This window comes from Rattus norvegicus, chromosome 10 (genome assembly GCF_036323735.1).
Source record: "Rattus norvegicus strain BN/NHsdMcwi chromosome 10, GRCr8, whole genome shotgun sequence".
Lineage (NCBI taxonomy): Eukaryota > Metazoa > Chordata > Mammalia > Rodentia > Muridae > Rattus > Rattus norvegicus.
In genome coordinates this window covers 107004211-107140000 of record NC_086028.1, presented here as the reverse complement: position 1 = coordinate 107140000, position 135790 = coordinate 107004211, and the positions used below count along the sequence as shown (strand labels likewise).

Here is a 135790-nt window from a genome sequence, read left to right as displayed (position 1 = left end):
GGCTGAGAGACACTACCGCTGGGAACCAGGAGGCCACACGTTCCAGACCTGAGTCCCCTGGTACTTGATCTTCTGCTCCCTTCTCCAGAGCTGTGAGATGTAGATTTCAGTTATTCAGAAGCAGCATTATGGTGTTTCCGTTATGAATAACCACAGTATTCTGAGAAAGTACTCAACCTAGCCCTGTCCTGCTCGACCTAGCCCTGTCCTAGCTACGGAGAGGGTGGGAAAAACAGACAGCATCCAGAGTGAGGATAAAATAACTCTGAAGAAAGAGCAAATCACTCACTGCCTTAGAGGAAGTGCAGGGTCCATGGGGACCTCCTCCCCAGAACGCAGATGCTGGGAAAGTCACTCACGGTCCTCAGAGCTCTGGGGTCAAGCCTGCTGTCCCCTGCCCTTTGAGAACTGGTCATCTGGGAGCAGGTTGTTCAGGCAAACCTAATAATGGAAGTCTGGGTTAAATGGTTTTTGTTGTTGTAGTAAAGTTTCTTATTTCAAATGTTACTTATGGGGTTGGGGATTTAGCTCAGTGGTAGAGCGCTTGCTTAGCAAGCGCAAGGCCCTGGGTTCGGTCCCCAGCTCCGAAAAAAAAAAGAAAAAAAAATGTTACTTATGTGGATGTGGGTGGATGTGTACACAAGTGTGGATGCCCACAGAGACCAGAAGAGGGCGTCAGAGGTTAACTGTGACGGTACACACCTTTACGCAGCATTCGAGGAGTCAGAGCAGGTGGATCTTTGCGTGTCCAAGGCCAAACCTGGCCTGCAAGTTCTATGCCATCCAGAACTACCCAATCTCAAAACAAAACCGCAAAACAAGCAAGCAAGCAAACAAAAGCCAGAAACAAAGAGATTGTTAGATATCCTGGAGCCAGACTTAAAACAGACACTCTGAAGTGCTGAGCCACCTCCCGGCCCCCTAGACAGATTTTCTTCTAAATTCTTGTTTATGGAGGTCAGTGGACTTTTATGTAGGGAATCTTCCAGTGTATCTTTGGTGGTTTTCCCAGCTTAGGAGTTTCCTCCCATTCCTTCCTCCCCACACTCCTCCCCTTCTTTCTCTCTCTCTCCCCATATCTTCTTCTTTCCTTTCCTCCTTCCAGGAATTGTGCCCTGAACATTTTTGGTGAACAGAAAAGTTAACTCTAAAGTAGTTTAAACCAAAAAAGATATTCCTACATCATGTATCCACCAAGCAAGTCAGGTCTGATCCAGAAGTGGCTGGATCCCAGGAAGCCTGGGTGTTGTGCTGCCTCTCATGTTTCCTGTATCCCACCTAGGGAGGAAGCCGATCCAGGGCCTCTAAACTTGGTGGATGTTGTCAGTGATGGCGGCACATAGACCATGTAACAAGTAGTGTGTCCCTCTCTTCAGTCTTTTGCCAGAACTCGTAGGTATCTGGCTTTTCTCTTGTGTCCAATAAAAATCAAGACAGATATTGGAAACTGAAAACAGTAGTAGCTGGAAAGAAAACTATCTCAAAGGAAAGATAGATGATAAAACTGAAAATTTGAGAAAGACTGAGAACAAGAGGGGGGGAATGTGAAAAATAAGAAAAAAATTATTGGACAAGTTCACAGTGTTTAGCATCTTCTTGATGATATTCCAGAAGGAAAATACAGATACACAGTCCAAGAAAGCTTCTTAATTCAAGCATGGCAGAAGTCTGCAATCCCAGCACGTGGAGGATAGAGGCAGGAGGATTGGGAGTTCAAGATCACCCTTGACTACATTTTGAATTTGAGTTTAGCCAGAGCAACCTTAGACCCTGTCTCAAAAAACAATGACTCAAAAAACAGAATGTTTCTGGGGCAGTTAAGAGAACTGGCTGCTTTTCCAGAGGTCCTGGGTTCAATTTCCCTCACTCACCTGGCAGCTCACAACCAGCTGGAACTTGAGTTCCAGAGGATCTAATGCCCTCTTCTGGTTTCCATAGGTACTGCATGTGTGTGGTGCACAGGCAAAACACACACAGACATAAAATTAAAAAAAAAATTAAAAATAACCAGAATGCTTCTCAGAGTGGAAAGATCTGTAGCCTGCGATTAAAATAACCCATAGAACAGTCAACATGATAAACTTCCCTCTAAGCACAAGTGTGAAGTTACCAAGTGCTGGAGGAGAGATCAGTCTTGCACTCTGGCTGAGAGGAAATCAGATTGTGTTTGAAGAATGGAGGACCAGTTTGACATCTGTACATCAGCAGAAACATACTTCTGAAAGGAAAGTATTCCTTACCTAATTCAAATCCCTACCGAGTTCAAAGATGAGTAAGGACAAACTAAGGATATTCCCAACAGCTCCACATTTACTTTCTGCGCATCCTTCTCAAGGAAGATCCAAGGAAGTCATAAAGAACTCCAAACTCAGCGAGGCTCCTAGCCTAGGCCAAGCAGGAAGATTCTGATGACTGATATAAGTAAGCAGGAAGTTGAGTATGTGTGTGTATGAACATCAGATCCAGGTATCAGACCCAGGGCCTGTGTGGAAAGTCATCTCACTGATCCAGAGACATTGTTTAACTCTAGGTCAAGCAAAGGTTTCAGGCCGAAGAGATGACACAGTTAAGAATACGTGGTGCTCTTTCAGAAGACTTCTAAGGAATCCATGTTCGGTTCCTACATCCACATTAGGCTGTTCTCAACCTTCCACCTCTTTTCTGGTCTTTGTGGGTGAGGAGACATTCATACAGACACATACATAAATGAAAATAAAAAATAAGCAAAAACTCAAAAGCTCGTGCATGAAGAATAGCACAGTAGAGTGTGGACTGCTTCACTGGTCTAGCGCTAGCCTAACAGCCTAACTGTTCTAGGGGACATGTTTGTCAATGTGCAAATGCATGAGAAGAGACAGAATTATAGCTAGAGGCGTGGAGAAGATTACATTTTTACTTCTCACAGTGGGAAGTCAGTTAAGTCTGCAAACTCAGAAATCAAGAACACAAGAATGTTACTAGAAATTTGGAGAAATATAGTAAAGTGATGATTAATAAAAGTTAAAATGTGGTTAGACACATGCTTAGAGTCACAGAAAGCAGAGGTAGGAGTTGCTGTAAATTCGAAGTTAGCCTGGGCAACACACTAAGACTCAAAAAGCAAGCGAACAAAAAAACCAAAACAATTTTGTGGCTATGGTGGGACATGTCTATAATTTCAACACTTGGGAAGCAAGAAGATCAGGAGTTCAAGGCAAGCTAAGGAACATATGAAGCTAGCCTGGACTACATGAGACACACTGCTGCCGCCAGAGCTGCTATTTTAACTTTGTTCCCTCCGACATAGCTGAGATGAGCTTTCGTGTGTGGTGTGGGGTGGTTAGAACAGAGGGCAGAGGTGAGGAGGGACAGATAAAGAATACGAAGCCCAAATGGCTACAGCACTACAGCAAATCCATCAGCCACCAGGCCATACACAGCTCTGTGAAGACTTAGTGTAGATCTTGAGAATGGAAGTCCAAGTCAGCATTGTGGGATGAGCGCAGGCCCACTGGGTCAGAGCCCATCTTCGAGACAGCAGTAGGGGATAAGGAAGGCCCAGCATAACCAGTTGGGACACACTGAGCTGATGCAGCCAACGTGGATGCCACAGTGCTTGAATCTGAGTGGTTATCCCCTGGTGGGTGAGTCTGGCGTCCAAGGGAATCTTCAGAGATACATATTCAGGGTCTCACATGACTGCTTGTCAACTTGGAGCAAAGCAGTGGGAAACCTGTTTCTCTATCAGCGCAAGAGTTTCACGTGCTTCACAGTTCTGTTATGGGTGATACATCCAGCCCAAAACCTAAAGTGTCCTCAACCCTTTTGCAGGAATTGATCACAAGACGACCACCATCCTGCTAGATGGCCGAAGGGTGAAACTGCAGCTTTGGTGAGTTGGGCGGGGGCTATTCTAGTCAGGATGTCCTGCCATGGCCCTGGAGCCATGCCCCTTGGCGCCAGCTTGAGCGGGTGGCTTTCCTCAAAAGGTGTTGACACAGTTGTCTGGGTCCACTGAAGCCCATTACCCCATTGTTCAAGGGGATGTGTACCCAGGGCTGAGCTGTGTCCAAGAAAGAGCCTTTGTTGATAGACGACACCTCATTGTCCTGCTTCCTGTTTCACTTCACCTGGTGTTGGTAGAGGTAGAGTGACCAGGACAGCCCAGTTCTCCCACCTCTAGTTCTCACTGTACCACGTGGAGCTCAGAGTGCCCTAGTGCCAAGGGCAGAGGGTTTGTTGACCACCTAGGCTACCACTCCCTCTGCTCTGGCTTCTACGCCTGCCCTAAGCCTGGGAATTAGGCGCTCATTCTCCCTCCGGAGCCCCCTTGACCTGTGGGGAGATACCTCTGAGGTTGTGACTCTAGCTCTGCTGGCTCTGCCCAAAGATGCTGAGTCTGTAGCTGTGTGCATGGCCTAACTTCATTGTGGAATTGGTCTCTCCTGGGTCTCCAGCTCCTGATGACTTTTTTTTTTTTTAAGGAAGCCAGGCCCATTTTACTGTTCCAGAGGCCTCAGAAACTCTCAAATGCTCAAAAACAATCCCAGGAACTGGAGAGGTAGCCCAGTGGTTAGGAATACTGACTTCTCTTCCAGTAGATCTGGGTTTGATTCCCAGAACCTACATGGTGGCTCACAACCGTTAGTTCCAGAGGATCTGATGCCCTCTTCTGGCCTCAGTGAGCACTGCACACATGTGGTACACAGACACAATTGCAGGCAGAAATCCATATACATAAAATAAAAATAAATAAAATTTCAAACAAAACCAAAACGCAATCCCTGTATGATGTGAGGCCTCTCTCAGGTGGTATCAGTTGCTGTATCCACACTGACCCCTGTGCAGTCAACACTTCCACTTGAGTTTCCTAACATCCAAGGCCAGGCTTCCGCCAGCATCCTCCCATGTCTGTGGAGGGCGCTGTGGCTATGTGCAGGGCTCTCATGGGCCTATGTGATTAACAGCATCATGCAAGGTCAGCAGATACAACTCCATGGTACTGTCTTGCCACAGACTTTCTAATGGCTTCCTGTGGTTTTGAAATCTTTGATTACTTCACTTCTCAGAACGGTGGGATGGTCCTTCCCGTGTCTGTGACAAAAGTCAGTGCCTCCGGCTCAGGCTGCCCTTCCTGAGTTGCAGCACTCCTCTCATGGGTTGAGTTAGTTACCAAGCAGAGATGATTTACGACAAACAAATATCCATTCCATGGGCATTGTGAAGACATGCCTGGTATACATGGTGGGGAAAACTCTTCATTCCCAAGAGTAATGCCGAAGTGTGTGTGTTAACAGTATGGGCAGATTGTATATCAATCTACCCTCCAGAGAGTTACCACCATCATCGTGCAATGCCGGGAACCCACCCTGGGAACCTTCCTTTTCCCTGGGAGTTTCTTGTCATGCTGATCTAGCCTTCTGAGTACCATACTCCTGTGTGTCATCATCTGCAGAGCAGAAGTCCTGCCAGTTCCTTGTGTTGATCAACTTAGGGGCATATCTGGAGGATCTGTTTATGATGCAACTGGATGACAAGGAAGGATCTTCCCTATCATTGGAAAAATATTCTGGTTTTTGTCTGTTTGTTTTTGTTTTAAGACAGGGTTTCTCTGTGTAGCCCTGGCTGTCCTGGAACTCACCCTGTAGACCAGGCTGACCTCAAACGCAGAGATCATCCTGCTTCTGCCTTTTGAGCGCTGGGATTAAAGGCGTGTGCCACCATTGCCTGGCTCTAGTTTGACTTTTAAATATTAGGGCTCGGAGAGATAGGTTAGTATTAAGAGCACTTGGTGCTCTTCCAGAGAACCTGGGTTTGGTCTCCAGCACCACACAAGGTTCAAGGTTACCAGTAACTCAGTTCCAGAGAACCTGACACCCTCTTTTGGCCTCTGTAGCACACACGCAGTGCCTGAAAACTCACATAGACACACAGACGCACATAAATAAAAACAAAGACTTTTGTAAGTAAATATTAAAGCTAGGCTTGGGAGTCAGGTGTGATAGTGCATGCCTTTATTCCCAGCACTTTGGAGGCAGGGGCAGGTAGATTTCTGAGTTCGAAGCCAGCCTGGTCTACAGAACGAGTTCCAGGACATTCAGGGTTATACAGAGAGACCCTGTCTCAAAAATGACAAAACAAAACAAAAAACCCAAAACATAAAAAAAAAAAAGCTAGGCATGGTAGCACATGTACACTTGCATGCACACATGTACACATGACCACACACACACACACACACACACATACACACCACACACACACCACACACACACACACCACATACACACACATACACACATCACACACACACACCACACACACACACACCACATACACACACATACACACATCACACACACACATACACACATCACACACACCACACACACACCACACACACACACACCACACACCACACACACACCACACACACCACACACACACACACCACACACACACATGCCACACACACCACACACACACACACGCCACACACACACTACACACACACACCACACACACATACACACATACCACACACACACACCACACACACACCACACACACATACATACATACCACACACACACCACACACACACCACACACACACACACAAAACAACAACAACGAGCCCAGAAGGATATGTGGATCACACCAGAAGATTCAGGATGGCTTTGTGGCTTTGTCATGGACTGGGAGGTGAGGGCCACCAACTCTAAGGCTGTAAAATGAGGCCATGGCTCCAAAGTGAGAAGGTAGTTATTGGGAAGAAACACCAATTCCCGCTTAACAGTCTCCAACATCTTTTTCAGGGACACCTCCGGGCAAGGGAGATTTTGTACCATATTCCGCTCGTACTCCAGAGGTGCACAGGTAAACAGCATCCCACACCTGGGAGCAAGTTGATTTTGAAGAATAAGTTTATAAGTTTTTACTTAGCAATCTCCCTTATGGCTAGCTGGAGGGTGAGGCAGTTAAGCGTGTATATAAACTGTCGTGGGTGTAATCACACACTGTAACCTGGTGGCTTACGTTCTCTCAGCATCCTGGATGCTGTGTGTGGGCATGCATTCCCGTGAGTGCCTGCATGTGTGTGTACGTGCATGTGCATATGTGTACTTGAGCTTCTTGAATATGTGTACGCATGTCCATGTGTCCACTCTATGGAGAGGGGGACTCACTCTGCATTAGGTGGCAATGTCCCCACATCCTATGCCCCGGAGCAGCTTGTGGATGAGTGCCAGCCTCCAGCTCAATCTGATAGTTGAGAATCTATCAGCGAGTGCATGAAACATCATTGGAAATAATAATGTAGCTCCCACAGAGAACAGATAAGTCAACATTTCATGCTTTTGTGGAGATAAGTAAAATGATTAGTTAGGGACCAGACATAGTGGTGCAAGACTTTAATCCCAGCACTTGAGAGAGAGAAAGGCAGATGGATCTAACTGGGCTCCAGGCCGGCCTCATCTATACAATGAGATGTTGGCTTTGATTTTTAAAAATAACGATTGGTTAGTTATGTCTCGCCAAGTCTCTGGATCAAGCTTGCTTTCATGTGCTGACCTTTGTGACTTCTCCCCCAGGGTGTGATCCTGGTCTATGACATTGCCAACCGATGGTCCTTTGATGGCATTAATCGGTGGATTAAGGAGATTGATGAGGTACGATACATGATATTGACCAGGGATTGAGCCACGTGGCTGTTGGCCAGTGGTTCAACAGTAGAGAGGATGCTTTTCCTCATGGGTGGACCCAGCAGCATGACCACAGGACCTTCAAGGCTCAGGAAACTGGGCTCTGCTGTGCCTCTGCTCAGGCGTGTGGGTTCTTCTGCTTGCCCCTCCCCCATTTGGTGGGATGTTGGGTGGGCAGGGATGGGACGACTGCTTGCCCAGCTATTCCTGGAGACCTAATGGGGAGCATCAGGCGCGATGATTAGAGTCTTGTGCCTTTCCTAATAAAGGGCCACAGGTCGAGTGTTTTAAAACAACATTGATTTTCTTCAAGTTCAAGGACAGAAGTTGATTTCAGGGCTGTGCTCTTCCTGCCTGTCCCAGCGATAGTGGTAGATGACCCAAAGATAGTGGTAGCTATCTTTGACAGTCACTTCATTCTATTGCCATCGTTGTCATGCGACATTTCCCTGTGCCCCCTCTGTGTCCTCTCCTCGCCTTATGAAGACACCAGTCTTTAGAATAACTCCCCCTCCAATTCAGTAAGTCAGTTCATCTTACGTTACTAGACCATATTATGAAATAAAGTACCATTCGGAGGTTCTGGGTGGGCATGAATTTGCAGGGCCATACCACTCAACCCATTTTCCTTGCTTTTCTCATGCTCTAGCATGCCCCTGGGGTTCCTAAAATCTTGGTGGGAAACCGGCTACACCTGGCATTCAAGCGGCAGGTACCCACCGAGCAGGCCCAGGCCTACGCTGAGCGCCTGGGTGTCACCTTCTTTGAAGTTAGCCCTCTGTGCAACTTCAACATTACAGAGTCCTTCACGGAGCTGGCAAGGATAGTGCTGCTGCGGCATGGGATGGACCGTCTCTGGAGGCCAAGCAAAGGTATGATAGGAGGGCCAGTATAAGTTTCCTTTAGCCCCATCAGATGTGAGGTGGCTCTATATCCTGCATAATTGTCTGCCTCCTAGGGCCTATCTCAAGGCTTCTGTGGCCATTCTCAGAAATCAAATGTATGTAAGGGTTATGAGATGGGTCAGTGGGTAAGGGTACTTGCTGTCAATGTCTCAACCTGAGTTTGATCTCTGAAACCTTCATGGAGGGCTTTTAATCTCCATATGTATAGTTATAACACGTGTGTGTGCACTAAATAAATGTTCACTTCAACAATCAAATATATTTGAAAGGAATAACTTTTACAGATTTGGAAGAAAGCTCATGATAAGATTTTTCCTGTTTGAGGTTCCTAGTTCCTAGAGGGAGGCAATCAGATGTGAGGCTTCTTCCCCCTTGTAGCCATCCCTAATCATAGGAAACATAAAGTAAGCAGTTCTCTTTTCTTTTCCAAGTACTGAGTTTGCAAGACCTCTGCTGCCGTGCTGTGGTATCCTGCACACCTGTGCACCTGGTAGACAAGCTCCCTCTCCCTGTTGCCTTAAGAAGCCACCTTAAGTCCTTCTCTATGGCCAACGGCCTGAATACCAGGATGATGCATGGCCGCTCCTACTCCCTCACTGCCAACTCCAGCCATAAGAGGAACAGCTTCCGAAAAGTCAGGACCATCCGCCCACCCCAGAGTCCACCCAGAAACTGTGCCAGGAACAGCTGCAAAATTTCTTAGAGACTGGAATTGGTGGCAGCGGCCTGTAATCCCAGCTACTCAAGAGGCTGAGGCAGGAGGATCACAAGCTCAAGACCCATCTGAGCTACAGAGTGAGTTCTAGCCCAGCCTGGGCAATTTTGAGACTCTGCCTCAAAATTTTAAAAGTGGACTGGCTCTCTGGGAGAGTCTGGAGACAGACTTTTCCAAACTCAAGAAACACAGTCTCTATCTTTTAACAGCAACAACGCTGCTTCCTTTGGAATGCCTATGCCACCAATGTGGTATGAATGCCCAGTGCGCTGTGATTGACACTTTTGTGTGGATGTGCATGAAGCTCTTGTTCTAGACTTGTGTGTGCAAAGGGAAAAATTAGTATTCTGCTCTACTCCTGATAATATGAAATTATGGATGTTACTTTTTAATCATGATTGTTGTGCAACTTTTTTCCGCTTTTATATGGCTGATAAAATGTGTGTAGTGAATAGATGTTCAAGGAAATTTCAGAAGCAATGATAATCAGATAGTCTAGCATTACTGATACTACAAGGGGGGCCTTTTGTAAACATTTTAATGTAAAAGCCCCAACTTATTAAAAAAATGCTGCCACTGCACAGATTGTGTACAACAGGTCTGTCCTATTTGGGTAGGACATGGATTTGATAAAGTTTTTGCTATGCTGTTTACTACATTTTGAGATTAATAAGTAATCTATATTCATATTTTTCTGTAAACTACATATTTTGTACAAAGTATCCTACAAGTTGTGAAACTATGGGAAGAAAATGCCAAAGATATCTCCAATTATGTTGAACACAACCAGCATTGTTTCAACGGATTAGCAAGGAGAAAGGTATTTCAGTAACAGAGAAGTAAAAACAGTTATTTAAGGAAATATTTCTCAATAAAGTGGATACTTGCTCCTCTCTGGACAGAGTCATGGTATCTCTTTCTAGATCCAGGTACATCACAGCTTTTCTTTTCTCCACTTGTCTCCTTGTCTGCTTCATGATGTTTACCACAAAGCTAAGCTTTGTCCTGTGTCACCTTTGGAAAGGATTTCTTCCCAGAGAGGAAATGCAAGAGAAAGAAAGCAGTCATGCTGGGTGTCATGACTAATGTCTATCATCCCAGTTCTTCAGAGGCTGAAACAATATTGCTGGAATATGTTGACCAACTTGGAACTACACCGAGAGAGAGTTCCAGAGTTAGAGAGTAAGACCTTGTCTCAACAAGATAAAGTGGAAGTACTAAAAGACAACACTCTCTCATGTTCTCCTGGTAAGTGTCAGAGGTTTGTTAGAACTGTGGACAGGCACTTCTCTAGAGATGAAGTCCTTGTCACTCTTTCCAAAAAACAAAACAAAACAAAACAAAACAAAAAACAAAAACAAAACAAAAACCCAAAAACCAAACAAACCAAAAAAAACCCCACCACATTGGTGGCATTACAAAGGCTCAAGTACAGGTCTTTTTTCTGGTCCTGCTGCTTAGGAAACTAGACAATATGAGGAATTAAACAACACAAAAACTGAAATAAGGTAAAGCTCAGATATTCTAAGTTTTTTTTTTTTTACTAGTGATTTAAAACATTTTAACAATTTCTGGGACTGGAGAGATGGCTCAGCGGTTAAGAGCACTGTCTGTTCTTCCAAAGGTCCTGAATTCAATTCCCAGCAACCACATGGTGGCTCACAACTATCTGTAATGGGATCTAATGTCCTCTTCTTGTGTGTCAGAAGACAGCTACAGTGTACTCATATAAGTAACAAATAAATAAATCTAAAGTTCAAATTAAAAAAAAGACATACATTAAAAGAAAAAAATTTCTGAGGTTCAAGATACATAGTAACAATGTCCTTAGAGAAGATGGAGTGTAGCCATCTGGGCCACTGAAGGCCGGAAGCTGGGGTTATCCAGCTCTGTGGCGATGAGGTGAATCCACAGAGAAGCAGGTGAGTGTGTAAGCCAATGAAACCTGAAGGAACAAGGCCTCCTTGACAGAAGCCAACTATGAAGACATCCTGCCAGGACCTTTACAGCTACCATGTTATGCAAATGTTCTCACAGATGGTGAGAACATCTAGGGCTTGAACATTCAAGCTTTAGCTGCCTTTTCTTAGGTTTATAACTAAGGACAGTCCCTGAAGTGGTTTTCCCTCCCCTTTTCAATGTCGTTGGGATGGATCGTGGCCTGTGTGGGACTAAGCCAGGCCAGATAGGTCCTTCTGTTTCAGCTTCTTGAATACTTCTAAGATGCTACATGTCTTCAGTTGGGAGAAAGGATGGTAAAGAGGTAAGGGGAGAAGCCAGTGAGGAGAGAGGGGAACCGGAGAATGAATGGTAGTAGAGAGGGAAGCACTAGCTTCCTCAGTCATTCAGTTTGACTCTGGTCAAACTGGAGTCTGGACCTCTGTGACCAGGGCACCCCAAACAACAGTCTCGGGGCGGGGAGGTTGTGTCCTATTAAACTGTTGTCTTAAAAAAGAGGGTGATGTCTCTTGGGGAATTTGCGTCTGTGGGAAAACGTGTCAGATGGTTGGGAAAGCTCGGGAAGACATAGGGGATAGACTGTCTTGTGTTTGTCTCTTGGGGAAACTGTGTCCCTTGGAAAATGCAGATACCATTACAAGGAGGCTGCTTCTAGTCGAACAAGATGTGAATCGTGGGAACGTGGCGAGGGTTCCGGAAGATTGTTTGTTGTGGGCAGCAGTGTTGGCGAGATCTCTTCTCTTCCCTGTCCTTGGTCCTGTCAGACCTTCCCTGCTTGTGTGAGTGCCTGGGCACTCACCTCCCTCTGCAGCTTCCTCTCTTCTCCGTCATGCCCCGCCCCTAATGCTCGGCACGTTCTCGCCGCCTACTACCCAGGGTTGGACGTGCCTGGCGCTCGGCGCTTGCTAGTTACGCTCACGCGCATCCACGGGTCCGCGCGCACTGACGACGCAGCACTGACGACGCAGCACTGACGACACACGCACTACGCAAGCCCCTAGGACCCTCGCTTCCGGCCGCGGCGGCCCTAGCGCCGCGCGACCGGATAGATCGTCTGGTTTTGAGCGGTATGCGGTGCTGAGGAGCGACGGACCCCTACGACGGCGCCATGAACCTCCTGCCCTGTAACCCCCACGGCAACGGGCTGCTGTACGCCGGCTTCAACCAGGACCATGGTGAGACCCCGGGCCCAGCTCTGTGGCAAAACCGCAGCCCTTCCGGGAAACCGGACCAGACGCTGCCGCGACCACAGGGCCCCGGAGCTGTCGCGAGTGTCCCCTGAGCCCTAACCGGAGACTCGGTCACGCCCAGAGATCTCAGACTCACTCTGGCGGCTCTTTCAGGAAATCTCCTAACCACCCTGGGGGAGACCTTCCTTTCTAGCCCGGGCATCCAAAATGGGGAGTACCACCCGCCCCACCCCTCCGCGCGCTACGGCCACCGGGGTCGGCGGGCAGTGTCACTTTTTTACCGGGTACCTAGAACCCGCCGGCTTACTGCCGAGCGTCAGGGTCTCTAGCGCTTACGTTGCCAGCGGGTGGCGTAGCCGGTCCTGCCCATCGTGGGGCGGCAGTTTGTCATGATTCTTGTGGGCCGTCATCTTCGTAAAGTGTAGGTTCTTCATCTTGTTGCGTGTCCTAGCAGTACACCTCGCCACCCACTCCCCGCCTTCCTCTAGTATTTTCTTCTGTTCGGTAGAATGAAAGGACTTATATGATTTGCGTTTTCGGGAACTGCCTCTTGCCTCTTGAGTTTTGGGTCTTGGAGAAGGTATTCTTGCTGAGTTCTGTGCTCCAAGATGTGAGCGGGAACCCCTCATGGTGGGGATTGTACCTTCCCCCACCCCACCCCCGCCTCAGATGTCCAATTCCCCCCCCCCTTCTATTTTATTTTATTGCTTTTTCCGAGCCGTTTTTCTGCGTAACCCTAACTGTCCTGCAATTCACTCTTGTTGACTCTTGAGTGTTGAGATTAGAGGAGTGTGCCACTATGCCCGGCTAACTTCCCTTTTCTAAATCTTCCCAAGCGGAGGAAAAAGTGTAAAGGCTGATACTCTGGGCTTCTAAGAGTTTTAACATCTTAGCTTTCATATATAAGATTTTGAGAGACTTAAGCAAGTGTAAGACTAATTGTCTCTGAAAGTGAACTTAATTTGAATTTTGTTCTTGTTGGGACTGGATCTTGCTCTTGTTCAGGCTTATCTTGAGCTGTGCTCCAGGGATCTCTCTGCCACAGCCTTTGAAGCAGGTGGGTTTACTTGCTGATTCCATTGCCCCTGGCTGAGAAGATTTTTTTTTTTTTTATGTTTATTTTCATTCTTGAGACAACTGGCATTGTGTATCTCTGGCTGGCCTGGAATTTCCTATACCTCCTTAAAAATGTTCACCACCAAGCTGTTTTGATTTTTGAGTTGGGGTTGGCCTTAAACTTTGCTTATTCTCCTGCTTCTGTACTACCAAACCATCCTCATGCCATCCCTCTCAGGATAGTTTTAAATATTTTATTTTGAGGTGCTGGGGCATACAAAAAATAATTTTAAGTGATAGTGCTATTGTGTATCTCATCCGTATATATTTACTTGGAGTTCATGTGCTAGGCATTTGAGGCTTGAGGGATGCATTCAATATAATTAAAACTTGTAGGACAGCTATAACATTTCCAAGGTAAACCAAGGTAAGAGGTAGAGAATGTACATATCCTGTGACAAGTGTGGAGAGCCTTCCTTTAGATTGGAGACAGGCAAAAGTATTATTGTCCTGTAAAGGCACAGACAGTTCTTGGAAGAGAGCAGTTAGATTCAAGAACGGTGGCCTTGAGCAGTATGGGATTTTTGGCTTGGTGAGTGCAGTGTTAGGTTTGGTCCCATTGTGGGGACTGTAAAGGAACAATTATATTTAGCATTCGAGGGGTGAGATGCCCAGGGGCATCATCTAACTGAACATTCTGAATTTTCAGGAGCAGGAGAAGATCAGTATCAGTAACTCTTTGAATAAATTTTTTTTTCTTTTTTTTCGGAGCTGGGGACCGAACCCAGGGCCTTGCGCTTGCTAGGCAAGTGCTCTACCACTGAGCTAAATCCCCAACCCTGAATAAATTTTGATAGTCAAACTTTTTACAGAATTGTTACACAATTTCTTTTTCTTTTTCTTTTTTTTTTTTTTTTTTTGGTTCTTTTTTTCGGAGCTGGGGACCGAACCCAGGGCCTTGCGCTTCCTAGGTAAGCGCTCTACCACTGAGCTAAATCCCCAGCCCCACACAATTTCATAAGAGATGAGCTTTTAGCCAGATGTGGTGGTGCATGCCTTTAATCCTTGCATGTGGGGAGGCAAAAACAGGCAGATCTCTTTTGAGTTTGAAGCTAGCCTTGTCTACAGAATAAGTTCCAAGATAGTCAGGGCTACACAGAGAAACCCTGTTTTCCAAAAACCAAAGGGAGGGGAGCACAGACAGACAGAAAGAAAGAAAATAGCTCTCGAGCCAGCAAATTGTCTTAGTTACTTTTCTGTTGTGATGAGACACCATGACCAAGTCAACTTATACAAGAGTTTATTGTGAACTTAGAGTTTCAGAGGGTTAGAGTCCATGGCCATAATGGCAGTGAGGAAGCAAGCATGTCACTGGAGCAGTGGCTTACATCTGTTCACCAGCAAGAAACAGAATCGTGTGAACTTTTGGAGCCTCAGAGCATGCTCTGAGTGACACACCTTTTCTAACAAGGTCTTATCTCTAAATCTTTCCTAGTTTCACCAACTAAGCAACAGATATTCAAACATACAAGCTGATGGGGCCAGCCTTACTCAGACATTCACAGGAATGTGCATGCCTGGCTTTCATGAGGTCATAGGTTTGGGCTCTAGTATTTCCCTTAACTAGGAATGGTGGGGAAGTGGAGACATGAGGATCAGGAGTTTCAATGTCATCATGGACTAAACAAGACCCAGTTCAAAAAGACAAAGACTTTGCATTAACATTTCTGGCTATAGTTAAGCCTTATAGTATGAATGATCATCAAAACAGTTGAGTCAGTCACAATTTGGTTTTGTGTATATTGATTTTTAGATTTGATGTTTTTGTTTTGAGACAGAGTTTCTCTGTAGCTCTGGCTGTCCTAGAACTCAATCTGTAGACCAGCATCGTTGCCTCAAACTCACAAAGATCTTCCTGCCTCTGCCTTCCAAGTACTAGGATTAAAGGCTTATGCCACCACTGATTGGCTTCTGTTGGTGTTTTAAACACCTGTTACAAAATTGAGTTTAGAAATTACTGTGTGTGTGTGGTGTGTGTGTATGTGTGTGTGTGTGTGTATGCATGCATGCGTGTCCTTATATATGATAATGTGTGTAGGTACACATGCAGGCACACTCAGGTGCAGACCAAAGGTGGACAGTACCATTTAATCTCTAGAAACAGGGTCTTTCACGGTACCTGAAACTTGCCCTTTCAATTCTAGCTGGCTAGGGAGCTTCTGAGACTTCTGGGACTCACTTATCTCTGCCCCTCAATGATAGGATTTTAGGTACATGGGACTGTATTGGCTTTTATGTAGGTTCTGGGACTATGAGCTTAGTTTCTCATACCTGCACAGAAGCATTCTTACTATTGATACCTCTCTAGCCCCAGAAATCACTGTGAAATACGTTTGCAAGGATTGGAGAGATGACTTAGTTGTTGAAAGCACTTGCTGGTCTTTGAGAGAATGGGGGTTTTGGTTCCCAGCACCTACATCAGGTAGTTCACAACCCTCTTTAACTCCATTTCCAGGAGATCTGATGCCCTCTTCAGCTTCTCCAGGCAGTGCATGCACATGACGCACATATTGACAAGCACACAGACACATTAAAAAATTATTTGCCTATAATTTTAAATTGTTGAAATTACTTTACCTCTGAGGTATCTCTCCAGTCTATTTTTGGGTTTTGTTTTTGTATTTTCAGTGAGGGTTTTTGGTTTGGTATGGTTTTTTTTTTTTTTTTTTTTTGAATTGATTAGTTTGTTGGTAAATCGTTCTTATCAGTGTATGATGTTTCTTTGTCAGAATATGGTGCAGTTAGCTGTTTTACCATTGGTGTTGGTACTTGTGGGCTCACCCTCCATGGGTATAGCGGTGTCAGTGCTGCACTTGATAGAGCATGTGTTTGGGTGAACGTGTGTTTAGCTTCTGAGGTACTTGTTGTATTCCTTCCTGTTGCCTTCCGGTGAGGAGTTCTCATCTAGATGTCCACATTTTCTTCTGTTCTCACTTTCTCCTCCTTTCTTCTATTTTCCTTTTTGTCTTTGTGGGTTACATGATCCATTAACATAAAGAGGATATTATAAGCTAGTACAATTTGATAACATAGTACTTAAGAGTTTAAGATTCTGGGCCAGATAAACTACATTTTAGAGCACAAGAGTTGATTTAAAAATTAGTCTTCAGTTCACAAATGTTATAGTCTTTGGATCTCTATCTGTTGTTTTATAAGTGACTTGGAAAGTGACTGAGAATACAAAACCTGTCTGTAGAGGTCAAGAGATGAGGTAGAGCACCTCAGAGGGCCTTTGTGTTCCTTAAAAGCTGATGTACAACTGCCGGGAGAAGCCGAGCCTTGTAAACATTGACTTGAAGCAAAACAAAGAATGCAGAATTTGGTTTTTCTTGTCTTAGCCAAATACGAACAGAAGTAGGTTTCTGTCCTATGATTATAAGCACCACCATATTATCTTGAAAGCTGCATGATTTTCCAGTTCCTAGCAATGCTTTTTCTTTGGACCTTGACAGTCTGAATATGTGACTAGGAACAGTCACTTCCCAGTCACTAAGTCAGTTACTGCTCGTGACTAGGACAGAAGTTTGAGGAATCTGAGCAATTCATGGGGTGAATTGGATGTGTTTTTCCCATTTGGAAGAGTGAGGATATAAAATGGCTGTGGAGGTGAAGGGGTGGAGCAGAGCAATAGCACCTCAGATGGCTTTTCTATCCTTTAAACCCCAGAATGCAGTCATGAGAGACTACATGACTGCCTTCTAAGAGATGACGGTGGAGGTGGAAAAGAGCAGCCTTTGTCTCCTTCCCCAGTTTAGAGTCCCCATGACACATGTCCCTACCTAACGTTGTGTCCACAGTAACCAGGACTGTGTATTTATTGTGAACCTCTACACATGAACTTTGTCACTGCCTCTTCAGGACCCATTCATTATACTTGACACACTTCTCAAGCACTGTGTTTGACTGAAAGGGGGTTCTGGTGAGAGTCTGTCCTTAGTGAGAAGTAGGTGCTATCTATGCCCAGTGTTTAAGCAGAACCTGGAGCATGGGAATGTCAGAACAGGATCCTTCAGTTGTGAAGCTGCATGTTAAATGACCGTCCAGAGTACATCCCAGGGAATGATATTCTGAACTAGCTTTGACTTAGTATGCAGCACACTGCATGGTTTGAACATGTGACGGAAGCTTTCCTGGACTCCTTTTGTTGGTAGCAGTGGGGGATTAACATGTTTGTTTCATATTTCTTGCTTTAGGGTGTTTTGCATGTGGAATGGAGAATGGATTCCGAGTCTATAACACCGATCCGCTCAAAGAAAAGGAGAAACAAGGTAAGGGAATGATGGTCATCTCCTGGGTCCCCATAGTAGCCCTTAGTCTAGAGAGAGGGCCTTAACTGAGAAGGAAGGAGATTTTGCCCCTTTGCTGGTGCAGATGTGCGGGTCTTTACAGGAGTTCTGTGTGCTGGCTGTGTTAGGCGACAAGTGTGGCCAGACTGTATTCTTCAGTAAATTCTCATGTTTCTCCTTCACATCTTCAGCCCCTGCTACCTCTGTGGAAGAATGAGGTGTATTTATTGCGAGGCACTTTCTTTCATGCTTTTCTTGCTGATTGTAAAATTATTGAAAAACTAGATCATGGGCTTCATTTCAGTGTATGGGACTCTTAAATGAATTTAAAATGTCCAGCGCTCACAAAACATTAATAGCTGGGTATGGTGGCACATATCTATAACCCTGGTGGTCTGATCTTAGCACACAGGAAGCTGAGGTAGGATTTTGAGTTCAAGGCCAAATAGGGCTTCATAACAAAACAGTCTGAAAAAAGAAAATTTTATTTATAATAAATTATACTTCTTCCTGCTTATTTCAGTGTCTATGTTTTGTTTTGTTTTTCAATCTTTAAAACTAAAAAGTGGCCGGGTAGCACACGCCTTTAATCCCAGCACTCAGAAGGCAGAGGCAGATGGATCTCTGTGAGTTCAAGGCCAGCCTGGCCTACAGAATGAGTTCTAGGACAGCCAGAACTCTGTACAGAGAAACCCTGTCTCAAAAGAACAAACAAAAAAGGTGTTTTGCCTGCATGTGTATGTCTGTGTACTTAATGCTTGCCTGGTGTGCAAGAGGCCAGAAGAGGGTGTTAAATCCCCTGGAACTGGAATTGTAGGCGGTTATGAGCCATATGTATGCTAGATATTAACCCAGGCTCCTTGGGAAGAGCAGCCAGTCCTCTAACTACTAAGCCATCTCTTTAGCTCCTTAACATGAGTTTTCATAAAATAAAAAATTTTGAAACTGGAACCAGAAATTGTGTGCGTGAGTAAAATAATTGTGCTTTTCAATTTTATGATTACTGTTTATAAGTAGAGTCTTTTCAATGTGTTTCTCTTATTTTTCTTTAACACTTGGCAGTTTCTAGTTCTCGCCTACTGGAATAGTAGAGCACTAATAATAAGTGAACGAATGTCACGTAAGCCGCTGAAAGTGAACAGGAACAACCCCTCTCCCCACAGTTGGGCTTCAAGTTTTCTAATTCCAGAACTATTTTAACTCTGTAAAAGGAAGCCACCATTGAGCTGAGGTCACACATATCTATAATCCCAGCATCCAGGAGGCAGAAGACAGCTGATCTCTTAAAGAGTTTGAGGCTAGGCTGTTTCATAGTAAATTGCAGGCCAGGCAAGGATATAGTGAAACCCTGAAGTGGAAACCTGAGGGTTCTTTGGACAGTCAGTTGTGTTGGATGGTGTTTTGCTGGGGCAAACACATGAAGGAGTGTTTTCCTGAAGTGGACATAGGTGAGAGGCTAAGGCAGACTCACGAAGGAATGTTTCACTAAAGTAGACACGGAGGAAAGGATGTTCTTCTGAGGCAGACACGTGAAAGGACATGTGATGAAGGATTCTTTGCTAACAACACACATGTATTGGTCTGCCTTACATTGCATAGTTGTGCTCCATTTGTTGGGACTCCATAGAGAGGAAGAGGGCTGCACTAAAAAATGTCTGGTGGTGGTATTACCATTTCTTTGGACTCAGGCTGATTGTCAGTGATGTCAGCTGAGATGGACACATGTGCTGAGACAAGACCTGTGGAGGACATGTGATGTTTGGAAGGATATAAATAGGACACCACAGACAGTGGAGAAAGCTGAACTAGGCTTGCTTATAGAGCTAGCTTCTCAATGTTTGTTGGTCTTGAGTCTTTTCTGATCTTTGCTTGACTGAAAGAGGCATAGCTGAGTACTTTTCCTGGTATTCCTATTGGCTTTGGTCCCTCCTGCTGACTTGTGCCAAGGCTGAGACCTGGCTGTCTCTGCTAGGTCGTGCCATAGCTGCTGCTTTGTGTTTGCTATCCTGGACTGCTGGTGTGTCTGTTAGGCGTTTGTGAGTGGATCGAGCTGCACAGCTGCTGATTCCTGTGAACTGAACCACTGATTTCCTGACAACGCAGATAGGATTCACTCCAAAGAACCCTGTCTAAACAGGTCCACTTCCCCCATATCCTTTCTTTTTCCACTACTTCTGGTGTGTGGTGGGCTAGAAGGGAGGTTAAACCATTGAAGAACCATCGTTACAAATAGACTTTGAAAAAAATTGAAGTTACAAGACCTTGTCTCAAAAATAAGCAAATGAAAAAACTACTGTCTTTTATTCTGTGATGAAACGCCATAAGCAAAGCAACTTGGGGAGGAAAGGCTTATGTATCCCAAGGCACAGTCCATTGAGTGAAGCCAAGGGAGAAAGTCAAGTAGGGCAGGAACCTGGAGGCAGGAGCTGGTGCAGAGGCTGTGTGCTGCTTACTGGTTTACTCTCCATGGCTTGCTCAGCCTACTTTCTTATAGAACCCAGGAATGGTACCACCCATGGGCTGGACCTGGACCTCCCACTCTTCACCAATCACTAATTAAGAAATTGACCTACAGGCCAACCTACAGCCAAATCTTAGGGAGTTATTTTCTCCATTTAGGTGTCCTCCTCTCAGGTGACTCTATCTTCTGTCAAGTTGACATAAAACTAGCTCTGCGTAGACACCAGAACTAAAATTAAGATTAGTATGATCCACAGTCATGTAGTGTGTTGCTTCATATATAATGCATTCACATACTACTGTTTCCTTCTTATATATGTGTATCTACCATGTGTTTGGTGCTTGCAAGGGTCAGAAAAGGGTGTTGGAGACCCTGGAACTGGAATTACAGATGGTTGTAAGTTGCCATGTGCCTGTTGGGAAGCAAATGTGGGTTCTCTGAAAGAGCAGCCAGTGTTTTTCACTGCTGTGCCATCTCTTCAGCCCCCCTATAGTGCTTTGGGGGTTTCAGCGGCACAGTCTTCTGAGTAGTGTGTGGGAGTGAGCCCTGGTACAGAACTGTCCTCTGTCCGAGCCCTGTGTTGTCTCCCAGTGTAACTCTTTCCACTGCACACACAGGAAGCAGGGGCAAGAGAAGCACTCTTGAAAATCACAACTCTTCAAGTTGGGGGCAGCATTTTCTATGTTACTCCAGGCTTTAGTCCTATGTCTTCTGATTAAGAGATGCTTAGCCATCTGAGCAAGCTGTCTAATTCAGGAAGGCTGAGAAGCTCAGGGAAGGGCTGCCTGGAGCTTATAAACAGATCCTGTCCTGTTCCCACTTTAATGTTGTAGGATCACACTTGCACTGAGAACATTAAAAAAAGACACTGGAGGATGATAGATGTGAAGTACTGTGTCCATTAGCTGTCGAACTATAAACTATAAAAAATTCTTCCTGAGGAAACACAATTCTTGCCAGGTGTGGTGGCACATGCCTTTAATCCTAGCACTCAGGGTTAGGGTTAGAGGCAGAGGCAGTCAGATTTCTGGCCAAACCTGATCTACAAAGTGAGTTCCAGAACAGCCCGGACTGTCACATAGAAACCCTGTCTTGAAAAACCAAGTAGGGGTTGGGGATTTAGCTCAGTGGTAGAGCGCTTGCCTAGGAAGCTCAAGGCCCTGGGTTCGGTCCCCAGCTCCGAAAAAAAGAACCAAAAAAAAAAAAAAAAAAGAAAAGAAAAAAGAAAAAAAAAAAAAGAAAAACCAAGTAAATGAAGCAAGAAAGGAAGCAAGTTCAGTTCTCTCACAACATGCAAAGTTGAATGGAATGTGTGTGACACATGCCTCTCCTAGCTAAAGCAGTCAGAGGCATGCTGTTGTTGTCACTTTCTCTCTTTATACAGGTGAGGACTACTAATTCTGTTGTCAGGTATCTGTTGGTCTTTGGATGCTAAGGGCTGGAGATACATGGAGAAGATGCATAAACTGCCCAACTCAGTTACCTGTTATAAGACCTTATGCTAACTATAGTACCCAGTGCACCTGCTCTCACCTTGGGCCATAATGAAGATCCCCAATGTTTTAAGGAAGGTACTAGAGAAATTGGAAGTTTAGAAGCAAAGGCCATGGCCAACTGCTTAGCTGAGAATGATGTGAAGATGGTTCACAACTCAGGTGGTGGTGGTAGAGTGGACTGTTTTGTAACCTGGTAAAAGTTTCAATTTGTAGAACCTTTTCTAGTTTGGAGGTGTGGGTTCATTTTATATAAACTGGTTGATATTACAGTTTTACTTAAAGGATTTCAACTAAAGAAAAATGTGGGGAAAGACTAAGTCACTGTATGAAAATATTACTTGGAGCAATTTCTAATTTAAAAAGAATCGAAGATAATAGGTAGGTGCTGAATGACCTTCATTAAAACATTAATTACTTTGGGTATGGCCCACCTTACAATTGTGTGTGCCTGCAGTAGAAATGTCAAGATTGGTCTGCGTCCTGACCTGAAGAGAGGTGGCCATGACACCTCAAGGGAGATACAGGTCTCAGTCAGTACTGTTCTATGAGAACAGGAATAAGAGATAATTTTCAGAGATAATTTTCATGATGAGAAATTAAAATTTCCATTAAAAAAATAACTCCGTAAAAGTAGTGAAGTAGGAGATGAAGTGAGATTGTTGTACAGACAGACGTCCACTTCTCATCCCAGCACTTTGTTCCAAAGTAGATGCTATTGGGAGTCTAGACCTCAGACACTTCTTGCCTGAGTGTTGAGTTCTGGTCACTGGGAACTTCTGTGGCATGTCCTTAGGCAACCCATGCCCTGGTGACTAGAGATAGGGATCCTGATTCTTGGTACCTTAAGTTCTTAAGCAGAAGTACCTCTTGGCAATACTCAGTGTTGTCTCTTACTGTACCTTAAGTTCTTAAGCAGAAGTACCTCTTGGCAATACTCAGTGTTGTCTCTGGATCTTGCCTCCTAGAGGCTTAGAAGGCAGCCCCCAGGCTTTCTTTTGGGAGACCCTCATGCTGTTACTTTAGGGACAGTAGAGTCAGATGAAAGATCTTCTGTGACAAGGACTCATCTTCCTCAACTTTGGGTAGATGAAGCTTCAGCTTAAATTGCTTCTACTTGTCCCACAAAAATCCTTAACTTCCCTTTTGCTGCCCTCTGGAATTGGCCATATAACACTATTCCCCCATCTTCCCCCCACCCCCCAAGTACAGTGAACATACAGCTATTTATGCAGTCTATTTGTGGATTTGGAGATCGCGCATTACATATAAAGCACCACTAACTCTTTACAAAGCCACACCCTCAACCCTGATTATTATCTATTGGTCAGGATCTCACAGTGTACACCTGGATGGCCTCAGACTCCTGAGTATATAGCTAAGGCTGGCCTTGAACTTTGATCCTTCTGCTTCAAACAGGCTGGTGTCACTTTCCCAGGCCTCTTATTTTAACTCTTAGGTCTGAGGTCTTGGTGACTTAACATTTGTACTGGCTGAATTTGTGTGTCAACTTGACACAAGCTGGAGTTATCACAGAGAAAGGAACCTTCCTTGAGGAACTGCCTCCATGAGATCCAGCTGTAAGGCATTTTCTCAATTGATCAAGGGTGGGAGGGTCCGGCCCATTGTGGTGGTACTGGGTTCTGTAAGAAAGCAGGCTGATCAAGCTAGGGGAAGCATTCTAGTAAGCAGCACCCCTCCATGGCCTCTGTATCATCTCCTGCCTCCATGTTCCTGCCCTGTAGGAGTTTTTGTCCTGACTCCTTTGATACTGAACTGCTAGCAGTGTGGAAGTGTAAGTTGACTAAATCTTTTCCTCCCCAACTTACTTCTTGGTTATGAGGTTTTGTGCAGGAATACAAACCCTGACTAAGATAACATTGATGTTTTAAATTCCATCTGTCAGCCAGAAGTGCACATACACACACACAAAGGGGTGGGGTAGTGCATATGTGCTTGTATGCTTGTGGAGGTCAGAGGTCAAATTTCTCAGTTTGCTGTTCACCTTGCTCTTTTGAGTGATATCTGGGGTTTAGCATAGTCTAGCGGGCTGACCACCTCCCGGGATTCTTCTTTCTCTCCCTCACAAGACATGGCTTTTTATATAGGTGCTGGGATTAAACTCAGGTTTCCCCAATCCCTTTACCTTTTAATTAAATACTCCTGTTAAGATTATTTTGTTTCTGAAAAGGCACAGGGAGAAAGTAACTGCCAATAAAAAAAATTTTTTTTTTTTTTGTTCTTTTTTTCGGAGCTGGGGACGGAACCCAGGGCCTTGCGCTTCCTAGGTAAGCGCTCTACCACTGAGCTAAATCCCCAGCCCAAAATTTTAAAACATTAAAAATACTTTTAGGGTGCATGTGATGATGGTTCATGACACTAAAAGTAGGGGAAAGACACTAAGACACTTCTATGAAGATATTACCTGGAATAGTTTCTAATTTAAAAAAAAATCGGGGGGTTGGGGATTTAGCTCAGTGGTAGAGCGCTGCCTAGGAAGCGCAAGGCCCTGGGTTCGGTCCCCAGCTCCGAAAAAAAGAACCCCCCCCCAAAAAAAATTGAGATAGATAGCTGCTGAATGACCTTCACTAAAACATTAAATACCTTGGTTGTGGCAGCCTTTACAGTTGTATGTTCCTGAAGTAGAAATGCCAAGATTGATCTGCAAGAAGTAAAAATACTTTTAGGTTGTTGTGATGGTTTGAGAGAGCATGCACCACATAGTAAATTCCAGGCCAGCCTGGGCTACAGTGTGAGAGCCTGCTCAAAAAAAAAAAAAAAAAAAAAAGTAAAAATGTGTCTTGTTGCAAAACATATGATCACACTGTGAACCCCAGGATTATGTTGTTTGTTAAAAAAAAAAAAAAAAAAACTGTTTCTAGTTGTTGGTGCAACTTCACTCTTAGCACACACCTTTAGTCCCAAACAATGAAGGTAAAGTTAATTTGTAGAAGAAAGAAGAAAGCATCTAATTTGAAAGTGATGTCTAATTGAGTGGCAGACAAAGTGACAAATCTGAGAAAGGTTTGACAGAATAGGATATGCCCAACTCTGGCAAGAAGAGAAGGAAAACAAGTTACTTAACCGAGAGTAGCATAGAGGAGAAAAAAGAGGCAGTTTTGGTGGGACAGTCCTTCAGAGACAAGTTGCAGAGAGAGGACAAGCTGGACACAGATGGAGACAGAAGGAGCCAGAGAAGAGGAGCCAGAAGATTGGAACAGATTGTAGTTCGAGGCCAACCAGAGCAGTTCAGAAGAAGCTGAGAGAAGCCAGATTGAATCAGTGAACTTGGAGAGGAGTGTGAGACAGAACAACTTGAGTTGACCAGCCAGCCAGAGTTCCGAGAGAGCTAGAAAGAGGAAGCTTATACAGTTGTAAGTCTGAGGCTGAAACATTCTAGACCCAGATAAGATTGCGTGGAGGCTAGAAGCTTCCAGGACTAGGCTCAGGTTAGCAGATGGAGGCAGTAGACCTCTGAAATGACAATTAATACAGGCAATAAAAGATACTTTTACAGTGTTTAAAAAGAACTTCTTACAAGCTTCTAGTAAAGATCTTCCTTCCAAAAGGAAGCTTTCATGCTTTTGAGACTGCAGTCTGGAGAGTTGTCTTACTCTGAGTCACTGCTCTGAAGTTCTGCACTCACCAGCACTTCTGCATTTTATCCTTGGATGGAGTCGTGTCTTACCGAATGACTTGGTATTGTTAGCCCTTGAACAGGTTTATGCTGAGAAGTGCATTAGTAAGGTTACCAATGAGTTTAAGGTCACACAGCATTAAACTTCTCTTCCATTTGAACAGAAACTAAAGAATACACTGGTTCCATCTTGATAAAATTCTCAGATTGCTGCTATTTGCTTTGTTTCTAAAGTCAGCATTGAGGAGAGAGTCACTCTCCTGGTGCCCTGGGACTAATAAGTTTTTAAGTAGAACATCTTATTGTTTGTATCATGGGTAAAGATCTTAAAATTTATTAAATTAGTCTTTTTTTTTTTAAGTGTTCAGTGTTCTAGAGATCTGTTTAACATTTTCATCTAGTAAGAATAGATCTTACTTTCTCCTCCCTGGTGGCTAACAATTCTGTCTCTGACTGACTTCTGTAGAGGCTCCCTGTAGGCAATCCTGCAGTTGCAGCACTAGCTTGTGCCTGGTTTATCACTTAGCAAAATGCTCTCCAAGTCCACTTGTGCTGTAGCTCTGTCAAAAGACAGTTCATTAGTGGACTTTGAGTTAATACTTGGCTTTTGTGAACAGTGTTGCTATGTTTGTGAATATGGGCATTCAAATACCTCTTTGTTTCAGTCCTTTTGGATATATACTACAAAGCAGGATTGATGGACTCTTTTTTTCTTGCTTGTGTGTGTATTTGTTTGTTTAAGGCAGTGTCTATTATGTAGCTCTGGCTGTCTTGGAACTTGTTATGAAGACTAGGCTGGCCTTGAACTCACAGAGATTCACATGCCTCTGCCTTAGAGTATGGGACTAAAGGTATGAACGACCGTAGTAGTAGTAGTAGTAGTTCTGTTCTCAAGTGTTTGAGGATCCGGTCTGTTGCCATTTGAATCTGCACAGCACACCTGTCTTAGTAGACCCCAAATTACTTTGAAGGAGCTTGTGTCAGAGAACAATTAAATTTTCTTTGAGAAAAGATGCTTTTTATTGTGGATAATACTAACTGTAAGTCCTTTCTGGCGTTATTACTAGAACTTGAGAGCTGGGGGGTTTTTTGTTTTTGTTTTTTTAGCTCATTTTTGGAAACTGACTGGAGGGAACTGACTGTTCCTGACTTGCTCTTGGTAGTGTGTTCTCTTGTCTCAAGTGCTATAATCTGTTACAGACTAGAGAGACCTGTGCTAGTGATCATACTGAGTTACATGAGTTCCCATAGAAGGAGCGAGTTTGTCCCCAGGGCTCTGGGTACTAGAAGAGAGTATGGGAAATTCTGTGGTATTTTCCTTGACCCGACTTTTTTCCCAACTCAGGGCCCTTTGCATACAAAGTAAGGCATTCTTCCCTGAGCTGCATCTAGCCCTTGGAATGTTCTGAACATTACATGTTCAATAGAACAAATGGCTAGAATTCTCTTGCACATTAACATCCCAACACATGAAGTGTAGCCAATCTTAGCTACTTTGTTGGTTCTTCTTTCCCCTACCCTTTATCCTCCTGGTTTTACTAGATAGGAGAAAATGGAGGATGAGGGGTGGGGAAGGTATGTGAATCTAATGCCTTTCTTGTTTCTTTGAGCATTACTACTAACAAACCACAGCCGACCCCCCCCCCCGCCCCCAAATCCGGGCTCTATCATTTATATAACCTTTGAAAATTTCCCAGAATTCAGTTGCAGAAACTGTCTGCAGCTGGTATAAAACCATGCCTCTGCTAGAGCACGAGGCAAATCATAGTCTCCTGCTGCAGACAGTTTGAAGCAGTCCTATATCTCCCCACTCCTTAGATTAAAATGAAGGTGTAGGCTTATAATATTTGTGTGGCTTTTTTTTTTTTTTCAAAGAAGCCAAACTTGCAGAATTCTTACTACAATGAAGTCACTAATTGACAGCCTTTGCCTTAGGGCTTTTAGCTGCTTTCACTTGCTATTTACTTACTTTTGAAACAGTGTTTGCATATAGTACAGGCTAGCTTTGCATTTCATTCTTACTCTTTTACGTTTACTTACTGTGTGCATGCACATGCCAGTATTCATTTGCATGCATACCATGGTGTACATGTAAGGAGAGTTTTGTGGGTTCTATTTTTTTCTACCTTTATGTATATTTGGGGCTCAAACTCTGAGATCAAATTGTCAGGCTTTGCATGGCAAACTCTGAACCAGCTGATCTATCTTGTGCTCTTAATCCTCCTGCCTCGGCCTCCTGAGTACTGGGATTACAGGTGTACACCACAATTGTGTGCTTCTTCACTTATAGACCTTGTTGCATCTTAAAATATGGATTTGGGAGCAGGATATAGTGATATATGCCTTTAACCCCAGCACTCAGGAGTCAGAGGCAGATGGATCTCTGAGTTCTAAGGCCAGTCTTGTCTACATAGTGTGAGGTTCAGGGACTGTGAGGTGACACCCTGCCCTTTTTGTTTTGTTTTGTTTTCTTTTTTTCGGGGCTGGGGACCAAACCCAGGGCTTTGCACTTCCTAGACAAGCACTCTACCACTGAGCTAAATCCCCAACCCCTTGTTTTGTTTTTTGAACCCCCACCCCTGCACACACACACGCACACAGGCGTACACACGTGAGTTTAGATATTTTCCACTTTTACTGAGTTAGTTTCTGGGGAGTTTCTGTTTAACTCTCCAAAGACTAATGCTTGCACTGACAAAAGCTAAGAGAAGTCAGAAAGTCTACTTTGTAGGCTACTTGGTTTCCTCAAGTCCTCTACTTCAGATGGTATTGGCTACAAGTTGATGGTGAAGAATAGAATATGCTATGCGTGGTGGCACAGGCCTTAGTTCCAGCACTTGGTACAGAGGTAGGCTGGTCTAGAGGAATGGCTAAGCAGTCAAAAACTCTTGCTGCCTTTCCAGAGGACTCAGGATCAATTCTTGGCACCACATGACAGCTCACAACCGTCTGACTCCAGTTCTAGGGTTTTCTATGTCCTCTTCCAGCTTCTGTGGGCAATAGGTACACACGTGGTGCACAGATACTCATGCAGACAAAACACCTATACACATAAAGTAATTTAAGAATGAAATGCTAGCTAGGTCAGGTGTGGTGATACCTACCTTTAGTCTCAGCACTCAGAGGCAGAGACAGCCAGGTCATAAGTTATAAGCAAGTCTGATTTACTTGGTGAGTTCCAGCCAGCCAGGGCTACTACACTGGGACTCTTATCTGGAAAATAAGTGACTAATAAGATAATGAAATGCTGAATATTGTATGGTTTCACATTTTCTATTTGATAACATTCTAACTTGTTAAATTATCTCTTTTAAAAACTATCATTTCAGAATTTTTAGAAGGAGGAGTTGGCCACGTGGAAATGCTATTTCGCTGTAACTATTTAGCTTTAGTTGGTGGTGGAAAAAAGCCGAAATACCCTCCCAACAAAGGTACAGTAGTCCGTCTTTAAAGGTACAGTAGCCCGAAATACCCTCCCAACAAAGGTACAGTAGTCCGTCTTTAAAGACCTCGTCATGTACACAGCAGTATCCTGACCATGATAGAACATCCCATGTCTGCACTCATATGAGAGCCTCTCTATGAGTCCTTTGAGATGTCGCGGGCTAACCACTGGGAAAGAAGCTTCCACAAAGTGTGGAGGGGTGAGAAGGCTGGATGTCAGCTGTTCCTGAGTGTGTGTGGATGTGCTTCACCTGTAGGCAGGTATGTTGAAAGTCAAGGTTCAGAGTAAACCAAGGTCTAGAAATGGTGTTTCTTTCCCCTGCTGAAAGCCACAGGCTTAGTGAGATTAATTCATTGGTCATATAGGACAAGGAGCCAGGTTGGCCGAGGGTGCATGGGTTGCAGTATTGGTGTGGATTTGTCGTTGTATATGGTGGAGGAAATTATAGTCGAGAGGTGTATTTTCTTTTCTTTCTTTTCACTGTAGACGTCATGCCCTTAGTTGGGTTTAATCTGATGTTTGTTTGAAGGAGGAAGTGGACATAGCCAATCTCCTTTAAAGGAAGAAAGCTTGAGGGGAAAGAGGCCTAGAAAGAAGGAAAAGCACAGGGAAGGTGGAAGGTTGTTTGAGAAGGAAGTGTAACATACCTTAGGGATGGTGGAGACTTAAGTGTCAATTGAGGGTGTACTGGGAGGGTAAGCTGGCACCTAGTAGAGAAGTGGAATAGCTCAGGCTTGATGTCAAAGCAATGGAAAGGATTGTGAGTCTGTGAGGGTAGCTCACAGGGGTAGTGCATGCATGCCTAGCATTCTTTTTTTTTTTTTTTTTTTTTTTTTTTTTTTTTTTTTTTTTTTTTGGTTCTTTTTTTCGGAGCTGGGGACCGAACCCAGGGCCTTGCGCTTCCTAGGTAAGCGCTCTACCACTGAGCTAAATCCCCAGCCCCCATGCCTAGCATTCTTGAAGCTCTGGTTCCACTACCAAGCACCCAAAAAGAAAAGAAAGTGGACCGAGTACAAGACATAGGTGACTCTGGGTCTGATGCTTAACATTCCCAGTAGGGCTCTGTGAATATGGGAAATTTCAGCACTCAAGTGAGGTTGACCCTGCGGTTCTGCCTTTAGAATCAGGAGCAGAGAAATGAAAACAGAAAAGTAGTGTAACTATGAGTTGGAGATCTTACCCCTTCCCCTTTTCTGTGCGGTACAGGGAATTGAACCTACATCCCAACTACCTGTCATGATTTTTAAAGGCTTTAAAAATTACTAGTTATTTATGCATGGGGTGGGGAAGAGAGAAGTTTCAGCAATTGGTTCTCTTTCCACCATGTGGATTACAGGTATTGAACTCAGGTTATCAGACTTAGTGGCAAGGACCATTTACCAGCTGAACCTTCTCTTTGCCACCTGCCATTCCTTTTCTCCCTTCTCATTTTTCTCCCCTACACTTCCCTTTCTTTGGTGCTGGGAATGAACGTGGGGCCTCAAGAAGCATGCTAGACAATACTCAACAGTGTATGTTCCCAGCCAAGTTTTCTAAATCTATTTGTATGTGTTTAGAGTGTACACCACGTTTGTGGGTGTCAGAGGAGGCCAGAACAGAACATTTGGGTTCCCTGGAGCTGGAGTTGTAAGTGATTATGAGCTGCCAGACATGGGTGCTCAGAGCTGAACTTGAATTCTCTGGAAGAGCAGAAAGCATTCTTTTTTCTTTTTTTTTTTTGGTTCTTTTTTTTCGGAGCTGGGGACCGAACCCAGGGCCTTGTGCTTCCTAGGCAAGCGCTCTGCCACTGAGCCAAATCCCCAACCCCAGCAGAAATCATTCTTAACAATAAACCATCTCTTCAGCCCCACTTTTCATTTTTTGACACAGGTTTCTCTCTGGCATTTAAACACTTAGTAACTGTAGTCAGGTTTGCTTTTAGCTCAATCAGGTGAAGCTGTGCTTAAGCGTGTAAGACAGGTTGGCTTCCTAAGATCTTAGTTATGCTTGTGTCTGTTGCATTAGGAGTGGGGCTTAAGTGAGTAGGAGAGGGTTGTAAGGGTGAGCCCCACCTAGCCAATGGTATCCCACCATTGCCGGTTATATCTTCTGGGTGTGCTTGCTTATATGTGTCACGTGCTGTATGCAGGCTGGCCCTGTGGGCTACTTGTGACAGCACATGCACTCTTCTGGTGTTTCAGTGATGATCTGGGATGATCTGAAGAAGAAGACAGTCATCGAGATAGAATTCTCCACAGAGGTCAAGGCTGTCAAGTTGCGGAGAGATAGGTGGGTTTGGTGTTACTTTTCTAAAAACAGTTTCATTTCTTTAAAAACAGAGACGTGTATTAAAATGTTAGTAACTGTAGCTTGTGACCCAGAGCAGGGAAAAGTTTTTCTCTTTTGCCCTGTGGAAGGCTGGAAATTTGATTGGCTTCTAGACTCTTCCGAGGATATTCTGGGGGATGTCCATAGGTCTGCATGTGAAGCCACCACCTCAGGTATCAGGCAAACTGTGTCAAATGTGGGTGTCCCATGTTGAAAGTAGAGGAGAACTTGGAAACTGATCTTAAGAGTGCGGTGTCCAGCTTGCCCCGTTTGCTTACCGACCGAGAGGACGCAGAGGTTCATCACTTGGGTCTTAAGATTTCTAAGTTTATGTAAGCGCTGTTGCTGCTCAGGCATCCTCAGGTTCATTAGAGCAGTGCCTAAAGGCCCAACCAACTGACCCAAACTAGTGATCTACGGGAAAACCTTTTGGGTGGTATTTTGTTCTTTGTTTATTTTGTTGAACCAGGGTTTTACTATGTAGCCCAAGCTGGCCTTGCTATTCTGCCTCAGGTTCCCAAGTGTCAAGAGAAATCCAGGCATGCGCCATTACTCCTGGCACAATTTTCTTAATTGTAAAAATGTTTTAAGAGTATGTGAGCGCTTGCCTAGGAAGCGCAAGGCCCTGGGTTCGGTCCCCAGCTCCGAAAAAAAGAACCAAAAAAAAAAGAGTATGAGAGGGCACTTCTGTGACCTGTCTCACTCACCATGCTAATGTTCTTGGTGAGATATCATGTTTCTCTAAACTCAAAGTTCCTCTGAGGCTGACCTCTGCAAGGTGACAGGCCCACTCGGCTGTGCTCAGCCCTTATGCTTTGGTCTTCTTGGCCATATTTAGAATCTGTTTCTAACAGGAGTGATGATACACATCTATAATTCCAACACTTGGGAAATAAAGGCAAGAGGATAAGGAGTTCAAGGCCACCCTCAACTGCTTGTTTGGCACTTGGCAGTTTGAGCTGTGTGAGATCCTATCTCAAAAAATACAGCAGATGTGTTGGTATACATTTATAATCCCAGCTATCAGGAATTAGAGGCAAAAGACCACGGCAAGTTTGAGATTTTAGCTAGCTGAGCTACAGAGTGAGACCCTGACCACAAAAACAAAAAATACTAAAAAGCTCAGCCCCTGTTGTATGAGGCACTTCCTGTTGTATGGGGTACTTCCTGTGTTAATGGGAATGGAAATCACAAAAATGCTCATTTTACTTTTGCAAAGAGGAGCTCTGATTATATTTTTCTTTTCAGAATTGTGGTGGTTTTGGATTCGATGATTAAGGTATTCACATTTACACACAATCCCCATCAGTTGCACGTCTTTGAAACCTGCTATAACCCTAAAGGTGAGAAGTCTGGAGAGGATGACGAGCACTGGGAAATGGGTCCATGTGGATAAAGGCGAGGCCCCGGGGGACCTGTCCCCTAGTGGACCCTGATGTGAGCAATGGAACTTTGGTTCTGTCGTGTACACACTTTGCTTCCCTGCCTGCCTGAGCTCCCTTAGTGAGAGTTCTGAAGCCACAGCCTTGCTACAGTCTGAGGGAGGGATTCTCTCTCTGCTCCTTTCCTCCCCAGCAGTTTTGAGCCAACTCTAGCCACACTGGGAGCCACTGAGCTGTGGCCTTTGCTTCCTTTCTTTGGAGTTGTGTATTCAGTTGTCATCCTCATACTGTTGTAAAAACTGTGGATTTTTTTCTCTCTCTGTGATGTTGTGAGAAATTGCATTACTCTTTCTCTATATTTTTATTTCTTCTCCCCCCCCTCCCTTTTTTTCCCTTTTGAATAAAGTCTTACTAGGCTGCTTAGGCCAGTTTTGACCTTTGAGACTCATCTTCCAGAGTAGCTGGTCCACCAGTCAGAAAGCACACATTCAACTCTCTGAATACACAACGTAGACTGGCTCCAACTCAAATTCCCCCTGCCTCTCAGCCTTCTGAGTAGAGGGATTTTTACAAAGACTGTGCCCCACCCTACTGAGGACCATTGTGTCTGATTCCGTGTGGTGTTTGTTCTGTGTTACATTACTCCCTTTTGTTCTGTGAGAATCAAAAGTCTCTTTTGACCTCTCCATTATTTTCCAATGACCCATATGCCATGATTGATTGCTGAAACTTTAAAGTTAATCTTAAATTATGTCTTGTCAGCCTCCCAGTCTTTACAAAATGTTTGGTCTTTTAGTACTTCTATTCTTCCTCCTCACTCTCCCTGCCAGCCTGTGTGTTGAAGTTTTAGCTGTGTCTCTTCGAAGACTATGGGTGAGGGGTTGGGGATTTAGCTCAGTGGTAGAGCGCTTGCCTAAGAAGCGCAAGGCCCTGGGTTCAATCCCCAGCTCCGAAAAAAAAAAAAAAAAAAGAACCAAAAAAAAAAAAAAGGGGGGGCTGGAGAGATGGCTCAGTGGTTAAGAGCCCCGACTGCTCTTCCAGAGGTCCTGAGTTCAAATCCCAGCAACCACATGGTGGCTCACAACCATCTGTAAAGAGATCTGATGCCCTCTTCTGGTGTGTCTGAAGACAGCTACAGTGTACTTATATACAATAAATAAATAAATCTTTAAAAAAAAAAAAAAGAAGACTATGGGTGAGATGGACATAGGCAAAGCAGGCTTTTCCAGCCATGGCCTTGACTGGTGTGTCTGGACCTCTCTGCATCTTGTGGTACATCTCTTTCTAGACGCTTAAGTATTTTAAGGGTTTTTGTTATTGCTAGTGGAATAGTTTTTAAACTTTGTAATTTTTTTATTGTATTCTCAGTAGATAGTATTACGAAAGACAGGCACCAGATAAATAAGTTGAGTAGTAAATTGTTTAGCAAATGTTCCCAGTTTTAAACAGGTCTCATGAGTAGCAGCTTGTCAGCCCTGATATTCTTTCCAGTGACAACAATCCCAAGGCAAATGCACTCCACAGATAGTCAGGTTGTGACTGGGTAGTGGAAATCAAGCTTTGGCCATTGTCATCTCCCAACCAGTTTTCTTTGTCTTTGCATAGGCCTCTGTGTCCTGTGTCCCAACAGTAACAACTCCCTCCTTGCCTTCCCTGGCACTCACACTGGCCATGTACAGCTTGTGGACCTGGCCAGCACTGAAAAGCCACCAGTGGACATCCCCGCACACGAGGGTGTCCTGAGCTGTATTGCTCTCAACCTGCAGGGAACAAGGATTGCCACCGCATCTGAAAAAGTAAGTGCAGGGGTCTCTGCGAATCTGATCTGATCATGGGACAGGGACTAGGCCAGACCTTCAGACAGTCTGCTTGACTTCCTGTTCTTTACAAACCAGTTTGTTGTTAAAGCATGATGAAGATAGAGCGCTGACCTGGGCATGTGTAGTGACGCCCTTGGAGACCGAGACAGAGAGGGTATTAAGTTCAAGGCCACTTAGTGCCTTAGTCTTGGTTGTCTGATGACACTTCAGAAGTATCTTTCACACCTGCCTAGGAGTATTACCTCATTGAATTATCACAACCTTAAAATCGGAAGTATTAGTCACTTTTTGTTGCTATGATAAAACACCATATGCAAAAGCAACGTGGAAGAATTTTTTACTTTTACTTCTGGGGGTTGGGGGTGGGAATCCATAGTAATAGGGGAAGCCTGGCAGCAGACGGCTCGACCGGAAAGCTGAGAGATCACAGACAGATCCCAGTGGTACTTCCTCAAGCAAGGCTCCATCTCCTAAAGATTCCATAATACCCCCAAATAGTAACAGCAGCTGAGGGCCAAGTGTTCACATATCCCAGCCTATGGGGGGGTGGTGCTTATTCAAGCCCCTGCAACTGTGTTATCTTCACTTTGTCTGAAGTGAAAGCTGGTCATGTACACCTGCTGTTAGATTATGTGGCTGGGTTGGGGGGCAGCTCGGGGGTAACTTTGTGAAGTTGGTTCTCTTTCTACATTTGTGTGGGTTCCAGGAATTAAACTCTGGTTGCCAAGTTTGCTTTACTTGCTGACTATTGCACAAGTCTCTGAAAATTGGCATCTTTTTACTGTGGTTTCCACTTGACAATAAGTATCTTTCACTTTGTATGAAATTAATTGGAGCAAGCCTACATGCCAATTGTGTATCGATGACAGCCTACTGGGAGAACAGGTCGCAGTCGTGATCTGCCCTGTCTAGTTGTTTCCTAAGCTATTGCTGACGGATAGACCAGCAGCAGAGAAAAAGCAAGTCCTGCTGCTTGTTCTGGTTACAGGAGGCCTGGGTACCTGCAAATACTGCTACTCAAAGTGAAGTTCAGATACTATAGATGTCTGTGGTGACTTAGGCTCTGAAGTTCTTCTGCTTCAGCATCCTGAGTACTAGAGTCACAGACATGGGTTTTGTTTTATTTTGTTTTTGAGACAGAATTTCTCTGTTAGGCTTGACTGCCCTGGAACTAACTCTGTAGACCAGGCTGACCTCAAACTCACAGACATCTGCCTGCCTCTGCTTTGCAAGTAAGTGCTGGGATTAGAGGTGTGCACCACCACCACCACCACCTGGTGACAAGGTAGAATTTTACCTAAATTTAGAAATAGGATTTTTCAAGCTGGGGATGTAGCATAGCTGATAGAATGCTTGTCTGACATATACAGATCCCTGACTGTGCTCTCCAGAACTGTATTAGCTATGGTAGTGCACACCTTTAGTCCCACCACTTAGAGGCAGAGGCAGATAGAGCTTAAGAAGTTCAAGGTCAGCCTGGTCTAAATATAGCAAGTCTCAGGCCGTAATGAGACCCTGTCTCCAAAACAAAAGAAATAAAGCAAAGGAGAGAGAAGTAAAATGCCAAGTTTGCAAGTTTACAACCCCATTATTTCTCATCACTCAGTTGAAAGGCTGAGGCAGTGAGATTATAAAAAGTTCTAGGATAGCCTGACCTATATAATAGGATGTCATCTTTTTAAAGAATGGCTAGTATGGTGGCACACTCTAATCTCAGCATTGGTGGATGAGTCTGAGGTTAGTTTGCTGTACTGCTGAGTCCTAGACTGGCCAGGCCAAGAGCTACATACTGACGCCCTTTCTCATAATTTCAGTTCTTAAGAGGTGGAAATAAGAGAACCAGTTCTTGACTGGTACATATAAGACCCTGACTTTTTTTTTTTTTTAATTCATTTATTTATGTAAGTACACTGTAGCTGTCTTCAGACACACCAGAAGAGGGCATCGGATCTCTTTACAGATGGTTGTGAGCCACCATGTGGTTGCTGGGAATTGAACTCATGACCTCTGGAAGAGCAGTCGGGTGCTCTTAACCGCTGAGCCATCTCTCCAGCCCGACTTTTTTTTTTTTAAAGAAAAAACTGATGTGGATGGGATGACTCATCAGGCAAAGGGTTTTTTTCATATCCTTTTTCTTCTTAGATTCTCCATTTTCAACTTCTCATACCTTATTCATGTGTATGTAGGTGATCTTGTGCACATGCATGTGTGAAGGCTACAGGTCAACTTTAGATGTTCTCCAAGTAACCTTGCTGTGGTTGATAGGTATGGCCCCTATAGATTAATATGTTTCAATTCTTGGCCATAGGGAGTGGCACTATTAGGAGGTGTGACCTTCTTGAAATGGGTGTGGCCTTGTTAGAGGAAGAGCGTCACTGTGTAGGCAGGCTTTGAGGTCCTATGCTCAAGCTCCCCTCAGTGGGGAATCAGAGCCTCAGTGGGGACTGTGGAAGACAGTCCCCCTTCTGCTGCCTGCAGATGAAGATGTACAACTCTCAGCTCCTCCAGCCCTCTGTCTGCCTGCAGGCTGCCATGCTTCCTGCCATGATGATAATGGACTGAACCCCTGAAACTGAGCCAGCCCCAATTAGATGTTCTTTTTTATAAGAGTTGCCTTGGTCGTGGTGTCTCTTCACAGCAGTAAAACCCTAAGATACTTGCTTTTTGAGATGGTCTGTTATTGGCCTGAAACTCACCAAGTAGGATAAGCTGACCAACTAGCGAACTCTAGTGATCCCTCTGTCTCTACATCCCTGGTGTTATTACACATTTAAAAATGGGTTTTAGAGATCCAACTTTCGCCTTCATACTCATACATCACTTCACTAACTGAGCTGTTTCCCCAGCCCCTTATTGGAACTTGCTAGCCAGTTATTGTAGCTGAAATGATGAGCCCACACTCAGTGAGGGAAATCTGCTTAGAAAATGGGGTTGAGGGGGCTGGAAAGACGGCTCAGCGGTTAAAAGCACTGGGTGCTCTTCCAGAGGTCCTGAGTTCAATTCCCAGCAACCACATGGCAGCTCACAACTGTCTGTAACTCCCGTTCCAGAGATCTGACACCCTCATACAGACAGACATGCAAGCAAAACACAATAACATAAAATAGAGATAAATCTCAAAAATGTTTTTAAAAACACTAAGGTTGAGGGTGGTAGAGAAGGCAACTAACGACCTCAGGCCTCCCAGTGTCCACACAGGTGTGGACACCCGCCTAATCAGCGCAGCCACACTAGCGACGCCAGTCAGGATCTCATTAGAGACGGGATATACGTGTTCCTTTTCTCTTTGTTTCCTCAACTCAGAAGTGCTCTGGAGATTTACCAGTGTAACTTAAATATTTTTTTCCTCAGTGATAGATAGAGATAGAACTCAGGCCTCATGCAGACCAGGCAAGCACTCCACCACTGAGCTGAACTGCCAGTGCCGGCTTCGGATGGTCTGACTTGTATTTCCTTCCCAACTCGATGGTTAATGATAATAAAATGACGTGTTCATTACAAACTTTACTTTGAATTTTGGTATTTTCCTAATTGTAATGATGGATGATTAGATGGCAGCAAGCCACAGCTACCTGTCCGGAAAAACAACTTGATGTTCCACACTGAACTATGCTGCCAGAGTCGTTTTATGGTGAGAAAAGGTGTCAGTATCTATTCCGGGCTTTCCTGGGGCTCACTGTGTAGACTTACCTAGAACTCCGTCGTTTGGGGGAGCGTTTTGTTTTGTTTTGATTTCAAGAGTTACTGAGTGTGACCCTGGCATGCCATGAACTTGGGGTCTTCTGTACCTGGTGTCACACCTGGCTCCAACCTTTTCATGGACACAAAAATTCAGTAAATACACGAGATGTTCACCTGTTTGTTATGAACTATGCTCTAGCTGTAACAAACTAGTAAACTACAAGGATGTTGTTGTTCTGACTTCTCTGGAGTGGGGATTGTTGTTGTTTGGGGGTTTGTTTTCATTTTTGTTTGAGACAGGGGCTCACTACATAAACTAGGCTGGCCTCAGACTCAGGAATCTACCAGCCTCTGCTTTCCAAATAATAAAAACACACTCCACCACACCTGGCTTTTTTTTCTTAAACAACAACTTTATTTTAAACAAACACTGTTTTGACATTGGCTTCTGAAATAATGCTTTCTTTCCCAGGACTTACTTCGGCTTTATCTTGTTAAACTTGGTCCTTACAGCATTATCACTGTTAGGACTGAGCAGTATGTCTGCTGGGTCAGATGGATCGAGTGAATTTCAGGGTTATGGTTTGTTTAGGACACTATCTAGAAGTTTAGTCAGCTTGAGAGCAGGGGAGCTTCCCTTCTAGTTCTGCACGGGAATGCTGCTGCGTCTCTAGGAGTGGGACTGGCAGATGTGCTTGTTATATATAATACAGGGTTACCAAGTCATTACCAACAAAAACTGACCACTCATGTTTATCCCAACACCAGACTTGACTAAGGAGTCTTCACTTTTAACGAAACTTTTAAAAAAAGTTTTGAGCTGAGTATAATTTTTCCTCAGGCAGGTTAATGCATTGGTATTCTGGCCTTTTATTCTGTCTTGCCTACTTTCCTGAGAGGAGGAATACTTTATTCCTGTCTGAGATGACATTAGCCAGGAGGCAGGGATGGGCGAGGCCTCCTCACAAACGTCTTTGACTCCTCTGTAGTGCCTGAGTTAGCAGAGAAAAGCTTACTGAGTTTAGGTGATGTGGGTGAATTAAGAAAGGGCTGTTGGGGTCAGGGGGTCTTAATATAAATCATTTCAGACTGATGAGTTATAAATTGTTGATAATGAAACACTTCACTGTTTTTCAAAGGGGACCCTTATAAGAATATTTGATACTTCATCAGGGCATTTAATCCAGGAGCTACGAAGAGGATCTCAAGCAGCTAATATCTATTGGTAAGGACTTCACTCGGAATAGTAAAACCAGGGTGGTGGTGCAGCCTGTTGGGTTGTTGGGCCTCATCTTTTTATTAGTCACTTTACTTTGTGTTTTGGGAAGTGTGCACAAAGGTGGAACATTGTGGCCCTCCCTCTCCTTTTGCAGCCACATTCTGTCCATCTCTCCTCTTCCAGCTTGTTCTCTGTGGTATTTGATGGTAGAGGCCTTGCTGATTTGTCTGTAATTATTGTAGCCAGTTGATTTCGAGAATGAATGCTTTGTCTGTGAGGTCCCACATTGTCTGTGGTGCTGCAGCCCAGCCAGGCGAGCTCTTCTTCCAGGTGTCCAGCAAGAGCCTGACACCACCCTGGCCATCCCGGGCCTGTGGTATTAAGCCGATTTGGTTGACTAACCTGTGTGCCCTGGCCCTTGTGTGCAGCGCCCTCTCCTGCATGTCTGTTGTCAGTACAGAATGCATGTGGCCATGGCCTACTACAATACATTTGATAGCCACTTCCTCATGGCAGTGTATGCCTTTCTTACCTGAACCTCCTGAAACTGGCATGGAGGTCATCTCAGGAACCCCATCCCTTTCACTGGCACATAGCTATCAGCTGTAGTGCCTGTAGGGCTCTGGTGAACAGATTGTTCTGGACTTTTGGCTTGGATCCTGGATCCACAAAGGATGCTTAAAGTCACTGCTTTTGCTATGGCAATGCTGAGACCAGGGGTGTGGGCTAGTACATTGTGTGTATTCAGGGCGAGAGAGGTAGATGTCTGGTTCTCTATCTGACCCAAGCCCATCTGATTTCTCTGCAGCATCAACTTCAATCAGGATGCTTCTCTCATCTGTGTGTCCAGTGATCATGGCACTGTGCACATTTTTGCAGCTGAAGATCCAAAAAGGAATAAACAGTCTAGGTGGGTTTTAGGAATGTTGTAGTAGGGGACAGCCCAAAATTAGAGGATTATCTGGCCTTCTTACAAGGACAAATCGAATGTCGGTTAAGGTTGAAGTCTATTATATCTTATTAATTTGGTGTTTGTGGGGTTTGAAACTGAATTTAGATTAATCTCAGCACCCATATGACAGCTCACAACTGTAACTCTACTGTTGGGGATCTGATATCCTCTTGTGGCCTCTCTGGGCACCTGTCATTCATGTGCTGCACAGATACATGTGCACCCATACACATAAATTAGTATATATATTTTAAAAAGGTTCTGAACTGTAAAAGACTTTTTAAAATTTTTATCAGCACTCTGGAATTAAGCCACTGATTTCTGTGTTATTGTCTTTGTGAATGTAAATCCTTTCTTTTCTTCTTGTTTTTATAGCTTGGCATCAGCCAGTTTCCTTCCAAAATACTTCAGCTCCAAGTGGAGTTTTTCCAAGTTTCAGGTTCCTTCAGGATCTCCATGCATCTGTGCCTTTGGAACAGAGCCCAATGCGGTCATTGGTAAGTGGTCCATCTTGTGGGTGGCCTTAGCATGTGGTTCAGGCTGCACCAACTCCTCAAATTTCCCTTTTTTCCTTCTATGGCTGGGTCCTACTCAAAGCCTCCAGGTGTCAGGGTGCTATTAGTACCTGCCTTCCAGATTTCCAGGAATGCTTCAAGAGCAGATCTGGGCATTGTAAAGATGACCCAAGGCTATTTTCCAAAGTCAACCCTCATTGGATGAGCATGTATCTTGGCAGGCTATAATTCCTGGCTACCTGTGCTTAGGATTCTTGGGTCTAGCTTGGTTTTGATTGTGGGAGGTAACAATTATGTATCAATCTGGTCTCCTCTCCCAGCTATCTGTGCAGATGGCAGCTACTACAAGTTCCTGTTCAGTCCTAAGGGTGAGTGTGTCCGGGACGTGTGTGCACAGTTCCTGGAGATGACCGATGACAAGCTGTGACTGTACCTGTGAGTGCAGGTGATGCCACCATCCAGCTGCCCTGTGGATTTCTGGGGCTGGTGCCAGTGCCCCAGGCCTGTGGGTGAGGGGCTCAAGGACCCTGTCAAGGACCTTGGTCTCGAAGCCATACGTGGTTGTCTGCCTTCCTGAGCAAGGCTTCTCATTCCCATATTAAAAGGATCGTCATCATGGTTCTGCAGACACTCCGTGGCTGTGGACATCTGTGCCCTTGCTGGCCACTACCCTTTAGTTCAACTGTGATTGATGCTAGCATTAGTGGCACCACACCTTCATGCCAGTAGGCTCCCTGCATCCCTGGGGACTGTCCAAGCATGAATCAACGGAAGCTTGTAGGAATGAGTGTGTCAGAGCTCACACACTAGACAATTCCAATCAGAGAACACTACCAGCTTGTCTGGTAGAGCACCCTCTGCCACACGTGAGGAGCGCTGTTCAGAGCACACACTGGGGTGTTCTGACTTTGGCCTTTAGAATGCGTCACATCCCAGACCTCCAGAGAGCAGAATGCTTGTGGCACCCATTTGAGGCACAGTCCTCAGGCTGCAAGGAGGGGCAGAGTCTCCTGGCTTAGTTTGGGTTAAAACAGAACTTTCCCACTACCTTTACGGAACAGAGTAACACATAGTCTTTAAGAATTAGTCCCAGAAGAAAGCATTACTTTACCTAGGGGCCTTCTCATGCAGTGTCCATGTGCCTCTAGCTCCCGTTGGTGTGGAGGGTACTACCTTGGCCTGTGGCGTCTGTCCTGTCTCATCTCTCCAACATCCATAGGAACACACTAACATTGGGGATGGCAGGCACATCCTGGTACTGACACAGACTATAGATTCTGTGTTTCTGTACCACTTGAGGTATATGTTTAGTTTTTTTTTTTTGTTTTTGTTTTTTTTTTTTTTTTTTACGTATCTTCTAAGAAGCTCAGTTTTGCGGTTTTGATTTCAGGTTGCAAACATTTAAATTGTGCACAGCAGCAGATTCTCAGTTCTGCCAGTTCCTTTATGCTCCTGTAATCGGCTAACTGTGGATTTGATGTCAAGTATGCATGTTACCTTATGTGTATTTAATCATGAAACTTAATTTTGCACACTTGTTTGTACTGTTTTCTTTGAAATAAAAGTGACTAATTTTGTTGTACTCTTATCTGTAAAGAGCAGAGCCATGTGTAATGAAACCCCATGTTCTCTCCTCCTGTATATAATGGGGTTGGGGGTCCTGTACTTGCTGTAGGACAAGACCTATAGGCTGATGACCTAGTAGGAGAGTGTCCTGTTAATGTGGGTGCCTTGTCAGCATAGCCACTGAAAAGAGAAGCTGGATGGTTTTGTAAGGTTTAGGGTCAGCCAGGGAGCAGGTACAGATGAAACAACTCGTGATTTTTAGGTGTTTTGTTTTGTCTTTGGTATCTCTTCCCCCTGCTATTGTTGTGCACCCTATCAGCATACTGCCCTGTTAGAAGATACTGTACGACAGTCATCTATAGTCATTGGCTGGTGTCACTGCTTTGTGTTATATTTTGCAATTTTGGGAGGCAGGCAGTGTGCCTGAAGGTACTCAGAGAGAATCCATAGAGGAGTGGGTCTTCCCACAATGTGAATTGGTGCTTCAGAACTAGGACTGCGGGGTGGACAGCAGGTGACCACACCATCCCTGGGACTCCCTCAATATCTGAAGTTGGTATCCGCTTGGACACACCTTGTAAGGAATCTTCCAGGCTCCTACTCCTTGTGTAGCGACAGTGAGTGCCCTTGCTCCCTGTGGCAGAGCAAGTGTTAAGAGGAGACTCCTAGAACTGCCTGCTCCCCAGATTTGAGCTTGTCTCTAGGTAAAGACAGAAAAAGTGGTGGACTGCTAGGTTCTGTAGGTTTTTAGGGCTTTAACAGACAGTGTTTTCAAACTTCCACTGCTATGTAGGCCTTGACCCAAAAAGGGAAAGAAGTGAATGCCTTTCCAAGGATTCCAGACGCTCCTGATTGGCTATTTTTCCTAGGTGTGGCTTAGTATCTGAGGTCCTCCAGGACATGGATGTGCAAAGCTGCAGTTGGTTTCTGCCTTGACTGGTCCTTTTAGCAAGTATCCTCACCCCCACCCCCACTCCCACCATCCCCCACCCCGCCACAATTTCCAAGTCATTCCTTTCACCTTTTTAGAAACCACAGACTCACGTGGCTGAGTGAACCTCCCCATTATGTGACACTGGCCCTGGGTGTATCTTTGGTCATTCCTCCTGCCCTTTTGGCCAACATCAATGTGGGACCCAAGGTTCTTGCTTAATGTTTTCTTTCTGCAGGCAAAGGATGCCTCTAAGAAGAAAAATGGTTTATAGCCTGGTGGTCATAGTCCTGGTCCATAATACAGTTGAAGCAGTTGCCTGTAAGAAACATTTGATTGACTTCCACAAAGTATATAGGGTTTTTTTTGTTTGTTTTTTAAAGACGGGTTTTCTGTGTAACTCTTGCTGTCCTGGAACTCACTGTGTAGACCAGGTTAGCTTCAAACTCAAGAGGTCCACCCTACTCTGCCTCCAGAGTGCTGGAATTAAAGGTGTGTACCACCATGCCTGGCTATATGAAGGTCTTTTGAACTAGAGAGGAACAAAGAGAAATACAATGTTGTAGAATTGTCCCATATTTGCACCACTTGAAGAGACCCAAGACCTTAATATAAGAATTTTAATTATGTACTGATTTTTTGAGAACATGGTCTTGTGTAGCCCAGGTTGGGCTTAAACTATGATGTGACTACAGATGGCTATGAATTCCTTGAGCCTTCACATTCCAAACACTGCTTTAAAAAAAAGCAAGTTCTGACATTAGAAATACTGTGACTGCACAAAGATATTTGCACTTTGCCAGCATGACCAATGTTAAGATGGAAATACTTGTGCACTTACACACTTGGCTATTTTTTTTTTTATTTTTGTAATAAAGGATCTGTAACTGCTGGGTGTGAAGGTACTCGATTCTTTCTTATACATTTATTTATTCATGTTTGTTTTTATTATTTATAGCAAGCTGTCCTGAAACCTGTGTAGACCAAGCTGATATCCAGCTCGGAACCTTCCACTTGTGCCTCTGGAGTGTTGAAAGTAATAGGATCAAGGCTGTGTGCACCACAGAGGGCTCCAGAGGGGATTTTAACTTTGATGCTTCTTTCTTTTGTTCCTTTAAACCTCAACAGTAGGACCAGACTATGGACAGAAACATTTTTTTTTTAAACTGTATTTATTGAAAGTCTTCCTATGTAGTTCAGCCCCAAAGCCAGTGTTCCCTCTTGCCTTTCCTGAGACCACAGACGCTGCTCTTAGCCTGGTCCACTTCCAGTCTTTGAAGAGTAAGTTCTTCATGTGTAAATAGGTTAGGTTGTCTGAACATGAATGGTAGCCATCTGTGAACTTTAAGTATTTACTGCTTTCTGTGCCTGTTTTATAAGGCTTTGCATTAAATAGTTGGGTGTTTGTTTCTTAACTGCATAGCTTTTGTCTCACATAGCATGGGCTGTTACGTAGTAGAGGTTGACCTTCAGTTCCTGGTTCTCCTGCCTTTGATGCCTCAGTGCTGGGATTGCACCATACCCACCTTCCTTCTGTAGCCACCCAGTTTTTTTTGAGACGGACTCTTGATCTCTAGCTTAAACGTGCCTGTACTTCCAGCAGTCGTCCTCAGTTTCCAAAACACTGAGATCACAGGAATGTACTATTGCTGGGCTCACTTTCTTAGTCTTTTTTTTTTTTTTTTTTTTTTGGTTCTTTTTTTTCGGAGTTGGGGACCGAACCCAGGGCCTTGCGCTTCCTAGGCAAGCGCTCTACCACTGAGCTATATCCCCAACCCCCACTTTTCTTAGTTCTGGTTTGGGGCTAGAAATGTAGCTCAGTTGGTTGAATGGCCAGCACACAACACACAAGGCACTGAGTTCCAAGTCCTAGTGCTGTACAATGATTTGGTGGTACCCTGGATTACAGGCAGAGTACATACCTGTAATTTTGGGGAAGTAAAAGGCCTGCCTAGGCTATGAGACCCTGTCTCAAACATAAAACAAACAAAACCAAAAACCCCTCAAAAACCGGTCCTGAATAAGACAGTAAGTGACCCAGTTGTCACTTCATTCATTGTTTTCTTGCTAACCCAAAACACTACTCTAGAAAACAACTGACTCAGGCTGGAGTGATAGCTCCACAGTTAAGAACACTGGCTGCTCTAACAGAGGACCCAAGTTCAATCCCCAGCACCCGAAGGGCAGATCACAACTGTATGTAACTCCACTTCTAGGGGAACCGGCAATCACCCATAGACATACATTGGTAAAACACCAATGCATGTGACTCTTGCTGACTTTATGTGTTCATAAACTGTTTACATCTGAATGAATTTGAATCTGTACTAGAAGGTAAAAATGATGGGCCTTCTCACTGGCTCTCCAGTGCTTTGCGGGTAGGACAGGGTAAAGCAGCAGCATTGGTAAGCAGCTCTGACCTGGTTGGGTGCTACTATGTCAGGAGCACTTTCACAAGGAGCTCAGTAGCTTGTGTGGAATGAAGCCACACGTTTCTGTGCCTCCCAGGTTCCTTACTTACTTTCAAATTGTATCTCACAATGTTACAGCCAAGGTCTTAGTGTTATTTTTTTTTCTTTTAATTTTTCTAGACAAGGTCTCATTATGTAGCACTGGTTATTCCTGGAACTTGATCTGTAGGCCAGGCTGTCCTCCAACTCAGAGATCAACCTGCCTCTGCCTCTGCCTCTAAAGTTCTGGGGTCAAAGGTGTGAGCCACCACCGATGGGCGGTCTTTGTATTTCTGATGTGGAGTTTCCTGACTGGGATTTTAAGTTGATAGATTTCATCAAGTCTGAAAAATCAGTTATTTTTCTGTCAATTGTTTTTTTAGGACATGAAGTTCATAAAAATAACACCTTCTATATTGTCCTACTGTTTAAGTAGGCCATACATTAAAGTACTTTTCCTGTTTCTTTCTAGATATACTTTTTATTGGTCATTGACTCAGTTCTGTCACTAGTGTGATTGTCTTACCCATTCTAAGCCCCTCTCTCTCTCTCTCTCTCTCTCTCTCTCTGTGTGTGTGTGTGTGTGTGTGTGTGTGTGTGTCTACCTGCATGCACACTGGTGTGTATTTTGATTGTTTCACTATGGCTTGTGTGCCCTCAAAACTCACTGTACAGTCCAGGCTAGCCTTGAACTTGGAATCCTTCTACTGCAGTTTTCCAGATGCTGGGACTACAAAGATTTCTGACTTGTGTCATTATTTTTACCTTCAGGTAGGTTCATCAGTTTCAAAGTTTCTGGTTCTTGACTGTCTTAGGGTTTTACTGCTGTGAACAGATACCATAACCAAGGTAACTTTTAAAATGATGGCATTTAATTGGGGCTGGCGGACCGGAGAGTTCCTCCTCCTGTTCCGAAGGCAGCTAGCAGGAAGACTGGCTTCCATGCTGTGAGGAAGAGGATCTTAAAACCCCCGCCCACAGTAATACTTCCTCCAACCAGGCCACATCTCCAAATATGCCACTCCCTGGGCCACGCATAATTTGCTCACTCATGTATGTTTCTTATTTTATGGTAGTTTATAAAGTACAGGTGTTAAAGCTGTTTACCTGCTGGTTCCCACATGAGGCTTAGATAAACGCAGCTGGTTCTCTTCCACATTTGCTCTCATTTTCTGTTGGATTGTCTCTGTTGGATTGTGAGCACTTGTTGAACCCATGCTGTGGTTGTGGGATCTGGTAGCATGGAAGGAAACTGAGCTACACTGAGGATTTGGAGGCCTCAAGGCACATGTATGCCACTGGGAATAGTTAACTTTGTCCAAATTTTTTTGTGTTTATAGAAATGATTACATCTTTTTTCTAAATTTTAAAAGATTTAATGTGTGTGTATATGCACATATGCATTTGTGTACAGAGGGCATCAGATCTTCTGGCATTGGAGTTACAGGTGGTTGTTAGCCACCATGATGGTGCTAGGAATTGAACCTCAGTCCTCTGGAAAAGCAAACTTACAAAATAGCTTATGGGGGCCTCACAGTTTATAGAGCGTTTGAGCTCATGACTGTCATGGGGACCATGGCAACAGGCATGGCACTGGAGCAGTACAAAGAGCTGGAGGGACAACTCTGAGTCCACACCCAGTTATGCATCTCCTAATCTTCTAACATCTGTGGACCAAGCACTCAAATATATGAGCCAATGGACCATTCTCATTTAAACCACAAACAGGTTAGGGTTTTTGTTGTTTTGTTTTGTTTTAAGTCAGACCACATTTGGCATGTGTAGTGGTTAAAGGACAAGTTGCAGGAGTTGGTTCTCTTTCCACCATGTGGTCTTGGTGATTGAACTTTTATGGTTTGGGCAGCAATCCCATTTACTTGGTGAACAATCTTGCCAGCCCAGCTTATTTTTTGAGAAGGTCCAGCCCTGTAGCTCATCTGTCATCAAATTCAATGGCTTCCTGCATAAGGATCACAAGCCGCCCCACACAACCAAAATGTGCCACCATGCTGTCTGCAGTTTTTGAAATTTTGTGCTGGGAATTTTGCATTCTAGACAGGCACTCTGTCACTGAACTATATACCAGGTCAAAAAAAAAAAAACAAACAAACAAACAAAAAACAAAAAAACCGTAGTTTTTGTAGTGCTAAAGTTTCAAACCTGGAACAAAGATCTGATTTACACATCAAATCAGATCAAGCTGACAAGTTCTAACATGCCTCTGTGCCTACAAAGGGTGTGGTGGGCACACCTCGCCTTCTGTCCCCCAACTACTCCAGCCCAGGGGCAGGGGCTGGGCTGCTCTTCCCCCAGAGGCTTTTCCATATTTAATCCAGACATTATGGTCATTTCCCCTTTTATATCTTTGGCCTCTTGGCTGCTGGACCTGGTTTCCCTCTCCCTTCTTCCCACTCCCCCAACCCAGCCCAGCTGAGCCTGGTCATGTCCATTCAGGACTCTCCCAGACGTCCCTGTCCACACCTCTACCTGTGCTCTCCCTTTTCTCTACAAAAACTTGTCCACCATACCTAAAAGTCATGTCCTTTGCTCCTCGTTCTTCCTTTTCATTCACAAGAAATTGAAGCTGGGGCTTTGCACGGACTGGTAGAGTATTTTCCTAGTGAAAAGGTTCACATTTTAGCCTCTCTGTACACTACAACTGGCTCAACTTGGGGTCATAACAGAAAGAGGCAACAGGAAACAATTAGACCCACCAACCAGTATCCATTCCCCTCTTTTTCTTTTTTTTTTTAAAGGTTTCATATAGCTCAGACTGGCTTCAAACTTGCTGTGTAGTCTAGGATGACCTTGAATTTGTTTTTCTTGACTCTACCTTCTGACTGCTAGGATTACAGGATTACCACACCTAAGGTGGGATCAAACCATATTTGCACATGCAAGACTTTTTTTTGTGTCTTCCCTGTTCCCAATGCCACTGCTTGCCGGAGCGTCATGGGCAGTTCTTACTGTTGTCTATATGGGATGCTTTCTTTCTCAGGATGCTGCCCCTGTGCATGTCAGGCCCCTGTGTAAGTTCTTCTGGCTTTGAACATGCCTCCCCAACCTGCAGTTTCTATATATTTACTATTGGTTGTGTGGGTGGCCTGGGACAGCAGCTGGAAGATAGCAACAGGTCAGTGTTATCCTGGGAACCTCAACACGTGTACACCTTTTCAGTATCCCTGGGTGGAAGAGCAAGCATACGGGTGTGGGGAAAGGGGACAGACAGTCACAACTTGAACACTTTAACTCTTACAATGGAATGTCAGCAAGATGCCACACAGTTGACTACAGGTATAGCATCATGAAGACCCTGGGCCCTCACCTCTGAGGGAGCCTGTGCTGCTGCCCATCTGTGTTCCTGGTCAAGTTTCCCCAGCACAGGCTAAAAAGATGTATCTGCTTATCAAAAGACAATGATACTCTGTATTCAATTAAAATTAATAAAAATATTTTATTGAATTTCAGGAACTTGGTACTTTTTAAAAATTCCAAATCTTTGCACACAGATCAGCACTCTGCTTACTCTGGAACTGCAGATGCTTGGACTTCACGATTGTCACTTCTCTCCTTGTATCACACAGCATAGAAAACCCAAGTCCTGATGCTCCCCAACCCCTTCTGAACTACTACAGCTACTCTGACCAGCCCCTCAGCAGAGGACAGGGAAGTGGGGTGGGGTGTTTATGGAGACCAGCTGCTGTCTGAATACATTCTGCAGTGTGGGGAATAGCTATACCAAGTTATGCCACACACATTCTGGAATGCACCGTACCCAGGACACAGGTGAGTTTCCCTTTGTGTTCTGTGTGGTTCAAGCCAACACTGCTGAGGTTATCTAGTCCCTGAGGGAGCTCAGAAGTTTGGTAAAGGTCAAAGAGAGACTCCTTAAGCATTCAGCAGTGGTGCTGCAGTGGACCTGGGAACTGCTGCAAGCAACTTGTGTCAGGATCGTATGTCCCACATCATAGCTGTTGAGGGAGGCTAAAGCAGATAAGCCCAGCTTCTGGGCTTCTGGGAACTCAGATGAACATAGAACTAAAGCAGTGCCTTAAACACCGGGAAGAAAACCTGGGTTTGGGACTCAGTGAGTCTGCGGTTCAGCTTCTGCCCTCCTTGGCAGCTTTACATTCCTATGCACCAAAGCAGCATCGAGGCCGATACAGCAGCAAGGAGAAAAGATGAGTGCACCTAGCAGCACACTTCACTCACTTGAGACTGAGAAGGTGGCCTTAAAGAAAAAAATCCTTCCATCTTTAAATTTTTTCTATGATCCCCAAAAGAAAATCCTGCAGACCATAAGGTCTGTCTGGGGCTCAGAGGTAATGAGTCTGCAGACCTCACATAGGGTCAAGTCCTGGTCAAGCATGCTACACACACGTCTCCAGATACACAGTGTGTCCAGTTGGTGGTACCTGAGCCCACCCTTGACTAAGGTGGCCTCTTGCTAGTGCAACATTAACCGAGGACCATAGCCTGGATGCACATGCCGGGCCAATACAACCCAAACTACTTTAAAGTACTTTGCAAACTGCAAACCTTTACGAGATAAGACAGTCCGAGGTTACCTGCAAAACGATGGAAGAGGCAGACTGCTGCTTGAGGGGCTCGAGTCCAAAGGCAGACAGACTGCTGTGGCACACAGTTCTCACTCACATGATGTCTCACCTTTATTGTTTAAGTGGCTGAGTTATATAAATCCAGCTTGTGTGCAGTAACTCCATGTCAACACGCATCATCTGCATTAACATTGTGACAGCTCCATACTGTGGGTGAAGCAATACTTAGAACAGACTTATCATATTTGGTCTTTATGTAAATAATGTTTAAAATTGCCTAAATATACCATTCTGAGCCATTTCATTCTACCCGGAAAATACAGGGTTTCCCCCCCTCTCTTAAAAAAAATTAAATACCAAAATAACTACATTTAAATAAATAACGTTATGATGATGACATTAGAAAAAAAAACAAACAATTAGATTAACGCCCTCTGCCTGTTGCTCAGCTCTAAGTCCAGAATGCTCTGGAAAGGTGAGTGGTGATCCTGAGTGTGGGCTGGGCTGCTGGCCTCCCACCTCTCCTCACCCTTCCCTCTCAGTTTTACTTACTACATGACATAAGTCAGGATTAGTGTGGGATTTCATTCTGAAAAGTCAGAAAAATCTCTTGAAAATCAGAAAATGGCCTGGACGCTTGATATTTGGCCATGGGGCCTCATTCCCAAGACCCTCAAGTTAACCAGCAACATCTCTCCAACATGAGTGTGCCATGCAAATAACCAGTGGGAAGTCAGAGCTGACCCTAAGATTCCCCAGGTTCTCAGAGAGATTTATGCCCGTGGTCTGAAAAGGTGTGACAGAGGCCTGGATCTGCTTCTCATGAGAGAGGAAGGGATCTGTTGCTTTAAGCATACACAATATGTAGGAGACTTGTTTTACTAGAGTGGAAAATTACGCCAAGGACAAAGTCTACATAAAAAAAAAACAGACAACAAAACCCGCAAGTTAGAGCAGGTACGTGCAGCCTGAAGGCTAGAAGGCTCCCAGGGTTTCTTATCCCGATGCCCCCTGGCCTCAAGGGTCCATGCAGCCTTAGCCCACCCACCCTCTACAATGGCACAAGGTAGGTCAAATTCATCAAGTAACTGCTCTAAACTGAAACGGGCAAGTAGGTGTCCTAAGGGAGAGCCACCCAAACACAGGCAGGACAGACTAGAGCAAACCATCCCACGGCTAAAATCAAACCACAGAAACAAACAGAATGACGCGCTTTCCCCCAAATGAATCTCAAATTTCCAGAGTAGAAATGGAGTGATATGAAATGTCAAAGACCCCATTATTTAGTAAAGAAAGGACATCCCCAAGTATTCTAATTCCACATGTGGACAACAAAATACTGTCTTGTCTCTCAGCCACAGCCAGCAAATCCTATAAGGGCAGCAGGTGGCTGTGGCTCTGTCCCCTAAAGGAAAGCCAGCAAGGTCCACTTGTAGCAGGTGCTGCGTCCTCACAGGAGACTCAGTCCTTTGGGACCTGGAGTTCTTGCTTGTAGTAAAAGCTGAGCCCACAGACGACAGCCCAGCGAGTGCTCTGTCGGAGACACCACCTCTGGAACCAGGGTTGCTGTTGTGGGTCTGTTCAAGTGTAAGATGTCTTTAAATTAAGGAGTTTTAAGGCCACCTGGGTTCATGTTTTCAGTGCTGAGAGGTGAAGTCCAACCGCAGGGCCCTTTTACCCACTGAGGATGTGCTCCCGCTTCAGTGAGAGGCAGCATCTCCTTTTGGCACCACAAAGTTGATGTCTGAAGAAAAGGCCTCCCACACTAGTTCTGGATCGCCTTTTCTCTCACAGCTGCTGGTGGTGCATCCACACTCAGGGCAATGACAATGCTCTCCCCATCTTCTGCTTTAACTCTCTTGAGCTCTGGCTGCTCTGCCTGGTCACCATTCTGGCGCTTTGTGGGCAGGGATGCCGATGCTGATGCATGGGTGGCCAACATATGGAGAGGACTTGCCACTGCTGAAGGGACACAGTGAATCAGAACCCCGCGACACTGCATAAACCCCTGACCACACAGTCCACACCGGTACTCCAAACCCTCTGAGCCTTGTACAGAATCCCAGGGACAGACCTACAGGGTCAAAGCTAGAGGATCCTGGGATGAAAGGTGCGACAGGTCAACCTCCATCAGTAAGGATCCTCTGTAGCATCTACAAAAGCACAAGCTACTCAGAGCTCAGAACTGCCAAGGCACGAGGCTTCTGTTCACCTGCAGGACAGACAACCGTTCCCTCCAAAGAAGGATGTTCTGGTTTGAGGGATAGACATTTCTCAGTTCTTCATCTAAACCATATGTTTACAAAGAAGGCATGCTTACACTAGGAAGAACTTAGAACTTGCCGCCAAGCCTGAGAACTTGACTTCTATACTCAGAACATACATGGTGGAAGGAGAAAACTGACTCCCACAAGTTACTCTCTGACCTTCATGTGCATCCCCGCCCCCATGCAATAAATGAGGTTTTTTTTTGGGAGGGGAGGTATCTGGGAGATAGATACCCACATCTCACCTACCCCCTCCCCTCATTTTTTATTAGAGTCTTGCTTTAAAGAGTGGCTTTGGAACTCATAGAGAACCACCTCACCCCCTGCCTCCAGAGTGCCAGAATTAAAAGGTGCAACAGCACACCCAGCCCTGACTATTCCAAAGGATGAACTTCTAGCTGAGGCAGTGGAGGTCTTACATACCACCTTGTCTGAGGGAATCCTGAGGGTTTCCATCAAAGTTACTGTTTACATAAGATAAACACTGAGCAAAGCAAATTACCTGCCCACCTAGATGGGCCTCACCACATTAACTGAGGAGCAAGACTGAAGACTCTCAGTGAATTAGAGTCCTGTTTCCACTTAGCCCTCCTACTACAGTAAATCTAAATAAGCAGACTACTTTAGGTCTTTTTCTCAAGTTGAGATCCTCCTGTATATCACTGGCACGTGCCACCACAACCTGCAAGGTCTCTTTTCTCCTAACTGCATACACTTATATTAAGCCCTGCTAGACAGCTCCAAAATACAGGTGCCAATGGGAGGTTGCTACTGTTCTTTCAAGCTTAAGCTATCCTTGTCACAGGAGGTGGTATTCCTAAGATATGTAAGTCATCACGTCACCGTGGGAACAAGCAGCAGGCTGAACAACCCAGAAAGAACATGCTGGCTGCCTCACACCAGCTCACTGCCTATAAAGGTAAAGAACCCTGTTCTTCAGCCCAGGTGGACAAAGCCCCTTCAAGTTGACAGAGTCTTTAGAGCAGAGCCCTATAGCTCCACAGGCACCAGTAAACATGATGAACATACCCACAAAGGCAGAGAAGACCCTGCTCTTGTCCCACACTCAGCCTGATTGTTTTTATTACATCTTTAAGGCTGGGGGATAGAACCCAAGGTCTTGTGCATGCTAGGCAAGCTCTGTCACATCCCCACCCCATTGTACACACAATGGGTGCTGCCACGGGGACTTGGGAAAACATGTTAAAATCTGGGAAGGGCATATCCAACTGTTGGTGGCAGTCATGTATGTCATTGAGCAGCTATGGAGAAGGCACTAGCTACCCTTCTCAGCTCTTCCCAACGTGGTTGATGCTAAGTGTGGCCAGCTGCCTAATCAATTGTTCCTAAAGTGTACAGGACACAGTGTTCAGGGCCTGGGCAAGTGGCCTAAGCATCCTCAGGCCTAAGCTATCTCCAGCCTGTCTTGAAACTCAAATCTCGACCCCAAAGCCTCATGCCAGAGGTGTTCTTCTTCAGCTCCAGTTTGTGCACTTCTGCTACAAATGGCTCCCACACAAGTCCCGCCCTGCCCACTCCCTGAGCTGCGAGGAAAAAAAAGGACTTGAATGCAACATAAGCAGGAAAGCCTCCCATTCAAGCCAAGTCTATGAAACTGGGAGCACTGTGCAGAGAAGAGGAGCTGCTGTCCTGGTCCTCACTGCACTCCCACCTCCTGCTATAGAAATGTAACTAGCAAAAATATATATATATATATTATATATATATATATATATATAATATACATACATACATACATACATACATACATACATACATACTCAAATACACGTATCTGGGAAGTGTCCGTAGAGCACCAACTCAAGATACCATGTCACTGCTGTGGCTTCAGCATGAAGACAGTTCTCACAGTAGATTAGAGATTATGAGGGACTACATGCATTATAAAATAACCAGCAACCCTGCCTTCTGCCACATTACAGCAGTAAGGTCTTCAATAGTAGATGGTGCCTTGATATTGGCCAAGACAACAACCTTAAGAGACTGTAACATTTTACTAATTATGACTTATCTAGTGTTAGATACCATTACAGTAACACAAATGGACCAAGACAGGGGACTGATGGGGAGTCAGTCAGTTCTCTAACTCATAGGGGTGAGGAGTCAGTCAGTTCTCTAACTCACAGGGGTTTAAGTTATAATTAATAATTTTGAGAACTCAGCTAGAGAAAGCAGCAGGGTATTCAAGTACAGCGTAGAGGACACAGGCTGGACAACAGGCAGTGAGAGACTCAGACAGCAGAGCTCTAGTACACATAAACATTGGGTGTCAGCCATCTGGGCCAGTCTTTATGAGGTGACCCTCATGGGAACATCTGCATTCTGAAAATAATCCTCTGCTTCAGGGAAGAAAAAGCAGCAAGTTGGGTAGGACTGTGGGATCCACACACAGTCTGGGGGCACACAGAGCTCTAGCCCTTCATCTTAAAATGTCCATAAACACGGCCTAGGGTGTACACCTTTAACCCCAGCTCTCAGGAGCCAGAGTCAAAGGGTCTGTTTTGTTTGTTTGTTTGTTTGTTTTGAGTTTAAACTCAGTTGGTCTACATAACAAGTTCTAGGCCAGCCAGGGTACACAAACCCTGTCAAAAACTTTAAAAAGAAGTTGCATGAGGATACAGCTCAGTGACATAGTTCTTGCCTGGCATGTGCAAGGTTCAATCCCCAGTACCATAAAACAAACTGACTGACTGACTGACTAAAGCTTAATTTCTAGAGTTGCTGAGATGACACTGGCTGCTGATCCAGGAGACTGCAATTCAATTCCTAGTACCCATATGGTAGTCCATAACCATCTATAATTCCAATTCCATGGACTCCAACACTTCTGGCCTCTGCAAGTACTATGTAGGCAAGTAACACACAGAGGTACAAAAAATAAGGTGGTCATAAATACATAGTGCCAGTCCAGCATGCTTAACTGAGTTAGTCCTCAGTACTATTTTATTTGAGACTGCGACTAGACTTAGGATCTATGACACATCTGCTTTTGGCAAACACTGAGATTAAGGCATACGCTACCATGCCAGGCATTCTTAAAAGACACTTACTGTTCATTGTCTGTTTATATATTATTATATTTATAATTACGTATCATTTAAGTACCATGGAATAGTGTGTACAGGTCAGAATATATGAGTCAGTCCTCTCTTTCCACGAGTTCTAGAAATTGAAACCAGGTACTAGGGTTTGGTGCCAAGTACCTTTATATGATGGACCACACCCCAAGGATCCAACTCACAGTACTGCTGAAGACTGACAGATATAGACAGAGACAGCTCCTAAGCAGATGCCAAGTCCCAGGCACCAGTCACCTAGCCCTTCCCACTACACGGATGTCAGGAGTGTCCGTACTGACACAGCTGCCTCAGGAAGGAAGTGCTGGACCTTGGGTAGGAGTTTCTGGTACCAGGAAGACACATCGGGTTTTTCAATACAAGAACCTGAATAAAGGTGGTAGGGGCACCCATGTAAGTAGATGCGTATGCACACGTGTGTAGTTAGATGTGCATGCACACGCGTGTAGGTAGACATGCATGCACACATGTGTAGTTAGATGCACATGCACATGCGTGTAGGTAGACATGCATGCACATGCGTGTGGGTCATCACTGCATGTCTTCCCTCGTCTCTTCTTTGCTTTAATTTTGAGTAAACGTCTCTTACTTGGTCTGGAGCTTCTATAGCGAGGCATGATGCTACACGCTACAGCTGTAATTACTTAGGAGGCTGAGATTAAATCCCTGGAACATGCCAGGCAAGCATTCAGTCACAGAACCACGTCCTAGCTATAAAATACTCTTGTAAAGACACACCAGCTCCAATGATGTCCAGATTTGACTGAGCTAAAAGTGCATCACAATCAGACTCTAGGAGAACTTGCAGAGTGCTGGTCCACTTCAGAGGACCACCACTCATGTTAGCTCATAACCAACCCTACCTCCGGTTTCAGGGGTTACAAATCCTGCTCCACGAGGCAGGTTTAATGAGGACACTTGAGCTCTTCCACTAGTTTCCATTTGCTTACTAATTTTGTGCATATGCCACAGTTTTCCTTCCCAGAGATTTTCCATCAATGGGGCTCCAAAGAGATTTCAGAACAGTAAGTATTAAGAGCAGCATTCTGTGCTTCCAGTTTCCTCAATCTCTAACAATTCACAAGCCAAAAATCTCCACAGTTAAAATGCCGCTACACAGCACAGCCTTAGAAGAATGTGAGGCTGCTTTAGTGGCAATTCCAGTGCTCAAACCTCAAGCTGCTTATGGGCAACACTGGCCAGCAACAAAAGGTGGAGGACAGCGCTGCTTTCTGCCACGTGTCTTCTGTCATACACCTTTTACACCGAGTCACACTGAACATGGAAGTTCCCCCTGATAAAATGGCAACAGTACAAAGGTTCTGAATAGGCAATGACACCCCACCCCCAAATCAAACACATAATGGATCTGAGGTTCAGCAGCCTGGGTTTTGAACACACAAAACACTTTACACTGCTTATGCCACTATGCCAAGTAATGTCAACAAAGGCTTTGGGAAACGTCCTGGCTCAGACCCATGAATCCTTATTAAGAAATGCAATGTTTAACGTATACACAAAATATTCTACCATCAAAGTAACACTGCCTTTTAATTATGAGGGAAAAAAAAAAAAGAAACTATTTTTCTACCATTATTCCCCAGTATTTAAATATCAAATTAGTCTTTCTTTGCATTGCATTGTTGAAACGTTAAAAACTGTTTCAGTTGCTAGCGGTTTTCATTTAAAAAATTCACTCAGTGAAATCTGTACTGGGATTAGAACATTCTGCTGTTCTGTCCTATGAGAAATGGTGCCTCCTGGGCATTGGTGACTATACAGTCTAACTATAAGGCTTAGGGAGATGACGGAGCGAGTAAAGGCATTTGCTGCCTGTCCCGCTGAACGGCCACTAGAGTTCAATTCTAGAAACCTACACAAAGGTGGGAAAAAAGAACAGATTCCACCGTTGTTCTGACCTTCACATACACGCAGCGAATGACACATGCACTGCACCATACATGGTTTTATAATTTTTTAAACCTATTTTTGTTTATGTGCATGCTTGGAAATCTGTATGTGCACGATGTGGGTGCCTGAAGAGGCTGAGGCCAGAAGATGCGGTCAGATCCCTTGGAGCTAGAGTTAGTTACAGGTGGCTGTGAGCCGTCTGATGTAAATGCTGGGAACTGAACTCATGACCTCGGGAAGAGCAAGTGCTCTTCACTCAACAATCTCTGTAGCCCCAGGTTTTTTTTGTTTTTAAAAAAAAAGAACTCTGAAAGATGTGAAGCTAAGTTCTACCGTATCAAATGTTAAGCAAGAGTTAATTAATTCTTCATGTAGCAGTAACTGAGCACATACATCTTATTAGTGTGCAGCTGACTTTGTCTTTATGAGCCAGCATAAAATGGTTCAGCATGTAAAGGTGCTTGCTGTCCACGTGGGACAACCTGAGTTTGATCCCGAGAACCCACATAAAGGCGGAAGGAGAGAACCAACTCAACAAAGCTGTCCTCTGACCTTCACAGTCACAGCTTTTATTCCTACTGACTAAGGAAGAGGAAGCTGTGCACCAGTGTTCATCCCTCTCTGCTCGCTACCAGCAGACACACCGCAGCCAGCTACCTCAAGCTCCCCGGTGGGGACAAAGAAGGTACCTATTTCCGTATCTGTCTATCTGGAATGTTGTAAAAATTTCTGGGGGAGCGACTGGAAAGATAGCTGCTCTTACAGAAGAACCACGTTCAATCCCCAGCACCCACAAGGCAGCTGCCTGTAACTCTAGTCCAGGGGGATCTGATGCCCTCTTCTGGCCCAAATGGCAATGGATGTAGTGGTGTACAGAGGTATATACAGGCAGAATGCCCATAACATAAATATAAATGAATGAATGAATGAATGAATGAAAATAAACCTCTAGAAACATTTTAGGCCCTACTCTAATGGGAGCCCCCTGGCCAAATCCCCCAGCACCACTGCACTACCCAGGGCTTCAAAACTGCAAAGTCAGAACAGAAGCCAACCTGGAACTCCCTTCTAGGAGTTAAGAGCTATGCTCACATTGCAGCCCCAGAGTGCCACTGAGGGACATGGGGAATGCACGAATGCTGCTTACCATTGTTCACCTGGCTGTGCACTGCTGTAGGCATTGGTACCACATGAGTTCCGTTTTGCGTTACAGTTTTTATTGGAAGCTGGTGTTGACCTAAAGGCGCCTGCTGCACTATGGTCACTGTCTGAACAGGGGTGCCCTGTGATGTCTGGATGATTCGGCTAGCAGCGCCTAATGTGGCTGGGCTAATTGCAGGGACAGGTTCTACTTTCACTGAAATCAAAAGAAAAGGGAGAGAGATGATTGACTATTGCAAAGCTGAGATTTACAGTTTCAAAAACACGCAAGGATGGCACAAGCCTAATCCCAACTGAGCATCCCATGGCCGACCACCACTGCAGCTACTGCCAAGCCTAGGACAAGATCACAAGAAGGTCAGTCTTGAAACTGTGTCTTTAAAAAGGGAGAGAAAAAAAAAAGCGAAAAGTCTGGGGGAGAGGCAGGACACAGCCCAGCAGAGGAGTGGCGAGCGCGTGCGTGCCTGGCGTTTACAAGGCCCTGGGTCTGACACTCAGTACTGCAAACGATGTTTAAAACCAATGATGGAAGAGAGATGCCTCGATGGGTCAGAGGACATCCTACTCTCACAGAGGACCTGGCTTGATTCGCAGTACCCAGGTTGGTCAGTAACTCTAGCTCCAAGAGGATCCACCACCTATAACCTCCAAGGGTACCTGGACTCGTGTATGCCTGCACACAGGAGCACACACACATAATTGAAAAACAAAAGTAAACTCTTTAAAACCAAGTAACACTGGGTTAGGGGTGTAGCCTGGTGATACAGGGTTTCTCTAGGATGCATGTAGAGCCAGGCTCAACTTCCAGCACTGCCAACCCCAAAAAGCCAGCAAAGAAACAACAAAAATCCCAAGGAACACATTAAAACAGGCGGAACAAATGATCCGATGGGTCTTGAATCAAGAATGAGAAGCTAATAGATTTTTTTTCTTGCTCACCTCTGACTTCTCTGTGGTCGCCATTCTCTTGTGGTTCAGTCTTAGGAGCCAGCACCGCAGCCTGAGTGACCACAGCTTGTCCAGCAACTGTGTATGTGTTTGCTGGGGCCAGTCCAGCCACGCTGGTGACCGCCACTGCTGGTATCTGATGGACAACATGTACCGTCTGCACGACCGGTGGCTGAGAGGTGGGTGTGGTCACTGGGGTTGCAACAGTATAGGTGACAGGCTTAATGGCCGGGGGTAGCTGCCGCTGGACAGTAATTAAGACGGGCTGACTAGAGAGAGGTGACCCTGTTGGGAGACAACACAAGCAATGCTGAACTTGCACGGCTCCTTCACCTTAAAGTTCCCACACTAAGTTCTTACGCACATCAACACTAGACTTTAAAATGCAGGACATTACTAAGGAGAGACATGTAATATGGTTTTATTAAATTTTCTCAAGATTATTTGGTGCACTGTACATATGCCTGGTACCAACAGAAGTTTGAAGATGGCACTGAATCCTCTAGAACTGAACCACGACGTGGGTACTAGAAACTGAACTGAGCCACCCTCTGCTCAGAGAGCAGCGCCGTAACAGGGACACTTAGTTACAGTTAATTATTAGTTAATCTATAACTATTTTTTTTTTCCGGAGCTGGGGACCGAACCCAGGGCCTTGCGCTCGCTAGGCAAGCGCTCTACCGCTGAGCTAAATCCCCAACCCCATCTATAACTATTACTAAGAGCTGCAAACTCTGTTTTCTCTGAACTCTGACAATACCTCTTTCTATGGCTCCTCCTTCAAGAATGTGCTCTACATGAGGCCTAAAGCCTCATCTGCACCCAGAACCAGCACGTTCATTCTGGTGGACAGAGGCACAAAACTCAGAAACAGGCTTTCAGAGCCACTGCCCTTTCTGCTGTCAGCAAGTGGACATCAGCAGCCAGAGACAGACAGGTGGCAAAGCAAGGTCTCTCTAGCCATCAAGCCTAGAGATCAAATGCCCATCTTCTAACTTCACTTTTTATTCTATATTGTGGCTTGCAACTAAACAGGAAATATTAATCTGGTTGCTAAATTGATATTTTTTATCCAAACGGTGCCTTGATTTTGATCCAATCAGTGTCTAACTTCTTTTGGTGGGGAAAGGGCTTTTTTTTTTTTTTTTTTTTTTAATTTAAAGGAAGCAGTTGAGAAATATTCCTTTTAGTTTTTTGTTTTTTGTTTTTTAGGAACTGGGTTCCATTATATATGCCAGGCTGGCCAAAACTCACAATAATCCTTGCCTCAGCCTCTTGGGTAATAGTATGGTCACATACTACCACACCCGCATGCCAATTTAAAGGAAAAAAAAAAAAATCCCAGTGCCACCAGTGTTTCCAAAACCTAACACTAAGATACTTACACAAAGTGCCAAGTGCCAGGTACAGCTTCCGAGGGCTCTACCACTGCTTCAGTGCCAAATGCAGGCATCTTTGTCTGACCCCACCCCCTTTCCCTTGCCACCACTTCTCCTGTGGTCTCACCTGGTGCACTCTGGGCAAACCTCGCCTCCTGGATGACAGCAAGTTTGGGCTGTGAGGCACCGGGCTCAGGCTCCAAGGGGGCTGGGGAGCCTTCCCTCGACAGGCTCTCGGGGGTCTGGGCGCCACTGGAGTGAGCAGACAGCACTCCAGCATGGTTGGGAGAAGCTGGGGCACTCCTGGGTCACCAAGAGAAGACAGTGGGATTTTTACAGTGATGCCCTAGAAAGGATGTGTCCATTCAACCTTTACAAAGGGAAGATTTCTGTTTCCTGCCAACTGAGTACAGGTCTGTGTATCTGACTTTCTCTGTACTCAAATACAGACTGAGCTGGAGACCCAGTGAGGCTCAATGGACAGTACCAATGCTATGCCATGCATGCCAGAGGCTGCGCAGTTCCATGAGAAGACTGCTACCCTCTCAGAGCAGTTTCTATGCAGCCATTCAGCAGGAATTGGCAGTGAGCAGACTGTGGGGCCTTAAGGCTTCTGGTAACCTCATTTCTTTTAGGTTAAAAACATTCTTAATGAATGTGAAGCATCCAGTTTTAAAATCAGGTAAAGGAGAAATCTTGAGTTTACAAAACAAAGTCACTTTAAAGAACTGTTAACATACCAAAAGAAATGAAAACTACCGAGTGGCTCCATGACCTTGCCAACTGGAGTTGAATTACTTTAAGATATGCATTAAGTTCAAGGCAACAACCAACAGTAGCCAGTAGAGTGGAACACAAGGCAGTAGGAAACAGAAACACAACCAACCTTCCCATTCCCCACCCCAACACAGTACGGGCATCCACAGATTGTTTTTTGGACGGAATCTCTGCCAACATGCTGAGTGGTGTTATTGACAGTGCTCTGGTTCCTGTGTCCTTACCTAGAGGAGAGTGGTCCCAGGGGGGTTCTAAAGCAAGGCACGCCCCTAGGCCGTCTTTTCCTAAAAGCCTGCTCTACCAGCTTGCTCTCGGAGGCAGGATCTATCCTCCAGAAGGAGCCTTTGCCTGGTTCTTCCTGGGAACGTGGCACTTTGATGAAATAACGGTTCAGAGAGAGATTGTGGCGGATTGAATTCTATGAAACATAAAAACATACGTAGGATTCACTTTGTTGAGAAATGCAGATGTGCCCAAGCCTGTGTCCTGTAAAGCAGAAACCTAGGTGCTCAACTGCACACAACAGTGAGGCCTCAACACCCATCCCTCCCTGTGGTCTGCTCTGGGCTGTAGCCTCTGTGGCCACAACTCAGGGAATCTCGGGTGGTGCGGCGGACCTGGGTGAGAGAAGGGTTAAGGCTCTGCCATTTCCCATTGCTTCCTTTCAGGTAAGAACAGGCTGTCACTACCACCTTGGCTTCTGCCAGATAGGAGTTGAGACTACACTGCCAATTCTTTCTGTTTGGAGACAAACAGCTGACACAAGCCACCCCTTTAAAATGTTTGTTACGTTGTATTTTTGATGAAAGAATGTGCCGTCCCCTTAAAGAGCATCAGCACAGCATAAAGCATCTATTTAGCATTTATTTAGTATTCATTTCTTATTTAGCCGGCAAAGACCAGGAAATGTGACTCCAGCTTCCAGTGCAGTACTTGGCTCTGAATTTGCAAGGTACAGCCATGTGATTATTTGATCTTAATCAATAATTCCATTGGGGAAGGAGAGAAAAATCAACTCCTAAGCCATCATTCTTCTTCCAAAAGTTCAGCTTCGGGTTTTCCAAGGGTCTGAGACTGTGCCTGACTTGTGACCACCTGACTTGTGGCCACAACACTGGAGTACACACAGGACAAAAGTCATAGATTAACAGCTACTCTCATATCGTAGATCTTTGAGTACATTTAAAAATCAAAGTTTCAAAATGGTAATACCTTAAAGTTTGGGGATATTCAAAAAGCTTCAAGTTTCTCTATTCCCCATTAACATTCTAATAAAACCAGCTGTGGTCTGAAGTTCTAACTCGTCACAGGCAGCTAAGAAATCTAACGAATGTTCAGTATTTCTTTAGTCATTCCCAGAGACTGTTCCAGAACCAATTAGTCACAGGTAGGTGACAAGGCCTCTGACTGTGGACCTGAGTTATGTCACGGGCGGTGTGAAGGGGCCTGACTGTGTCTGACTTATTGAGATTTAGAATACTTGAATAAACCAACATACTGCTTTGATGTTTGTTATCAGGTACTGCTGACAACCAACCTCTCTTCCAATTCCAGAAATCAAAGGGGGCTATTCTTGGTGCCCTTCTATCAAACACAGAAGGCAAACCTTCACCAGCTGCACCCAGACCTTTCAGGTTTGGAGGAGAGGCAGAGTCAAAGGCTCTATGTTAAGAGAAGCAACCCAAACAAAGATAACACAGGCTCAGCATCCCTGATTCAGAAACCCAAATCCAAAACTTTGAGGAAACATGGTGCTCCTGGTAGGAAATTGCCACTTGTCCTTGTGTGCCAGCTGCTATCAGGCATTGGCACACTAGATATTACCTTCTTAGAAAAAATCATCTTCTGGCAATGTGTACAAGAAAAGAAAATCAATGGATTCATGTTTAAATTGGTTCTTTCCCCCAAGATATCTTGTTCTAGACAGGCAAACATTCCAAAATCTGAATCATTCAGATACAGGTCAATCAACTCAAAAGGAGAAAAGGGAAATGCCTGAAGAGGGAAATCCTTGTAGCTCCTGTGGATAAGCTGTTTCCTTCACTGAGGATTTCTGTCCCATTCAGAGCACAAAGCCACAGTATCAAGACACTCACAGACCTCAGCTACACACACATGTTCATGGAAACAACTCAATGTGCATTTCATTAGCACAGTGAGAATGTGGAAGCAGAGACTAGGCTTTCTGTCCAACATGAACAGCGTCCAGGGGCTGCTGCTTTCAGTTCTGAATATTAAAACCTCTACCTGTCTGGGTCTCCTTCCGAACCACCCACTTCCAGAGACTCTGCACACAGTAAGAGGTCAAATTCACAAACGGACACCTGTAATATCTCATCCAACACTCTACAAATGGGAGAAAACAAGACTTTCTTAGTTCAGATATAAAGAGAAAAGCACCCATTTTTCTATCATTATTTTAGGCCTCCACACTATGGGCAAGCCTAAGATAAATGTGCCTCCAATCTGCTCTTACAAATGAATGCAATCTTAAGAGTAATCCTTTGTCTTTCCTCAAAGACAAAAGAGGGCTGCAGTTCTTCAATGCTAAATACAAAGAACAGCTCAAGCAGCCCAGACTCAACCCCAAGCCTTGCTAGGACGCTCCATCCCAGCTTTAGTTCCCATGGCTCGGTACACTGCCTTCCACTCTAGTCCCTTCCCAGGATGACAGCCCAGCCTTCTCCTACTTTTTTGAAGGTAGAACAAACATCCCACTCCTGGTTGGCAGAGCTATAAGGAGTCACTGGAAACTTTGGAAGCAGGCATGAGAGTATGTTTGTAACCCTAGTTATTCAAGAAGCTGAGGCAGGGGTATCTCAAGTTTGAGGCTGACGGAGGCAACACAGGGAGACTTGCTAGATAGAGAAGGAAATGGGGAGAAGCTACCACAGAAAATATAAACCTAAGAAACAAATACTCCATCTTTCTCTACAATCTAACTGCCCCATTATATGGTAGAATTTTCTCTGTAAACTACAAAATAGCTGTTCAACACACAGACCCTGTGATCTCCTAAAAGTCAGACCCAGAGGCATGCTATGGATGCAGGGCATTTGAGATCAGAAGGGAGAACACTGCTGTCCTCCAAACACATTGCTAGTAGAGATCAGGACTCAGTGGAAACCCACTCTGAGCATGTGGCCTATGTGTATGTGCAGGCCAAAAAACAACTTTGGGTTTCATTCCTTTGGAGCCAAACACACTGGTATCTTTTGATACAGGGTCTCCAACAGGCCTAAAGCTTGCCAAGTAGGCCAATAAGTTCAATGGAGAGGCCCACGTTCACCTCCCCAGCACCCTAGACTTTTTATATGAATTCTGAAAATGGAATTCAGGTCCTCCTGCAAACATTGTTCATTGTTTTTAACCAACTGATCTATTTCTTCAGCCCTGGAAATCTAACTTTCTTAAATGAGCTGTTGTTAAGAAGTCTTCCTCTTGAGCCAGAGAAAGGTCAGATTAAATAAGGTCTGATATGTAGATTTAAGTGGTACTTGAAGAAAAGCAGCTGAGCTCTCCCGGCAGCACAAGACCAAATGAATGTCAATATCCCAAAGCCAAGGACAGGGGCAAGCCAGACATGCACACCCATTGGGCCAGGCAGTGGTGTTGCACACCTTTAATCTCAGCACTTGGGAGATAGGGGCAGGCTGATCTGAGTTCAAAGCCAGTCTGGTCTACAGAGCAAGTTCCAGGATAGCCAGAGCTATTACACAGAGAGACCCTGTATGGGGGTGGGTGAGTAGTGGTGCGTGTCCATGAATCAATATCAGAACAGTTAGTCTCTCTCACATTAAATTATCTGGAGCCAACAGGAATGAAACATTCTACACTCAGGTGAGAGACGCAGTCATCTTTATGAACCTTGATCTGTACAGAGAACATGTCTGAGTTAAAAAAAAAAAAAAAAAAAAAAAAAGAGTTAACAGCATTCTTTAGCAAGAAAACCTCATGAGCTCAGAATCCCTCAGGGCAATATATACCAGAAACACACAAACATAAACAACCACATAGCTTGAGTCTTACTCAAGCTTTCAAAACTACATCTCAAAGCCTCTAGGCACTGGTATTTCAAATCACCAGCATCTGAACATTAAAAAAACAAAACGGAGCACCCTTAGACCTTCCGGGTCCTCACATGCTCACACTGGCTGTGTTCTGTGGTAACCCACGGAACAGAGTGGATAAAGTCATGCTCTTTGGGGCCTTTAAAAGTCATCAGTGTTTTAAGCACAAACTTCATTCTGTGGAGGGCAGGGAAGTGCTGAGGGTCAAACCTAGAACATTAGAGGCATTCTACTGAGGAGCAACATCTCTAGCCCAGAGCCTATTTTCACAGGTCAAAAACTTATCAATACAGCTGGAATTCAGTCTGTAGTATGATAAGGCCCTCAACACAGAACATACTATGGTCATGTTCTCTAAACCCAGTGACTTCCTGGGGAATTACTAAGCACAATCTGTGCTTACCAGGAAGGGAAGGTGGGAAGGTAAGGACTAAAGTCATAAAAGTCAAAAGCAAGGATCTAGTTTAACACATTTATACATCTGCAGGTAAAAAGGGCTTTTAGAGCAGAATATGTAGCACATGCCTTTAATCCCAGCACTCACAGAGAGGCAGGCAGATCTCTGTGATTTCAAGGCCAGGCTTGATTGACATAGAGTGTTCTAGAGCATAATAATTTTTTCGTTTGTTTTTGAGGCAGGGTTTCTTTGTGTAACAGAGCCCTGGCTGTCCTAGAACTCACTCACTTGGTACACCAGACTGGCCTGGAACTCACAGAGATCCACCTGCTTCTGCCTCCCAAGTACTGGTATCAAAGGCGTGAGCCATCACTGCCTAGCAGGCAGAATAATTCATAAAAAGTATAAAATGTTTTTGTATAAAAAGTATATACAAAATTAAATTTTAAATGTTTTTCCTTGCAGTAGGCAGGAAAATCACCCTCACATACCCATATTATAATCTCAACTGAACATTTAAAAAATGATGTTTACTCATCAAATCAAAGCCCCAAAATAACACTGCTGTCATTACTGGTTATTTTACGAATTAAAAGAAAAATCAAATACATCTCTCCTTTGTTTTTTGTCGTTTAACATTGTGCATGGCAAATTTACCCTTTCCCAAATCCCCTCAACTCCCAAAGTTTCCTACACATCCAGTAAATGGTAATATATCCTAGATACACAGAGAGACAAGCCTGTGCAATGTATGGTTTAAGAGTTACAGAGAAGCCATGTGTGATGACGCGTACCTTTAATCCCTGTATCTGAGAGCCAGAGCCAAGCAGACCTCTCAAGAGTTCAAGGCTAGCCTGGTCTACACAGTGTTTCAGAAATGCCAGAAAGCTACAGAGTGAAACCCTTTCTCAAAAAGAAAAAATAAATAAATAAAAAAAGAGAGAAACTAAACCCACCTCAAAACAAACAACCAAAAACCAAAAACCATTACCGGCACCAGCAACCTTCCAGGGAACCCCAGGCCCCAGAACAGCAGCATTGTGAAGAGGCTGCAGGCTCTTTTTTTTTTTTTTTTTTTTTTTGGTTCTTTTTTTTTGGAGCTGGGGACTGAACCCAGGGCCTTGCACTTCCTAGGCAAGTGCTCTACCACTGAGCTAAATCCCCAACCCGAGGCTGGAGGCTCTTAACGGAGGAAACTGCAACTCAAACTGGGCCTGTCCATCTCTGTGTTACATACGGGCCACGTGTAAAAGCTATACTCTTAAAAACAAAGTCAGGATAAGCATGGTAAAACAATTTAAAAGCCAGCCTCTGTGAAATATGAAGTTCCTATATTTCCAGAAGCACAGGTAGATGAATGTGAAAGAAAAGAATGGACTTTATAGTTTAAAATTCCCCAACATTTTCAACAAATGGAAATGAAAATCCCCCAGGCTTTATATATCCCAGGAAAAAACATATTTCCCAAAGTCAAAGCAAGAACTGTGCTCCTTCTCCAAAAAGAGCAGGGCACAACCAGGCCTCTCAGTGGAGACTCCCTCCCTCCTCAATGGCCTCTCTCATGTACACCCAGGTTAGGAAAAGCAGCATCTACAGCAAGCCGAGACGGACTTACCTGCCAGCCCTTGTCCGCAGTCCTGTAGTATGGATAGTTCTTAGTGATGTGTGTGTAGATCCCATTTAGGGTAAGTTGTTTATCAGGAGCCATTGTAATTGCTTGTACTATCAACTGTGCATAGGAGTAAGGTGGTTTTGAGTCATCCTGTGTTAGGGGAGAAAAAAAGCACCTAAGATTTAAGAGCATTCTTTTATGTATTCTTGCAACAGTGTTTTTATTATGAAAGTAATATAATTGGGAAACTTTGAGCAAAGTAAGTGGGAAATTTGTAGACTGTATAAAAAGATTAAAAATCACGTAAGGAGCCAGCACTCCAGAAGCAGGCGGATCTCTTTGACTTTGAGGCCAGCCTGGTCTACAAAGAGATTTCCAGGACAGCCAAGACTGCTACACAGAGAAACTCTACATCCAAAACAATACAAAACAAAAAGAACAAAAACAAATAACCAAAACAAACAAAAATCACATACAGAGAAAATTTAAATGACAAGAACAAAACAATAAAGATGAGCAAAGTCACTGGACCTCGGGGAGCCCAGGGCGGTTGTTACAAATCAAGGAGTGAGCACCCTGTGACATGGGAGAATAGGCATGCCCACATATGACATGGGAGAATATGCCCACGTATGACGCAGGGCAAGCACAGCACAAACATGGCTCTGACAGGGAGCACTTGAGGTAGGACTGTCCAAATGCCCATCTACTGTCAAGGCTCTGCATGCGAGGCTATGCCTGTGTTGGAGCCTAGCTCCTGTGTGAACTTTTGGAGAATGCATACCAGCACTGGAAAATAGCCAAGTAATGTAAATTAAAAGAAGCAATCTGCAGGTCAGTGTATTCAAATAATACCACTTATTCAAAGCACATTCAGCATAAGGCCTGTGTTTGATCACCATCACTGCAAGGATATAGACTGTTCACAGATAAAGTATGTCATTTATTTACTTAACATGTAGGTGTGACACCTGAACATACATCTACTCAGCATGTGCATGAAGTGTAGGACAGAAAGGAGAGGGGACTCCCTCAGAACTGGAGTTACAGTTGTTAGCTGACATTTAAACCCAGGTCCTCTAGAAGAGCAGTTAGTATTCTTAACTGCTAAGCCATGACTCTTCCCAACCCTGCCTTGAATTTTTAGGATTTGCAGTTTTAAACAAACCATTGTTTTGCTATACATTGAGTTAAGGCCGGCCTACAGAATAAGACCTGAAGTCCTATCTCAATGGAGATGCGCTTAGGGACCAGGGGCGGCATCAGAAGTTCCTGAGATGAAAGTGACAGCATGAGACAAGTGGAAAACCTTAACACCCTACCATGCCAGCATCCAGAAGACCCAGCCCACCTTAAATGGCTGACAGTCTGCTAGAGCTTATTTTGCTATCCCTTAGACCACAAAGGCCCTGCCTAGGCAGCCACAGGAAGACGCCACAAGTTCTAAGAGGAACCAGGAATAACAAGGACCCAAGTCTGGGAAGTGGCTGAGCAGCTGTCTTGGCACCATGTGCTTGATCGGAGGTTTAAGCCTCCGTCCCTGCTCAGGAGGCCAGTGTAGTCCTAGGGCTTCCTCTTACATGTTCCTAAGGATGTTTTTATTCGTTCCAGGAGTCAATTCTCTTCTCTCACTATGTGGATCCTCGGAACCAAACTTTGATCATCAGCTTATCCACTCAGCTCTCTGGCTGGCCTTACAAATGCTCTTCTTGTGTGTTTATAAGCAACGTCTCACAATAAACTAAAACTTGTTATGTAGACCAAGACAGCCTTGAACTCAGAGATCCTCCTGGCTCTCCCTCTCAAATGCTGAAATTAAGGGCGTATGCTACCATTTTTATTTTAAAGTAATTTAACACAGAATATGGTCAGAATATCCCCACATGGGTAAAGCAAACTTTGCAAAGTGAACGGCTCCTGCCAGGCCCTGAGTCTACAGCCCCTGCTCAGACCACTCTCAGTCTGGCGTTATAGCCATCATTTTCTACTGTGATGCTTCACCCAGCACCTTAGGTGCCTCTGTGTGCAGCGAGCCATCTGCTCTTTGTGTTCTTTGTGAGCAGGTCACATTTTATAATGATACGCTATGTAGACTTTTCTTTTTCTTACTTAACATTATAACTGTCCTTCTGTGTTACTAACAATTTCATACAGTCTACAGTTGCCCTGGGATCCTCACATATGCGCTGAGTAGTTTTTTAAAAAATGCACTACAAATCCTGATGCCCGTGTCACACTCAGAGTGACATGAGAATCAAATCCACATAGATGCACAAGTCTGTGTGCCAGTGACACAAACCAGGGCCAACAGGGGAGAGGGAACCTTAATTGATGACTTGCCTCCCTCTGAGTAGCCTTTATCTGTGGTGCTTTTTTTTTTTTTTTGATTAATTATTGGCATGAAAAAGGCCAACCCCTGTGAGCAGTGCCACTCCTGGGCAGGTGGCTCTGGACTGAAGGAAGCAAACAAGCAGCACCCCTCTCCATGGTGTCTGCTTCCTTTCCTGCTTCCAGATCCTTGCCCCAACTTTTCTCAATGGTGGACTATTACATGGAAAGGCAAGACAGACAAACCCTTGGACTTGTTACCAATAACTGTGTAATGTTCCCCAGATCCAGAACTACAAAGCACTTACCTTTGGGCTATCTCCACCTGAAGCTTCCTTTTCATTTTCTGGCTGTGAATTGTCAGCCATTAAATTGAGGTCAGATGGTATCACACGGCCCATTTTGTACCCTGAAGACCCTGCTCCCCGGGGGCTGGATGGGCAGGAGTTTGCAGCACTGTGAAAGAAAGGGAAGAGTTGATTTTAAAGCAAACACACTATTGGTCTTCAAGATCTGAGACCAGGGAAAACAAACTTTTTTAAAATTCCTTTACTATGTGTTTGCCCACATGTGTGCTATGTACATGCCTAAAGGAGGCCACAATGCAGTGTGGGGTCTCCTAAAGCTAGAGTTACATTTCTCTAGCCCCATTTCTTTTTCTTGAGACAACACTTCGTTCTGTACTGCAGGCTGGTCTTAAATGTGTGGCAATTTTCTGGCTTTAGTTTCTGAAGTACTGGGATTTTTGTGTGCTACTATGTCTGGTTAAAATGGAAAAAAAAATTGAGAACAGCAATATTTCTACGTGTAAGAAAACACAACTGTCAAGACAAACTGTGGAAAGGCAGTGTCCCATGTGTCCTGCCAGAGACTGAGCCATCACAGCCAATAGGAACTTCAGTTTTTTAAAAAATCTTACATACACTGGTGTTTTCCATGCATGTATGCCACCTATGTTAGGGTATCAGTTCCCTGGAGCTGCCAATGTGGGTGTCGGGGCTCACTCCTCTGGAAAAGCAGTCAGTGCTCTTAACCACTGAGCCATTTCTCCAGCCCCAAACTTAAAAAAAATTTTTTGAAAGATTTATGTTATATGTTTGAAGTGAGTGCGTGCGTGCGTGCGTGCGTGTGTGCGTGCGCGCTACACACAAGCCTGGTGACTGTGAAGGCCAGAAGAAGGTGTTGGATTTCCTAGAATTAGATGTCTGTGGACTGCCATATGATACTAGGAACTGACCTGGGTCTTTGTGCAAGAGCGGAAAGTGCTCTTAAAGCATTAGACTGTCTAGTCCCTTAAAATTTTAAATTTCAACTTTCAGTATGGTTCCTAGACACTCAATTACTCTCAGTCTGTGAAGAGTTTTGGAAGAAATATAATTAGATAATCTGTCAACTCTTCAATGAAAATAATACACCTAAAAACTGGAAACAGCTAAACTTAGAGCTGGATCCTGAAGCAGGGACAAAGGCAGGTAGAGCTCTGTGAGGTCCAAGCCAGCCTGGTCCCCACAGCAAGTTCCAGTTCAGCCAATGCCACAGGTTATACTCAGTGAGACACTATTTAAAGGGGGCGGGGAGAGACCCCACACAGGCCAGCTCCCCCCGACCCCTCACAGCCTAGCTCCCTCCCACCCCTCACAGCCCAGCTCCCCCCACCCCTCACAGCCCAGCTCCCCCCCACCCCTCACAGCCCAGCTCCCCCCACCCCTCACAGCCCAGCTCCCCCCCACCCCTCACAGCCCAGCTCCCCCCTACCCCACACACTCCAGCTCCCCACCTACCCCACACACCCCAGCTCCCCCCACCCCTCACAGCCCAGCTCCCCCCCACCCCTCACAGCCCAGCTCCCCCCCACCCCACACACCCCAACTCCCCACCTACCCCACAGAACCCAATTTTACCCCCACTGCCACCACAGCTTCCCTCAGGCTCTTCCCACCAGCAAATGAGAAACTCATGCAGGCCCACAATTCTTAGACACTGATAGATGAGGGTTCAGTCAGAAATAAGGCATTTATACTATCCCCTTTAAGGCTCAGGGTACAAGCAGGAAGACAGAAACAATGGCAGTGATATCCCAAACTCTAGGCAGGACAGTGACTATAATCATACACTCATAGCAGGTACTCAGCCCCGGTCTGCACAAGGCAAAAGCCCTCTTAATCATTAGTCATTGTTGGTGGAGGGGCTCATGGATCCTAACACTTACCCCTGACTACAGCAACTCAGGACTGTGGGAAGAGTGCAGTTGCCCTCAGTTATAGAACACTGCTGTGCCCACCAGACTCCAAAGGATAATTCCAATTCTAAGGCCACAGCAATGGCCCTGGTAAAACAAACCCAAAGGGGTACAGACAAAGCAGGGATCCCACAGCCTACCAATGTGTGAGAATTACAATTTACAGTACAGAAACTCTGAGCAGACTCTTGGTAGCCAGCTGCAGTAAAAATAGGTAGGGTCACTTTGGGTAGACTTATGTGACTAAAGACCTGTGGATGTGCTATACCTGATAGTTCCCGTGGGGGAGGGAAGGGGGCTGATGAGGTGGGCCATCGTGTCTGGAATGTTGATGGTCAGGGGTGAGATGTGTGGCTGCACAGGCTTCACTGGCGACTCAGGTGCTTCCTGCTTCTCTCTTTTCTCGCTGGATAGGGCTGTGAATGTTATCTTGATATTTGTGCTCGGAAACCTGAAAGTGCACCTGGAGAACAGAACCTGAGGGTCAGTTCATGCCTTTGACCACCAGACACCTGAGCTTCCCCACAGGACTTGTGAGGACATCGGCCCTCACCACTTCAAAAACCACCTGCAACGAATACCAAGGCATTTAATGAGCAAAAACACAAACAAGGACTTTATAGACACTGACTAATGGTGCACACCCGTGAGCCCAGCACTTGGGTGGCAGAAGTGGAAGTTCAAGACCAGCTCTAGCTAAACAGCAAGTTCAAGGGCAGCCTGGGCTCATAAGATTCCCACCGTCCCTCCAAACAGACAGAAGAAGGGACACAGACTACAGAAGTAGTACTCAGAGCAGCCATTAGAAAATGAAAACTATAGGACAAAAAGGAAAGGAAAAGGAAAATCCAATGTCTGCCAGGTGTGGTCCCCAGCAAGAGCTAACAAAGAGCTCAGCTTCCATTACTTGAACAAAGGTTCCTTTTGAACATTTCAGCATTGGCAGAATCCTTCTACCGGCCTCTACCTACCTACTCCTATACTGGCTGACAATGCTTCCTTCCCTGTATTACAAAGGCGACAGCCAGACAGTCTGGAGCATTGAGCTGAGGGACCTAAGGCTCCACCAACATCTATGTTTAGATACAAACCAGACCTTCATGCTAACATGCAGCACCATGGAAATCAATCGTGTTTAAACAGTCTCTAAGTAGAAAGGCAGTTTAAAATTAGAGATGTCTCTTTATACAACACAAGTTAACTAACTGATTTATCAATCTGTTTTCAAATAGTACTCCCAATAGATTTCTTGCAACCAATCCCTCCCCCACAGTAAAGGAATAACTGTCTCTGTCCTCTGGGAACCAACGCCCATCTTGGAGTTTCCTCGAACAACCTCCAGTGGATCTGTTTCCCACTTAATTTGAGGTTTTGAGACCCATTCCCTCTCTCTTAACTTTTCCACACTAACACCAACGATCTTTGGGCCTCATGAGTTCAGATTCCTCACAAACCCTATAACAACATGTTGGGTGGGAAACTTCTCCCCCTGTCTCCTCCTCCCAACCCCCTTTCAAAACAGTATCTCACTATTCAGTCCACTGTCCTGGAATCCTATGTGGACCAGGCTGTCCTTGAACTCACAGAGATCCTCATGCCTCTGCCTTGACCTCTGAATGCTGGGATTAAAGATGTGTGGAACTGCTCCTGGCTTTCTTCTCTGGTTCTAATTCCTATAATTATATCTATATTAAATCTCTCTAATATGTGCATGGATGTACTGCCTGCAGGGATGTCTGTGTATCAGGTGAGTGCCTGGTACCCACAGAGGTCAGAAGAGGAGTCAGATCTCCTGAAACTTAAGTTACAGACAGGGAAAGGCCACCATGAGGCTCCTGGGAATTCAATCTGAGTCCCCTGCAAGAGCAGCCCGTGCTTTTAACTGTTGGGTTATCTCTGTAGTCAGTTCTGAAGCTGGTGTGATAATAAACACCTGTCATCCCAGCACTCAGGAGGAGGCAGAGTTAGCAGTTCAAAGTCAACCTTGGCTGCATGAGCCCTGGCTCAAAAAACAAAACAAGGGTGAACTTTTTAAAGAGAAAATTCCTCTTTCTTCCTAGGCTAGAGGGAAAAAAAGAAAAAGCGTGCGAAAGAGCAAGACAGCAAGAGCGAGAGTGAGCGAGAGAGCGAGAGAGAGAACTGTGTCAGTCAGGAATTCAATAAACAAAGAAACTTGGTAACATTAGTGATCCTTAGCTATTCAGAGTGCCCTCACACAAAATAAATGAATGAAAACATTAGTAGGTAATACATTTCCACAGATGGACTTGTTTCTGTGCACGCCTATGAGGGAACCTTGACTTTGGACTCTCATGACCTGGTGCAGGATCCCAGAGGCTTATGAGAGCAGGTTGAGTGACTCCTCAGAGTTTCTTTATACGGACAATTTTGTCTCAACTTTTGTCCCAACTGCCCCCTAATTCTATTAACAAAGACTGAAAAGAGCTTTCTGCCACGATTTTGTCTGACAATTTGCTGTTGGAAAGGCCAGCTCAGTAGTGGCACAGGCCTGTAATGCCAGCTACTCAGAAAGCAGAGACAAGAGAGGATCACAGGCTCGAGGGTTGCCTGGCTACAGAGTAAGACCCTATCTCAAAATAAAGAGTTAAAAGGTAGGGAAGGATCAGATCAGTTCGTTAGTACAGTGTGTGTCTAGCATGTATGAGACTCTGGCTTCAAACCAGTAAGAAAAGAGAAGACACAGAAGAAAGGCAGCTATAGGAGAACAGATGCACAGCAGATGCCACTCAACAACTGCAGAGCAAACCACTCACTCAGCTCACAAACACCACTCAAAGAAAAGCCAAGCTCTAAGTCTGCTCTGCCCAACTGAGAATCCTGAAAACACAACTCATCTCCTTCTAGGAGATCACAGTATGGCTACCTGGGCTCCCTCAGGAAGACGAAGCCTGTAATTCTGAGGGTAAATCTAGTGCTCTATTCTCAGACTGAGATGAAGGCCATCAGGATGTACATGGGCATCAATCAAACTCTTTATAAGGTTCCTTCAAATTAGGTTTATTCTGTTCTATATAAAATATACTTCAAAGAAAGCTTACTTAAAATAGCAACTAAATCAGGGGAATGATCAGGGTCTGGCAAGACAGACAGCTTTCTTTCTGCTGTGTGGGCCTGACCTCCTGAGAACCAAGGTTGGAAGTAAAGAGCAGACTCCTGAGAATTGTCCTCTGACCCCAACACATATTATGTATCAAATGTGCATACGATAACAACTTAAAAACAAAAATTAAAAAAAAAAAGTAGTGTCCTTTCCCCCTAAAATGTCAAAAGATCAGACTACAGTTTAGGGTGCACAAACACAACTGTGCAGTTTAAGGTACACACAAGTCTGGGGCTGGGGATTTAGCTCAGTGGTAGAGCGCTTACCTAGGAAGCGCAAGGCCCTGGCTTCGGTCCCCAGCGCCGGAAAAAAAAAAGAACCAAAAAAGAAAAGAAAAAAAAAAAAGGTACACACAAGTCAACTCTGAAGTGACACACTGAACAAAGTATCATTTTTCTTTTACCTATGTAGGACCTGAGCAAAATGAATATAATGTCTAGGAGGGTTTTACCTAAGTACTAATAAAGTTGATAATTACATATTTGACTTTGGATAACATAATTCAATATCAGGACTCCTGATAACAGGACTGTCCTCACCACCTAGGCACCTGCACTGACCAATGACACAAGCCTGCCTAGATTCCTTATATTGCAACACTTCACACCATACCTCAACAAAAGAGGACTGTTTTAAAAATGTCACCAGAAGAGCTAATAAGCACACAAAAAGATCCTCAAATCGCACAAAGGTCTGGGTAGGAGCGGTATTAACCTCTAAAAATATATATGAGATATATATATATATATATCTCATATATATTTTTTTATTTATTTATAACAAATTTTTAAAAAGCTTCCCAACTGAAAAATCTATCCAAAGATAACCAAGAATCTAGGTATGGTGGTATGTGCCTTTAATCATGACAGTCCTAAGAGTTAAGTAGGAGGACCAGGAGTTCAAAGTCATTCTCAGCTACATACATTCTAGGTCAGCCTGGGCTACATGAGATCTTTTCTCACATACTTAAACACACGCACTTGAGACCATTCATAGCAGCACTGTCAATAATAGCTCCGAATAAAACTATTTTATGTGTTCATCTGCAGAGTAAACGTTACTAAATTCACATTCTTAAAAACTTTACAGAAACAAAATGACCCTCGGTTTTGTTAAAGAAGTAAGACTGATTTCATAAGCATACCATTCAAATTGCTTCACCTCAGGATCCATTCTTTATTACATAAGCATTCGAAAGGAAAGATGTCCAATTGATAGTCGTTCCAGAGAGGAGGCACAGTGTGTGTGTGTGTGTGTGTGTGTGTGTGTGTGTGTGTGTGTGTGTGTGTGTTGGGGGGGGGGGGATGAGAACGACACACAGTGAGGATGTATGCTAATGACCTCTGTCCTGTGACAGGCCACAAGAGTGGCAGAAACAGTGACAATCATGTAAATATCTCCTGGTGATCCAAGGGGGAATCAGAGAAATGTTCAAGTAAGAACGGCACAGATAGGTAGTTCTGTGGACTCAGAAAAGTAGACAGCTATTAAAGAGGATAAATCCACAGGCTGTGGAAGGACACTGGCTCTCTCCAAGGAGGAAAGGCAGAAACCTGGAGGAGAGAAAGAGCATGTCACCCTAAGCCTTTTGTTCTCCCTGTCCTCCCAGGTGACTTGCTTTGGAGGTCTACAGTCCCTTCTCCAATTCTAAAAGCAAAGGTTCTGAAGAATCTAATCTCAGATCCCCCGGCAGCCCATTCTGACCTGCATTGAAGAAGAGTTAATTATAGCCTTTGACTGCCCCACTTAGTGAGCACAACCTTGTGTTTTTGCCTCAGAAGTTTAACAGTCTGTATCACAAGGTGCTGGGAGTGTTGGATCACACACAGCCCACACAGTGTCCACCAGACAGATCTGGAGATTTCCAACGGGACCCTATAAGTATTGTGCCTAACACAGCACCACTTCTCACAGGATTTCTCTAAGATATTGATTTGTTAAAGAGGTAAACAAGATGTTTATACGGAAAGGAGTAAGTTCACTAGGCTGCTGTCTTAGATCACTAATTAGTAGTTCTTTCATTACTGATAGGCAATAAGTATTCCCAGAATACTTATCAGTGCCTTTGACCACTCTCACAACAGAGACGCAAGCAAAGAAGCAAGCTATTAACTCCTGCCCTCTATTGACCATCATGTCTCAGCACCAACATGGCAGCCAGCAGGGGTTCACACACCACTAGACAAAAGTACCCAGCTGCTGCCTATCTGGTTAAGTGAAATCTTGACTCATCGTTTATATGACCCTTAATTACTGAGCAAAGAGAATAAAGGAAATGTCTTTTACCCTTTACCTCTAACACACTGAACCTGTAACTGTGCAAAAAACATCCATTAAAAAGATAACATTTTAGGCAGATGGTGGTGCACACCTTTAATCCCAGCACTGGGGAGGCAGAGGCAGGTGGATCTCTGTGAGTTTTAGGGCAGCCTGGTCTACAGAGAGAAACCGGTCTTGAAAACCTCTCTCTCCCCAAGAAAGGACATTTCAAATGCTTTGACAATACATTAGTTTTATTTAACAATTCCAGGTAGCTGGAAACAGACTTGAAGTTTCAAAGGGAACCCATCTGGAAGGTGACACTTGGGAGCCACTATGAACACACTGAAGTCAGACCAGCAGGGGCTTAAGGACTATATGACTGCACACAACCACAACATTACACTACACGGTACTCATCTATTCAAAATGCATTAATTTAGCAGGGCATGGTGGCACAGGCCGTAGTCCCCACACTTGGCAATCATGTGGCAAGAGGACTGACAAGACAAGGTCCTATCTCCAAACACTGTAGTTTAGCTAACATCACTGTTCTGTGGGTAAAAGACGACAACAATACAACAACCTCTGCACTCGATGACAATTGAGGGGCGTGTGAGCGTGAGGGTCCAAGTGCACATTCCCAGCACCTCTGTCAAAATAACTGCCATACAAACATGACACCAGTATAGTACTGGACTAGGTGGAAAGAGGACGAGCTGGAATCTCACTGGTCAGCTGGTCTAGCAGAAAAGACCAACTTCAGGTCCACTGAGAAGCCATACGCATGCACACGCACATGCACACATATATACACACAGAAAATACAGAGAGATAAACATGGGGGCTGGAAAGATGGCTCAGCAGTCAAGAACACTGGCTATTCTTACACAGAAGACCTGGGTTTAAATTCCAGCACCCACACACACAGTGGCTCACAGCTATATCTATAACTACTGTTACAAGGGATTCAACGCCCTATTCTGGGCTCTACAGGACTTGCACTCACATGTGTACATATATACATGCATGTGCATGGATAAATAACAAAATAAACTTTTAAAAAGAGAAAAGAGAAACTGGATGATGATGGTATACACCATTAATCCCAGCACTGGGGATGCAGAGACAGACAGATCCCTGAGTTCGAAACCAGCCTGGTCTACAGTAAGTCCAGGACAGTCAAGGCCAAACTGTTTTCAAAAGCAAACAAATAGTAAAAAGAAATAAACCAGCCAACCATGACCTACCCTGGCTAACAGGCTCCATTCTAACACTCTCCTCCACTTACAGCTTCCTCTTCTGATCTCACATCAACCCCAGTTCTTGACAGCCACCATCAGAGAGGAACATGTGCTTCCAGAATGCAGCCCATTAATAGAATCACTTATTTTCAAAGCATAACTATATAATCACAGCACTGGGGAAGGAAGGAGGGAGGAAAAAGAGTTCAGGCCATCCTCAACTACTTGAGCTCAAGGCCAGCCTAGGCTGCATAAGACTTCTCAAAAAATAAATAAATGAGGCTGAGAAGAAGGCTTAGCAGCTAAAAGAACTTGCTGAGGACCCCTCCCCCCAGATCCAGCATCTCTACGGTTTCCACCGCACCAGGTAAAAACAGACAACACACACAATACATGCCTGCGGCAAAACATTCATACACATTTAAAATTTACATTTCCTTTGAGTAGTCACATCTGATTGTCACCCATCTCTATTAATTTATAACAAATACAAGTCCATAACTTGAGAAGTTGAAATTATCATTGAGAATTCTAATTCTGAACTGTCTCTTGGAATCACTTATATGCTTAATTCTTCAGTAAGCCCTTTATTCTTACCTAACCCCACTTTCTAGAAAAAGCTTCTCCTGCCACACACATATGAACTAGGAAGCAAAGCTAGAGACAGCGTGTGCGGCACAAAGATACATACTCAGGTGCAAACAAACTCTAGAGCTTTAGGACTCTCTCAAGAACAGCTAAGAGAAATCACACGCAGATTCTCCCATGCCATATGTACCCACATGGGTTCCTTTGAGTAAGAAAAATATTTAAAGTTCTATAAGCTCTTTAGAACAATGGGTTTCACACTCAGCAAGACCAAGTGCAGTGCACTAGGAAATCTGCAAATGCTCATTAGAGGTGATTTCTGCTGTCAATCTTGTTAGTAAACATTTTAACTATCTAAAAGATACAAACTTGAAATGTTTTTGCTAAGATGATCCCTTCCCTCAAAGGCATGAAGATAAAAACTGGGAAAGGCCTTGGCCTAAAACCCTGGTCATACAGGAACAGAGACCCTGAAGCAGCAGAGCAAGTCCAGAAGAGAAATGGAATAGCATTCAGGAGGAAACACGTGAGGATCCAAGCCACCAGTGTAAATAACATGGAGGAGGACACCCGGGCCGTTGTGTGGGTAACTTAGGGGTAGGAGCAGTTCCATACAAGTGCTTTCAGTGGGTCAGCTGCAGGACAACATGGACAAAAGAGGCCACTAAGGAGAAGGGGAGGAGAGGAGGAAGAGAAGGAGGAAAAAGAAAGGGGAGGAGAGGAAGAAGGTGGCAGCTGATGGGGAAGTTAAGGTAATCATCTCTTATTTCCAATTCCCAAAGCTGCTTAAAAATTCCATTCTCGAGCTAGGGAGACGGCTCAGCAGTTAAGAGCACTTGGCTCCTCTTCCAGAAGACCCAGGTTCAATTCCAAGAACTCACATGGCAATTCATAACCATTTGTAATTCCTGTTCCAGGGGATCCAACTCCCTCACGCATGCAGGCAAAATTCCAATGTACATAAAATAAAAAAAAAAAATTTTAAAAATTGCATTCTAGAGCTAAAGCAGCAAAATTGGCTGTTTTCCTGAGGTGTTGAGGACCTTCCTTTCCCAGGTTCCACAAAATAAACAAACAAAATTTAAGTCTAAAAGGAAGTTCATCAGTTACCTATATATGTATCAATTTGACAACAGGAAACAACATTTCATTTTTCTTAGTCCTATCTCCCAAGGTTCAACTGTCCCTACGATATGCCAACCTTAGTGTCATGAACAGATTCTCCACCGGACAGTCCCCACCCTCTGTGTTACCCACTACCGTTTTGTTTTAAGACTAAGATTAGGCAGGATTTTCTAGCAACTTCTTAAGAGTCAAGTAGGTGCATGCCTCATCATCCAAACCCAAACCAACATTCAGGTCCAAGAAAATAGACTAGAAAAGGAGCCAGTGTATGCCTAGTGCAGAAAATCCGTCAACGTTATGATGGCAAATGGGACAGTAAGCCAGGCTCTCCCACTGCAAGACAAGAATCATTTTCCATTCAACTTAAATTCAAGAGAAACAAATTACCAACCCTGTCAAAATGAGGTACTAGAGACAGATCTGGGAAGCAAATCTCACATTAAACACACACACACACACACACACACACACACACACACACACACACACAAAACCTTAAAAAAAAAAGCAAGTTTACACCCTATAAAGTCTTAAATTGTCTACAAATTTCAGGTCCTGATGAACAGTATTAGTCCACACAAATAAAGAATCTTCACAGTAATCAATTAGCTCTTTACTAGAAATTATATTAGATTAAATTTTTAAACATACATTTATTTATTTATTTATTTATTTATTTACTTACTTACTTACTTACTTACTTACTTACTTATTTGTGGGGAGGAAGTACCCACCACAGAGTATGAGAGTTAGTTCTTCCCTTCTACTAGTTCTGAAGACTGAACTTGGATCCTCAGGTTTACCGGTTAACAGCCTCTATTCAATAAGCCATATTACTGGCCCAAATTGGTTTCATTTCTTATAATCCCCCAGACACTGAACCCACATTTTTAAAAACAGATTTTTAAAAAAAATCATGGAAAAAACAGACCTCAAAGACAGCTTACCCGAAGTGGCTGAAGGCTGTCTCTAAAATGTTGTGTACACTTGCTTCAACCCTCAGAACTCAAATCAAAAAAACAAACAACACTAAAAAACAATCCAGCTTAATCACCAACCCTCACTGCTTTACTCAAATTTAGTTCAAAAACAAAACATACCCTGAGGCAAGGGCTTTGAGAGCCTCCCTGGGAGTCAAGACTTTCCACAGCACCAATGTGCACTAGAATAAAGATGAGCAGCTTGGGCTGCTCCCCAGGCAAAGTGCAAGATGAGGGTGGGCCTAGTCAAAGTCAGATCCAGACTGGGAAGAATCCTAGCTTTCAGGAAGTCTATCAAGGTAACAGCCAGACACATGCTACATTAGCTAAGGAACAAAATTACCTCAGTTGCTAAACAAAAGGTTCACATGGGTCTCAACAAACCAATAAAACCCCCAACAAACTACAAGGCAAACATGATTTCCAAAGCTACCAGTTTTCAACACTACAACAGAAATCTTAAGTTACATAAAGAGACAGGAGTGACTCACCAAAGGAGCAAAAAAGATTTATGTATAATGCTCAGTGCTAGCCCATATGCTTAACATATGTTAGACCCTGGGTTCAATCTCTAACGTACACACCCACACACAAACAGGAGCAGTGCAACAAAAAGAATCCAGTCCTGAAGAAAGACCAGATGCTGGACTTACTACACAAAAGCTTTAAGCAATTTTCTTAGCAAAACATGGTGGATATTTCTGCAGTCCCAGTACTTGGGAAGCTGAGAGTTCAAGGCTAGCCTGGGCTATACAGTGAGCTCCTGTCTCAAAAACAAACAAATGGAATAAGATCTAAGGGCTGGAGAATTGGCTCAGTGGTTAAGGGAGTGTAATAACTGCAAGGATCAGAGTTCAGGTCCAGCAATGAAACTGTGAATGGTTAACAACCACCTACAACTCCAGTTCTAGGCTCTGATACCTCGGGTCTCCCTGGGAACATGCACTCACATGCACATACAGACGACAAAGTAAATCTGAAAGAAAGGGGAGGGGAGGGGGGAGGGGAGGGGGAAAGGAGGGGAGAGGAGGGGGAGGGGGAGGGGTGGGGGAGGAGAGGGGGAGGGGGAGGGGTGGGGAGGAGAGGGGGAGGGGAGGGGGAGGAGAGGGGGAGGGGGAGGGGTGGGGAGGAGAGGGGGAGGGGAGGGGAGGGGAGGGGAGGGGAGGGGAAGAACCCACCCCTCCCAATGTGCTTTAATCCCAGCACTCAGGAGGCAGAAGCAGCTGGATCTGAGTTCAAGGCCAGCCTTGAACTACAGAGATGGAGTGGAAGAAAACACACTGAGAATAAGAACAGGATATTCTTGTTGATTCTAGCACTCAGAAGGCAGAGGCAGGAAGATCACAGAAGTGTTAGACAGCCTGGTCTTCAAAGTTACAGATCAGCTGGGGCTGCACAAAGACTGTTTCTAAACAAACCAAAAAGAGAAGAGTATTTTTATCTTTGAGAAGCTAATTTCAACTAGTTAGACAGCAGGGAAGGGAGGTAGAAGTTGTCAAGCTACCAAGTCACTAAACTCAGGTTGGTTCAGTTAGGATAGTGTGCGGAACTGGAAAAGGCCTGGTTTGGTAGGATATGCTCCAGTTTGTACATTCTCTGGAGCGTCTCCCCAAGGCTCTTGAAGGACACTCACCAGAATGAATAAGACAATAAACAAAGACCACCACACCCTACTCCTAGCCCAAGACAGAAAAATGGAACCTAGGTCAGACCCGAGAAAGAGTCACACATAACCTGTGGTGAAGCAAAAGCAAGTGATGCAAGAAAGACCAGATACCTCTGTCCAGCATCAAAATAGGACCAACAGCAGGTCAGCTTTGTTCCTCTAACAGACCAATAATGGTTTTCCAGTACCACCATGAATTCTATATCCTGATATACATTTTTACTTAAAGAAACTGTACGTGCCTGTACGTGTGGGCTGGAGAGTTGGCTCAGGAGTTAAGAGCACTGACTGCGGGGCTGGGGATTTAGCTCAGTGGTAGAGCGCTTACCTAGGAAGCACAAGGCCCTGGGTTCGGTCCCCAGCTCCGAAAAAAAGAACCAAAAAAAAAAGAGCACTGACTGCTTTTCCAGAGGCCCTGAGTTCAATTCCCAGCAACCACATGGTGGCTCACAACCATCTGCAATGGGATCTGACGCCCTCTTCTGGTGTTATCTGAAGATAGCTACAGTGCACTCATATACATAAAATAATCAATAAATCTTTAAAAAAAAAAAAAGAAAGAAACGGTATGTACATGTGCCCAGGCTTCCACAGCATCAGCCATCTTTAGCTTTAAAACACACAGTTTGAAAACAAAAGCCACTTTGGATACTCCCTAATCAACCAATCTTGAGTTTGAGGTCAGCATGGTCTGCATGAGACCCTGTCTAAAGGGCACTCAATGGTAGAACACTTATACAAGTGTGAATTGCCTCGAACATTTCTGCCTTGTTCTGCCACATTCATTTGTTTTGTTTTGCTTGTAGGGGTCTACAAATCGTGTGCATGCCCAGAGCCAGAAAAGGGCACTGCATCCCTTGGAACTGAAATTGCAGTCAGCTGTAGGTGTTGAACACCTGAACTAGGTCCTCTGCAAGAGGAGCAAGTGTTTATAACTGCTAAGCCATTTTCTCTAGTTATCTCCCAAGTTTTGTTGTTGTTTTAAGATTTTTGTTTTTTGTTTTTTGTTTTGTTTTTTTTTTTAAGACAGTCTCACTGGCTGGCCTGTAACTCTGTAGATCAGGCAGATCTGGAACTCACAGAGATCTCTGCTGGCCTCCCAATGCTGAGATTAAAGATGTGCACCACAACGGCCGGCCCTAAGATTTATTTTTATGTATGTGTTTGTGTATATGTACAATGTGTGTAGGGGTGCTATGAACTGAATTTAAGTCCTCTGTAAGAGCAGCCTGTGCTCTTAACTGCTGAACTATCTCTGCATTCCCCAAAAGTCAAGTCCACTGGCATTTAATTCTAGCACTCGAGAAACAGGCAAGTTGATCTGAGTAAGAGGCCAGCATGGTCTACAAAGTGAGTTGCAGGGCAGCCAAGGCTACAGAGAAACCCTGTCTCAAAAACAAAAGCAAAACAAAAAGCCTACGTCAAGGGCCAATGAGATGGCTCAACAGGTACTGGCTGTAAAGACTGCCAGCCTGAGTTCTATCTCTGCAATTCCTATAGGAGGGAGAACCATATGTGTGTGTGTGCCCCCTCTGACCTCAGTGTGAGTACATATTGATATATGCACTGAATACCTTTTTAAAGCCTATACTGAACAACTCACTAGGCCACAGAGTGGTTATTTAGGCGTACTTAGGATATACTCCAGGAGAAGAGTAGGAATAGTAAAGCCAGGATGGATAGTTAACCTTTAAGCCACATATTCCTGCACTAAGTTCAGATTGCCATGAAAAAGATCCCTCTAACAGTTCAGAAATGGTAAAACAGCTTCCTTCCCACTCTTCTAGCTGTCTCTAGCAAACCTGTTTATATTCTGTTTAAGAAAGAATCCAGAGGGGCTGGGGATTTAGCTCAGTGGTAGAGCGCTTACCTAGAAAGCACAAGGCCCTGGGTTTGGTCCCCAGTTCCGCAAAAAAGAACCAAAAAAAAAAAAAAAAAAGAAAGAAAGAATCCAGAGACGAGCTTTGGTACTGCAGTGAGTCTCAGTAGCTTGGATAATAGTCACTTAGTATGGTTATGGTGGCTCTAACACATATGTTACCACTCCAGTAGACCAGGGTGGCCAAAGTAGAACTCAGGTTAAAGAACAAAACCAAATCCCAACCAGTGTTGAGCCAACCCTCATTAACCACAACGATGTGTCATAGAAGACCATGTCAAGCTAAAGTAAGCTGGACAGAAGTACAAACGCCTAGTGGACGGACAACAGCTACCTCAGCCTTGGGACAGAACATCTGTCATTCACAACATAGAAGGGCATTGCACTGATAAGTCAGTCTGCTTTTTTTTTTTTTAATTCATTTTTTTAATACTCTTTTGGATATGAAGAATCTTTTGCTGGTTTAATGTTTGGTGGTCCCACACTGGGCCTAGACACTTCCAGGCTCCTTCTCCAGGTTTAGAAAAGGCATGTTCTGCTGAAAGCTGTCAGGACTCCAGTCAGGTACCATATACATAAACACTCACCAACAAAACCCAACCTCTTGTTGGAGTTTGGGATTTTTAGGTTATTTCAAAACTATAATAATTTTTTCCAAGCTACTTTGGAACTGAGGCTTCCATATAACTTGACCTTCGAGTCTTTTCAGATTTTCTACAAAGAAAATTCCCCCAAAAGATTCACTAGGCTCTCATTCAGTGTGCTTAGGGTTGTTGACAAAGGATCTTCAGGTCTCAACTCTCAGCTCTGGTACCAGGACCTTCCTTCCCCTTTACCACAAGGCCCACCCCAACCATCACACAGAAGAGAGAGGATCAAGCAAGAAACCAGAGCAGCTTTTGTTATAGGCAGAAGGCAGATGCTATTGTGGGGGCAAAATTGAGACGTCTCTCCCATAAGCCACCAACAAACCCAGTTTGAGCAGGAACTAAGGTCTCAAGGGAGTTGAGTTTGACCCTCAAATGCGCCTACAGTTATTGTGACTATGTGGATGGAGTCATCTAGAGAATACAAAGATGAGAAAAGTTACGAAAGTCAGTTTAGAACTGAATTTAATCCAGGCTTTCTTGCTGATTAGTTAACACTGGTGAAACATGCTACTCTGTAGGACAGAAGGCACAATAAATTGGAGGTAATTTATGCAAACAAAGAGTTCTGAGCTTTTTATAATCAATTAATACTCTTTTGGGTATGAACAATCTTTTGCTAATTTAATGCTTGTGATTTTTGAGAAATATCTGGTTCTGAACGTAGGTCAGTGACTTCAGTACATGTTCGCTTTTTTAATTAACCCAACAAGTCTCAGGAAGCCTAAGGCTGTGAGATACAATTCATTAAATCTAAGATAATATTGGCACTGTGTGGTGCGTGCCTTTAATCCTACCACTTAGGCAGTGGAGGCCCAAAGATCTCCGAGTCTGAGACTAGCATGGTCTATATAGTTATAGGACAGCCAAAGCTATGTAGTAAGACCCTGCCTCAAAAGGAGGAAGGGAGGGGGAGGGGGACAGGGGAGAAAGGGAAGGAAGGGAGAATGGGAGAATGAGAGACTGAGAATGAATGAATACTAGGTAGTATGGTTAGGTGTTATAATTAGGTTTTATGAAGTCCTAGTTAGGGTTACTACTGCTGTGATGAGACACCATGACCAAAACAACTTGGGAAGAGAAGGGTTTATTTAGCTTATGTGTCCATATCTCAGTTCATCATCAAAGTAAGTCAGGGCAGAAACTCAAGCAGGGCAGGAACCTGGAGGAGCTCAAGCAGAGACCATGGAGGGTTTCTTACTGGTTTGCTCATCTTGGCTTGCTCAACCTGCTTTCTTATGGAATCCAGGACTACCTGCCCAGTGACTGCTCCACCCACAATAGGCTGGATCCTCTCTCATAAACAAAATACCCTTATAGTCTTGCCTATAGCATGATCTTGTAGAGGCATTTTCTTAATTGAGAGTCCCTCTTCTCAAGTGACTTTAGTGTCAAGTTGACATAAAACTATCCAGTACATATGGTTTCTAAAAATGGAAGTTGCAATAAAAAAACAAAAAACTGAGATGCCAGAGTTCAATAAAGGATCCGCTGCCCAAGCATCCATGAGGACCCACGTTCAACACTACCACCCCCACCCACTGCATGTAAAAGCAGATGAAGTGGCTTTTAACTCCAGCACTAGGGAGACAGAGACAAGGCACCAGCGAGAGGAAATGTGGTTGCAGCATCTAAACAGCAATACCCAAGGCTGGCCTCCATAAGCTTGTGTGTGCACCAACACACAACAGGAGATGGTAAACTAGCAGTGTGTGTGTGTGTGTGTGTGTGTGTGTGTGTGTGTGTGTCAACACATAACAGGAAATGGTAAACTAGTAGGAGAAAGTGTGTGTGTGTGCACCAACACACAACAGGAGATGGTAAACTAGCAGTGTGTGTGTGTGTGTGTGTGTGTGCACCAACACACAACAGGAGATGGTAAACTAACAGGAGAAGTGTGTGTATGTGTGTGTGTGTGCACCAACACACAACAGGAGATGGTAAACTAGCAGTGTGTGTGTGTGTATGTGTGTGTATGTGTGTGAGTGTGTGTATACCAACACACAACAGGAAATGGTAAACTAGCAGGAGAAAGTGTGTGTGTGTGTGTGTGTATACACCAACACAAAACAGGAAATGGTAAACTAGCAGGAGAAGTGTGTGTGTGTGCGCGCATGTGTGTGTGTGTACCAACACACAACAGGAAATGGTAAACTAGCAGGAGAAAGTGTATGTGTGTGTGATTAGGTTCACAAAACAAAGTACTAGTACTGTGCTTCTGCAACTGGGGATCCAAAGGAACCTTAGAACATGGGGAGAACAAGTCAGGGAGCCACACCCAGCTAGACCTCAGTCCCCATCCTATTACATCGGCACCTGAGTGTGTTTGATTAACAGTGATGTTAAACCAGCAGTAAATGCACAGACACCAACTGACATCAGCCAACTATGCTGTGACATTTCTAAGGATCGAAAGTCTGTTTGGGATTTGGTGCTGACTCTGGAAGACCAGAGGGGAACAGCTATGTGAGAAGAGGAATTAGAACTCAAGATGCTAATGATAATAGATCACAATGCGCCAAGGATATCAAGGAAGCCCTCTTGCACTCTAAACTACGCAATGCAAGGGGCTGCTGCCAGGTTGTTCTTGAGACCAGTGTTACTTACCAACCACTCTTACGGTGCCCTAAGCTGCTGTGCCACCTGGAAAACAATTGATGGCTTTCAAAGCTTACAGAGCTCAGTTTCAATTGTACACTCCTCCCAGGAAAAAAGGTATGGCCTGGTTCTCAAGTATACATATACATAAACATGAATTTAATAAATACAAACAAGGGCTGGGGATTTAGCTCAGTGGTAGAGCGCTTACCTAGGAAGCGCAAGGCCCTGGGTTCGGTCCCCAGCTCCGAAAAAAAGAACCAAAAATAAATAAATAAATAAATAAATAAATAAATAAATAAATAAATAAATAAATAAATACAAACAAAAAGCAATGTAGAGACTGACAGAAGCTAGAAGCCAAGGCGGCACTATCCAACCAGATTCTAGATTCCACTGGGATCCCATGAGGAAAGAGTAAGTCCTGATTCTCCACCTACTATGAAACAGGAAGTGGTTCACAGGGTAAAAATGGAGAAAGCAGCACCTCATACTGGAAACTGGAGAGACACCTAAGTACTAAATGAAGGGAAAGGAAACCAGGGACTTAAAAAGCCTCAAGGCCAGTAAGAGACAAAGGCAAGAACGCTCATTCTGTCCTCACAGGAAGAATACGAGATGCAAAGGTTTCAGACCCAAGGACAGTAACTGCTGTGACAGTCCTGCTCATCTCCAACCTCCAGCAAACCAATGCCAGAATTATGGTATTTCCAGGCACCCTGAGGAGCAGTAGTGTGCCTCTTCACCAATGGTCATCCTGGAAGACTGTCTGTCTGGCATCAGGGTGGGAGGCCTAAAACAGGATCCACATCTTCCTGACATTGTCCTGGGAGACCCAGCCTCCAACAAGCAGAGGTCAAATTCTTATGACCATTCCTATCCCCTAGAAAAACAATCAGAACCAGGCAGGATCATGCATGCTTGTAATCCCAGCATTCAAGAGGTAGATACAGAATGATCACCACAAATTCAAAGCCAGCCTGGGCTACCCAGAGAGAGATCCTATCCCCAAAAGTCAAACCAAACCAAACTAAACCAACTAACCAACAAGACAACTGCTGTTTTGTCTCTAAAGAACAGTGTAGGGTTGGGGATTTAGCTCAGTGGTAGAGCGCTTGCCTAGCAAGCACAAGGCCCTGGGTTCGGTCCCCAGCTCCGAAAAAAAAAAAAAAAGAAAGAAAGAAAAAAAAAAGAACAGTGTAATTGGGGTTGGGGATTTAGCTCAGTGGTAGAGCGCTTGCCTAGCAAGTACAAGGCCCTGGGTTCAGTCCTCAGCTCCAAAGGAAAAAAAAAAAAAAAGAACAGCGTAGTTTAAAAACCAGTAGCTCCTTTCTCCCCTAACAGGAGAGGAAACTGTAAAATTAAATAAAGACAAGCTTAAAAAGAAAAGACAGGGCTAGAGAGGTCAGCAAGAACTGGCTGCTCTTCCAAAGGATCCTGATTCAATTCAATTCCTAGCAGTCACATGGCAGTTCAAGCTGAAGTCCCTTCCAGCCCCTGTGGGCACAAGGCAGTCATGTAGTATACATATACACACGTATGCAAGCCTATACATGTACAATAAATAAGATTTTAAAAAGGAAAGAGAAACACATCACTAAAGGCGTCAGGCTAATGAACAAGCAGGTCTCAAAACTGATGCTACACCTAACAGTCCTCTACTTTCCCTGCTCTCTGGATCACAGAGCTGGAAGATAGGACAGAGACAACACTGGTGTCCCGTGTGCTCAAGCCTCATGGACCCTCAGCACCAGGTTCCAAGCACTAAGCTCAGGTCTGTGATGGTCAAAACAAATGTGGCCTCAGGTCTGTGTCCCAACTGGGACACAAATACGATTCAACTGTGCTGTGATGCAGACACTCATCCCAATCACAGAGGGAGCAACCAGAAAGGTTAAGTATGCTGGGATGTAGGTACCATCTACCTGGGAACCAGCCCTTGCTGTCAGCCAAGAGGTATGCAAATAACTATCCCAAGTAACAAGACACAGGCGTCTGGCTAATGAACTGTCCTATCTCAAAACTGGCTGGGTGTGGCAGCACAGGTGGCAGCACAGGTCCCAGCACGTGGGAGGCAGGGCCAGGCAGATCTCTGAGTTCAAAGCTAGTGTGATCTACCAAGTGAGTTCCAGGATAGCCAGCAGCCAGGGATAAGTAAAGAGCTGTTTCAAAGTTAAAAATTGATGGCTGAAGTAGGAAAAGGCACCTGACATGGATGTAGACCTGAGTCCCATCTCCAGAACCTACGTGGTGGGAAGGGTTTCCACAAATTGTACTGACTGCACAGGATGGGTGGATGGATGTGCGCGCATACACTGAGAAGATGAAAAATGCTTTCTTTTAAAAACTGTGGGGGCTGGGGATTTAGCTCAGTGGTAGAGCGCTTACCTAGGAAGCGCAAGGCCCTGGGTTCGGTCCCCAGCTCCGAAAAAAAGAACCAAAAAAAAAAAACTGTGGCAAGGCTGGTCGTGATCGTGCAGATCTTCAACTCCCAGCACTCGGGAGGCAGAAGCAAGTGTATTTCTGTAAGTTTGAGGCCATCCCAATCTACAGAATTCCACAACAGCCAAGGCTAGAGAAACCCAGTCCTGAAATGGATGGATGGATGGATGGATGGATGGATGGATGGATGGATGGATGGATGGATGTTTGGATGGATGGATGGATGTTTGGATGGATGGATGGATGTTTGGATGGATGGATGGATGTTTGGATGGATGGATAGATGGATGGATGATGGATGGATGGATGGATGGATGGATCTTCGGATGGACGGACGGATGGACAATAAACTTTTAAAAGCTGGGGCCAGGAGATGGCTTAGCAGATTAACAACTTGCAGTGGCAAGCCCGAGACAGTACTTTCTTCTGAAATCCTAATGTGAGACAGGAGGTAGGGGCAGAAAAGTCACTCAGAAGCTCACAGGCCGGACTAAAGCATACAGAGTAGCAGAAACAAGAGAATTTACCTTAGTAAGATAGAAAAGGAGAACCAACTCCTGAAACCGTACTCTGACCTCCACATCTGTGCAATGGCATCCATGCACGCACCTACACTTACATACAAAAAGACTGAAGGAAATCCTTTAAAATGTTAAAAATGTTAATTACTTAAGTCTCAGACAGCCTACACTATCAAGTAAACATTAAAATGAACAGAAGGCAGGTCAGTTGGGAGACACGGCTCCTGCCACGGTTCTCTGACCTCCACGTGTATACTGTGACCCATGGACATGGACACACAAGAGAACTTGATGGTACACACCTTTAAGGCCAGTACTCAGGACACAGTGGCAGGCAGGTTTCTGTAGGCCAGCATGGTCTTTGATCTACACAGCAATTTCCAGAGCAGCCAGGGCTACATATTAAGACCCTGCTTCAAAAAACAAAACCAACAACATCATCAAAAGACACAAGTATAGAGGTGCCTGTGGCAGGTAACTGTGTCTCACCACTGGAGTGCCAAACAAGTCCCTGGGCTGGCAATGGAAGTGACAATTCCAGAGTGACTGCTCCCAGTGTCCACAACCAGTAATGAGGTGCACCAAGGTGCCGAGTGACTGTGCACACGGAGCTTGCTTGCGGGCAAGCCATGAGGCAACTACTGACACAGCAGAGCAGTGTATACACAGCCTCACCAGGTCCCGGCCCCGAGCCCAGGCTTTCATCTGCTCAGCTAAAGAAGCTCACGTCAAGCAACCCTCACAGCCCTTGGTGAACAGACACCGGGCCTTGCGAGGGCTGGGGCTAGGTGTTCGGATCAGCTCTGCCTGCTTAGGTCTTCTCCAGCAGGGAACTATCCTCCAGCTCACACTTGTCACTCCACCTCCAGGCAAGCAGGGCCTTTGCTGCAAACCTGCTGCCGCACAAGGTTTCCAACTCTAATCTTAGCCCTCCATCCTTTCATGACCCTCTCCCCCTTACTCTACATCCTCTATCCTGTCTGTCCTCACCCTGTAAAAGTTATGGTCCCATTTCATGGCCACCCCAACCAGACAACCTGTTCTTACGTCTCCTTACTGATACAAGTGTTCTCTGAGAACCATGGTTCTGGGCAACTCATTAGGCGTTGACCAGTCACCAAGAGTCACCTCCACTCATCTGACAAGCTGCAGAAGCCACTGCATGACCATCTGCAGTCTCTCTACAGTTTTCCCTGACTTACAGAACAAGCCTCTAAATATGACCCTACTAAATACCATCTTCAAGTCAAAATCTATGCGAGGAGTATGGCTACATCACGAAGCACTGCAGAGAGCCAGTTCAATCAGGCTGAGATGGAAATAGGGGTCACTTTTCTTAATAAGCATAATTTATTTTGCAATAATAAATAAATGAGGCAGCAAAACAAGGTGGTGCACACCTGCAATCCCACCCCTAGAGAGGGCAAGGCAGGAAAGTCATGGAGTTAGACACTGTCCTACAGCGAGACCATCTCAAAAACTACTCTTAGGCAATAATAAACTATTCTTTCTGTTATGAAGGATATTAGTCTAGACTCTGGTTAAACTTAGGGACTTGGGGCTGAAGAGGCAGCTTGGCGGCTAAAAGTACTGGAGGCAGAGGACCTGGGTTTGGCTCTACTCACAGAGCAGCTCACAATGTCTGCAACCTAGTTCCAGGGGCTGCAACAGCCTCTTCCAGCCTCTCAAGGCACCCGGCAAGCCAGCGGTGCAGACATGTGAAAGTAAAACACTCATACAGATAAAATAAATTACATAACTGGCATTTTCAAAGTTTAAAAACAACCATTAAGCTGGGCATGGTGTACATGCCTTTAATCCCAGCACTCAGGAGGCAGTCAGGGAGTTCCAGACCACTGTATAAAGACTCTCACATATACACGCATACATACACACACACCTACATACATACTACACACATACATAAATGAGCTACTTATTTGAGGGTTGGAGATGGGGGCTGGAATGATGGATAGCTCAGTGGTTAAGAGAATGTTCTACTGCTGGAGATCTAAGTTTGGTTCCCAACACCCATGTCAGCTCACAACCACCTGTAACTCCAGCTCTGAAGGATCTGGCATCCATACCCACACACTTACATGTATTTTAAAAAGAAAAGATTTTAAAAGCGGCTTATTTAAAAAAAAAAAAGTTGCTAATTTTGATGTTATATTTGTTTGCTACCATGACAACAGGAACAAACCCAAACTTTCTGGTCCCACTGATTTCTTTTTTCCGTTCTGTTTTTCGAAACAGAAGTTTCTCTGTGTGGCCTTGACTGTCCTGAAACTCACTGTGTAGACCAGGCTGCCCTTGACCTCAAGAGAGTCACCTGCCTCTGCCTCCTGAGTGCTAGGACTACAGGTGTGTGCAACTACAGCCTGGCTAACCACTGGTTTAAAACTTTAGTCTTAGGCACTAAACTTAAGTCATTGGACAGTGAAAGACCCTGTACTCTAAAAAGGCTTACTTTGCTGTGTTAATACTTTTCTGTTGCTTTGATGAAATAACCATACCAAAAACCTCGTATAGAAGGGTTTGTGGGGTTAGGGATTTAGCTCAGCGGTAGAGTGCAAGCACAAGGCCCTGGGTTCGATCCCCAGCTCCGAAAAAAAAAAAAAAAAAAAAGAGAGAGGAAAAAAAAGACTTTATTTTAGCATATCCTTATCTAGAGGGATAAAAATTAACCACTTTTGGGGTTGGGGATTTAGCTCAGTGGTAGAGCACTTGCCTAATAAGCGCAAGGCCCCGGGTTCGGTCCCCAGCTCCGAAAAAAAGAAAAAAAAAAAAAAACCACGGCAGAAGGCACAGTAGCAGGCAGCAGGAGCAAGAAGCAAAGAGATCAGATCTTGAACCATGAGCTTGAAGCAGGGGGTTAAAATAAAAAAATTAAAAATAAAAAAAAACAACTAGGAGGGGCTTTTTATTTGAAAAGCCTACCTACCCTTAGTGACATATTCCTGAAAGGCATACTTCCTAAACTTCCCCCAACAGCACCACCAACTGGGGACCAAATATTCAGCTACCTGAGCCTAAGGGGGACACTTTCACTAAAGTGAAAGCAATACTTCACCAAGTCCAAAGCCACACTTGAGCCTTGCACACCCTCCCTCTGAGATCCTTCTCAGCCTGGATCCCATCCATTCCAGTGCAAGAGTACAGGTTCATTCGAAGCTGGGAGGTTTCCTCCACCTGCCCACCTTCAGGAGACCCTACAAATCCCAGTTTAAGAGGACCAGTGCCTCTCCTAAGTCACAGGGTCTCAAAAAAAAAAAATTACATTTCCCTCACATATGGCTTTGCATACTTGGCTGAAAAACAAGGATCTGTAGAATCATGTGGATTTTTGTTTTTGAAAATACACATGTCAGGCTGGAGATGGCTCAGTGGTTAGGAGCACTGACTGTTCTTGCAGAGGTCCTGAGATCAATTCCCGCAACTACATGGTGGCTCACAACCATGTGTAATGGGATCGGATGTCCTCTTCTGTTCTGTCTGAAGAGTGACAATGTACTCATATAAATGAAATAAATAAATCTAAGAAGAAAAAGAAAGTACACACACCCCCATTGTTGTCATGCCTACTGAGTCCCAAGTACACATCCACAGTGGGCACTGGGCTCACCAGTCAGTGCAAAGGCATCTGTACTGTTGCAACCACACTTACTAAAGATACTCACCATAGGATATGAGTAGTCCTATTCAAATAGGTATGCCAAATCCATACAGTATATCCTACTTCAATGAACTGATCACACTTTAAACCACCACTACTGTACTTCATATCCTTGCAAATTACCTTTGAATTTTGTTCTCTTAGGCAAGGTGGTACTTGTACACCTGGCTAGACTGGAACTCAAGAGAAATCCTTCCATCTCTTCCTCCCAAGTGTTGGATGGGATTAAAGGCATGCACTAAGATACTAACCCCTTTGAATTTTTAAGGTAAACTACAAAATGCAAACATAAAAATAAAAGTTCAAACTAGGATAAAATCATGGTGGTTTAAATACAAGACCAACAAGTACTGTGGTGGTGCACACCCTTAATCCCTGAGTTCGAGGCCAGCCTGATCTATAGAGCTAGAGCTGGTTCCAGGCCACCCAGGGCTACACAGAGAAATCCTGTCTCCAAAACGAATCAAATATAAGGGCAGCCAAGGACAAAAACATTAAGAATATTTCAAAGCAGAGTGCGCCAGTCAGGGGAGTTTATAGATCCCAGCATGCAGGGTTAGTGGATGCTGGGCAGTGGTGGCCCACATCTTTAATTCCAGCACTTGGAGGCAGAGGCAGAAGATCTCTGAGTAAGGCCAGCCTGGTGTACAGATTAAGTTCCAAGACAACCAGGGATACAGAGAAATCCTGTCTGGAAAGAAAAAAAAAGCTGGGGTGGGAGACTCACTAAGAGTTCAAGGACAAGTTTACCTAGACAACAGAGGAAGAAATGTATTTGGAAACAAAGTAACAAGAGTATTCACAACAGTTGTAGTACACCAGTTCCTAGGTGGAGGCAGTAAGGTCTCCAGTTCAAGGTCACCTTGTCATAGTCTCAAAAATACTTCAGCCTTGGCATAACCCTTCCATTATATACTCCTAAGTGTGCATGCCGGTACCTATTTGTTTGTTTAAACTTGAAAAGATTTTGGGTCGCCACAGTGTTGGTTCTGTGGTTAAGAGCATTGGCTGTTCTTCCAAAAGACCCAGGTTCAATCCCCAGGACCCACATGGTGGCTCAAAACTGTGTAGCAGCTCCAAGGAATCCAAAGTCCTCTTCTGCCTGTAAAGGTAGCAGGCACACATGTGGTGCACAGGCACACATGTGTGCACAGGCACACACTTGGAGCTGGAGGGATGGCTCCTGAGCTAAGCACATGTGCTGCTTCAGAAGAGCTACATTTGGCTCCCAGCGCCTATGTCCAATGGTTCATAACCACCTACAGGAGATCCTCTGATGCCTCTGACGAACCTACCTCACATGTACATACCAACACAGACACATACTCATAAGTTTTAATCTAAGTTTTTAATTTAATTTGAAATTTAAAAATAACAATAAAAAATAACTTGTAGGCCAACAAGACAGCTTACTGGTAAGGGCCCATGCTGCCACATCTGATGATCTGAGTCTGATACCCAGGACCCACACAGCAGAAAGAAAATATTGACTCCAGCAAGTTGTCCTCTGGCCTCCATGTGTGTGCTGTAGCGAATGCAAGCAAGGCACAGATATAAACAAATGTAATTTTACTTATTATTTTATTTATTTATTTTGAGGCAAGGGTTAGCCCTGGCTGGCCTGGAACTCTCTATGTAGTCCTGGCTGACCTTGAACTCATAGAGATCCACCTGCCTCTGCCTCCTAAGTGCTGGGATTAAAAGTGTGCCACTACACCTGGCAACAAATGTAACTTTATATTTATTCTATTTTGTGTATGAGAATGTGCTCGCACATATGTTTGTGTACTATGTGCATGCCCAGTGATGACAGCATTTAGAAGAGGGTATCTGACACCTAAAGTTTTGGCTGTAATGTGGATGATGCAAACTGATCCCAAGTCCTCTGCAAGAGCAACAAGTGCTATTAAACACAGAGACTGTTAATATTTTTAAATAAATAAATATATATATAAATACTTTGTAGCCAAGCACAGTGGTGCCTGCTGGAACACCATCCCAAGGATAAGAGATATGGAATACACACACATCAAACCTAAGTTAAAACCACGGCTCTTACCATTATCTCCAAAAACTGAAAGCAATTAAAAACTTCAGTCTGTGGCAAAAGCTGTACTAGCAATGATCTAGAAAGGAACCTGAGGAATAATTAGCATTTCCTAGAGAGCAAAGTTGTTTTTCAAGCACAGTAAATGATAAGTTTATCCAACCACAGAACCAAATTGAAAATTGTTTTGTACAGTGATTGACAGTTCCCTATGAGGCTCCCTTCTCACTCTACACAATCTTATAATTCCTTAAAAAACCAAACACTCTTTGTTCTGTTTTTTTGTTGTTGTTGTTTTATGAGACAGTGTCTCACCATACAACCCAAACTAATCTAGAGTTTACTATACAGTCTAACCTAGCCTGGAACTCAAATTTCTACTGTCTCAGCCTCCAGGGTGCTGGGATTACAGGTTGAAGGCACTGCACCCGGCTAAAGGTGCTTTTTAAAAATTACTGTGTTGAAATATCCAGTTTTCCCAGATTTCTGGACAGGTTTTTAATCCTTCATGTTTGGGGTTTTTAATTTTCAGGCTACAAAAACATTGGGGGAAGAGAACTGTTAGGCTTAAGACACTACCTCCAAAATGTCTTGCCATTGAAACGTGAATTTAAAAAAAAAAAAAAAAAAAAGGTAACAGGTATCTATTCTTCATTTTAGATAGGTATTTTAGTTCAGGGCAGTTTTCCACCACACACAGCTTAACATCTCCCTTGGGTGCTTCCTCCCTGATGGTTAGGCACACAGCACTCATAAAACTTCCACCCACCAACGCTGGTGATGATGGCAGGGAGGGCTGAGGGTTGAAGACAGAAATGATGGTTTGTGTTCTGAGAGTCCCATGTCGGACTGGACAAAGGGCTGTGGGCTAGGATACCAGTGCATGGGAACGGCGGTGTGAGGGCAGACATGAGTGGGCCAGCCAGGTTAAACACTCCGGGTGGAGCGCTGGGGGTTGTGGTCCCAGCTCTGGTAGTGGGTATTAAACTAGGGTAAGTCAGAATCAGTCAGGTCTTGGTTATGGTAGTGAATGGATCCTGGTGGTGAGTCTAGCCTTCCTTGCTCCTGGATAGCGGATCAGGATCCCTCCCTGATGGTGACCAGAAGGTCTGGTTCAGGGTCTGACCCTGCTCATAGGCAGCTGATGTGGGTCTTCTGAATCCTGCCTGATGATGGTTAGGGGGTCTGGGTCCCGCCCCTCCCTCGGGGTGGCTGCTGTGGGTCAGGGTCCCTCCCTGCGGTGGGTAGCCACTGTGGGTCAGGTCCAGGCCGCAGCCCCCGCCCGCCACTCACACGCGCGGCAGCTGCAGCGGCGGCGCCCCCCGCCGCTGGAACACCCCGTCCACGAACACGCCGTTCTTGCCGAGACAGCGCAGGTAGAAGTCGCCGCCCGCGTCCGGCCGGGGCTGCGCGGGTTCCGGGGCGGCCGCGCTATGGCCGCCGCCCGGGGGCGTGAAGATCTCCAGGTGGCGCCGCGAGATGAAGCTCGAGTGGCCCATGCTCACATCTACCGAGCCCTGCGACGAGTTGCGCCCGATGGTCACCGAACGCTTCTTCATGAGGTACTCGAACTCGCGGCCTTCGAGCCGCGCCACGGCCCAGCCGCCCGGCGGGGATCCGCCGCCCCCGGCCCCGCCGCCCGCGGGAGGGGCGCCCGCGCCCGAGAGCGCCGCCGCGGCCGCCATCGCCTGCGAGGCCTGGCCGATCCGCGCGGGCGCCCTAGCGGGCCGAGGCCCGGGCGCGGTCGTGGGCCGCGCGAGCGGAGCACGGTCGCGGAGACCGCCGGCCGGCGAGGAGAGCTGCGAGGGCGGGAGCTCGCACGGCCGCGCGCCGGGCCCTACGACGGACGGGCACGCCGGCCAATGGGCGCGGCGCACGCAGTGGGGCTACCGAGGCCGGCCAATGGAAAGCTGCGCCGCCGAGCGCTCGCACGTCCGGCGTCGTCGCGCGACGCAGGTTGGCCGCAGCGGCGCGGAAAACCCGGGGCGGAGTAGGGAGTTGGCGTGGGGCCGCGCGCGTTCGCGGACTGAGCGGGGGTCCAAGGTCATGGTGGGCGCGAGTGCGCCCCGGGAGCCGCTAGCCACTCTGACATTCCGCCCTAGGCTGCGTAGAATCATGCACGCTGCTCGGGAACCTGCCGCATTGACCGATGTGTCACAGCGCAGGGCTGTAACAGAAATTATCCCAGTAATACATAGAGTTCTGCACTCAGTAATTCATACCAAGGACTGCAAATCTGAACATTTTGCCAATTTGTGTGTGTGTGTGTGTGTGTGTGTTCCCATCTCTCCCATTAAAAAAACGAAACCACTACGGGGCCCCGTGGGAAGAGCAGAGCTATGGAGATCGAGCCGGCTGTGAGGGGCTCTGGAAGCCCGTGCCAAGATAGAGGCGAAGCTGAGACCCCTAGTGTCTTCCCTGGGACCGTAGGGTAGTGGATGCACCTGCTCTAGCTCTGGTAAGAGAGGTACGTGGTCATAAAGAACGTCACAGCAATATGGTGGCCCCTGGGTGCAGGCGATGGGACACAGTGTTCTCTCACTGATGTACAAAAGGAGTTCAAGTCAGGGAGAGTGGATAGGTTGAGAGCAGTCTGGATTTAAGCTGCACAGGATAAATATGGTCATTCTAGCCAAGAGCTTCTAAATAGAGGCCCCAGACTGGAGGCATCAGAACATTTTGCATTTTAATTCATTCTATGTGTCTGAACTTACAATAAATTTAATAGAAATTAATGTTCCTTTATAACATTTACATATCTTATTTGACATATATGTGCCTGTAATTACAGTATAAATTCCTAAGGGTTCAAACTGCTTTCTACTATAAACATGGCAGAGAGCCATTTCATTAAATATTAATTTGAGGCATTGTAGGTGATGTAGAGATAACTATGGAAATGATATAACTAGGTAAGAATGTAAAGACAAAACACAGTCAAAGGAAAAAAGCATGTTCAAGACCAAGAAATGTTTTCCCATTCTTAGTGACACTATTGCGTTGTCCTGAACTCTTGCTTTAATATGTATTTGAGCCTAGGGTGGGTTTGAGGCTGTACCATGTGCCTCTAGCATCTATAAAACAGGGCTAGATCTAACTTTTAGCAGACAAAGCAAACACTTATGTTGCTTTGTTTGGCTTTTGTGGTTGGTCTTGGTGTTTTCTGTGGGGAGGGAAAGACAGTTGTATATAGCCTTGGCTGGCCTGGAACTTATTATATAGGCCAAGGTCACCCAAAACCAAAGAGATCCACCCACCTCTACCTCCCAAGTATTGGGATTAGAGGCATGAGCCACCATATCTGGCCAAACCAAACACTTATAATAAAGATATTTGTTTTAAAGCAATTCTTCAATATACATGTAAACTTAACCATTTATCACAGATGAAAACTACTCTGTATACTAATAGGATACATGTGCCTGTCTGTTCCTGTGTATGTATTGTAGAAGAGTCTGTGTGTCCTACTGTGGGACATGTGGACACCAGGGATTTATGTCAGGATGTCCTCCTCAGTGGCTTTTCTCCATTGTCTTTTTCTGAAACAGGGTCTGTCCACGAACCTGGAGTTCACTGTTTTGACAAGGCTGGTTGCCCAGTGAGCCCCCCGGATACACTTGCCCATACTCCCTCCTATGCCCCATTTCCACCCAGATGAACATTTGATCCTGCAGGATATAGAGCATCATTGATGTTTTTCAGAGTTGATCCATATTTGTTGGTTGGTTGGTTTGTTTGAGATAGGGTCTCACTATATAGCCCTGACTGGCATAGAACTCACCATGTAGATCAACAGGCTGGCCCAGAACTCAAGAGTTACCTTCCTCTGCATCCCAAGAACTGAGATTTAATGTATACTCCAGCAAATTTTGATTTTATGATTATCAATGTTAAGAACACTGATTTATATAAACACACAGCTACAAAATGGCAGAGTGTGTCTAAGATTATCTCAATTGTTGGCAAGCTTATCTCAAAAATAAATGTAAGCAAAAATCCTGATACCTATTGGAGGGGCTAAAATTATTAATATGACTGTCAGTATAAGGAGCTGGCAATGATGTGAAGCAACCGAGGCTAGAAATCCATGTGGCGCTGTGAGAGATGGTTTGTCTCCTTCTTTATTTCCTTTTGAGGCATCAAGTACCCCAGGCTCACCTCAAACACTGAAAGTTCTGAGGATGACCTTGAACTTCTGATCCTAACAGCACCTCCCATATGGTGGGATAAAAGGCACTTGCCATGCCTGTTCATGTGGTGCTCAGGATAGATCTAGGACTTTGTGCATGATAGGCAAGGAAAATCTGATTTTTTTATGAATTTCACAAATGAATAATATACGTTCCATCTTGAATTTTTAAAAATATTCCAAGTTTTTCCTTTAGAGGCATGGGGGGTGAGATAGGTTTCTCTGTGTAGCCCTGACTGTCCTGGAACTCCCTCTGTAGACCAGGCTGGTTTTGAACTCAGGAGATCTGCCTGCCTCTGCCTGCAGTGCTGGTATTAAGGCTTAAGATGTTGGGATTTGAGAGGGAATATCACTAGACATGGTGGCTCATGCCTCTCACCCCAGCACTTGGGAGGTGACGGAGGCAGGAGAATCGGTTCAAAGCAAGCCTTGGCTAAACGTGACGGTATCTCAGAACGAAGAAGAGAAGTTGAAGATCAAGGGAACATACATGGAAGAGAGAGAGGTATGGCCGGGTGCAGTGGCCTACAACTGCCTCAAAACCACCCAAGTTTGAAGAAAGGAAGCAGGAAGGTGGGCGGAGGGAAAGGATTTGTTTCGTCTTCTGAGATAGTTTCTCCATCACTTATTTCCGTCTACTCTGAGACTCACTATGTAGACTAGGCTGGCCTCCAACTAAAAGAATCCCTCTGTCTCTAACTTATGAGCACTGTGATCAAAGTTGTGTGCTCCCATATCTGTCTGGGATAGTATGATTCTGAGACTTTATTGAATACTCTCCATCAGTGACTTGAGCGCAGTAGTCACATCTGCTGGGTTGGCTAAGACAAGTGGATCCCTTGAGCCAGAGTTCAAGGGACCAGGCTGTTTCTGTAGGGGAGGAGAATGCAAGGGAAATACAGGGAGGAAGAGAAAAGGTAGAAGGGAAGATGGGGAAGGGAAAAGGAGAAACACAGCTGGGGACATAGCTTACCTATCAGAGTGCCAGCTTAGTATACCCCCAAACTGCATGCAGTCCATCACTGTAAAAACAGGGTGTGGTGGTGAATCTGTAATCCTAGCACTTGGGAAGTAGAGACAGGAGGATCAAGATGGAAAGTTCAAGGCCAACCCAGGCTACAAAGTGAGCTGAAAATTTGGGTAACTTAGTGAGACCCTGTCTCAGAATAAAGAGAGCGAGAAAGGGTTTGTGTGTGCACTCGAGATATAGCTCAGTTTTTACCTAGCACATGACATACCCAAGTCCCAATCCCAGCAGTACACAGGCAGACACACACACTTTAAGAAAAACTATATTCAGTGGTTTAGAGAGATGGCTCAGCAGTTAAGAGCTCTTCCTGCTCTTCCAGAAGACCAAAGTTGTTTGCAGCACCTACAATGCAGCTCACAAGTGCCTGTAACTCCAGCTCTATCCACGGCCTCTGTAGATACCCATACACACCTGACTTTTACTCACATAGACACACATACACATAAATAAAAATCGTAATAAATCTTCCATTTCAACTCAGTATTTACAAGGAGTCACATCCACAGAAGACAGGGTGCTTTGTGAACAGTGAGATGTGAGGTGTCTTCTCTGACACAATGGACTGCACTCTCTCAAATAGTAAACCAGAGAAAACTCTTCAGGCAATTTCCCATCTGTAGCTGCAGAAGGGAACCCACATGTACTCTGCCTAGTGGAAAAGAAGTCACATTTCCTGCACTACCCTCTCAGCCAGTTGTGCCCCTCAGATGAGTGCTGTTCCCAGCTTAGCTGCCAGTTGCATCCCCAACTCCTGTAATTGGCTCACTTGTGATGCACCTGGAAAGCCCACACGTTGACCAGTAATGGGTAAGGCACACACTGAATAATATCTTAACAGAAGTCCAAAGAATGTGTTGAAAGATGCCGCAATCCTCCCCCCACTTTCTGCGACTGTTTCTAGAGGATGAGCTTGGTGCCCATGTACGCTAGGCTCACACTCTGCTCCTGACCTATGGCACAAGCCCTGACAGGACTGTTTCTAAATCACCTGTCACAGAAACCAAGTGTAGTCTTTGAGACAGAATCTCATCATGTAAAAGCAAAGTTGTCCACAGTCATATAAACCACCACAGCTCAGGCCAGGTAGGAAGCAAACTAAGATTGGGCCTCTGCTGAACCAGACCAGAAGTACCGTTAAACAGAGCACTGGGTAGATATGAACTTGGGATTGTGCTGTCTCTCATGCTGGGACCAGCCCCGCATCAGCAGGCATTGTCTGCTCTGCAACTGCCATGCTGCTTTGCTAGGTCCTGTCTGTCAAGAACTTGCTTACTTCATGCTTCTGCTGTCTTAGGGGTTTTGGGGGAAGGGGGGCTTCTCTGTGTATCCCTGACTGTTCTGGAACGCACTCTGTAACCCAGACTACCCTCTAACTCACAGAGATCCACCTGCCTCTGCCCCCAAGTGCTGGGATTAAAGTGTGTACCACCATGCTTTCATTGTGACGTGGGAACAGAAAGGCACTTGCAATTTTGAAAAGCTCACAGGGCCACAGCCTAACATCAGTGAAAGAGAAGGCCCTGCATCTCATATTTTAGCACCTAGCCTTGGTTGTTATTATGCCACAAGGTTTTCAGGGAGTCCATCCCTTCCCACACTGACTCCCAGTGTTCTGAGCCTTCTGAGCCTTCTCCTGACTTATTAGGGAGGGACTCGGGAAAAGGTGATATCATCCAGGCTGGGGCATGGTGAGGGAGGTGGACCACAGGGTATAGCCCAGGGTAGGAGAACATCTGACTCCTTCAACTCCATACTCAAGACTTCATTGCATTGTTTATTCCATAACCAGTTACTTTGGGGATAGATACCCAAGGCATAGAGACTGAAAGCAAAAAATTCATAATTTATAACAGTAGTTCTCAACCTTCCTATGCTGTGACCCTTTAGTTTTTCCTGTTATGATGACCCCCAACAATTATAGAATTATTATGGCTACCTCATAACTGTAGCATCACTACTGTTATGAATTCTAATGTAAATATCTGACATGTGGCCCCTTTATGGGGGGTCACAACCCACAGGTTGAGAACCACTGGTTTACAATAACATATCCAGTTATGTTCCTAGACAGATTCACAGGAGAAACAAAACATAAGCCAGGGCTAACAAAAAAACTGAGGGTCAAGGTAGTCACATACTGAGCAAAATTCAGGGGCTTCATCAAACCCCTTTATCTCCTGGATGGACTCTAGTATGTGTCACATGATTTTGTGAATTTCACCATCGGGCAGCTCTTTCTGTGTGTGAACATACTGTTTCCCCTAAGGCATGCTCACACTAGCAGTAGTGAGGGCTGAAGGGATGCTGTCTAGACCAGTGGGCCTTGTGTGTGTGTGTGTGTGCATGTGTGGGGGGTGGGGGGAGGATACTCCGGGCCTATTTGTATGAAAAGGCACTGGGGAGGAGTTTACAGGGATGGACATTACAAAGGTGTTCACCCACTCCAGGGTCTATGGAGCCTTTGTTCTATTATCCTACCCCACAGCAATAACCAGTGAGCTGCACCACCCCTAAAACCCCAAAGCCTAGGTGGGCAACCCTCTTACTTCTCTACTTGTTTATTTTTAAATATACATTGCATCAAATGCAGAGCGCCGTACATGCTGTTCTCAGTGCCTTTCTTCTGAGGTGAGGCCCCCGAAGCTGAGTCTCAGGTCCAGTAAAAGGAAGGGTGAGTGGCTCACACACACCAGCGGTCCTGCTTGCCAAGGTGGTAATGGCTGCTGACCTTCGGTGACTGTGAAGAATACGGCTCACTGTTACTATGACTTACAACCGGGATAATTTCCTTCATAGCTGTTTTGGAGAGTGTGGCCTCAGTGGTATGTACGCATACCATGGTGCCTTTGTTGCCACATGTGGGCTCTGTAGATCAAACTAAGGTTGGTACCAGTGAGCTGTCTTGCTGGCCCTAGAATTCAAAATTATTTTCAAAAAATGTATACAAGTAAAAGAGCCAATTGGGCCAGAAGATGGGCCTCTGTAAAGGCCATAGTTATCCACTGTACAGCAGCCTAGCCCTTCCTGGTGTCTCCATTCCTGAAGCAATAATCTTAGGCTCGTGGATCACAAGCCCAGGGTCTTGATTCTGTAAGAACACATTTTGAATCTTTGGGATCTTTCTCACAATCTTGGGATACAAGGATAGGCAGAGAGGGAAAATGCTCCTCCCACGTGCAAACATTCTTCTCCCTCACACGCTACAAAGATAGCACCACATGAAACTGCATGTCCTGGAGTGCTGGCAAAGCTGCAGTGACCCGCTGTTTCTTGAAGCACCCACCACTCTGCACTCAGAGCTGTCCCCTCCTGCCCTTCTGGCTTTGTCACCACTTGATATCCAGGCTGTCTGTGCAAGGCTCCAAGCTCTGATAGCTGGTGTGCAGCACCTCCTGGACTTTGGGGGATTCAGTACCCTCGAGCCACTCCTGGTACAACTCCTGCACATGTGTACTGCTCTCTGGGGGCCACACGGGGATGCCGGAGTAGATCCCTTCCATTTGCTGCAGTAGCGCACGATCTGTGTGGCCATCCTCTGTCTGTGCTTGGCCTCTGCCATTTAAGCATCCTGAAAGACACATACAAGTGGACCTCTTCTTCCCTGTGGAATGGCCTCTTGAGGGAGCTTTACCTCAGGGCACACAGCTGGAAGCAGGAGAAAAGCATGAAATAGGCAGTGCTATGTGACTTGAGGTTGTTACTGGGGCTCACAGTATTGTCATGGAGCCTGCCCAGGAGAGCCCTGGGTGTTCTTACCATATACACCACCAGTAAACTGGTCTTACCTAAATGCCTTAAGAAGCAGACAGCTATGTCTGTTATCTGGATTTCTGGCTTCTTCTGAAAATTACTCAAACCCAAAGAGCATAGAATGGTTGACAGGATGTGAGCACAGCTACTTGCACATTCTCTTGTCAGTATGCAGGCCCAACAAGGAATGGGTCAGGGCCGAGTGAGGTATGTGAGCTCTCCATAAGCCCACACTTCCCAGTCATATGGTCTGAGAATGTATCGCCTTCTGTCAGTACAACCCACTCTTAAACCTGCAGATGATACCTTGATGTGCCAAAATGCCATTTAGCGCATAGGGGTGGGAGCAGCTCAGTGGTAGAGTGTGTATCTGGTGTCTTCAAGGTGCTAGTTTCCGACCCTAGCAGCAAGACTTTCATTTAGAAGAACCAGGCTAGGGGCTGGGGATTTAGCTCAGTGGTAGAGCGCTTACCTAGGAAGCGCAAGGCCCTGGGTTCGATCCCCAGCTCCGAAAAAAAGAACCAAAAAAAAAAAAAAAAAAAAAAAAAAAAAAAGAAGAACCAGGCTGGGAATATATAGCTAAGTGGAAGAGCACTTACCTACCACATACAACGCCTTGGGTTCAGACTTCAGCACCAGGAAAAACAAACAGACAGACAAACCTCCAAGAGGTTCCATCTTGTCTCCACTTACTGTAGCCCGAGCTCCAACACAGCATCTACTTTCCTGAGCCCCAGAAAAAGTCGATGGCCCCTACTTTCATCCCCTCTTTTAAATGCTGACTACTAACCGTTTCCTTCCCCTAGAAGATCCCTGGGGACATGGACTAGAAATATAGGCCTCGCCTCTGTCAGACTCTCCATGGACCCTTTCTTCATTACTGACTATTGTCAGAAACTACCTGGCCCCCCTGGGCCTTTCTGAGAATGTTAGTGTCCTACTTGAGTGTCTTTCATTATCCCGAGCTCAGGATGACCTGGACACTCCTGACCTGGAGATAGCTCCTCCTTCAGACCCAGGGCGCAGACTACTTCAGATGGCTCCCTTCATTCCTCAGTACGTACACGTACTGTCTGAGCAAGAGACCCAGGCACTACCAGGTCCTGTCCTCGTTCTGGCCTGCTCTCAGTGTCTCTCCATCCTAGTTGGGAACTTTCCTCACCTGCCGGGGTCATTACACTTGCATGATTCAATTTTCCTCTGCAGCATGGGGAACGGCAAGTAACATCTGCTTTTCCTGCTGCCACTGTGCACAGGTTCAGCTTCTGCTCCTAGGAGTCCTTGTATACTGACCCATGTGAGTGACCTTAGGGGCTGGTTCCCAATGGTATCAAGTGGGGTTTCCATATGGTACCTACAAGGGAAGGTCTAAGGATACAACTGTCTACTTCTCGCACTACAGTTGAGGGAAGGGAACCTTCATGCCTGAGGATGGCATGCCAAGGCATGAGGGAGCACCCTGCCTTGCATGGTATTGTTGGACAGGCTGTCAGTGGGCCTTCTACACTCCTTACCTCTGGGGCATGCAAGGACCTCCACAAAGTGATATGGGAATTTGCCCTTCTTGAGCTTCATGATCATGTTCTGTATATTGCGAAAGCCATATGCTGCAGCAAAGCGCAGTAAGACCTCCCCGTTCTTCTCAAGGGTGACCTCATGGAAGTCTTTGTTCCTATGAATCAATAAAACTGATTTTAGTGGTCAATGACCTAAAGATCACTTCTGTTAGTTTGAGGTCCAGTCTCATTATGTAGCCCTGGCTGACTTTGAGTTCACAATCCTCCCTCTATCTCCCCAGGGCTAGGTTTACCATATTAACCCATTTTTCAATTTAAATTTCAAATATCACCAAGATGTCAATGGAAAGACAAAAGGCCTATCTGTTGTAACCAGTGCTGGTTTTCCCATGGAACAGCCACTGGTGGAGCAGCAGTATGCCATATACCTCAGGCACACCACCCATACTGCATATATGCCACAGACATCACACCTTAGCTCTGGCTGATCTGTCAGCACCACTCCTAGTGCTATAGATATGCTGGCTCAAACCTCAGCGCACGATAGGTGATCTCCTCCACGTGCTCGCCAAACAGCTCCTTGGCTGCATGTCTGAAGACATGAGCCAGATGCCCATCTGAGCTCACTCCATCGTGACGTCGTACTGCCATTTCCTTCACGTCTCCAAACCTCAAACAGAGAGGACAAAATCTCTATTGTGTTGATGAAGAGGCAGCAAATACTAACCCAGTTTTGATAGGAACAGAATCCAGGAAATCACTTAAAGGACTAAGTCACTTTTAAACTTTGAGAGCCATGTGGGGGCTGAGAACTAAATCTGGGTCCTCTGAAAGAGCAGTGAGCAATCTTAGCCACTAGTCATCTCTCCAGCCCCCAAAAGCACATTCCTAATGAGTTCTGATGAACAACATGAAATGTCACTTTGCATCTAGCCCAAGATTGCGAACGGGCTATTTCTTTTTTTTTTAATAATAATTTTTTATATCATTTTTTTCCAGAGCTGAGACCAAACCTAGGACCTTGCGCTTGCTAGGTAAGCACTCTACTACTGAGCTAAATCCCCAACCCCGCAAATGGGTTATTTCACTGGGTCCACTCACTTGTGTCTTTGTGTGGCTACATATGTAATCAGGGGAAGGTGATCTTGTGGTGAATGACTTAAGTATGTGCTTGACTATGTCCAGGCCACAGTGAGGACCCTTGGTCACCCTGGGCTATCAGGTAGTCTCTGGCAGCAGGTACACCAGCTGCTATAATTCTTAAACTTCTGTCTCGCCTCCCATAAAGGGGGCACAAATGTAGCACCCAGGCCATCAGTTGGGCACTTGCTCTTTGCAATGTACTTTGAATGGGACCAAGAATGCAGCAAGAGCCAAAGTCCTGGCTGGGGGTGGCAGGCACCATGGAAAAAAGAAGCCCAGCAGGTATGTTCTTAATGCAGAGACCAGAGGGAGCCATCCTGTTAAAAATGGGGCTCTGCCCCAATAGCTTCTATGCTTGCCTTTCTCCCTGAAGGATACAGTCTGACCATCACTCCAGGAAGCCCCATAAGCCCTGGCAGTACTAGAGAATAGTGTCTTACTCCAGAATCCTGCCTGAATCCATTTCAAAGGCCAGGGTGGTAGGGCTGCAGGAACCTGTCTCAGTACTCACATGATCTAATCAGGGCAGCCCTGGGGCCTGCAAAGCTCACCAGAGGCCCATCCCACCTTACAAAGATGCCACTTACAAAGTATCCACAGCAATGTCTTTCACAGAGAGGTCACTTTGCTCCATTATCTGAGCAATTTCACCTGGAAAAAAAAGAGGCATGAGTCACTAACAGGAAGACAGGTGGCTAAGGGCTTGGGGTTAGGGTTTGCTTCTCCCAGAGACTCTGCATTAGGAACCTGGGACCACTCCTTGTTGTATAATCTATTCCATGTAACAGGAGCCCCTAACCAGGATAAAGTAATGCTAGTATCAAGAAAACACTAAGAAGATGTGAAAACAGAATTCCTCATTTGGACTCTGAACTGAGGCAATTCTGTACGTGCTTTATGTCACCTTGAAGTAGAAACCTGCGTATGTTCCACACTACACTGCTCTGTTGTGACACATGGACACTGCTACCTCAACAGCTGATTGTAACCAGAAGCATTTTCTATACTACCTTCTTCCTATATAAGGGTTCCCAAGAAAAGCCCCTGTCAGAGTTCCCTAGAGAACAGCAAGACACCAGGTACCATGAGACATTGCGAACATACAGCACAGCTTACATTCTCTTTTTTTTTTTTTTTTTTTTTTTTTTTGGTTCTTGGTTTTTTTTTTTTTCAGAGCTGGGGATCGAACCCAGGGCCTTGCGCTTCCTAGGCAAGCGCTCTACCACTGAGCTAAATCCCCAACCTCACAGCTTACATTCTCAATGTGGTTCTAAGATGGTCCCCTTGAAGGTTTTTATTCCACTGATATGAGTAGAGAGACATTGGGTCTCCTGCTCAGGAAATATAGAACAGCACCTTTAAACATCTTGCCCTCCTGAAACCCTGTCCCGCCTTGGGGAAGGATCTTTCCGTGTGTCAAAGCTAGACTCCCAAGACATGGAGGAAGAGAGCTCCTAATCTTCCAGGTCATCCTGGCAGATAACCAGGCCATGTGACCCGGGTCTGAACACCTTCAAAGAATCAATTTTCAGAATCTAATTCAAGTAGATGAGTCTGGATCCTAACAAGCTTCAAGAAATGCTCTTGGATTCTTTTTTCTGAAAGCTCCCAGGATATCATTGGATAATTTCCATTCCCAACCAAATCTGCCACAGTCTCAAAGTCAGAGGTTCTCAACTGTCTTGATTGCTGTGGCTCTTTTTTTTTTTCTTTTTCTTTTTCTTTTTTCTTTTTTCGGAGCTGGGGACCGAACCCAGGGCCTTGTGCTTGCTAGGCAAGCACTCTACCACTGAGCTAAATCCCCAACCCCGCTGTGACTCTTTAATACAGCACCTGCTGTGGTGACCTCCAACCATAACATTACTTTCCTTGCTACTTCATAACTATAATTTTGCTAGTTATGAGGCATACTGTAAATATCTGATATTTGACACCTGTAGGAATCACACATGACCCACAGGTTGAGGAGTGCTGCTCTAAAGCATACCATCTGAAAAGCGTCCCAACAGGGCCACTAAATGCAGTATCACCAGAGAATATTTGAATTTTTCACCTTATTCAGTGTAAAAAAAAATGTTCTTTGTGTCCAATAGTATATTGGTTTTCTCACCCATGAGAAAGTAAGGAGGGTCCCTGCAGGGTTTATAGTGGGCAGGGAAATGATCCACCAAAGACAAGAATAAAATTCAGCCCAATTTTAGGTACCAGGGCTGGGCCAAGACTTGAGAGTCTGACCACCAGTTCGTTTATTTTAGCATATTTAAGCACAGCATGATTTTAGAAAAAAAGATTCTTTGCAAACAACTCAGCCCATGTGTAAAACACAGCTTAAGACACTGATGCTCTTTACAAAGTATATGGCTTCCTCCCTAAGATGGGTTCTTACTGATTTAGAAACTACATCCATTCCCAACATCCCATGAGGAAGACACGTTAAACATCTGTTCAACCTGTTTAACCTTCCTGGCTTCTCTTTGCTTATCTGTGTGCACAAGTACCTTTGCCTTCCTTCTATAGGAAAGACATGTTGATGGGCTGTGGTGTAGGAACACATGCTCGTATGGCGTCCCACAGCCCTGACTCATCTGGAGAAGATGGAAGAATCTTCTTCACTTCAGGCCACTGAGACCCCAAGAACCCTTGGCTATCAGTGCCATCAGACAGCTTGGCCACACTGGCCTGTCAGAGCAGCCATTCACCTCTCACCTGACGTCAGCACACAGTCAGTGCCCCTAGCACCATTTAAAGTAGGAGAAAGTCCCTCTCGAAGAGCTTCCAGCTTCTTATCATAGCAGGGAGCCACAACAATATGGAAGATTTTCTCTGGAGCCAGGCTCTGTGGAGGAGGAGAGCACGCGCTCAGAGGCGGGGACGGCACAGAGAGTGCAGTGTCCCAGCCGCTGCTCCCACCCTGCCCCACGGGTGGCTGTGTGTGTCCCATGAGCTCTGCATAGGTAAGAACAGGTTTGTGCTGTGCCTGCTTTACCAGAAGACTTTCTGAAACTGTTCAAGTGGCAACATCTAGACCTCCCCTCTGCTGAGACAAACCCAGAGCCAACAGTTGCACGGTGACTTTTACACTGACATGAATAGCAAAGCCCCACTCAGGACAGGAGTAGAGTTCAAGAGGAAACATATTGTGACCCTAGCCCTCTAGGGGGTTAAGCCAAGAGGTTGCAGAGGCCAGAGCTCTAGGCTCAGCTGCCCCCGCTATGAGCTGGAAGAGAATCTCTAACTTGGGCTCTACTAGGAGAGCCCTGAGAAGACTAAGAAACACCAGAACTCTCGCAGCAGGTATAAGAGGCCAAGAAGAGCCAATTTTCTGTCCCTTCAACTCAATACACATATGGTATGGGAGTGGTGGGGGTGGTAATTTGCCAACTGTGGTAACTTTATAAATGAAGAAATGTTTTCTATGGCTAAATGAGGTTGTCAGGTGGAACAGAAGCAACCAGGCAGTGTCTCTGTGGGTGAGGTCCAGGGCAATGCTATCCGCAGTGTACAGTGTTTCCCCTCAGGCCTTACTCACCTTGAGTCTACCCTCTACTGCTACTCTCTGAAGACACTGGCTTACCTGCTGTCTGGCAAAATAATCCTTCACCAAGGAGCCCATGACCTGCTGAGGGGACTTGGCAGTACAAAGATATGGGATGATGGGGCGTCCCAGTACCCGCTCAGCATATCTGACCCAACCTAGAGAGAGAGAAAGAAAAATTGGGAGTGGAGGGACGCATGAGGTCAGTTTCCACAGTTTTCTCCTGCCTTTGAGCACTGGGTACAGTGAATTCCAGACTGTCACTCCAGGGTGAGCCAACACACCTCCTCTATACTGTTCCTATTTGTAAGGTGTCCTGCTCTACAAAACTGGGTGGGAGGGGCCTGCCATCCTCCAGTCAAAGCTAGGGCCATGATTATTTCTACAGTTCTGGTGAAATAGTACCAGCATTGTGCTCACCAGGACAGGCAGAGGTCAACATGGGCAGCTCACGCTGTTCCTCACTGTGCTGGTGATACCGGCGTACAAATTCCTTCTGACTCTCCAGAATGCTGAAATCTGCAGCTATTGTTGTGTCAAATACATAGTGCACTCCTGCAGGAAAGAAGGACATGGATTCTTCTCTCAGACCAAGTATGGATCCAGATCACATCTAACTTCTCTGTACTTTGTTTTTCATTTCTATCATTGATCTTACTATGCAGTCCTGGCTGCTGCCAAGCTCACTAGACTGTATAGACTAGGTTGTGATCATTTATCTGGTTCCCACCTGTTATGATTAAAAGTGTGGACCACAACACTTCGCTTTTTGTTGTTGTTATTTTTGATAAGGTCTCTCAATGTAGCCCAAGCTAGCCATAAGCTTGGAATCTTCCTACCTTAGGCTCTAGGATGCTAGCACTACAGGTAGAAATAGCCATCCCCAGCTTCTGAGCAACCTAATTTTCTCAACTTTGCCTTCTCCAGTTCCAGCCAGAAACACAGATCACAGATTTGATGACACATGTCTCTCCTTAGCTACCACCATAGTTAGTCTGGATACTTTTCTTACAACAGTGGCCTGGTGCAGACTGGGTGTTTTACCTTCTTCTTGCCTGAAACAAAGTCCTGGCCAGCCTGGAACTCACTGTGTTCACCAGGCTGGCCTTAAACTCACAGATGATCCTCCTGCCTTTGCTTCCTGGATGCTATGATTATAGGCATGTGTGACAGTATCTTCTTGCCTCTCACTTTTTTGTAGGGTTGGGGGTAATGAATTTACAACCACACTCTCCCATACTGGAGAGCCCTTACTTTCTGAAGCATCTTGCTTGCCCTCCACCTTACTTTTTGAGGTATTTTTCTCACAGAACTTGAAGTTTGCTATTTTGTCTAGACTGGCTAGCTAGGGAGCTCCTAAAATCTACTTGTCTCAGCTCTTCCACCAATGCTGTAGTTATAGGAGTCAGCTACCATGACTAGCTTTTTTTTTTTTCAGACAAGGGCTCACTGTATACCCCTGGATGGCCTAGACCTTACTATGTGGACAAAACTGACCTTGAACTCATAGGGTTATCTGCCCATCTCTGCTTTCCAAATCCTGGAATTAAAGATGAGTACAACCAACCACCGTGGCAAATTCCCACCTTCCATTCCTCATATAAAGAACACGTGCTTGGGGGTGGGATGTAGCTGAGTGCTACAGCTTACCAGCTAGAGAAAGGTTTGATGGAAAATGGACATTAGTCACTGTAGAAATAACTCTCAAATAATCGTTCTGTGAGCTGGAGGCAAGTGTAGAAGCCTAGTAATCACTGTCCATAGTTCACAGATGTTCACTTCCTACTACCAATGGACCAAGCTCACTGTAACAAGCATCCATCCACACACAGCACAGACTGTAGTGACACAGGGAATGAGGTCCTTTTGACATTCCAGAAGCCTCTCCTCAAGTTTTTCTCTCCTGTGCCCTTGAAAGTTGAACTTGAAAAATGAGAAGGGCCCTTCATGAGCTGGAAGTATACATCTGTGCTGTTATGAAGAGGTGACTTACTCACCCAGACTTTTGAGGAAGCCACACAGTCTTCGAGATGCATCAGTGACACTGAGATTGAATTTAGCAGCAAAATAAGGCAGAGACTGAGGACACACAGACACAACCAGAACTTTGTGCTTTGAGGTGTCACATCTCTAGAGGGAGAAATAATAATGTCACATGTTTAATGGAAATAGCAAATAGCTTTTTGGGGTTTTTTGTTTGTTTGTTTGGTTGGTTGGTTGGGTTTTTTGTTTTGTTTTGTTTTTCAAGATAGGGTTTCTCTGGGTAGCTCTACACTGGAACAAGTTCTACAGACCAGGCTGGCTTCAGACTCGGAAATGCACCTGCAGTGCTGGGACTAAAGGCATGCTCCACACAGCCCAGAAAAACATAAAAAATCTAAATTATATTTAAAGAGAGAGAAAGAAGAAGAAGAAGGAGAAGAGGAAGAGGAGGAAGAGGAAGAAGATGGTGATGGTGATGATGATGATGATGATGATGTAGGCTACAAAGCAAGTTCCAAGACAGCCAGGGCTACAAAGAGAATAAAAGTCTTGTCTTGAACCCCCACCACCCAACACACACACAAAAGCATGGAATCCTGGTGTGGGGGTGAGTGGTTGGCTCTGATCACCCCAGAAAACGGAGGATTCACACTAATGTCCCCGGTGCCTAGGTCTCCAGTGCTGGCTCTAATGTTGGAGTCTGTGAGGCTCCAAGGTGGGGGTCATTATCTGCAGGTGAAATGCAGGATGACAGGGAAAGCTAACTGTAAATTTCCAACAAGATCCAATTTAAAAGCCAACTTATAAACTTTTAGGTTTTAGCCAGCACCACTTACCACGTTGCTACTTTGCATCCCTTTAAAAGTTCTAGCCAATATAATCCAAACACAAGAGGCACAAAGCTCCCATCATGCTGCATGTGCCTATAATCCTAGTACTGTATAGGCTGAGAAAGGAGAACAGAAATTTTGAGATCAGCCTGGATACACAGACAATGTCACACAACACAAAAAGGTTTGGGCTGGAGAGATGGCTGAGCAGTTAAGAGCACTGACTGCTCTTCAAAGGTCCTGAGTTCAAATCCCAGCAACTAGATGGTGGCTCACAACCATCTGTAATGAGATCTGATGCCCTCTTCTGGTGTGTCTGAAGACAGCTACAATGTACTTAGACATAATAAATGTTTTTTTTTTTTTAAAAGGTAGTGATTACAAAATAGATTTTTTCATTTAATAAACTTTTAAAGCTAAGATACTTTAACTAACCAGTCAAATACTAAATTTATAAAATGCCATATACTGCCAGATGGTGATGGTGCATGCCTTTAATTCTAGCACTCAGGAGACAGAGGCAGGTGGATCTCTGTGATTTCAAGGCCAGCCTGATCTGCACAGAGTGAGTTCCAGGACAGCCAGGGCTACACAAAGAAATCTTATCTGGGAAAACCAAATAAAATAAAATACCATACCACATACAAGATAGACATGTTAATCAACAGAATTCCAATACACATAGAAAAATCAACATCATGGGACATAATAAAATATAGCATGTTTTACAAAACATCAGTAAACCCCATCAAATCAAGAACAAGTTGCAGATACAAAGAATTAAGGAGCAATGACACACATCGATGGGGCCAGATCTACAGGCACATGGCTATCAAGAACCCTGGATATGGGGGCTGGGGATTTAGCTCAGTGGTAGAGCGCTTACCTAGGAAGCGCAAGGCCCTGGGTTCGGTCCCCAGCTCCAAAAAAAAAAAAAAAAAAAAAAAAAAGAACCCTGGATGTATTTTTTTTATCTAATCGTGTGTGTGTGTGTGTGTGTGTGTGTGTGTGTGTGTGTATGTGTTGTGTGTCTGACTATGATGGATAGTTTTGTGCCAACTTGACACAAGCTAGAGTTGTCTGGAAGGAGGGAACCTCCATTCAGAAAATGTTTCTGTAAGATACAGCTGCAGGGCATCTTTTTAATTAGTTAATGATAGGGGAGGGTACCACCCACCTGAGCTGGTTATCCTGGGTTCTGTAAGAAAGCAGGTTGTACAAGCCATGATGAACTATCCAGTAGCAGCACTCCCCCAAGGTCTCTCTGCACCCACTCCTGCCTCCAGGTTCCTACCCTGCTTCAGTTCTTAACCTGACTTCCCCTTCAATGATGTACTATTATGTGGACATGTAAACCAAGTGAATTCTTTCCTCCCCAACTTGCTTTTGATTATAAACAGGTCATAAACACTGGTACTATATTTTATCATAATGATAGTAACCCTAACTAGGACGCTATCATCCATCCATCCATCTATGCTAGACAAATGTTCTACCATTGTAGTTGCCCAGGGTGGTCTTGAATTAGCTTTGTAGCCTAGGCCGAATTTGAGCTTGCACGTCTCCTGCCCCAGTTTCCCAGTAGCTGGAATCACAGGTCTGCACCATCCGTCCAGGCTGACACCATACCTTATTAAGATTCAGGACATGGAAGAAATCCTTGGCACTCTGCTGGGAAAGCTGGACACCTTCCTCCACAGTCACACAGCTGTCACAGGCCAGGCAGTCACTCAGAAATATTTTTGCATCTGCCAACTTATGGAATTCTCCCTTCTGTGAAAGAAAATGGTGTTAAAATATTGTTTCTTTTCTTCTTTTTTTTTTCTTTTTTCTTTTTTTGGTCTTTTGAGACAGGATTTTGAGAGCTGGCCTGGAATTCACAGAGATCCGCCTGCCTCTGCCTTCTGAGTGCTAGGATTAAAGGCACCACCACTGCCTGGCTGGTGGCATGGTTTCTTTAGGGAAGGTAACTGCATAAGCACAATACAGAAGAAAAGAATTGACATTCAACATGGAGACAAAGTCATGACTGAGGTGTCAGGAGCTACTGTCAATGATTTCAGTTCTGAGCAACTCAGGGTGGTGGTGGCACATGTCACGGCACAAAGCTATTGATAGCTCTGAGGAGTCATGCCGATGACACTAGCCCCAGGATGTCATGTGGGAAGATGGTGCTCCTGCCTGCTGCAAAGTGACCCAATAGCCATCTCCTTCTCCTCTTCTTCCACCGTTCCTCTCCAGTACCTGTCAACCAGCTCCTGGCTTTTCTGCCTAGCTCCTCCTGCTCCACACTGATGAGCAGACTTTCCTTACAGTCAGGACTGGCGTAAGGTTTCCACCTGTGAGCAACACAGACCTCAGACCTCAGTTCAGCTGACACGGAACTGCTGGTGCTCATGGTTGCCCCATCCCCACCTTAAAAACGGGGGGACTGAACACCTGGATGCTGGGACTCTAGGACTTGGTCCCTTTAAACCCATTTTGAACCTTACCTCCCATTTCCTACTCTGCCCCTTTTTAGTCCCCAGAGAACTCTTATAAAGCACAAGCCACATTTCCATCACTTGAAGCCCTCACAGCACTCTCAGAGCAGGGTTCACAGCACAGCTTTTGCCTGTGCTGCCCTGCGCTGCCCCGCGCTGCCCCTCTGGGACTGCATTCAGTCATACTGGCTTTGACTCTTCTTGAGTGCTTCCAGAAAATATTCCAAATGAGCTCTGTCACCCAACTATTGGCCCAACAGAGCTGTCATCCTGATCCATTACCATCCAGGGCCCATTACCACACAGTGTCAACTTGTTTGTCCCCCTTAATGACCTCACAGGGGTGAGCATCTCATGTCCCTTATGCTCCCTAGCGTCTCTGAGAGCCTGGAAGGTGCTAGGCACTAGAGGTTAGGTGAGTGTCATAGCTCTCCTAGCAAGTGCAAGGCTCAAGTTCAAATCGGGGATTAGTAAAAAATGAAATAAAAACAATAGGTGTTCAGTGGTATTCGTGAGTTAACACAGGAAGATGCTAAAATAAGCCAGAGTCATTTCAGTCAATTACAGAAGCTCTGAAGGGAGTCTATGCAGTTTTATTTTTTGCATAGTTTGTTGATATTTTTAGATAGGATCTTGCTATGTAGACTTGATCTGGTATTCACTATATAGCAGAGGATGGCCTTGAACTTACACCAGTTGCATCTAAGAACTTTGAGTGATGGGATTACCTTACCGGTGTGTGTCAATAAACTTACTTGCATTTTGGTGTGTGTGTGTGTGTGTGTGTGTGTGTGTTGTTTTAAAATATAGTTCTTGGCTGAGCACCATGACACATGTCTTTAATCCCAGCACTCCAGAGACAGAGACAAGTGGATCTCTTGAGTTCAAGACCAGCCTGATCTACATAGTGAGTTCCAGGCCAAGCAGAACTACATAATGAGATCCTGTCTCCAAAATAAGAAAATAAATAAACAACATTCAGTTTCCTTCCCACCCCCTCATCTTCCTTCCTTTCTTGTTCTTGTATACTGCTAGACTTTACGGAGGCCCTCTTCTTTTGATATAGTCCTCGCCATTTCCAAAGCAGCCTTCCCGTTCCTGTCATAAGGTCAGCCCAGCATCCCTGCTATTCCTCTGGCTGTCTAGCTAGGCACTGGAAGCTAAACCTGCCTTCTAAGTGATGTCCATCAATTCTCCTGCTCCCTGGCTTCTGTAACCTATCCAAAAGCATACAACCAGGGGGTTGGGGGAAGGAGGCCACATATACCCAGATTTTTAAAAAAGGAGTCCTTTAGTCTCAGGACTCCTGAAGCAGATGAAGGATCATTGAACTCAAGGCTAGCAGGGTCTACCTAGCAAGTGTGACCACCTCAAAAAGTAAAGTAGATAGATAGGAGCTGGAGATGGCCCAGCAGTCAATAGCAGTGGCTGCTCTTTCAGAGGACCCAGCTCCATATAGTGGTTAACAACCATCTATAACTCCAACTCCAGGGCATCAGACATCCTCTTCTGACCCCAGCGGGCACCAGGCATTTATGTAGTGCACATATCTATCCAATGTTCCTTCCTACCTTGAATTCTTACCTTCAGGGCCCAGTCTACCAACTCTTCCCCAGCATTCCTTTTAAAAACTATGTCCACACTAAACTGCCAAGATGCTGGTTAGACTATGTTCAAACTTATCTCACCCTTACCAGAACCGTGGGAGGAAAGAAACCCAACTCCTCACAACACTGATAAGAAATAGGGCCTCAAAAGGGTTGTTTTATTTATTTTTTTTTTGAGACAGAATTTTGCTATGTAGTCTAGGCAGGCCTCTACCTCTCAGGTATGTACTAACATGTCAACGGGATTTTATGTGACAGGGTAGGCCTAGTGAATAAAGCACTGGCCCAAACTGATGCAGGACTCTAGAGATCACTGCCTCTTGGTGCACTGCTGCTCCCCAAAGGCCTATTTTCCAAAGCACAGCACTGGCACACAGGAGAACTATCCCCATCAGATTAAACAGTACATCAGAACTCCTAGGTCGAAGAAAACAAAAATCCTGCTGCCTACTTCTCCCATGTCATTAATTCTACACTTACATAAAAAGGTTTTATATTATATTGACTGATTGCTTTCTTGTTTGATGGTGTGTGTGTGTGTGTGTGTGTGTGTGTGTGTGTGTATGTGTGTGTATACACATACACACATATGTTGGTGTAGAGGTAGAAAGGCAACTTGTAAAAGCAGGTCCTCTCCTGTCACCTCTGTTCATAAGATGCCAGATGTCTCACGTGGGTTCTGGGGATCAAACTGACATCCTGAGACTCAGTGGCAAGTGTGTTTACCAGCTGAGCTATCTAGTCAGCTCTAAAATCAATTTGTACATGGTTGAGCTCAGAACTTCAGGCTAGTCAGCTAAGCATTCTATCAGCTGACTAGATCCTTAGCCCTCAGTTATTGTTTTGAGACCTGTAAGTTCTCATTATATAGCTTAGGTTGATCTTGGGCTGGGACTCCAGAAGTGTGCCAGCATTCCTGACTAGTCCTAATATTTTCTAAGAGAACAATGATTGTAACCTTCTCTGTGAATCCATAGCATGGCGGGACAAGTGCAGAAGCAAATGCCTCTTCAGAGCATGAAGTGAGGCAGACATAAAGGTCAGCTCCGAGTATGATACAATATGTACAAATAAGCATCACTATTAGCTAAAACAAGAACTGAACTAAACAAGCAGTTTGGTTAACTTAAACAGCAAGCTCAAAGAATCATGGAACTTCAGTTTCAAGTCTTTGCATGCATTACATAATATGAGTTCCTTCCATTTTAGAGAACACAGGTTTCAACACTTACCAGGATGTTCCTATTTCTCGTGCAGTGCCTGGCCTGGTGTGTTTGAGAAGACTCAAGACTGTTCTATACTTGGCCCTTACTACTTTTTACTTCAGTCTTTCTTAGAGCAGTGAAGTGCAAGGTGATATGAGACCCTGACAGGAGAACCAACAACAGTAGCCACTCCATTCACATTAGGCTGACACAAAACTGAAACATTTACTTGCCTCTTCATTCTCCTGGGCTGGGCTGGGCACATCAACGGACACATTCTCCTGGTCATCAGTTTTTGATTTTTTACTACATTCCTTTAAAAAAAAAAAAGAGGACGGGGGATGTTAAAAGGGGAAATTATTTTTCTTTTCTCTATTTTTATTTTTTCTTTTTCTTCTTCTTTTTTTTTGCTGAGGACTGGACCCAGAGTCCTGTGCTTGCTAGGCAAGCACTCTACCACTGAGCTAAATCCCCAAACCCTATTTTTATTTTTTAATTCTCTATTTTTTTTAAATTATTTTTCTTTTTTTAAATCAAGTCTTTCTCCATAGCCCTGGCTGTCCTGGAACTCACCATGTAGACCAGGTTGACCTCAAACTCACAGAAAGTTTGCCTCTACCTCCTGAGTGCTCGGGTGAAGATGTGTGCTACTCTAAAAGGTTTTTTAAAAGGTGAGATAGGCTCTTGATGAATTGCACTATCTAGTTTTGAGCTTATGATCTCTTGCCTCAATCTCTCAAGCACTGGGATCACATAGGTCTGTAGCACTGAGCTCAGCCAAGAATAATTTAGAATGATGCCAAAAACCAAAACAGGTCCTGAGCAGTCGATCTTACTTCTAGAAACCCTTTCTACAAAGTAAAATCATCCATGCTTACAGAAAGGTACACATAAACACAAACACACACACACACACACACACACACACACACACACACACACACCCTCCATTTGTATTCTGATAACTAAGAACAGAAGTGATCTAGTCGTAATGGATATACGAACACAGATGTGGCTATTACACAAGAATACAGACAACGTATGGAGTATTTGGATATGATACAATTCCTGTGAAAACAAGATTCCTGCATATGTTATCACCATGCGAAAGCAAGTGCGGCGGCTGTCAGTCACTTCAGCCACCTAGTGGAACAGGACAGGAGGGCCCTGCCTGCCCCTGATTCCTTCTCCACTTCTTTTCATTGAAGTTTGTTGTTTAACTGTAAGAGCCGCTCAAAGCATTTCTAATTACTTTATTAAGCGTTCACTTCCACAACAGGATGCCAGGACTGAGATCAAGCACTGGCCCCAGAACAGTAGCTTTCACGGCGAGTCCCGGCGGTGCGTTCGCCCGCAGTGGACAGCAGCCAGCTCGCCGCCCAGTCTTCCGCAGACAGGTGATGGCTGTCAGAGACCGACATAATACAGATCAAGGTGCACCCGGCCCAGCCCGGCCCTCACTATCGATTCGCGGCCTTGGCTTTCGCCCCTAGCCCCGCCGGACGACGCACCCACCTTTCGTGTGCAGTGCTCACACTTCATCTGGAGTGGGACTAGCGGGAGGCCGACGAGCCTCTGCTGAACGGAGTAAGGAAGACTGGAACACCGCCGCCTGCCGCCCGCTGGAGATCGGCGACCCTTTGTTGTCTTCATCCACGAAGGCCCCGCCCCCAAGAACTGTAGTAGGCCAATGAGGAAGCCGAAGCAAGATGGGCCACACCCCTGAGCCAATGAAAAGAGGGCGAGGATGGTATGGCATGCTCACCACGCCTCTGTCACCTAAGCCAATGAGAGTGTCAGGAAGTGGCAGGTCCCTCCCAGGAGCCAATCAGAAAATGGGGGTGGATCTTTTCCTTCGACTGGTAGCTACCCGGTCCGGACATGTCCTCCTGTCAGTTTTTGCCTGGTTAAGGCCTGATGGTAAAAGTTGGCAAAGATAGGTGTGTGAGGCAGGAAGAGTGCGCTGACTGGGCGGAGGAGGCCGAACCGCAGCGACTTCAGAGCACCTTGCTCAGAGGCCGCGGCCTGGCCAGCTCAATCAAGTTAGTGTCGTAAGCTAGGCTCTACTGCACCTCATGGAAGGCGGAGCCGGCACCGCCCTCCGCCCTCTGCCGCCGCCATGACCATCCAGCGAAGCCTCACGTAGACTGCTGCGGCACAAGTGCACATGCGCAGCAGGCTGCGTTGCTTTACTGGCTTTGCGTAGTCTGAAGCGTAGATAGATTCAAAGCAGGTTGACCTTGAAACTTGGAGAGTTAGTGCATGCATTTAATCCCAGAACCCAGAAGGCAGAGCCAGGCAGATCTCTGAGTTCCAGGACAGCCAGTGCTGCGCATGTACCTGTCTACAAACAAAATGACAGGTGGGATAAGCAGGCATATTGACAATTATCCAACGCTCAGGAGATTGAAGCAGGAAAATGCTAAAATTAAAGCCAACACTAACCTATACTGCTACACAGTGAAACCTGTTTCCCAAACAGACTAAATACCTCATTCTTTTGTTGTGTTCCAATCCCCTGGGAAAGACCAAAGACTTAGACTCAATTCAGATTTAGATTAAATAAATGTCTTCTTACTGCTACCTGAAGGAGAGCAGCTGTAGAGTCAAATTAGCATGCTGTAAGAAGGCTAAAGGAAGACTTTATAAAGTGGATATCATAGATGCACATCACCTACAGAGTAGTACAAATTATGTAACGTACAAAAGATGCACATTATCCATGGAGTCCACAGCTGGGCAAGAAAGTCGTTTTAGTCCTCTGAGTTTCTCCTTCCCGTTTTACTTATTACTTCTTATGTATGTGAGTACACTGTCGCTGTCTGCAGACACACCAGAAGAAGGCATCAGATCCCATTACAGATGGTTGTGAGCCACCATGTAGTTGCTGGGAATTGAACTTAGGACCTCTGGAAGAACAGTCAGTGCTCTTAACCTCTGAGCCATCTCTCCGGCACCCCCTCTTCTTCCTGTTATATAGTAATAAAAAGATTACTTCATTCCAGCTCCACAGTGAGTTTACAAAAGCAAAAGGCAAGCAACTAAATCCCTCACAACAATAACACCATTATCCTATTACGTCATTCTATTATTGACATTCTAGATCAAAGGTCAATGGCCCTTAAAGGATGCCTGGTACCACAGTAAGTTTCTTTAGCTGTCCCACAGGAGTTATATGTAAATTATGACACAGGATTGTGCACTCACAGTGTCTGAAATGACTGGGATAGAGCAGTTTATTTCTGGACCAACCATAGCAACGTCCCCAGGATAGGGCTGGCTATCACAGACCCACACTTTCTCTGAATTTGGTTGTTAAATGGAGTTTGGTTTTTTTTTTTTTTTCAGTATCTTCTGAAAGCTGAGTTTAAACATATCATTAAGAATTTAAGGGAGCTGGGGAGATGATGGCTAAGAGCTCTGCAGTTCTTTGAGAGGATCAAAGTTGGTTCCTAGCACCTGTGACTGGCTAGAAACCTCCCTGACTCCAGCTCCAGTGATCGCGCACCCTCTTCTGTCCACTGGAGACAACAGACACACAGTGCATCATTTGCACACATGCTACCAGAACACTCTTATAACAAAGAAATATGAATTTGAGGCCCAGTGAAATGGGTAAGTAAACTTGGTAAACTGCAAGTTGCCTTCTCCTCCACTCGCCACTATGGATTCGTACACACACAACATAAATGAAAATTTTAACATCACTGTGAGTTCACTAAAATTATTCTTAGTGGTGTCATGAGTATGAGCAGTCGCCGGAGAAGCTCCAGGTCCCATCCCTAGAACCAAAACTTGTCCTGTTGCAAAGGCTACCTTTGTGTTCTCCTCCTCTCTTCTGTATCTTTAGCAGTTTTTCCATATATATGGGAAAATATAGATGTATATTTGTATGTTATTTACATATATAGTGTATTCGTGTGCATACGTGCACACACACGGAAGTTCATTCTCTCCTACCATCTTGGTTCCAAGGATCAAACTCAGAACCAACTTTAGGAGCTTAGCCATTTTGCCGATCCTCTTGATTAACTGCAAAATTAGGGAAGACTAGGGAAAGAAACTGAAGACAGGAATCATAAGCCCGTCTAGTTGGGAAGTTTCTTTTGATCTACATCCTTTGAGGTATACTCATGAACTGTCAGCACATCCCTTTAGTTCTGCATGCTTATATAGCTAGGAGTGATTTATTCTCAAAATTCTGGTAGAAATGTCTTGATATCAAGAAAGTTCTAGGGCTGGAGAGATGGCTCAGCGGTTAAGAGCACCAAGTATTCTTTCTAGAGGTCCGGAGTTCAAATCCCAGCAACCACATGGTGGCTCACAACCATCTGTAATGACATCTGATGCCCTCTTCTGGTGTGTCTGAAGACAGCTGCAGTGTACTTATGTATAATAAATAAGTAAATCTTTTAAAAAAAAAAAAAAGAAAGTTCTACATTAGTTACCTATATACTTTCACCTCCACTACTACTGAGAGTCATGTAAAGATTACACTCACACTAAGATTCCACAAATGTTCAATGAGATTTTACATCTGATTTGGTTATCCAGCTGGAAGCTAGCCAAACAATATGATCCATACTTGTAAGGCCTAGAAGCAATAACCAAACATTCAAGTCCACACCTAACTTGTGGATTATTTGAGTCTTTTTTTTTTTTTTTGGTTCTTTTTTTCGGAGCTGGGGACCGAACCCAGGGCCTTGCGCTTCCTAGGTAAGCGCTCTACCACTGAGCTAAATCCCCAGCCCCCCTATTTGAGTCTTATTAAGATGGAGTCTCTTGTGGCTGGAGAAATGGCTTAGCTGTTTAGAGCATTTGCTATTGCAGAGGACCTGGGTTGATTCCTGATTTCTGGTGTTGGTTCTCAGCACTCCCATTAACTCCTGTTTCCAGGGTATGTGACACCCTGCTTGGTTTTTGTTGTTCTTTTGTTTGTTTTGTTTTTGAGACAGGGTTTCTGTGTGTAACCCTGGCTGTCCTAGAGCTCGCTCTGTAGACCAGCCTGGTCTTGAAATCCGGGATTCACCTGACTCTGCCTCCTAGGTGCTAGGATTAAAGATGTGCACCATCACTGGCTGGCAGCAGCACCCTCCTTTGACCTCTGTGAGCACCAGACATGCATGTGGTATACACACAGGAAAAACATTTGCACACACAAAATAAAAGCCCAGATATGTTTTTGCATTCTTTTAATCCCAGCACCCTGGAGACAGGCAGATCTCCATGAGGTTAAGGCCTGCCTGGTTTACACAGTAAGTTCCAGGCAACCCAGAACTAAAGTGATACCCTATCTAAAAATTAAGTAAGTAAATAAAAAAAATAAAGTAAGTATTCCAAACTGACCTACATTCCTAACCTGCAAAATGTTTTCTAATGTCATACTGAACAATTCAGGCATGTACTTCTTATGATTTTCCAGTGTTGTGTGACAGAACTTCCTGATTTGTCATGTATGTCACAATGTACATGTATGTACCCAGAGAGGGAGCCCATGACAGATCAAAGTAAGGATACCACCGAAGTTTAACTTGGTGAACCAATAAGTTCTACTGGGTTACTTGCAGGAATATGAGTGAGGGGTTATGGGAGCAGAAATGACTCAAGGACAGCTGCATCACAAAAGCCAACCACAGCTTGGGTGACAGCTCACAAATCAGGGACCCTGTAGCACCAGCTACAGCCTACAGGCAGCTCAGGAGGTTGGAGAGTGTCTCTTTTCTAGGTGTCTCAGTTGGTTTAAACCTCTTCCAGGGAGCTGGTCTGGTCCAAGAGTCTTCTTTGCAGCTGATCTTCCTTCTGTCTGAGAGAAACTTTCAACTTTTGTTGCTTACATGCACTTTTCTGATAAAATATTTTTATCGGGTGTTTGGGAGATGGTCCAGGAGTAATAGTATGGCTGCTCTTCCAGAGGACATGGGTTCAATTTCAAGCCCTCACATGGCAGCTCACAACTGTTACTCCAGTTGCAGGAATTCTGACACCCTTACACAGACATACATGCAGGCAAACACCAATGAATATATAATAAATTTAAAAATACATTGTCCTGTGTTGCCATTATATCTCTGCAAGTGGATAATTATAAACAAGTTTTGCATAACTAGCATCAGTTTCTGGGAGGTACAAAAATTGCTCAGTTTCATTAAGCATAGAGGCTGAAAAAACAAACTACCTACACTGAACCAATACAGCTTACTTTCAACCTGCCCTCCATATTTTCAGCTACACTCACAAAACGACTGGAGTTTCTGCAAATGTTCTATCACTCAGCTGTACAATTTTACCTTATTACTACATAGGTACTGTGTTACATCTCTGACAGGAAAGATTTCCTCAATGAAAGCAGTACAGCTTTGCTCTGAGGAGGAAATTTTTCCCCATATGGTGTCTCAGCTCTGAGAGGAAAACACCTATGCTGTTACATTGTTATTACAGCTGAATGGCTTCCTAACCGACGTGCTGCGGGGAAGGTTACCCCGGTGAAACTGTTACAGCTCAGGAGGAAAGAGTTTTTCCATGTGAAAGTCTTGCAGTTCTGAAAGAAAAGCAAGCATCCTAGCAGTTGGGAACCAAGGAATACCACAAAGTAACCCAGTACAACAAACCTCATACAAGAGATTTACAGGGACAGAAAAAAAGAGGATAATTGTCTCTGCTTGGGTGAGTAGTAGTTTGGAGCTGAGCAGGAGACAGGCTTACTTATATAGGGTTTCTTTGGGGAGGAATTTTACCAGGGGCCTGCCTGGGCAGTTGTCAACAGGGCAGCCTAGCTACAGAGGAGATAAAGGAAGAGAGGAGTTAGTAGGAGGTGGTGAAGGAATCTTGCATCTCTGAGTAGCAATCAGGTGCTTCTTTATTTACAGGTTTCATAGAAAAAAAGACTATTATTTCACAGAACAACGATTATCCAAGAAGTGCAGATTATATTTGATTTTATGTCCAGAGTTACAAGTTTAGTCACAATTAGGAAATGCAAATAGAACAGATTTTTTTCATGTTAATAAACAACTTTATTCTGGTCACCATAGTGGGAACATTCCCAGCTAAATGCACAGAGAAACGAGGTATAACTGTGTTAATACGGGAACCAGTGAGTTACATGGGACAGAGTATGAGGAAACAGCACCAAAATTGTGGGGTCAGACCAGGACAGAGGCGCTAGGCTGATGCTGCAAGGCATGTCTTCAACACTTGTATTGTTTCAGTAATGTTAGGGGATCAGATAAAAAAACAAAAAAAAAAAACAAAAAATAAACAAAAAATAAACTAGAACCAGATTCTATGACATCTTGGCTAATGCTGCTTTGCACACAGACACAGACTTCAGGACATCCTGGTGATATTGCCACAGGCAAGCAGTGAACAAACCTTGATGAAAGCCTCACATAAACAACAAAATTGCCGCAGACAACAATGGCTACATCCTAAGAGCAACAGGTGTCTCTGGTTAGCTGTCTGTTAGGAGTGACCGATGCCTCACCTCAAGCATAATACAGAGGGTGAGTAAAAGCAGTAGATAGTCTCCCAGAACTCTGTGCTGACTTTGTGAGGCTGCAGATGCTGCTCTCATCACACTAGAGGCCACAGCCTAGTTCAGTCTGCGAACTGCTGACTGAATATCTTGTCTACAGGTGTGATTTGAGGTCACCTCTATAGTTCTAGGAAAGAAACCAAATCAGGATGAGAAGCCGTATCTACAGCATTCCACAGGAAGGACTGTCAAGACGCTGAAGGCTCAGACAGTGCTAGCATTTTTTTCTTTTTCTTTCTTTTCTTTTTTTATTTTTATAGCATTTTTTCTTTTCTTTTCCTTTCCTTTTTTTTTTTATCACACATCACTCCTTTATTATACTGATCTGGAAAGAGACTTAGTTGTTATGCCCAAACGAGTTCTGAACCCACACAGTAGGGTCAAGCAGCTGGAACATGATTCAGACGGTGAAAGACAAAACCTTGGACATGATCAAGGGGCACTTCACCTCCACAAAACAAGGCAAAGGGATCCAAAACACAGCAAGAGGTACAAGGAGTTTATCCCATTTGATATGAGGAATGGCTTGTTTTCTGGTGACCACATAGGACTGTTTCAACTGCCACTAGCAACCTCCACGTTCCTTTTGTGTGCTGATATATGTATATATACTTTATTTTTGTAAAAGTAAATGTAACACATAGACTTGACAAGACTGTTCCCAACCTTCTAGGGCCAGCAGCTCCTTTGGGGTCAGAGAGAAAGTAGGGTCTTTTAATCAGCAAGAGGTTACTTTCACTCTCCACTGGAATGACTATGCCCCCAGTTACCTAATTGTGAGAAACGTGCAGGACAGGTTCCAGGGACAAAACTGGACCACAGCTTCTCCTCATTGGTCATACCACATACAGTCCCTCCCGGACTTCTTCCTAAGCAGACCGTTAGTAAACAAAGAGCTAAGAAAAACTATAATTATTATCTCTCAACTCTCCTGGTTACAGGGAGCCGTCCCTGGATGTGGACCAAGAGCCTGCACCCCAGAGGTGTTATTCTGACTAGATTCTATGAAGGGAGTGGGTGCGGGGGATAAAATACTAAAAGGAGAATGGGAGCCACAGGTCTCCATCTGCAACTACAACTTAAACTGAAGATCCTAAAGATGTAGTCAGTGTAGCAGGTGCACGGGAGGGTGCAGGAGGCAGGAACAGGCAGGGAGAGAGGGTGTCAGGGTAGGAATCTGCCTCCTTGACTTCACTTCTTCACCTTGCCCTGAGCAGCCACAGCTTCCATGGCTTTACGCACGGTCTCCTCATCTCCAAGGAACTGCATGGGCTTGATGGGCTTCAAGTTCTTGTCCAGTTCATAGATGATGGGGATGCCAGTTGGCAGGTTCAGCTCCATGATGGCCTCTTCTGACAGACCCTCCAGATGCTTGACAATGCCCCGTAGGCTGTTGCCACGGGCAGCAATCAAGACCCTTTCCCCCTCCTTGACCTGGGGGACAATTTCTTCATTCCAGAAGGGCAGTGCTCTGACAAGAGTATCCTTCAGGCTCTCACAGGAGGGTAGCTGGTCCTCAGTAAGGTCTGCGTAAGTAAGATCAGGCTCAATTGGAGGTGGCGGGACATCATAAGATCGTCTCCAGATCTTTACCTGTGCCTCACCATGCTTAGCAGCAGTCTCTGCTTTATTGAGACCTGTTAGACCCCCATAGTGTCGCTCATTGAGGCGCCAGGTCCTGACCACTGGCAACCATATCTGGTCAATGACATCCAGGACTGTCCAGAGGGTCCGGATTGCTCTCTTCTGCACAAAGGTGAAGCAGATGTCAAACTCATAGCCAGCATCTCACAACACCTGCCCGCCATGCTTCACCTCTTCGTGGCCTTCTGGGCTCAGGTTGGTTCTTACCAGCCGCTAAAGAGGTTCTCCAGGTTTCAGGCACTCTCGCCATGCGCATCAGCACCAGCTTGTAGGCAGCCATGGCGACTGGCAGAGGATGCCAGCATTTTTTCTTAAAGGGCACCTTGAGTTACACTTGGCACTTATTTGAATTTACTACTGGGGACAAACTTATGGACAATTCATGTGTATTTAACTTTTGGCAAAGTAGAAACTTTGGTCATAGTTCTATAAGAACTCCCTAAAGGGTCATTTCTGACTAAAATACTATTTTAGAAGTGATGCACGGGGCTGGAGAGATGGCTCAGTGGTTAAGAGCACTGACTGCTCTTCTAGAGGTCCTGAGTTCAATTCCCAGCAACCACATGGTGGCTTACAACCATCTGTAATGGAATCCGATGCCCTCTTCTGGTGTGTCTGAAGACAGCTACAGTGTACTTATATATATACATTAAATAAATAAATCTTAAAAAAAAAGAAGTGATGCACGACAAGAATAAGACAGTGAACATCTCCGTATCTAACGTAAGAGCATAAGCTCTTCACCAGCATCTTAAATACAGTGGAGTCAGTAGTGCTTACAAATGGAGGGTGCTCTTAATGAAAAGTTACCTAGTTATCAAAATAAGGCATGCCCCTCTATTGTCACCGACTTTTTGTTTTGTTTGGAAGGTCCAAGTTGGGAATCTAATTACCCAAAGGTTTAAACTGTGGTTTTGAAGTCGATGTTAGGTGTGGGGACAGCTGACTTGAACAAAATCCTCTCCCTTGAATCCACAAGCCATCAGTGACAACATCCACCTAGATGTCAGCACTCTGAAACACACAAGTCCTCTTTCCCAGTCCATAAATCTGTAAAGGTACCGTGCAAAATGTGGGCAGGGCAGGTCACACCTCCAGTTTCGAGTGTATACGAAAAACAAAGGCACATTTTCTAGGCACCGAACTGTATGTGAACTAACGCAAACAATCATTTGGGAAAAACCAGTAGGTAACCGTGACAACACGCAGTTCTAAGTAGAAAGTCTCGAAGAAGATCCTGACGTCGGGCTTCGGTTGCGTTTGTTTGTCCTTCATTAAGAGACACATCGGGGCTGGGGATTTAGCTCAGTGGTAGAGGGCTTACCTAGGAAGCGCAAGGCCCTGGGTTCGGTCCCCAGCTCCGAAAAAAAAGAACCAAAAAAAAAAAAAAAAAAAAAAAAAAAGAGACACACCACACGATGGTGATGATGACAGCAGTAACCACCAGGGCACCGATCCCTATCGCCCGCATCTTGCAGTTCTTCACCCTTCAACTCGGCAACACTTGTTTCCAACTGCGAGTCACCTGCCTGCAGTGCACCCGCACCGTGCGCTGCAGGGAACCAAGGCTCCAGATTTTATTTTTATCATCAGCCCTATAACTCCAATTTAAAGATCTAAAGCACATCTCCTTGAAAGCAAACACATTTATCAATGTTTGCAGTTTTAAACCACTCCAGACTAACAGAAAATATCTGAACCAGTCTTTTTATTAATAACAAATATGAATACCTACTTCTTTTATTATTTCATTATCTATGCTATAAAGTAGGAAAAGCTTATTTAGTCGATCTATCCTTTTAAAAAAGATTATTATATATAAGTGCACTGTAGCTGTCTTCAGACACACCAGAAGAGGACATCAGATCTCATTACAGGTGGTTATGAGCCATGTGGTTGCTGGGATTTGAACTCCGGACTTCTGGAAGAGCTATCAGTGCTTTTAACCGCTGAGCCATCTCTCCAGCCCCTAGTTAATCTGTCTTACTTACTGAGTTCTATTTCTCTAAGGGTGTGTCCTCTAAGACCCCCTATCTTTAAACTTAATTTTCAGAAAGCTCTAAGCATACTGCAAAGGGAGGCCTTGAATCTGTAACCTGTTCTCCCCTGGCCAGTCAGAGTTTGTCAGTTGTCTCTATTTACCCTGCACCAATTATATTGTTTGAGTTAGCTCAGGGGCTGATACACCAAGAAGTTTCTTGGAGAAATGGCCTCATTTAATTACGTGTTTATCTGTGCCTTAATGATCTCCAGAGCATAAGGAAGACTTACAAATACAGCCGGATAAGGTTAATTTTAGGATTTTCCTAAAAAAAGACTCAGACATAATTTTCCTCAGGAAAAGACATAAAATGAATCATAAGTCCCCAAGAATGCAACACACAGAGACCAAACCCCAAACGTGACAGATGACAGCGATCGCAGCATCCAGCTCAGCTTTGCAGGAATTATGTCAAACAACTGTGCTAGCTTCATGACTTTCACTATTTCCAGTAGATAAGGCTGTGCCAGAGTTTTCCAAGGTGGAGATTTCCAGGGTGGGGATTGGTGAGATTTCAGTCAAGTCCAGGAATTATTGGGATTTTGAGCTAAGGGATTGGTGGTTTTCATGCTCAGGAATTGCTGGGTTTTTGATAGGTTTTCAAACCCAGAAGTGGGCTTGGATCTTTTACCCTACAGGTACAGGCAGAGGTGTCACCTACAACAAACCTATTAGGAGAAATAATTTATTGCTGGGCTGTATGACCTCCAAAGTTAAGTGATTTAAAAAATTAACTAAAAGCAGCTAGGTATGTTGATGCAAACCTTTAATCCCAGCACCTAAGAGGCAGAGGCAGGAGGACTCTGAGTTGGAGGGCAGCCTGGTCTACACCGTGAGTAAGTTCTAGTATAACAGGGTCCCAGGCCTTAGCACAACTGACTCCATTCAAGCTATAAATCTCAGCACACAGGACAGTGAAAGCTAGCATTATGTTCATGGCTAACGCTAATGGTATGCTTAAAGTTTAAAATCCCTGGGCTTTTAGAGAACTGTAAGGCAAAATTAGAGTTCCAAATGTTAAGGGCTGTTAAGGGCTATTTTTCTACTTCTGTTTCTGCTTCTGTACATACATACGTTTGTCTTGCATAAGAGGACCTCGTGCTTGCACTAGAAGAGAATATAACTTGTGTCCTTTGCCTTTATAAGCCCCTGAGTGAGGTGTCTGGGGGCTGCATTCAGGGCACCCTAGTTCTGGGTGTAGACCTCTGCCAGTGTATAAATAAAAGCCTCTTCTTTTTTTTTTTTTTTTTTTTTGGAGCTGGGGACCAAACCCAGGGCCTTGTGCTTGCTAGGCAAGCACTCTACCACTGAGCTAAATCCCCAACCCTATAAAAGCCTCTTCTTAAACTGGGCAGTTTCCAGCACTCGGGAGAAGGAGGCAGGCAGATCTCTGTGTGTCTTCAAAGCTAGCTGGCTCTACAGAGTGGGTTTCAGGACAGCCAGGGGGATACCCAGGGAAATCCTGTCTTGGAAAAGAAAAAAAGAAAAACAAAAGCAAAAACAAAATCCAGCTTTGAAATGTGTGTAGCAGTGCATGATTTTAACTCCAGCACTTGGGAGACAGAGGGGGCCAGATCCCAGAGTTCCAGGCCAGCCAGTCAGCCAGATACACACACACACACACACACACACACACACACACACACACGCACGCACACACGCACACACACACCATACAGACAAATAAAAACAACAAAAAATAGGGATGGAGAGTTGGCTCAATAGTAAGAACATCTGTTGCTTTTGCAAAGGACCTGGGGTTTGGTTCTCAGAACTTTCTACAACTCTCAACCAACCATCTGTAACCACTTCCAGGGGATCGAGTACCCTCTTCTGATGTCCCCAGGTGCCAGGGAAGCACGTAGCCTGGTCTTCATACATACATGTAGGCGAAACACTCATATACATAAGACAAGATAAATCTTAAAAGTATGCCTTTGAGGGGTTGGGGATTTAGCTCAGTGGTAGAGCGCTTGCCTAGGAAGTGCAAGGCCCTGGGTTCGGTCCCCAGCTCCGAAAAAAAGAACCAAAAAAAAAAAAAAAAAAAAGTATGCCTTTGAGACAGGGTCTCACTTTACAAATCCAGGTGAACTGAAATCCAACTGTCCCTCTTTGGTTTTGTTTGCTTGTCTTTGATAGAGTCTCTCTCCTTTTAGTCCTGTCCTGGTGCTGTGGTTACTTACCAGAGAAGACTGCCTGGATGTGATTTAAGCCAATAGACAGCCTTTACTAGCCAGCCAGTGACAACACGTGGCATGCTGGATCTCAGTGTATTCCTAAGCCTTTCTTGGAGTGAGATCTTTTTTTCTTTTTCTTTTTGATTTATTTATTTATTATATATAAGTACACTGTAGCTGTCTTCAGATACACCAGAAGAGGGCATCAGATCTCTTTACAGATGGTTGTGAGCCACCATGTGGTTGCTGGGAATTGAACTCATGACCTCTGGAAGAGCAGTCGGGTGCTCTTAACCGCTGAGCCATCTCTCCAGCCCCCTTGGAGTGAGATCTTAAGCATAATAAAACATACACCGAGTCGATATACTTTAGTTAATAAGAACCACTTATCCAGAGGCAGAACTACACAAAGGTTTCTTTATGTAGCTCTGGCTATCCTGGAATTCACCCTGTAGATGGGGCTGGCCTCAGACTTACAAGAGATGCCCCTGCCCCTGCCCCTACCTCAGTGCAGGGATTAAAGGTGTGCACTGCCACCACCTGGCTAAACCTGTATTAAAAAAAAAAGAGAGACAAAGGTTGGAGAGATGGCTCAGTGGTTAAGAGAACTCACTGTTCTTCCAGAGGTCCTGAGTTCAAATCCCAGCAGCCACATAGTGGCTCACAACCATCTGTATGGGATCTGATGCCTTCTTCTGGTGTGTCTGAAGACAGCTACAGTGTACTTATATACATAAGATAATAGAAAATGGGGGTTGGGGATTTAGCTCAGTGGTAGAGCATTTGCCTAGCAAGCGCAAGGCCCTGGGTTCGGTCCCCAGCTCCAAAAAAAAAAAGATAATAGAAAATGGCATTTTTTATTTACCCACTAACTGGTACTGGTGATTGAATGCAGGTCCTGTGTGCATTCTTAGCCAAGCACTGCTCCGCTGCGTTACACCTGGTGACACTAGATTGCCCATATTGGCCTTGAACTCACTCTCTAACTGAAGTTGGCTTTGAATTTGTGGAGCAATTCTCCCCAGCATTCCAAGCACTTTGGTTACAGGCCTATATCAAAATGCCTCATCCAGTTGCCTGAGTGTATACTGTACCTATATACTGACAAAACTTCCAAGGTTATGCATGGCTGCTGTGTACTTTTATAAAGTCATTATGAAGTTACAAAACACGAAGCAAATAGATCTAAAGAGAACGGGAAAGTGACGGAAATCTCTGCTACAGTGTGCTGTTCTAGCACCCGCAGATCACCATATGTGTGTTGGAGGCAACTACAAAATAGGGACAAGTGGTCCAGGTTTTAGTGTCACTTGTTATTGTGCGTTAGGTCTGAAAGAAACCAGGGACAAATGGCTAACTGTGGTGCCCACTGACTGTCAAAGTGGATGACAGTCAAGGTCTCAGCAAGTAAGAGTCCCGGTTCTTCTCTGCATTTGTCACTCTCACCCACTACCCTAAACCTCTCTAGACCCTGAGCTTCCCTTCCCTCTAGCTTCTCTTTGCCTATAAGACTCAGCCATTTTGACTACACGCTGTCTGCCCTTTTGGTCTTTTGTCTCCCTCGTTCTTCTCTTCATCTCTCACTCTGTCCCTCTCTCTTTCCTCTCATGACTCTGTCTATTCTGCTGGCCATGTTCAGCCAGACTCTTCCATATGCCCCTGACTGTGCTTTTCCCTCACATCTACGATAAGAACCTCGTCAATAATACCTACGGAGTGGCCATGTCCCCACTTTTATTTATTGTGCATCTTTTGTTACATTGATTTCAGGTAGTCAGTCCATGTTTGCTATACCTTAGGGGTCTGGTGAATATAACCTCTCATTTCCTTAAAATTCCACATCCAGCAAGGAGGTGGCGGCACCCACCTTTA

At 44.9% G+C, this 135790-nt stretch overlaps 4 protein-coding genes, 1 long non-coding RNA gene and 1 pseudogene across 10 annotated transcripts in view; 3 read left to right on the top strand and 3 right to left on the bottom strand.

The window, feature by feature from the left end:
• Nucleotides 1-10200, top strand: part of Rab40b (Rab40b, member RAS oncogene family) — a 27575-nt gene extending 17375 nt beyond the window's left edge. Inside the window, 5 exon segments of the mRNA NM_001107076.1 lie at nucleotides 3811-3871; nucleotides 6797-6857; nucleotides 7571-7648; nucleotides 8331-8553; nucleotides 9018-10200. Of these exon segments, the coding sequence (NP_001100546.1) occupies nucleotides 3811-3871; nucleotides 6797-6857; nucleotides 7571-7648; nucleotides 8331-8553; nucleotides 9018-9289 (695 nt within the window). The 3' untranslated portion in view covers nucleotides 9290-10200.
• Nucleotides 10201-12161: 1961 nt separating this feature from the next.
• On the top strand, nucleotides 12162-42346 carry Wdr45b (WD repeat domain 45B). 3 transcript variants are annotated; one of them, NM_001039587.1, is made up of 11 exons: nucleotides 12369-12435; nucleotides 17760-17834; nucleotides 28773-28874; nucleotides 31069-31156; nucleotides 32444-32538; nucleotides 34183-34373; nucleotides 39218-39303; nucleotides 40106-40207; nucleotides 40625-40746; nucleotides 41085-41209; nucleotides 42155-42246. In NM_001039587.1, the coding sequence occupies exons 1-10, from the start codon at nucleotides 12369-12371 to the stop codon at nucleotides 41189-41191; spliced, it is 1035 nt and encodes a 344-aa protein (NP_001034676.1). In that variant the 3' UTR covers nucleotides 41192-41209; nucleotides 42155-42246. The 3 variants fall into 3 exon arrangements, with proteins under 3 accessions (XP_038942373.1, NP_001034676.1, XP_038942372.1); XM_039086445.2 differs by lacking the exons at nucleotides 40625-40746; nucleotides 41085-41209; nucleotides 42155-42246 and having other exon boundaries at nucleotides 12162-12435; nucleotides 39252-39303; nucleotides 40106-40199; XM_039086444.2 differs by lacking the exons at nucleotides 12369-12435; nucleotides 17760-17834; nucleotides 28773-28874 and adding an exon at nucleotides 28947-29148 and having other exon boundaries at nucleotides 41085-42346.
• A 6794-nt stretch (nucleotides 42347-49140) lies between these two features.
• Nucleotides 49141-99068, bottom strand: Foxk2 (forkhead box K2). 2 transcript variants are annotated; one of them, NM_001401861.1, is made up of 9 exons: nucleotides 98544-99068; nucleotides 72726-72920; nucleotides 70527-70674; nucleotides 67894-68040; nucleotides 62036-62229; nucleotides 61162-61337; nucleotides 59647-59940; nucleotides 58694-58903; nucleotides 49141-52232 (listed from the first exon to the last, which is right to left on the bottom strand). In NM_001401861.1, the coding sequence occupies exons 1-9, from the start codon at nucleotides 98933-98935 to the stop codon at nucleotides 52036-52038; spliced, it is 1953 nt and encodes a 650-aa protein (NP_001388790.1). In that variant the 5' UTR covers nucleotides 98936-99068; the 3' UTR covers nucleotides 49141-52035. The 2 variants fall into 2 exon arrangements, with proteins under 2 accessions (NP_001388790.1, NP_001100545.1); NM_001107075.1 differs by lacking the exon at nucleotides 58694-58903 and having other exon boundaries at nucleotides 49147-52232; nucleotides 98544-98662.
• Nucleotides 99069-99223: 155 nt separating this feature from the next.
• LOC134480920 (uncharacterized) lies at nucleotides 99224-101246 on the top strand. The gene is made up of 2 exons (XR_010055927.1): nucleotides 99224-99717; nucleotides 100799-101246. It is a non-coding gene; the product is annotated as an uncharacterized LOC134480920 (long non-coding RNA).
• A 2977-nt stretch (nucleotides 101247-104223) lies between these two features.
• Narf (nuclear prelamin A recognition factor) lies at nucleotides 104224-122657 on the bottom strand. 3 transcript variants are annotated; one of them, XM_017597416.3, is made up of 11 exons: nucleotides 122038-122657; nucleotides 120756-120836; nucleotides 116857-117000; nucleotides 114412-114544; nucleotides 112835-112969; nucleotides 112454-112572; nucleotides 111586-111715; nucleotides 109467-109530; nucleotides 108269-108406; nucleotides 107734-107891; nucleotides 104224-106114 (listed from the first exon to the last, which is right to left on the bottom strand). In XM_017597416.3, the coding sequence occupies exons 1-11, from the start codon at nucleotides 122173-122175 to the stop codon at nucleotides 106029-106031; spliced, it is 1326 nt and encodes a 441-aa protein (XP_017452905.1). In that variant the 5' UTR covers nucleotides 122176-122657; the 3' UTR covers nucleotides 104224-106028. The 3 variants fall into 3 exon arrangements, with proteins under 3 accessions (XP_017452905.1, XP_006247961.1, NP_001034296.1); XM_006247899.5 differs by having other exon boundaries at nucleotides 104224-105206; NM_001039207.2 differs by having other exon boundaries at nucleotides 104224-106037; nucleotides 122038-122155.
• A 5619-nt stretch (nucleotides 122658-128276) lies between these two features.
• Pgam1-ps1 (phosphoglycerate mutase 1, pseudogene 1) lies at nucleotides 128277-129980 on the bottom strand (annotated as a pseudogene).
• Nucleotides 129981-135790: the final 5810 nt, after the last annotated feature.

What these genes read in the sequence shown, in the direction of transcription:
- Foxk2 (NM_001401861.1), bottom strand. Translation starts at nt 98,935, where the DNA reads ATGGCGGCCGCGGCGGCGCTCTCGGGCGCGGGCGCCCCTCCCGCGGGC. An exon ending in TCCCCCACGGGAACTATCAG is followed by an intron (nt 70,675 to 72,725) that starts GTATAGCACATC and finishes TTTCTTTCACAG; the next exon opens with TGCTGCAAACTCCTGCCCAT. An exon ending in CTGCGGACAAGGGCTGGCAG is followed by an intron (nt 62,230 to 67,893) that starts GTAAGTCCGTCT and finishes TATGTTTCATAG; the next exon opens with AATTCAATCCGCCACAATCT.
- Wdr45b (NM_001039587.1), top strand. Translation starts at nt 12,369, where the DNA reads ATGAACCTCCTGCCCTGTAACCCCCACGGCAACGGGCTGCTGTACGCC. An exon ending in TTGCCACCGCATCTGAAAAA is followed by an intron (nt 34,374 to 39,217) that starts GTAAGTGCAGGG and finishes TGTTTTTCAAAG; the next exon opens with GGGACCCTTATAAGAATATT. An exon ending in AGAGCCCAATGCGGTCATTG is followed by an intron (nt 40,747 to 41,084) that starts GTAAGTGGTCCA and finishes CTCCTCTCCCAG; the next exon opens with CTATCTGTGCAGATGGCAGC.
- Narf (NM_001039207.2), bottom strand. Translation starts at nt 122,064, where the DNA reads ATGAAGTGTGAGCACTGCACACGAAAG. An exon ending in ATGTCCTGAATCTTAATAAG is followed by an intron (nt 114,545 to 116,856) that starts GTATGGTGTCAG and finishes TTCTCCCTCTAG; the next exon opens with AGATGTGACACCTCAAAGCA. An exon ending in GGTCCTTGCATGCCCCAGAG is followed by an intron (nt 106,038 to 107,733) that starts GTAAGGAGTGTA and finishes TGTGTCTTTCAG; the next exon opens with GATGCTTAAATGGCAGAGGC.